The sequence below is a fragment of the Chionomys nivalis genome, chromosome 5 (genome assembly GCF_950005125.1).
Source record: "Chionomys nivalis chromosome 5, mChiNiv1.1, whole genome shotgun sequence".
NCBI lineage: Eukaryota > Metazoa > Chordata > Mammalia > Rodentia > Cricetidae > Chionomys > Chionomys nivalis.
In genome coordinates this window covers 110,214,893-110,359,071 of record NC_080090.1, presented here as the reverse complement: position 1 = coordinate 110,359,071, position 144,179 = coordinate 110,214,893, and positions in this window count along the sequence as shown.

The following is a 144,179-nucleotide window of genomic DNA, read 5'->3' as shown; positions in this document are numbered from 1 at the left end:
AGAGGTTAATAGAAGTAAAAATCATTAAAATGTATATGTACATGAAACTGTGAAAGAATAAAAAATAAATCTAAGAAAATAAGAAAACAGATAATGAGAAAGAAAGGGCAGAAGGGAGGAAGGGAAAAAGGAAAGAAGAGAGGGAGGGAGGGAGGAGAGAGGGAGGGAGGGAAGAAGAAAAAAAGAAGGGTAATTTTCTTGATAGCAGGTAGAATACTTCTTTTAACAATGTGAGTACACCTTGGGAGGTCTTGACAGACTGCCCAAGAGCAAGGTTTATGGATGCTCCTTGAGGAGAAATTTGACATCCTACATAAAATGTTTTCAGTGAGTCTTTGTTTCTATCTGTATGCCCTTGATCTCTCCCTACCTCTCTCTTCAAATAACTATCTACCACTGTGTGTGTGTCTGTGTGTGTGTGTATATATATATATATATATGTACACTTATATCATATCTTATATATACATTGTTCCTACTAAACACTATCACTATAAACATAATTTTACTACTGTGTGAGATCAAATTTGAATTTTATTATAGATACATTAAATAAAATGCCATTCAGTGAAGAAAATTCTGTTTCAAAAGCACTAGGGGAATGTATGAAAGCTTTTGTGTTTAAGATTACATTCATAAATGTCACTGTCTTATTTTAGTTGCTGTGTGACACAAAAAAACACAGAATGGTAAGGAATGTTTTAGTGATTGAATGGCATATAAACCTCTGTGCAGAGAGTATCAATTCCATCAAAATGAGCAAAGCACTGCTACCCTTATCCCTACTGTGGAAGAATCCATTTGAAATTGTCTTATTCCTGTTCTTCTTTGTTCTCTGTTATGTGAGGTGAGTGATCTCTAGGGCATGCTGTAACCAGGACAGCTAACAGGCCTGTTTCAATAGAGGTACCCAGAAGATGCTCCTCAATCAACAATGGAAGGGGCAGGATAAATGTCTGTTTACTAGAGATAACACCACCTTCCTAGATGTCAGTGTGAGGTGCTCCTGGGCAACAAACACTAGTTTGTTACATCTTAGACTTCCCCTGGATGTTCTTTCTACATCAATAGAATCGACACTGCTTCTTACCATGATAGAAAAGCTCAAGAAGGCATTCACACTTAACTATTTGGTTTTGCAAATTATACTCCGCCTTGACCCAGGGGGTGGTGAATGAAAGATGTTTTAATTAAGATAATTATAAAATAAATTAAAAACCAATAATGAGTCAAAGCAGAAAAAAGAAAATACCATGCAAACAAAATAATGCCTTTCAGGAGTTCCCAGCATGACTAGAGCAACAACAAGCTGGAGGTACTCATTTCATCTTTGTTTACACATTATTTTACATTTTGTGCACTGATGAACAGTGTATTTTATGCATACTCCTCATTAGAATTTTTCTGATTCCTTTTCAAACAGCATTCTTATTCCTTATGCAGACTGTATGTGTTTGTAAAGTTCTTTTCCCTCTTCTATGAGAAAGTATAGATAATTATGCATCCAAAATATAACAATGATTCAAAAATGAATAGATTTCCTCTACTCTGACTGAAAATAAATATGCCATTTTAAAGATTATGTTTTTCTCATTGGCCTCTTCCACTTAGAGTGGACAGCTTTGGGACTTCCGTCAACTGAAAGAGTGCTTCTCTTGGATCTGCTTTGAAGCTTCTGCTGTCTTCTACTTCCAGCTCCTCTAGTTGGAGTAGGAGGAATGTTGGTCTCAGGGAGTCTGGGAGAGAGATGAGGAGATACTGACGCAGTTCAGCCTGGGAAGCCACTTCTGTGCTGATGCACACAGGTGACTGGAGGTGCAGACAAGGAAGGGCATTTTCTAAGAAACTAGAAGAAAAGGTTGTAAATAGAAAAACAGTAAATGCCTGAGGAGATAGATATGATCTCTTTTTTGAGCATTGAACCATTCATACATATGCTTCTAAATATTCAGGAGTAGGGATAGTTCATCAATACACATAACTCATAGAATCTTTAAGCATACTTGATGGAATCGTTACTGCACATTTATAATCTCTCCATTTGGGAGGTGCAAAGACAATCAGGAATTCAAGGACAACTTTGACTCCATAGCAAGATCAAGACTAGACTGGGGTACACGAGGTGCCATCTCAGAAATACACACACACATACTACCACCACCACAACCACCACAATTACTACCACCTCTACCACCACAACCACCACCACCACCACCACCACCACCACCACCACCACTACCACCACAACCACCACCACCCCACCACCACAACCACCACCACCACCACCACCACAACCACTATTACCACTATCAATAACAGCAGCAAAAAAAAAAAAAAGGATTCTTGGGGACAAGCAAATGTTCACAAGATTACAGATGTAATTTAGTATATGTGCAGCAAGTGTTTCCAAAATCAGTATAACAGAGAGAAGCAAAGAGAAATAGAGGAGTGGGGTTGGGAGAGAGAGGTGGGGATATGGATTAAGACCTCACCAACTTGAGAACCTGAGAAGAGACAAACTTACATAGATGTTGTTTACAAAGTACTTAACAGTAGGCACCTGTATTCATGAGAATTGACCAGATTTAGATTCATATGTTTTTCTCCATTGTTTAACCGTTCACTCTCTCATGTTACATTGCTGAGTCTTGTCCTTGCCTCTTATTTCTGAACTCCCTTTGTGACTGTTCCCTTTCCTTTTGTTTTGTTTTGAGACAGAGTTTCATTATGCACCCCATGGACCTGAGCTCAGGATCCTTCAGTTCAGTTATATGAGTTTGAGACCCTACTAACCCCATTCCCCATTTCTCTTTCCTAGTGATTTGCAATAGATAGTTAGAAAGGAGTCAGGAATACTGGAGAAGGAAAATGGGGCCTGTTTCTCTGGTTTTCTTGCTGCATTGCTGGTATCATATTAGAATAACAATTTTCCTAAAAGCATGGTTGATCCCTTTCTGGTTTCTTCCTATATTATTTGAGCTAGCCTCTGAAATGTCATTACTGACCCATCAGCACCCTCCCGAGAGACCTGATGAGGTCTAGCAACATGGGGAAATTCCAAGCCTCTGAAGCAACAGCACCACCTGCCTCTAGGAAGATTTTAAAACTCTAAGCACTTCCACTATTTCCTCTGCCACAGGAGAGGCAGCACATTCTACAGTTTTTCCTCTTTGTTAATTCAAATTGTTAGCATAGCTAATCAGTGTGGTTTCTTCTGCCTATCACAGCAGAGTACCCCTGACTTCCTCTACATGCTTCAGAGAAGAGCCTGGGTCACAGCATGATTGATGTCATCACCAAGGTGAGCAGATCCTTTACGACCCAAGTTCACTAAAAAAGTGCATCAGAGATGAGGGATAAACCCTTAAGGATCACAGGTTAGCCGCATGAGTGGGGTCTTTCGGGCTCTGCAACTCAGGCTAGTCACACAACAGATCAAATGGTTCAATAAGAATCTCTTGGAAACAAAACTATTTGTGGTTTCCACAAAGCACCCTCTCTACCCCACTATATATATATATATATATATATATATATATATATATATATATATATATATATATTATATATGTTATATATGTACATATACATGTTTATACATATATATATATTACATTCATAACTCTTGATTTTCTTGGAGACCCTATAAAATAATTTGATAGAATTTTATTTTTAAGTCTAAGCCTTCGTTATGGGTGGATCCACTCGTAATATGGCTGAAGAACTAAAAAATGAAAAAAGACAGATGTGCAGTGACAAGTTTACTCTGGGCTAGTCCTGGAAAGCACTTCAGGCTTCAGTAGGTTTGTGCAAAGAGCTATGAGGAACACTGAGTCATCAGCTCCTGGTAGAAGAAATGACAGGACTAGTGATCCATATAAAACTTTGTTAAAAACAAATCCTTTGGAAGGGAAACAAGATGAACAAAGGACTGGAGCAAGGGCAAAGTCAAGGCTGACTGTGGCAGAGGGCTTTGGTTCGCTGTGAATCTGAGTTCAAAGCACGTAAATGTTTGTATTCACACAAGTGTCTACAGATTACATCTAGCACAAGTGACCACTGAAAAGTCAGATGCGGAAAATCATCCACCCAATGATAGCAGACAACCTTTGCTCTCAGGCATTTCAGTGTCCAGGGACAAAGAAGCCTTAGGGGGATGGTGGGGATATAGAAGGCTCAATCAAGATTAGATTTCCATCCTCAAATCTATAGTCACTGATGTACTTGATGTCAGCAGCAGTATGGTAATATAGTTCAAATCATCTACTTGACAGCAATTTGGTTATAGGGCAGATGCTGATGGTGTCTTAGTGGTCTGAATCTACAGGCTTCCTATAGCTTTCCTTTCCAGTAAGCAAAAGCTCTGTGAGAGTATACGCAATGTGGAAGTCAACTCTCATTCTTGGTTTTACTCTCTATGGTTTTGGCTATATATGGTCAACCATAGTCAAAAGTTATTAGAAGAAAAAGTCTAAAAATAAAAAGTTTTAAATCCTATATCATTCTGAGTATTATGATAAAAATCTCACATGATTCCACTCTGCTCATCCCATCCTACCTGGCATATGAGATTCATCTTGTCTTCAGGGTATCCAACATATATACATATATATATATATTTACACATATATGTATACATGCCTGCACACACACATATCTGTATTTCACCTGATAGTCACATAGCAGCCATTTAAGGCTGCAGGTTTGCTATTATATCATAGAACTTTGCTCAAGTAAATCATATTTCACTTAGTGACAGGCCCAAAGTAAAAGAGTATTAATTTTGATGGTCCTGACATGTCAAAGAGAAACTATAAAGTACTTTACATGAAAAAATAAATGTTTACTTAATAAAGAAAGAAATGTGTGTGTGAATGTTGATGTTTCTAAACCTTACAGTAAGAATAAGTCATGAAATTTTAGAGGAAAGGGTGTACAATATAGGAAAATCATAACACATAAAAGATTTGTTTCTATTTGAGGTCTCAAGCTTCTGCTGAGTGTCTTAGAGCATCTTCTGTGCAGAACGGAGGGCTAGTCTATACAATTTGTTGATATAAAACATTTCATAACACAACTTACATATAAGAGACCTAGTTTGTGTTGGAGAAGGTACAGTGGCCACATGCGTATGTGGCCCTTTGGTTTTCTTCTCCGCTATAGCATGAAGAAGTTGCTAGTCTACAGGACACTGAAATGGCCTTCACAGCTCAGATCAAGAGCTGAGTCCCTGTGGGTTTGACACGCTGCTATTCAAGGCATAGCACAAGTGGGCTGAATATGCTATCCTGGTTCCTCAGAAGTTAAAATGTATAGGATCAGGAAAAAAAGGGGTTATGAAAGGACCTTCAAAAGCCATTCTTGCTGAAACATTCTGTAGAATTTTTGCAATCTACAATTAGATTAATTTTTGACATTCACAGTAAATAAGATTAGAAATAAAGCTGGGCTCCATTTGCCAGTTAACATAAATAAAAACTTTATTAAGTGCATTAGTTTAATTGTGTGGTTGATTATGCCATGAACATGTGTTTGCATGTCATAATATAAAACAGCAAGTCTCTGCCGGGCGGTGGTGGCGCACGCCTTTAATCCCAGCACTTGGGAGGCAGTGGCAGGTGGATCTCTGTGAGTTCGAGACCAGCCTGGTCTACAAGAGCTAGTTCCAGGACAGGATCCAAAACCACAGAGAAACCCTGTCGAAAAAAAAAAAAAAAAAAAAAAAAAAAAAAAAAAAAAAAAAAAAAAAAAAAAAAAAACAGCAAGTCTCCTAAAATTTCCAATGCTGCATATGTCTAAGGCAAATTCTCTCTTGCTTCAGAGATTTTAACTGCAATTTTCCAGGATAGTTTCTGTTTCTCATAAAACATTTCTATAGTGAATATCCCCTTCCCAAATGGGACTCTTTTTTTTTTTTTTTTTTTTTTTTTTTTTTTTTTTTTTTTAGTTCACCATTAGGTTTCAACTAAAAGAAGCAGATAGGAGCCAAAGAACAGATAGGCTTGCTATAGCTCAAAGTGCTCACAGGTAGCACGCAGACAATGACCAGTGTTATGTTGGCTTCTGTGTCTTGATTCTCTTATGAGTCATTCAATGATACTTTTCTACAATCAGTGCTTTCCTTAATGGCTCTATGTCCATTGTGATGCCTCAATAGAGCTGCCCATCCATCACCTGTGAAAAAAGGTATCATTTGGCATACAATGAAATAGAATATAAAGCATTGAAATAGCATTCAACCATTCATGTGTAATTGAGGCAAAAATAAATACATTCTCTGCACTACATAAGATCTTTGAGCATAAATTGTGTCACAATTTATTTTCTTGAAAAATATTATTTCACCAAAGAAATCTGCATACAAAAGATCCGATTTTATACCAGCTACTGTCTTGTTACAAACCACAGCCTCCAGTGGTTTTCGTTCATTAAACGATTAAAATACAATTAGTTCAGGGAAACTATTAGGGCCTTTATAAACATAGACTAAGACAAGTGGAAGTTGTTTGTGTTTTCTTTCCTTTTAAATTAAACACATGAAAGTGCTCTCCTTTCTCATGCTCTACTTCCCTATCTTTCAGAACCTCCTTGTTGGTTTTTAGATAATTTGGGAATAAAAGCACATTTTAGTAATGTGGACATCACCATTAATTCTCAACACTTTCAGACAACAGCTGCTCAGGAAGAGAATGGCTGGGAACACTGCTTTTTGCTGTATTCAACGTTGCTGAAAATACTGAAAATATTACCCTTTTAAGCAATCAAAGGAAAGATCAAGACAATCATTTGAAATGCGTAAAAGCGGTAAGGGAATTTAAGAGATACATAATACACACAGACACAATCTGTTAGCATATGAAATAGCTCCCCCGTAAACAGATATAATGTGGAATGGAGTGATGCAATGCTAAGTGGTGTGGCTTGGCACGCAGCAGGCAGAAGACACAGACAGTGAAAACACTGGGCAGAAAATGTCAGGTGACGTGCTACAGTGGTGCATCTGGCACACTTAAAGTATGTGTTTAAAGTGAAGAATGCTTTGATGATCCACTGAAATGTCAGTCCTGTACAGTTCCTTCCAACCTCTAAAAAGGCAGGCAATCAGGCCTACCTTCTTCTTCATAAAATAGAAACAATAATTGCAATTTTGCCTTTCTGGAAATAATAAAACATTTGCATTCTAGGAGTTCTTGACACCTATTACAAAAAGAAAACAACAAACAAAAAAACTTCTTTGAGTATATAAGTACAGCTTCCAAAAGAATAATGGTCTAGTTCTTTTCTTAGTCATACATAATTCTAAACTACTAAATGCTGAAGAAATAGTAATTCATTCTTAAAACTCAGATTATTTTCTGTCATGGAAATAACTCTGACAGAATAAAAGACACACATTCTCAGACTCATTAAAAAAAAAGAGGAGGAAGAGAAGAGGGAGGAGAAAGGACTACGACAAAGGATGTTAATATTTGAAAAGCAATGTAAACAGTTCCGTGCTGTGTGGACATCAACACTCCTTGGTTTGTTAAAGAGAAGGTAGGTCATAGATCATTGTATAAATGTATTAAAAATACCACTTCATTCTCTTTTGTCTTTAAGTTACATGTTAAAAGTGAATTGTCCATACTTGATGACAGGAAAGGAACTTAGGTGATTGGTGGCTGTATCTAACACTGCTCCTCTTCTCACCTTTAGGAAAAGACAGAGGCAAGCATTGGACTAGGCAATGGCATACTAGTGAACCTTCCAGTGGGGCCAGCCTCTAGTAATGCTTTCTAAAAAACAGGGAAAATACTCTGGGCTTACTGTAGGAAGAACAGCTCCCCAGCTGATCTCTAAACTTCACATCCTCTGAGTGCTTCCTTGGGTTTTTTCCTGCTTCTTTTTGTTATCTTTTCTTACCTTCTTTGAAGGAAGAGCTTTCTCTTTTTCATTTGGAGAATCTGGAGAGAGAGTAAGCCCTCAGTTTGGCAGCAACCTTAGGGAAAAAGCAGAGTCATTTTGCCTGAAGCCTCTGGGACTATGTCATCTCAGAAGAGAATTTAGATTATTACTTTTATCTACAATTGAAATAAAATATGAAAGAAACAGTCGAAGAGTTACGGTAACAAGGACTACAAGATAAGATTATAAAAATGAGTTTACATCATAAGAAAAACGATCTACATTTGGGGTGTTAGAAGCATGTTTGAGTAAAGCATAGGAAAAGAAGGTGGCAGATCCTCCACTATAAAGATGCTTTTAAAGGCAAGGGAATAAAGAGCACTGCATTTAGACTGCAACCAGTTTCGACTTAAGTGCTTGGAAGCAAGGGGCTAGCAAAATGGCTTCTGATTTCTCTTCCTAGGATTTTGTTTTCAGGAACTGTCAATCAGTTTTCATAAAATATGAAATGTTCTTATCTATAGTCCTCAAAGTTCACTTTAAAATTCACCAAGAGAGATGAAGAAGATAAGTAGACCCTAGTAAGAAAAGGCCATAGGGATGACATATTGGTGCTGGGAAAGTATGTCATACCAGGAAAGAAAATCTTATCACCAGTGAGGTGGGGCTAATTACACCACTCAAGAGACTTTTTGCCATAGAGGTATGCATAGATTCTCTGTTCTCACTCTGATCCCCTTCAGAGGGATATGAGGAACTAGATCATGTCATATCACCAGGATCAAATATAACATCTCTACAGAAAAATAGAAATGGGAACTTAGGGTATAAAGTCTGTGCTTGAAAGGTCTAAAATGTTCATAGCCAAGACAAACTGTTATTGTAATTCAAAGTAACCAAAAATTCAAGAAACAAGAATACCTGATGAGCATATAATCAAAGGCAAACAAAGCAGACTTTCAACATAAAAAATGGAGTGCTAACGTGAGGCAACTACAATCCACATAAAAATTGAGAGAGCTTGGGAAGAAATTCTAGACACACACACACACAAAGAGAGACTTAAGTACAACTTCTTGGTAGCTGCATTTTTTTCAATCAACTCTGTTTGCTGGGGGTGAGCAGAGGCACAACTTCTTTACAAGAAGTGTCCTGACTCAGCTTTAGCAGCAAAAAACTGTGTGGCTTCATTAAGAAACATCTCCCTGAATGAATAAACTCTGGCTCTTTCAGGAGGTCCCACACTCTAATTGGGTCTGTGAGCAGTGTGTTACAAATGGCTTAATGGAGATATATACCTGCTGTGTCTCTGGAGCTGGGGCAGAGAGTATGGCTCACAGAGCTGGTGGTAAACATAACTCCACCATGTTGCACTGGGTGGAACAAGCAAGCAGGGCCATGGAGTTCGTCCTAGCCATGCCAACTTAGCATTTAAAAAAGAAATGATTACAGACAGGCCATAAAGACATATTTAGATGAAAAAAACCTCTAAATAGGTCACAGTGTTGGATAAATGTACATAGGCTTGAGAGAGAGAGAGAAAAAAGAGCATAGACAGTTACAATATAAAAGAGTACAGAAGCCATAGATTAAAGGAGTAAAGACAATAAAATAAATATTAAACATGTAGAAAATGTAATAGAATAATAAAAATAAGCCACATAAAGATGAAATATACACAAAAATTCTGGATTATGTATATTATTGTGTTTTCTTTGAATTTTTTCACTGTGAATGAGCTAAGTTCAGAGAGATATTTGATTTTGGAGACTGCTAAGCTAAACAAACATATAAACTTTAGAGGTATCTTGACTTCAAAATGTGAGTCTAAGTGTATCTTGCTTTGGATAAGAAGTTCTTATTTTGTTTCCATAAAGGATGGAAACCTATGGATTCCTTCCAGACTAATGGGGTTTGATGAAACAAAACCCCCTGAAAGGTCTCCATAAACCCCTAACACCCAACAAAAAGCAGGAAACAGTTTGGAAAGAACTATATCCAAATTCCTAAACATTGTTTATAAATGTTTGTTTACACTTAAAAGCTCATATGCTATAGAGGTGAAACTTTGCATTGGTATAGATCTTGATCTATTAATATGAATTTAAGGTCAATTTTATTTTATGTATTTTTTTTCTTATTTAAGGTATTGGGTTTGTGCAACTCCTCTAAAACATAATGTATAGTTAAAAACTACATATTAATAGATAGTCATTTATAATAGTAAAGCTTGTAGTCATATTGTTAGGTTTTATATATTTTAGATCAATAGGTATTCTTCAAACCTTTCAAAGATGTATAGAATATGGCATTTAAAATGTTTTAAGAACTTAGATTTTTCTTGACAGTGAGATAATCTAGCAACACCCATTACTTTAGAGAGGTTGATGGGCAGTGAAGAAATTCATTATGGAATTTTCCTTCAATGTGGCAAGTTTAGTTATTTTGGCAAGAAACTACTCTTGCCTAGACTGCTTGATGATAATCTGTATAAACTGGTCATGCAGGACCCACAGAAAAATGACTCTTAAAGTTGACTAAAGAAGGTGAGACAGTCTTTCTGGGTTCCTGTTTCATGAAAGAGTTTTCCAGACATTCTGCAGAGCACAGAAGAAAGTGACTGACAAACTGCTAGTATAGGAGGAACTGTCTTTGAAATTTCCTACTTCTTGGGAAAGTCTGCCATATACAATAGGCTTGTAGGCTGAAAATGGATTCCCCAATGTTACCAAAGAACTATGGGTGACCGTCTAGGAAGTGAGATGTCTCTGTCAATTCTAGAGTTTTGGAAGTTGCTTATAATGCACTTCCTTTTACTTAGGTAATATTATATCTTTCTAAAGTTTTTGATGGACTTGAAGAAAGATAGTTTTATTTATAAAAGATAAGATATAATACTTTAGACTCACAAAGATAGGATAGATGATAAAGTATTTTCCTTAATTTGCCAAATGTAATAGAACTAAATATTGTAACTATAATTCTTGCTTGACAATTGTTTTGTTGTATGTAATCTTGCTATGTTAAAGTTAAAACCTTCCTGTTTTATGTAGACAGAAAAGGGATGATGATTTGGGATTCTCCTCTGTGTACTGTGAATATGTTTTATTACCATTGATCAATAAAGAAACTTCTTTGGGCCTGTGGTGTCAGGTCTCCTTAGCCTTATTACCCAGGAAAAGGTTAAGTGTGCTATCCACCCATTCTGCAGCCCCACAATGCAGGACAACCAGATCTTCAGCTCCACAATGTAGGACAATCAAATGCAATAAGGAGTCAAGTCAAAGAAAGAACTCAGTTTATTATTGTAAGCATCAGCTTATATAGATTAAGTGACATCGTGTTATGTGGGGGTATCTCCAGGCAATGAGAGACAGCCAAGCCTTCCCTCTGGCTAGAGGTGTATCTGTCTAGATTTTGCTGTCTCATCCTTGGTAGCTTTAAGACTACTCTTCAAATCCAAGCCAGGATTTTCTCTGTCCTACAGACTTCAAGGTACAGGCTCTGAGATAATTTTGGTCCAACATTATGGCAGCATAGAATACAGCAAGGCAGAAATTCCAGAGATAGAGGAGAAAAGAAGGCAGAGTCAAGGAGACGTCATGTAGCCACCAAAGGAGAAAGATGCCTGCCAGACCCTTACCAGTAAGCCCCAGCCTCCTGACGATACACACATGAAAAGAAATGGGATAACTTAAGATGTATGAGTTAGTTAATAAGAAGCCTAAGCTAATAAGCCATGCAGTCTTATAATTAATATGGTTCTGAGCTATTATTCAGATCTGGGTGGCCATGAAAAGAATGAGCAGTCTCTGCCTACAAACCCATACTTGTAAACTGTTAAAATGTTCCCTTAATTAGATGTATACATAAAGACAAATAGATCTATAGATGCTGGTACATGGTAAGTTGATAAATAGATACATGACAGATAGATGATAGAAAGAGATTAAATCAATTAGACAGAAATAAAGATTCAAAACAACAATAAATACTTAGACACACAAATTGAGAAAAATCCATGTAAGTGGATAGTCAAAATCTGCCTCAATACTGTTGGGAATAGCTTATAAAACCAAGAGGACTTGAAATGACACGTTCAATGTCTTTAAAGATAAATCATCTATTCAAATAACCTTTTCCAGAAAAGTATCCATTTGCAGTTCCTGCTTATCGCAGAATAGTAAGCTTCAGTTCCTTGTCAGTCAGTGCAATTATACAACCAGGCTAATTTAATATTTTTCCCCAGAATCCAAGGGTACTCTTCCTCCTTGGATATTATAAAACCTACCTTCTACAGTCTTAGGCTTTTCAGTCTGTTCATGAGCAACCCCATGGTGTGCTGTCATCGTCCCTGATCTGAAACTCCAAGTGACTAGTGACTGCTGTCAATCTCCTCTGCTCATTGTTCTGCACTGTGTGCTCAGCCATTTCATAACCTCAGGGCAGAAAACTGACCTTCACTAACAGAAATAAGGAAACAAGTGAAACACCAAGACTTCTATTTTTTGTTTTTCAGAAATGCATTTTTAAAAACCTGGTGATCTTTATTTTTTTACTGTGGAAATGTTAGGAGAAAAGGAATTTCCCATAAACCTGAAAAATACAAATGTTATTGCCACATATACCTTCAATAAATGTTGGGAAGCAGAAGGTGATAATGGAGGCTCAGCCCAAAGAAATATACTAGACTCCATGTTTGGGAGCTGTGCAGGTATCCTACAAAAAGGATATACTAAAATCGGAATCTCCCAGGGGATAGTTTAGGATTCACCTATGATGTCTGCACCTTCACTAAGGGATTAAAGTTGAATCTTGGATAGATGGAAATGGATTAATTTAGGTTCTAAGAGCTATTTAATAATAATCCTGAGCTAATAAGCCAAACAGAATGTAATTAATTTTAAGCCTATGAGTGGTTATTTTAAAAGCAGGTGTGGGAGCAGGCAGGAAGAGAAACATCCAGTTGCAAACACAGTTCAGGAATATATATTTATGCTATACTGAATAATATACACCAATGAATAGTTTCATAAAATTTTAATAGTTAAAAAACAAATTACAAGCAATAAATGAAGGAATTTTTCAAATTTCATTGGTGGAAATATGTGATATGCACATTACAGCAAAGCAAGGAAATCTCTGTTATAGGTTTCAGATATTATCTGATGATGTTTTTGCTAATTTATGGAGTCCAATGATCTGTAAAGTTAATACATTTAAAAAATGTTTTCCCTGCAGTTCACAATGATAAAAGTCAGACAGAGAAGTGGATAGTAAATTGCTCCTCAAGGGATTAAAATAGCCCAAGATAATTTGATCAGGATTTATAATAATCTGACTCCATAGTCACACAGTTCTAAGTAGAAAATTAGCATTGTGTATCAGAATCGTGAGCACATGTGTAGGTGGACACTTCAGTTCACAGTAGGACAAAGCACATTGATACTTGGGAAAGTTCAAAAGCAAGAACTTTTGACATAGAATGGACTTGTCAAACAACAAGGTTTGGAAGCCAAGTCTGACAATTTAGGATATATGTCGGAATGAGCAGGTCTCAGATAATGTTTCTCAACTGCTATCTGGCTACTTCCAAAACATTATAGCCATGTAGCCATGCTAAGAATTTCAAATTTTACATCATGATGGAGTAAAGAGACTGCTTTTATCTTTACCCTAAGAATATACCTGGTTCTATGTTTAAAAATTTTAGGATTAATTTCTAAGGGAGATTTCAAGACTGACTATCATTGATTCTATTGCTTGATTGCTTGTGATTACTCTTGAGCAGATAGATCCACAATGAAAGGGGCAAGTATGATAATCTTGTCCAGGAATCAACAAGATTTCCAAATACTTAGCTTTTTTGCAGGAGGGTGGGCCCAGTTGACATAGTATCAACATGGATGGATGCTAAATCTACAACATTCATCAGTTTAAGAACTTGGAATGTTACCTTTTTGAGGTGGTTTGAATGAGAATGGCGCCCCATAGGCACATTTATTTAAATACTTTGTCCTCAGTTGGTGGAATTATTTGGGAATCATTAGGAGGTTCTGTGTTAGTAGACAAATTGTATCACTGGCCACATGCTTTGTGGTTTCCAAAGACGTAACTATTCCCACTTAGCTCTCTCTGCCTTGTGGTCATATCCTCATGGTGTAAGCTCTCAGCTTTCGGCTTTCACGCTATGTCTACCAGTTGCCATGCTCCTCACCATGATGTTGTGGACTCACATTCTGAAACTGTCAGTGCCCTGTAGTGATGCAATGATGTCTTATTACAGCAATACAAAAGTAACTATGACTGAAATTGATACCATGAAGTGGGCTATTGCTTGACAGACCTGACCATGCTCTGGTGTTGTTATTTGTTTCCTTATTTGCTTGTTTTGTTGTTGTTGTTGTTGTTGTTGTTGTTTGTAGGAAGAATACGGAAGACTTTTGAGAGTTTAGACTAGGAATATAGTTGAATGCTATAAGCAGAAATTAATAGGGCTTCTTTGTAGTAACGTAAAACAATTGTATTGCGAGAATGATATTAGTAACTAGGCTAGTGACCATTCTTATAAAATTTTAGTAATAAAAGAGACTGCTTTTTTCTTTGCCCTAAGAATCTACCTGATGCTATGTTTAAAAATTTTGGGATTAATTTCTAAAGGAGATTTCAAGACAGACTAATATTAACTCTGTTTCTTGATTGCTTGTGATTACTCTTGAGGAGATAGATCCACAATGAAAGGGGCAAGTATGATAATATTAAATACAAAAATGTACATTTTAAGGAGAAAAAGAGCACCAGGGAATTTGTTGTTGTAGTTATGACTTGTACTAGAAGAGGTACAGAGAGGCCTTATGCAAACTGGAAAAAAAGAAATGATATTGTCAGGGCAAAACCACATCCAACTAAGCTACCAAAAAAGGAAAGATAATGCCACAATGAAAGCAACACCAATTAAAAGATTGTACAAATGTGATGCAAGGAAGGGGCCAGGTTCAACCCAGGTGACACCAATTTGATAGCATCCAACACATGGTTCTAGATTTAGAGTCATGAAATATACAGGAGTAAAGGGATTGAGGAATCTTTCTCTGCAGTTAAAGAAAGGTCTTGGAGGCCACGGATGTGGGAGGGGAATCTCTGCATATAGTCTAGGAAAAGCCGTAGAGTGAAGCTGTGAAGGTTTAGCCACTATTAAATTGGAGATGCCAAAATTTTGGAGATGCGAGAGACATGCTATATCTGAAAAAAAAAAAAAAGCTGTAGGCAGGGAGTTGAACCAACTTAAGAGACAGAAGTGCAGAGCCACGTGAACCTTTTGACATCACAGAGACTACTACAGAATTTAGAGATGGTTCTGTTGGTTTTCAGGCTTTCTTTTATCCAGTGTTTCATCACTATGCTTGCTTTTGAATGTTAATATATATTCTGTGCCATTGTATATTCAAAGTATATAATTTCATTATAATTTCATTTTAGACTTTCCACATGTTACAGTTAAGAGATTGCCTAGAGTCCCAGAAGAGATTCTGAACTTTGGACTTTAAAAATTTCATTGAAACTATAAAAAGACTATAGAGACTTAGGAAATTGTACTAAATTCATTTTGCACTGTGATGTGGCTACAAGCCTGTGGGGACCAGGGAGTTACATGCACTTAACTCCAATCTGTTGTATGTTTTTAGAACAGAAACCAGACTAAACTGTCAGTTGATAATAGTATCATTGAATTATCATGAGCTTAAATACAGTTAATGGCTTGTGGTGGCAGAAATACAATATAAAGAAAGAAATTTGCTCATTTTTTGAGTGTTTCAATGAAATCTACTAGAAGATCCATATGCTCAGGTGACACACCTGCAACACCATTGTGAAATAATAACAAAATTAGCAAGATCACTGAATTAGAAATCAGCATCAAAAGTTCTGAATCTTGACCCAAGCCACTTCTTAATGATAAACTCTGGACCCACACAATAGTGATGGAATCAGGTTAGATGGAGAAAGAGTTGTGCAAAATATCTGACAGTTTTCTTCTAGATCCACAGCTGTTTGGTGATTGTGCAGGTATCATACTGAGATGTGCCAACCCCATTTTCATCATGGATGAGAAGGTAACATGATGTGGGATTTTCCTCTGTATGTTAGGAATATGTTTTATTACCATAGGTTAATAAAGAAGCTGTTTTGACCTATGGTATGGCAGAATAGAGCTGGGCAGGAAAACTAAACAGAATGCAGGGAGAAAGAAGGCAGAGTCAGAGAGATGCTATATAGTTGCCAAAGGAGAAAGATGCCAGAACCTTACCAGAAGACCACAGCTTCATGTGTTACATATACCAATAGAAATGGGCTAATATAAGATATAAGAGCTAGATAAGAATATGCCTAAGCCATTGAACAAACAGCTGTATAATTATATAGATTTTGTGTGATTATTCAGGTCTGGGCAACTGGGAAACCAACGTACAGTCTCCATTTTCATTATGGCATCCAAATGTTTAGCATCATGCATTCACATAAAGCCTAAGAAACCTTAAGTAAGGGGTGGGGGCTCTAAACCCACAAAAATGGCAGTCAATTGGAGCTTCTTGGTAGCAGCATTTTTTCAGATAGGCTCTGTTTACTGGCTATAAGCAGAGGCACAGTTTCATTAAGATCCAACTTCCTGGCTCATGCTGGCAACATGAATGGGTCTGACTCTTTCTTTAGGTCCTGTTACACAACACTTAAATGGGACTTGTGAGCAGAGTGCTACAAACTGTTGAATGGTGACATAGACTCACTTAATTTCTAGAGCTGGGGTGGTGGGCATGGTTCACAGACCTAGCAGTGAACATGCATCTGCCATGTTAAACAGGGCAGAGTAAACAGGCAAAGCTGCAGCATTAGTCCCAACCACGTCACTTAGCATTTTAAGAAGGGCTCCCGGTCAGAAAAGATTACAGATACATAATAAAGACAGATTCAGACAAAAGAAAAAGACATCTAAATGGTCCCCACTGTTAGATGAATGAACTTGGGCTAAAGAGAGAGAGAAGAAAGAGTACAGACACTCATAGATTAAAGCAGTAAAGATAACACAATAAATATTTAAAAAGTAACAAAGTAAAAAAAGCCACATAAAGATGGAAAATATACAGAGTCTGGAATTTGTATATTGTGTTTCTTTGAATATTTTGACTGTGACTGAGCTAACTACAGAAAGACATTTCATTGTATGGATTGTTAAGTTAAACCAACATATATGTTTTATTTATTTATTTATTAAAGATTTCTGCCTCCTCCCTGCCACTGCCTCCCATTTCCCTACCCCTCCCCCGGTCAAGTCCCCCTCCCTTGTCAGCCCAAAGATCAATCAGGGTTCCCTGCCCTGTGCAAAGACCAAGGACCACCCACCTCAATTCAGGTCTAGTAAGGTGAGCATCCAAACTGCCTCGGCTCCCACAAAGCCAGTACGTGCAGTAGGATCAAAAACCCATTGCCATTGTTCTTGAGTTCTCAGTAGTCCTCATTGTCTGCTATGTTCTGCGAGTCCGGTTTTATTCCATGCTTTTTCAGACCCAGGCCAGCTGGACTTGGTGAGTTCCCGATAGAACATCCCCATTGTTTCAGTGTGTGCGTGCACCCCTCGCGGTCCTGAGTTCCTTGCTCGTGCTCTCTCTCCTTCTGCTCCTGATTTGGACCTTGAGATTTCAGTCCAGTGCTCCAATGTGGGTCTCTGTCTCTGTCTCCTTTCATCACCTGATGAAGCCACTGAGCTGAACAGAAAATTCTCAAAAGAAGAAGGTCAAATGGCCAAAAGACACAAGAACATGCTCAACTTCCTTAGCAATCAGGGAAATGCAAATCAAAACAACTTTAAGATACCATCTTACACCTGTCAGAATGGCTAAAATAAAAACCAGCAATGATAGCCTTTGCTGGAGAGGTTGTGGAGAAAGGGGTACACTCATCCATTGCTGGTGGGAATGCAAACTTGTGCAACCACTTTGGAAAGCAATATGACAGTTTCTCAGGAAATTCGGCATCAACCTACCCCTGGACCCAGCAATACCACTCTTGAGAATATACCCAAGAGATGCCCTATCATACAACAAAAGTATATGCTCAACTATGTTCATAGCAGCATTGTTTGTAATAGCCACAACCTGGAAACAACCTAGATGCCCTTCAATGGAAGAATGGATGAAGAAAGTATGGAGTATATACATATTAGAGTACTACTCAGCAGTAAAAACAATGACTTCTTGAATTTTGCAAACAAATGGATGGAAATAGAAAACACTATCCTGAGTGAGGTAAGCCAGACCCAAAAAGAGGAACATGGGATGTACTCACTCATATTTGGTTTCTAGCCATAAATAAAGGACATTGAGCCTTTAATTCGTGGTCCTAGAGAAGCTAAATAAGAAGGTGAACCCAAAGAAAAACATATAAGCATCCTCCTGAATATTAACCTTCATCATATATGTTTTAAAGGGTTCTTGACTTCAAAATTTGAGTCTAATGATATGTTACTTTGGAAAAGAGGTTCTGCTTTGTATCTACAGAGGATGAGAACTTGAGGATCCCCTCCAGGCTAATGTGGTTTGATGGAACAAGATCCACTTAAAAGTCTCCATGAACCCTAAAAGTACTTCACCTGACAAACAACAGGAAGCATTTTGGAGGAAACAACACCCAAATTCCCAAAATGATTGTTTATAAATATATGTTTTCATTTAAAGTGGGATATCATATAGAGATGGATAATTTGCTTTCGTTTGGATCTTGGTCTATTGATATAAATTTAAGGTCTATTTTGTTACACTGTGTATATGTATTTCTGCTCTTGTTTAAGGTATTATGTTTGTGAAGCTCATTTAAAAATGTAATGTATTGTTAAGAAATACAAATTAATAGATAGTCATCTATAATAATCAAACTTTTAGTCATGTTAGTTAGGTTTATCTAGATGTACTTAGATATATTTCAGATCGATAGGTATTCTTCAAACCTTCATAGACCTACAGACTATGGCTTTAAAAATGTTTTAAGAACTTAGACTTTTCTCAACAGTGAGACATGTCTTCTTCTGGCAACACCAATTACTTTAGAGAATCTGATGGACATTTAGGAAACTTGTTATAAAATTTCCTTCAATGTGACAACGCTGGCCATTTTGCCAAGAAACTGCTTTTTCCTGGACTGCTTGCTGGTATGCTGTATAAACTGGAAATACAGGACCCACAGAAAAATGACTACTGAAGTTGACTAAAGAAGGTAAGACAGTCCTTCCAGATTCCTGTTTCATGAAAGAATTTGCCAGACATTCTGCAGGACACAGAAGAAAGTGACTGACAAACTACCTTTGGAGCAACTGTCTTTGAAATTTCCTGCTTCACAGAAAAGTTTGCCATACACAATAGGCTTGTAGATTAAAAATGGATTCCCCAATATTACCAAAGAACTTTGGGTGACTGTCTAGGGAGTGAGATGTCTCTGTCAATTCTAGAGTTTTGGAAGTTGATTACAAGGCAGTTCTTGTTTACTTAGACAATATTATATGCTTCTAGGGTCTTTCATGGAGATGAAGACAGTTATAATTATAGTTTTATTTTGTTATGATAAAAGATAAATTAGATATGAAACTTTAAACTTACAAGGAAATATTATAACTGTATTTTTGTTTGATATCTATTAAACAAAAATATTTAAAAGCATATTCTATTATATGCAATTTTACTATGTTTAAGTGAAAAATATTCCTTTATATTTAGACAGAAATGGGGAGATGATTTGGGATTCCCCTCTGTACGCTATGAATGTGTTTTATTACCATTGTTTAATTATGAAGCTTCTTTGGCATATGACAAGGCAGAATAAAGCTAGGTGGGACAACTAAACTGAATGCAGGAAGAAAGATGGTGGAGTCAGGGAGATGGTATGTAGCTGCCAAAGTAGAAAGACACCAGAACCTTATCGATAGGTTACAGCCTCATGGTGATACATAGACTAATAGAAATGGGTTAATTTAAGAAATAAGAGCTACCTACGAATATGCCTAAGCCATTGACCAAACATTATTGTAATTAATATAGTTTCTGTGTGATTATTCAAGTATGGGTAGCAAGGAAATGAGTGTTCAGTCTCTATTTAGAGTATCATTTGCTAAAGAATAGCTGTTCAAAAACAATAAAGCAAAAAGTCATCTCCATGCAGTGGTAGCTCACATCTTTAATCCCAACATTCAGGAGACAGAGGCAAGCAAATCATCTGAGTTTGAAATTGGTCTTGTCTGCAGACTGAGTTCCAGGACAGCCAAGAATACATAGAGAATCCTAATCTCATAGAACAAAATAACAACAGCAAAAATTCAAAATAAAATAAAAAAGAACAGCCATTTCTACTATTATATATCACTGAGGGTATAAGCATCTATTCTAGACCCAGACTATCAAAGTTGCTATATCCTCTTTCTGTCTTTACATAAGAGGTGTTATGAACTGAAATTCCATGTCCCCTAAAATGTGCACATCAATTCTTTAATCCCCAATATGATAGTATTTGAAAGGAAGGGCCTTTGCAAAGTATTTGGGTTTAGATGAGCTCATGGGAGTGGTACTTACATGTTGATAGACTGATGAGTAAGAAAAAAAGCTGCTGCCAGACCCGATGAACTAAGTTTCAGCACTGGGATCCACATTGTAGAATGGGAGAATTCACACACATGTAAAGAATTTTTAATTGAAATTATTTTTCCAGAGAATGGCAGGAGATAACAACCCTCTGTTGTAGGCAGAGGATGCTTGTTCATTCCCAGCTGCGGGTACAGAAAGAGTGTGAACTTGTAAGGGGAACTGAGCTGCACTGCCCCTCACACCACCACAGGCTGGGAGAACAATGCAGTGAGCTGGAGCTGTGCCTACACCTGACTGCGCACTCTCTTCTGTCACTCTCTTCTAGGCAGACTTCTACTCAACTATGGGACCGTGACCTCCTTTTGCTTAGAGCATTTGCTTTAGAAACTTAGCATTGTAAGTTTCCCATGCCCTTTGAAGTATAGATAAATCTTCTCCTAGCCTCTTGCCAAGTGTCTTTCTCAAAGGGCCATGAAAAACCCTTTTGACAAGACATTATAAAGAAAGATAGATTCCCTTTTGCATGGTCTCTGTGGGAGAGAAGGAGCACGACTTTAATAAGCTCAATTAGCAGACACAGATGGCCTGAGCACTTTGACCATCTTCCCCTGCGCCCTCCAGGGCTTTCATCATACTTCATTCGAGTGCTCAAAAAAATCTTACTGTCTTGTTACACACAGGTTGAGTTTAATCTTTCACCTCTACTTCAGTAGTCTTTAATAAAGTCTTCCTACCTGTCTCACTCTGTCTAGTGCAACTTTCTTTGATGTTCCTAAATCCCGTTTATGAATAACTAACATGGACTGAAGTGCCCTTGGGTCCTTGAATGGAAAGAAGGCAGCTTCAGTTCTTCAGAATAGTCAGGTGAACATTTGTTTTCATTTTAAGAGTGATCTGTGGTGGAAGGTTCCTAACTGGACAATTCTAGTACAGCCTTCGCTATTGTGAACAAGGCAAGGGCACCCTGAGAAACAGAAATCCGGAGATACAAGGAAGGAGGTAGTGACTTAAGATTCTCCTATATGAACCACTAACATAACTGTATTTGTTTATATAGCTTATTGATTAGATCTTTTGTAAAAAAAAATACTGTAGAATCTCAAAAGCATTAAGAAAGTAGAATCTTGTCAAATGTGTCAATATTGTTCATGATAAAATTGTAGGAGAGATTTTTGTAAACGTATCTTAACTTAGCGAGACCCTAAGTATGTATAACCTCAAATAAGAAAAATCATTTATTGTTTTGGCAATTTTTCATCTTTTATTTTTTAGAGGCAGCAAATTCTTGCATTCATGTTAAATTGAATGATGAACTGAGGACAGAGAAAAAGCAAACTTTGTGAAAAATAAAATTCAAATTTCATGTGATGTTCTGTCTTTGAGCAGTGGCAAAACAAACAAACAAACAAAAAAAAATCCTTAGGTACCCTTCTCATATCTGAAGAGGGCTTTAGTCACTCCTTATAATGAGACCTCCCCCCCCAAGGGGAAATTGAGGTCTCAAATTTTAGGTCCAATATTTTGACAGCAGATTGAATGTCATACTGTCAAAATGAGTTTTGTAAAAAAGAGTAAAACAGTCAAATGATATTCTGTGGTTTTGGTCTGACTCCAAGGTAAACAAGATTTACTATGTTTGGAAGTCTGCATAGCAAATCCATCAAGAAGCTGGAAATCACCAGTTGTCGTCATGATTTTTTTTTCTTGTCAGATTGCAGCAAGCTTTTGTTAGGATCATGGTAGCAGCAGTAGCAGCCTCATTGGCGGTGTTCATCCCGAGTGTCTGGACGAAGCCCAGTGCCTGGCAGCAGGCTGGCCAGGCACATCCTAAGCTTGGTCCCAAGGATTAGGTACCCCTTTTCTCGGCCTGCAGCATGGTGGTACTAAGGCAGATGTTATTATCAGTCCTGTTGCAGAAACACAGGCTTTATTAAAATTAATAAAATGGGAGGAATTGTGGAGGCCCAAAAATATGGATCCATTTCCTTCTTGCCTGATGGTCAGAGAGTTTGGAGGTTGCTCAAATGATCGACAAGTGTAGTTGCATGTCCCAACTCAGGATGTGATTGCTTGATTCATTGAAATAGTTCCATGCCATCCTGACAGGTGGTCAGGATGTACAAATGTACTTCTGCTCCTTCTTTTGTAACTATGAGGTCACATGGGGAAGGGCAGACTTTAGGATACATGGTCTAGGGTAGCTTCGCTACATAGACTACAGAATGCTAATGATTTAATGTTTCACAGTGATAAAGTGATTGACTCTGTGAGCTATCCTTTGTATCATGTTAATAAATTCTTTTCCTAGCTTCTCTTTGCCCCACCCAAGCTGTGAAAAAATAAACGCAAATAATTTCAGTAATCACTGGAATGTCCTCCCAGCATTATTCTATGGTTTCTGTCATATTATCTTTATGCATATTAATATTCTTATATTTCTAGAATTCCAACAACCCTACCCTGATAAGAGGTGATTTTGTACAGGCCAGGCCTCAACAACGTGATTAAGAACTGCTTATTCTTTCATTAAAAAATTGCTTGTTAGACAAACACTATGTACAATACTTAGGCCACTTGTTATAGAAGATGAAAGGAAGCTGAAATTCAAGGATTTAAAGCAACCATTTTAGGAATGGAAGTGTTCACAGTGAAAAGGAAAATATTCCAGTGGGTTGTGTGACTCAGACTCGCTGACGGTAGGAGCTTCATGAGCACTCATCACAGCCACCACTTGGTGGGACAGCAAAGGCAGGTGTTAGATGACTGCAGTTCAGATGAAATAAATCACAGCAAGACTGAGGTATGGTCTGAAGATTCTCCTGGGAAACACACGTGAACACACAATAATTAAAAGCCAAGGAAACTGTCTGGAGTGAGAAGCTGAGAGACACAGTGTCTGGTCCCAGGTATCTGATTATTCCTCTGACCTGGCAGGCTCAGAGGCCTGATTGCTGCCCCTGGGAGAAGGCATGAGCAGTGCCTAAGCAATATAATTGTCACTCTGGAAGTCTAATCAAAGCTAACGTGGGCCTTCATGATGCATGGGCACACAACAGAGGTGCAGCCCTCGTTACCTTATTTTATGACATTCATAAATATGGTTGCAAGCAAGAGCTTTTCCATATTGAGCTTATTCCATGCCACCCATATAGGCTTAGATGAGCCTACAGAAGCAGCACCATTTCTCCTGCAGGATTTCCTGAGTGGGTGGAAACATGGAGGATGTCACTGTCTTTTCCCTAAGCTACTCTAGTTTTTAATACTGTGACATGACGTGAAGCACACTAGAAAACAGGAAGATGGGGGAAATACGTTTTCGGCACTGGGTCTTTGTATTATTTTATTTACTGTGTTTATTGTTAAAGACTACACCGATACTTGGTATTCATTAGGCACCCAAACACGCTATTAAAATGATGAGGGAGAGAGAGAATATGGGAAGAAAAGAAGGTGAGATGCCGAGGCTGAATTCCCACAGCTAGGTATCACACTCTTTTGAACAGGTCGTGATGTTTACACAACAGGCATGCTGTCAGCTTTTCTGGCATCTACCACTTTATTTCAAGAGGTGGAAATAGAAAGCTGTATTTACACAGAGCTTGTATCACAAACATCACCACCTTTGCTTTCTCTTAGCACATTAAATTCTTTACTGTTAAAGCCCAAAACCCACTCTTGCTTGCTGTTAACGATACAATGCTGGCCTTCACACTGAATTTCTTCTAACAGTTCACCCCAAGGGAAATGGGAAGAGTATAAACAGGTATGTGCATAGAAATAGTTTTTAAAAATCCAGGAAATGCTTGATTGAAATTGCCCATGCAGGCACCAAGCACTGGAATAAGCATGGTGTTAACTAGCATTTTGAGACCTGTGTAGGAACTATTTTCAGTCTCACTACCTGACTGGCCACCAGTGAAGGAAAAGATTGATGAGCTATAAGTGTATGAGCTCCAAGGCAGCCTTCTCCAGTGCTTTAGATAAAATGTAGATCGAGGATTCTAAATTATTCCACTGGCAATTCCGTCACACGGCATCCATAAGGCAGCACAGAGGTTCCCGAGAGACTATCTGCCTGCATTGCTTTTCAGTCTACACACAACTGTGCACTGTGGGAACAGACATGGTGTGAGCAGAGTCTGATCAACCCTGACGTGCACAGCAGGGAGGAAGCTTGCTTAGCAAAGAGTCTGGTACCCTCAGCTTCTTCAGCTTGGTTGTAGAATTAAAAGAAAAATAGTTACAAAGTTTTCCAGGCAAGCTTATCCCCAGTATGGGCCTTACAGCAAAGTCAAAGGTTAAAATTGATGAGAAAGTACTAAATTTCAGTGAATTGAGAGAATGCATCTTTAAAAAAGACTTCTTCACAGGAGAGATGCCTTTTAGGTAGCACTCAATGGAAGATTTTTCCTCAGGTTAGCAAAAAGCTGACTAAATTGTCCTGTCTACTATTGGTTTGAAAAACAGTGGTCACAGGGAGATGAAGCGCTGGACATGCGAGCTGCTGAGATCTGAAAATGAGAAGCTGGAGATTAATTAGCATTTCAGCTCTTCAAGACCTGAGGAGAGCTTGTCCACACTTAGGGTGTGGCTTGGAACAATGCAGAACATGAGTTATAATTTTCTTGAAACTAACAATAAAGAAATAAGGAGTTCGTTCACAAAGTATAGGACCATTATACTAGGGAGAAAAATGACCTAGGAAAGAGGTAGGGAGCATAGGGCTTTCATGCAAGGAATTTTATTTGTTGTTATTATTAAAACTAAGTTAAATGAACCCCATAGATGAATCTAAGGTGCAATTACCTAAATAAAGACAAATACATGTTAAAAAAATAATTTCAAGTTCATGGAGTTCATTAATCTGCCAAACAAATCCACAGTGAGAGCTGTGAAAAGAGTCATGGAACGAGGGGGACCCCTGAGAACAGGGCCCTAGACAGATTAGTCATGGAAAGAGGGGGACCCCTGAGAACAGGGCCCTAGACAGATTAGCCATGGGAACGAGGGGGACCCTGAGAACAGGGCCCTAGACAGATTAGCCATGGGTATGAGGGGGACCCCTGAGAACAGGGCCCTAGACAGATTAGCCATGGGAACGTGTGGGGTGACTGAGAACAGGGCCCTAGACAGAGATTAGCCATGGGAACGAGGGGAACCCCTGAGAACAGGGCCATAGACAGATTAGCCATGGGAACGAGGGGACCCCTGAGAACAGGGCTTTAGACAGATTAGCCATGGGAACGTGTGGGGTGACTGAGAACAGGGCCCTAGACAGAGATTAGCCATGGGAACGAGGGGAACCACTGAGAACAGGGCCATAGACAGATTAGCCATGGGAACGAGGGGACCCCTGAGAACAGGGCTTTAGACAGATTAGCCATGGGAACGTGTGGGGTGACTGAGAACAGGGCCCTAGACAGAGATTAGCCATGGGAACGAGGGGAACCCCTGAGAACAGGGCCATAGACAGATTAGTTCTGGGAACGAGGGGAACCCCTGAGAACAGGGCCCTAGACAGCAATATGGTAATAGACGCTGGGCTGTCTTGCCGGGATGTGGTTATATGGGTATACGTGCACGTGTAAAAGTCATACAGCTGCATGGTAAAAGTTTGTGCACTTAATAACAGCAACACAGAGTTGCTTTTCGTCCATCTCAGCCATCCCGCCAGCCTATGGTCTTACCAGATCAAATGTCCTCACAGAATAATGACTATGTGAAACCTGTTTGTAACCAATGAGGCACACATTTCACTCTCATTTCTTAGTAAACAAAATGAAGCCATCCTTGAACACTAACTCCCATCAGCCCCATTTGGTATTTAATATGTTGTGAGTTTCCATAAATATTAAACAGGCACTCCCAGTTCAGGCTCTAAGTGAAATTCAAAAGCACGCCAGGGAAGTGTTTACTGAGCACTGGCATTAGGGTACCACTGGTGTGTTAAACCCAGCTTGTACTTAAGACATGGATTTAAAAGCACTTTGGAAAATGCAGTCAATACACTGCTTGGTGGTTTAAATAGCAATCTTCACTGTGCACCTCCCCCCCCCCTACATACCCACCCACTAGAAAAGCTAACATTCATGAAGCTTACTCCTACATGATAATCTCTCAACAACTCTAGCCTGGGGATGCTGTAAATAAATCTTGGTGGATGGAGGGAAAGAATCCCAGCTCTTTAGGTTCAAGAGCCTTAATTCTCCATCTGTTGCTTGATTAATGGGGTAGGCTTGGACCACTCTGCCCTGCAGTCAAAGGTAGAGCACACTAATGATGACCAATAGGCAGGAAAGAAAACAGAGATGAGGGGTTCATGATACTTAGGTGAACATCAGAGAACCATCTGTCTCTCTTAACTCAGACTCAGAAAGTGTGGAAAAGGACTTTGATTTCTTTTTCTGTTACAACTAAGAACTCACAGAAAGTCTGACTTTTCTCCTTTGCTTTATATATTTGAAGAAAGAAAAATGAGAATATAAAGCTAACATTATATGTAAGGTGTGTGTGTGTGTGTGTGTGCGTGCGCGCGCACGCGCTCAGGGGACATTGGGAAATATCTTCATTTCCCATGTGTGGGGTATATGGGAATCACAAGGGGAACTGAGAGAATATCCCTTTGGTGTGTGTGTGTGTGTGTGTGTGTGTGTGTGTGTGCGCGCACGCGCACATGTACATGACACATGAAACTGGGAAACACCCCATATGGAAGACTGGCACCAGGCTTTCCAGTCTTATTCCCTGAGCATTTCTTTTTTGATGGCTGCTTTTCTGTTAACACTTTCAGTGAATATAGTGAAAATGACAAAATGACAGCTCAGGAACAGCAGGAAAACTGGAATATGCTCACAAAAACAATTTATATAAGAGACCAACTTGTCCCAGGATACGTTTTTGCCAGTTTTCTTTGTTCAAATCCCTGTTATATCTGCGTGAAACCCTCCAACTCATGATCATATGTTAAAGACAAAACCTAAGAAGAAGAAATTGGTCTGGCAAAAGTAGGGAGCCAGACAGGGATAGGAGGATTCAGAGCTTGATAAATGAGCCTTGCATTTTTTTCTACTCTATCAAAATGTGCCTTGATAGTAATGTGTGTTGACTGGTGGCTCTGACAACTGTACCTATAGATATCTCAAAGATGGGCTATGTAAGTGACAAACACACCAAATAAGCAAAATACACAATGGATGGTAGCTTTTTTTCTATTTTATCTATAGTCAAAAAAATCTTATTTCTGTGTTATTACCCTACAGAAAACACTTAGCATACTAATTACCCAAGAAAAGTAAGTCATCTATGCATGAAATTCCTTGACTATGTTGGACCAATGAGATCATTATAGCTAACGGGTACACCCCAGAGCCATTTCTGACTCGTATAGGCTCAATCATGTTACTCCAATTTTTTTTTTAATAGTTATCTAGTTAGAAGAAAACAAAATAAAATAATTGAGCTTTTGACTTGGGAACTAAAATGAAGTCATTTAATTGTTTGACAAACACCAGTTTATGAGATTAATGGAAGAAAATACTATATCTAAAATTAGACATACTTGCTGGGCGGTGGTGGTGCATGCCTTTAATCCCAGCACTTGGGAGGCAGAGGCAGGCGGATCTCTGTGAGTTTGAGACCAGCCTGGTCTACAAGAGCTAGTTCCAGGACAGACTCCAAAACCACAGAGAAACCCTGTCTCGAAAAACAACAACAACAAAAATAAATAAATAAATAAATAAATAAATAAATAAATAAATAAATAAAATTAGACGTACTTAATAGCTGAAAAAAACTGATAAGGGAGGGGAAACTTAGCCTCTGGGGCTCAAAATCAATGCACAAATTTGGGCTAATATGGGAAGTTCTTGGAGAAAGTTAAAACTACGGTATATATGGCATCACAAAGGTAACAGAAAAAAATGAATGGCAGCAACAAGCATATACTGCTTTGTGTGGCTCTTCAAATAAAAATTTCTCCTATAGGCTCACAACTTTGAATACTTGGTTCCACATTGGTGGACTATTCTGTAGGTTTCAGAGGAGACTTTTATTGGCAGAAGTATGCCTCTGGAAGTATGTTTGGAGAGTTTAAATTTTTATGCCATGTTGAGTTCATGCTCTCTGCTTCCTGCTTGTGGTTTCAGATGGCCATCCACTCCTGCTTCAGCAGCCGTGTCTGTTGCTTGTTGCCACACTTTATTTCCATCAGGGACTTTAACCCTCCAGAACTGTAAGCCCCAATAAACCCCCTTTTCAATAAGTTTACTTCATCATGGAATCCTATAAGTGGAGTTTAATGGACCATCCTAGTGGTAGCTTGGAAGATAGTAATGTTGGGGGCTAAACAGACTATAAAGGCCAGTTCAAGATGTTTTAGAGCAGAGCAATATTAATAACTGGGCTAGAGACTATTTTGGGATAGTTTGGCATAGGAAGAATGAGAGAGAAAGAAAGAGAGAGAGAGAGGGGGGGGGAAGAAAAGAAGGATGGAAGAAAGTGTTATAATTTAAAACATGCTGTGAAGTGAAATTGTGCTATGTAACAAGGTTCACATAGAGGTTTACTGGAACAGGAAAGAAAAGTAACAGAAAAGGGACAGAGAAGGGGACAGAAAAGGAGACAGAGAAGACTGGTCCCTGAGGACAAGATTGGCAGAAGAGAAAGAGAGGGAGAAAGAAAGGGAAAAATAGAGACAGGAGGTGGGCAGGCCTACCCTTTAAAATGAAACATAATGAATGCACACAGGAAGTGCTCTTAGTGGCTGCAGCTGAGGATTATTCTGTCAGGACACTATAGGCACACCAGCACAGATGTCTAAATACTAACATTCCTCCATTTTGTTTATTATAAAAAGGTGAGGAGTTAGAAAGTTATAGCAGGTGAGGCAGGGATGAGACTGCTTCATGCTGTCCTCAGGACATCATCTTCGGAGGTGGTCTGAGAAAGCTGGGGTGCTGGCTGTACTCTAGCATAGCAGACTGTTACATTTCACTGTCCAGGTCCTTTAAAACCATCAGCTACCTATTGGACCTGGAAAAATGCTGTTTGAGATGCATCCAAGTTGACTCCATGGAGATCACAAGAAACATACACAAGATTAAAGAAGAGTTGAATAAAGTAAAAAGAAAAGCAGTGTGTGCTGAGAAAGAGGACACTGGCTTCTTCATCTGACCCACACCAGACAGCAACCAGACAGGGAATTTAGACAGGGAGAACAGACATACATATGTAGCTTTTGAAGCAAAGAAAAACAGTTCCCTGTCTGGTCCAAGGAATTCTGAGGCCATGTGTGATTTGAAAGGAGTGGTCAGTCAGTGGGTCTGCAAAGACATCCCAATAGGAGTGAGGAGGTGGATGACACATTCCCAAGGATGACGCAGAGGGAGATAGAGAAAGAAGATCCAAGGCCTGAATAGGCTGGCATTCCATGGATTCATGGAGGACCAGACTAAGTGGGCACAAGTTGTTTCAGTACATCATCATACAAGAACAGGGGCCAGGGGCTCTGAGCCCAAGAGAGACACAGTCACTGGTATCAGGACATTGAGAAAAGCCAGAAGGTGAGGGGAGGACTGAACTTAAGAAAGTAAGCCTCAGGTGTGGATACAGACCAGGGTCATTTGAGGAAACAGGACTGAGCCAGCAACCTAGACCTGAGCAGATCTGAGACAGCAAACTCCATAGGAATGGGTCTGGGGAGCAATGATTGGGAGAGTGGGCTGAAGCCAGAGACATCTGCAGGTACAGGTGTCAGTCTGGGACCCCTGAGGGAATAGGCAAGAACCACAGACTTCTGCAGATCTAGATGTGAGTCTGGGACCTGTGAGGGAGTAAGCCTAAGCCAGGAACTCTGCAGATCTTGGCACACCCAAGTCTGGGACCTCTGAGGGAGTAGATCAGAGCCAGTGACCTTTTCAGGACCAGCCCTAAGCCAGGGACCAAGGAGTGGATACAAACCAGGTACATTTTCAGAAATAGGACTGAGCCAGCAACCTAGGCCAGAGCAGGCCTTAGACAACAAACTCCATAGGAGCAGAGCAAAAACTGGGAGTGATGAGCAACCTCCAGGAACATGGAATGACCAACATGGTGACTGGAACCACAGCACTGACTGCACCACAAGGAGCAACCATCTAAGCCTTGGATCAACTGGCACCTGGAAGATTGATAACCAGAGTCACAGACAGCCCCAACTATACCAACCAGAGGAAAAGATGGGTAGACAAGATAAGAACACACACAACACAACAAAGAGGAACATGGCACTGGTAAAAAACTAGTGACCCTACAACAGCAAGACTTGAACAACCAAATGTAGATGAAGCAGAAGAAAATGACCTAAGAAATAACTTTAGGAGAATGTTTGAGGCCCTTAAAGGGAAAATAAAAATTCTCTCAAAGAAATGGAGGAAAAGACAAATAAAAAATTGGAAGACATCAACAAATCCCTTAAAGAAAACCAAGAAAAAGCAATCAAACATATGAAAGAAACTAGTTAAGACTTGAAAACTGAAATCAAGACAATAAGAAAACACAAGCCAAGGAAATTATAGAAACAGAAATCATGAGAAAATGATCAGGAACCACAAATGTAAGCATAAACAGCAGAATACAAGAGATAGAAATCTCAAGTGCTGAAGACACAATAGAGGAAATTGACTCATCAGTCAAAGAAAACATTAAATCTAACAAAAGTTTAACACAAAATATCTAGGAAATATGGGACACCATAAAAAGACCAAACCTAAGAATAATAGATATAGAAGAAAGAAAAGTTCAACTCAAAAGCACAGAAAACATATTTAACAAAATCATAGAAGAAAACTTTCCCAACCTAAATAAAAATATGCCCATAAAGGTACAAGAAGCTTACAGAACACCAAATAGACTGCATCACAAAAAAGAAAAGAACAAAGAAAAAAGAAGGAAGGCAAAAAGGAAGGAAGGAAGGAAAAAAGAAGGAAAGAAGCCTTACATTCAGGGGAATGGTCAGAAGTGGATAACCCCATCAGAGACCCAACTGTTGGTGTTGGTTATCAGTGAATGAGAAAGCAGATTTGCTATGGGTGGAAGAACGCACATCAGGAAGCATTATCTAAGAGATAATTGGGCAAGATCGAACTGCAAAGATGGGTTTAGAAGCCTTTAAATTGAGCACTAAGTGTAAAAGTTGGAGGTATAGACAATGCCAGAGTCCCCATGAGATAGGCAAGTAAGTGAGACCCAAGGGTCTGTAATTTCTAGCATCCCAGAAAAATCAGAGAGGCTTAATTTTAAGAAGGCATGTCCTGCCTCAGTGATTTGTCAAACACAGAGCAAGGGCCAAGGGTTCTGAGACCAAGAGGGCCATGGTTGTCTGGTACCAGAGCTTAAAGAGGCAAGAAGGTGAGAAGTCATGCTCACTCATGGAAAACAACCAGAGGTGGAGAAGAGGAGTCTTACCAGTTTTTCCAGTGTTAGGTGGAAGGGTCCAATGATCTGTTAGTTGAAAAAATGAAGCTGTTGTTTGGTGACTGGGTTCCAGCATCCTGGTGTGCCTCAGACTGTCAGTAGACAGGAGTAAGCACCAGGAGAACCTCTCCCAGTGTGGGAACCTGTTGTCTGAGGTTTCTGATCCTGCCTGGTTATTGCATTCATTAAGTCCCAAAGAAATCACACAGAGGTCTACATTAATCATAAATTGATTAGCCCATTAGCTCAGGCTTCTTATTAACTCTTTATTTATTTATTTATTTATTTTTATTTTTATTGAAAAAAATTTCCGCCTCCTCCCCGCCTTCCATTCCCCCTCCCCCCACTCCTCTCCCCCTCCCCCACTCCTCTCCCCCTCCTCCCACTCCTCTTTCCCTCCCCCTACTTCTCTCCCCCTCCCTCTCCAGTCGAAAGAGCAGTCAGGGTTGCCTTCCCTGTGGGCAGTCCAAGGTCCTCCCTTCTCCATCCAGGTCTAGGAAGGTGAGCATTCAAACGGAAATAGGGGGAGATAACTGAGAAGGGGAGGATGGGGAGAGCTTGGGGGAATGGGATGGTTGGAATAAAGGAAGGGTGGATATGGAACAGAGTAGTATATATCTTAATTTAAGGGAGCCATTTTAGGGTTGGCAAGACACTTGACCCTAGAGGGGTTCCCAGGTGTCCAGGGAGAGGTCCCTAGCTAGTTCCTTGGGCAGCGGAGGAGAGGAAACCTGAAATGGCCCTACCCTATAGCCATACTGATGAATATCTTGCATATCACCATAGAACCTTCATCTGGCGATGGATGGAGATAGAGACAGAGACCCACATTGGAGCACTGATCTGAGCTCCCAAGGTCCTTATTAACTCTTATAATGTATATTAGCCCATTTTTCTTGTCTAAGTTAGCCACATGGCTCAGTACCTTTTTCAGCAGGGCAATCACATCTTGCTTTTCTGTATCTGGACAGGACTGCAGAGGGAGCTTTCCTCTTCCCAGAATTCTCCTGTTCTCATTGAGCTGCCTCTACTTCCTATCTAGTTGTCCTGCCTATACTTCCTGCCTGGCTACTAGCCAATCAGTGTTTATTTAAAACATAATTGACAGAATATAGATAATTGTCCTGCACCAGGAACCAATATTGTAATTTTAAAAATGCTGTAAAGAGAAGTCATGGCATGCAACAAGGCTCATATAAGAGGTTTATTGGAAACGAAAAGAGAAGGGGTAGATAAGGGACCAGAGAAGGTACAGAGACTGGTCCCTGGGGACAAGAGTAGCAGAAAGGGGGAGAGAAAGAGAACTAGAGAGTGGGAGACAGAGAAAATAGGAGAAACAGACAAGAAGTGGGCAGGCCCATCTTTTAAAAGGAAATATAGCAAATATGCATAGGAGGTTCTCTTAGTGGCTGCAGCTGGGAATGTATCCTGTCAGGATTGTTTAAGGGCAGGTCAGTACAGATGCCAAAATACTAACATAAAGGAAAGAAAGAAAGAAAGAAAGAAAGAAAGAAAGAAAGAAAGAAAGAAAGAGAGAAAGAGAGAGAGAGAGAAGGGAGGGAGGGAGAGAGGGAGGGAGGGAGGGAGGAAGGAAGGAAGGAAGGAAGGAAGGAAGGAAGGAAGGAAGGAAGGAAGGAAGGAAGGAAGGAAGGAAAAGAGTCAGGCTGTTTTCTTGCATGTCCTAGGATTTGTGAGAAGTAACATTTAAAAGTCATGGACTAATTTGCTTGGCAGAGGAGATTTCAAGACAATCTAACATTGACCCTGTCTGCCAGATGCCACCCAGTTAAGTGTCCCCATTTATGAAATGAAAAGATCTAAGGACATTCCTGCTGCTATAAAGAAGCAACAGACTAAACCTGTTGCTAATGTGTTTCAAGGGGACAAGGGTCTATCTAAGCTGGTGCTGAACTTGACAATGTCATTTATGTGGTTCTGGTTTTAGAGTCATGAAGGATGCATGAGTAAAGGGGTCATGGGATTTCCCTCTGTGGTTTCAGTGAGCTGTCAAAACCAGGCAATATGTGGCAGAGTAGAGATGCATGGAGACCCCAAGAAGCCACTGTGTAGCCGGGCAATGGTGGCGCACGCCTTTAATCCCAGCACTTGGGAGGCAGAGAAGCCACTGTGTAATTCCTTGAAAGTAAAGCCTGGGCTGCACAGGAAAGGGGAAAATTTTGGAAATGCAAAAGCAGTGAAGTTTCTGCAAAGGTATCTACACTGTGCACTAAATCAACCCAAGAGAGGGTGCATACTGTTAGCAGCAAAGCTAGAGGGAACTAAATCCTTAGAGAATAATGGCCCAGACACAGGACATGAAGATGCAAAATTTGATGCTTACCTTGGTCAGAGTGTCCCCTGCTGTTATAAAGAGAAACATTTAATTGGGGCTTGCTTACAATTTGAGAAGTTTCGTCCATTATCAGCATGGCAGGAAGTATGGCAGCATGCAGATAAACATGGTGCTAGAGGAGCTGGCAGTTCTACATTCAAATCCAAAACTCAGGAAGCAAAAAGAGGGTAAACCACAGGTATTGGTTTGGGCTTTTGAAAGCCCAAAGCCCACCCCTAACACACTTTTTCCAACAAAGCCACACCCACCCTAACAAGACTTTACCTCTTAATCTGTCTCAAGTAGCTTCTCTTCCTAATGACCAAGCATTCAAATATTTGAGCCTATGGGGATCATTCCTACTCAAGCCACTATAATGCTTGCTCTTCTGGGATTCAATCTTGCTTTGGTTCAGTATTTCCTCACTATTCCTCCCTCGCTTTTGTAATGGCAATGTCTATTCTGTGCCATTGCAATTTTCTCTTTTTAAATTTTATAAAGGTTTATACTTAAGAGAATGTTTTGTGTATCAAGAAAGGCTTTGTATTTTAAACAGTGTTGAAACTGGTAGACCATGGGGACTTTAAGGCTAAGTGCATTTTGTGATATGATATGAATATTAGTCTATGGGGGTCAGGTAGTAGAATGTCGTGGTTTGAATTAGCTCAGATATTTGAAAACTTAGTACTTCCCTACAACACTTAGATGAATATTATTATTTATTGGTATGTAGGAGGAGGGCCCGCTTGTTCATCCCAGCTGCCCAGAACCCAAATAATCACACTTAAATTGTATTAATTAAAGCACTTCTTGGCCCATTATCTCTAGCTTCTTATTGACTAACTCTTATATTAATTTAACCAATTTCTATTAATTTATATATCACCACATAGCAGTGGCTTTCCGGCAAAGATTCTAACTGGTGTCTGTCTCAGGCAGAGAATCCACTCTGTTTTCTTCTTCCCAGAATTCAGTTCCATCTCCCCCCCCCTACACAAGTTCTGCCCTATCAACAGGCCAACGCAGTTTCTTTATTCATTAATGAAAGCAACACATAGACACATTACACCATTTCCCCTTTTCTATTTAAACAAAAAGGAAGGCTTTAACTTTAACATAGCAAAACTACATATAACAAAATAGGTATCAAGCAAAAATTACAGTTACAATATTTTCATTTACTTTATCTTTTATCATAACTAAAGTAAACTATTACTATAACTATAAATTCTTCAACTCCATCAAAGAAGGATATAATATTACCTAAGTAAACAGGAAGTACATTGTAAGCAACTTCTAAAACTCTAGAATTGACAGAGACATCTTGCTGCCTGGACAGTCACCCAAAGTTCTTTTGCACGGCTGGGGCATCCATCATCAGCCTATAGGCCCATAGTACCCAGCAGACTTTTCAATGAAGCAGGAAATTTCAAAGACAGTTCCACCTATATTGGTAGTTTGTCAGTCACTTTCTTCTGTGTCCTTCAGAATGTCTAGCAGACTCTTTCATGAAGCAGGAACCCTGAAGGATCATCTCTCCTTTAGGCAAGTTCATCAGTCATTTCTCTGTGAGTTCTGCATGTTCAGTTTATACAGCATACCATGAAGTAGTTCCAGCAAGAGCAGTTTCTTGCCCAAATGGCTAAAATCTCTATAAGGAGCCTTTTCAGTGCCCATCTTCCTCTTGAAGTAGATTGGCGCTGCCAGGAGCAAATGTGTCTCACTGTCATGAAAAGTCCTAAGTTCCTAAACATTTTAAATGCCGTATTCTGAAGGTCTCTGAATGATTTAAAGAATATCTACCTAACTGAAACATATACCTCCATACATCTAGAAAAATCTAACTAACATAACTACACCTTGACTATTATAGATGATTATTAACCTATATTTCTTAATTATACATTATATTTTTAAATGAGCTACACAAACACAATACCTTAATCAAGAGCAAAAATACATATACATATAACAAATTGGCCTTAAAATTGTATCAATAAACCAAGATCCATACCAATGCAAATTATTTGTATCTATATCATATCCCCTTTTAAATGTAAACAAACATTATATTTGGGAATATGGGTGTAAGTTTCTCCATACATCTTCCTGCTATTTAGGGGCACTGTTAATCAGGTACTTAATGGTATATCCTGTGTGCTAGGTTCATTTCAGTCATCAGTTTAGTGAAGTAATTTTTGAGGGTGTTCACAGTGACCTTTCGGGGGGGGGGCATGATCTGTCAAGCCATATTGGTCTAAAAGCAATCCATGGGTTCTTCTGTGAAAACAAAAGAAGAATCTCTTTTCCAAAGCAGCATGTCCTTAGACTCACATTTTGGAGTTGGATTAACTAAGCAGCCCATACAATGAAATGTCTCTCTGTACTTAGCTCTTCCACAGTCAAAAAATTCAAAATAACACAATAATATTCATAATTCAGTCTCTCTATATATTTTCCATCTTTATGTGGCTTATTTTTTTATTTCTTTTAATCTATTAATGTGTGTACTATATCTCTTTAAAGACTTTTTAAAAATGATACGCTTTTTTAACTCTTTATAATCTTTTTTCCTCTCTCCCAAGCCTATGTAAATTTATCTAACAATGTGATCCATTTAGAGATTTTTTTTATGTCTGAATCTGTCCTTATTGCATTATCTGTAATTCTCTACTATCTTGAAGAGCTTTTAAAATGGTAAAAAGCTTGGTTGCAGCTGCTCTGGATGTTGGCTCCTGCATAGATTATGGAATTTAAATAATTTAGGATTCTGTTGAAGTGAGAGACAATTGTTTCTGGCAGCATGCATCTATTCCTGAGAGAATGTTGAGCACTGAAGACATTCCACTTGGAGCTTGTTTTCTTCTTGTCAAAACTGGCCTTTGGGAAAAGAATTGCCCATGCCTCAACCACTGAAAAGGTACCTGGTATCCAGAAATGGATTAGCAGGACTGTAAAATATTGCCAAGACAGGGTAAGATGGTTTTGAAAAACTTACCTGCTTTTGAAAATGGTATGTCAGTGATTCTAGACCTTAGCCAAAGTTGATTGCTTCAATGTTGCAAATGAGACTTTGGGTGATTGTCCAGGTAGCCAGTTGTCCCTGTCATTTGTTGCACATTTTGGAAGTTGCTTGATTTCATTTCCTGCTTACTCAAGTATCATTATTTCCCTTCTCGGATCTTCAATGGGGTTGAAGACTAGATAGTTGTAGTTACTTTCCTCTCATGACTTGGTCAAGTTATTTATTATACAATACTCAAACTAGTTAGAATAGGATAATTATTGATTATATTTGTTCTTATTGCATATAATTATGTGCTAGGCTTAGAACTCTCTGCTTTAAACAAAAGGGGGAGGTGCTGTAGGAAGTCTTACAGCCAGTGGTTACCCACCCACTGGGGCATGGCCTCTTATACTACATATGCCAATGTAGAGCATGTGTCTGGTCTCTTTTCCAGCTACGGGATTCGGTTTCTGATCTTCATTCAAGCAGAGGATTCTGATTTGTGAGTCTACCCCTAAACAAATAACAGTTTATTTCTCAATTCTGAGCTAGTGTGGGATTTCTTTTAAGCATCCTTCTTCATTGATATTTCTGTCTCTGCTAACTTATGTGCATTACTCTGTGCCAGGGATTTTAATTTCACAAACTGAGCTGCACAAGCCTGCTTTTCTTAACTAGTAGTCTGCCTTGGGTATTTTATTATAGTGATGGACAGCTGAATAATACACAGTTTATATAATTTTTCAATGAGACCATGTTTCCACTGATTTTTACAATTTTGAAACATTTGATACGTGTTTAAATGTTTTACTCCTATGACTGTGAGGTAATGGATAAAACCTGTGTAATTTCTACTCTAGAGATGACAAGTGGGCAGAAAATATGCAATTCAAATATACAAAATAGGGTTAAATAAATGGATTTCTTGATACAACTCTAGAATTCTTTTCAAGGAACCCAGTAATATTCACTGGATGGATAGAACAGTTCCAGTACTGGAACTGTAAGAAATGACAAAGGAAACTGTAAGATATTAATATGGAAATAATTGCCATGACTATTCATAAGTAGAACTATTAAGTGTTTTTTCCATGGTTTAGATGAATGTAGGTATCTTTAAGTAAACATTTTAACAGCCTCTTATAGGTTGGGCTAGGTCAATAGTTTTATTTTCAAATGAGGAAATAGGAACAGCATCATAAGCCAACTTACAGAGAGTATTCACATAATCAATGGAGACTTTGAAACAAAGACGTCTGTCTAGATAGTTCAGCTTACCCATAACTGTGAAACGTCACAGTTGGTCTTCATTTTTGTGGAAATATTGTTAGATATCTGAAAAACATGGAGATAGAGAGATGTATGGATTTGTGAAAGGATTGTTAACTCTGTGTGTCAACATACTAGATTATGGAATGGCCATATTAAACTTTATTACTAGGTGTGTTGATCATGTTGGATAAAATTATCAATTGAATCGATGGACTCCAATTAAGGTAAATGCCCTTAGTTAAGAGGAATAGCCACAATTCAGTTGAATTAGAGCCTGATAAGAATGAAGAAAACTTGGAAAAAGGAGAATTCAGGATCTTCTTCTTGCTTGAGGTAGAGCACTGGTTTCCCATTTGGGGACTTTTGTTTTTGCTATAAATTCTCCTTCTTTCTGTAACTGCACCTTTAGCACTCCTGATTTTTTTTCCAGCTTGAAAATGGTTGGGAAGTCTCCCAGTATGAGAAATTCCTCATGAAAATATATCTATTACCCATACATCTGCCGTCTATTCTACTGGTTCTGTGCCTCTAGAGAATTCTACTTAATATGGATCATTGGATACATGGGTTGATGGATGAATGCTCAGTATGTGAACAGATGGATGAACGGCTGGATGGAAGTGTGGATGGAACATTTAAAAGGGAGACAGAATGGTAAATACTATAAAGTAATTTATATTAAAACAGCACTGAAATATTCTTGTTTATTACTCAAGGTCTTAAAGTACAGTATAAAAAGGCAGAGCTGGGGGAGATGATTTGGCTGTTAAGTGTACGTACTGCTTTTGCAAAGGACCTGAGTTCAGTTCCAGTGCCCCAAACCATGTACAACTCCAGCTCTTTGACACTTTTGGACACCTACACTCAGATGCATACATACACACACACGCACACACACATATACACATACACAATATGAGGGGTTTGAGAGAGGGGCATGGGAAGGTTTGAAGGGAAAAAAGTAAAGGTGGATGTGAAATATCTATATTTTGACTTAAAAGTAAAACCTAAAGTGACATGCAAAACATTTTGTAACACAATATATAAAAGCATTTAACTCTAACTCTTCATTACACGTACATGGTTTGTTTCTGATTCGTGTTAGTACTTTTCACACTTTATTTCTGATTTAAAATTCAGTTTTTAATTTATGAAATATTTATTTTTAACAAAAGAGGTATTATTTAAAGAAAAGTAGTATATATGGTTCTAGAAAACACCATTGATTACCAAAGTAGTTTTAGTAAAATCCTTATGAAAATCAGTTAAATGTAGCCTTGTGAAAAAGCTTCTAACATGATTTTCTATCTTTTTGTTTTATTGCCTTTTCCCAATAGAATATGTGATTCAAAACACTTAGCTTCATAACCCAGCTTGAAATTTCTCAGCAAATAACTTTAGGTTAATCATAGCCAATATAATTCAGAATAGAAATGTGTGTGCCTAAGAGACTGGGTTCGATGAACATCTTAAACACACACACACCTATACATATGCACGATTTTTTAATGTTAAATTACATCTTCTCTCAGTGGGATTTTGAACAATCCTCACAACTACTCTTGGCAATAAAAGACAGTGAGGTGGCAATGTGATGCTCTGGGTTAACAACAATCAGATTCTCTGGTACTTAAACAAGCCTCCATTCCAAGGAGCCTTAAATACCTATAGATATTAGTCCATTAATCCTTAGAACATCAGTGCGAAAGAGATTGCAAGTAGTACGTTCTGTAGGCACAACAGACACAGGGGTGATGATTATACTACATCATGTGTGTACAACACGCTGTGCAGTGGTGCTCAGAACAGTACACAGATGCTAGCAAATGAATTGCCTGCTCATCCATGGGGATTGGACTGGACAACATTGGTTCCTTTTGGGTAAACAAAGCATGCCCAGCAACTTGCTCCATTTCACTGGAGGGGGCACAGTCAGCAGGACTTTGTCTTCTCCTCATTATATACTTGGGAGTCCAAACACTTGATTTCATACAACTTATTTGGAAAATAAAAGTGTGGGCTTCGAAGAAAGCTAAGCAAGAGATTGGATAGATAGATAGATAGATAGATAGATAGATAGATAGATAGATAGATAGATAGATAGATAGATAGATAGATACATGGATACATAGATAGATAGGCAGCTCAAAAGTACATGGATACATAGATAGATAGGCAGCTCAAAAGTTTGGTATTAGGGTTTGGGGAGATTTAGCCCAGTGGCAGAATGCTTAAGAGCAAGACTCTGGGTTTGGTCTTCAACTCTAAAAAAAAAAAATGGTATTTGGTAGTTATTACATGACAACAGACTCAGAGATGCTGATTAAAGAAAATATGAAGTTTCTGTGCGCATTATAATTTCTAATATTCTAATTTACTTGCTTTCCAGAAGCTGATCCAAAGCCAAAGCCTCTGCAAGAAAAGTGTAGGAGTAGAGGAGACAATAGGAATGAAGTTGAACTTCAGACTCAAGTAATGACCCTATCTGAAAATTTTAAATACTTAAAAAGTATAATTTTCTAATGACTCAAATGATTTTATTTAAAGAACAAGGTAATTTGGGGAATGACTGCAAGGGACTCTTGATTAAAAAACATAAAGAAAGATAAAAAAAACCCTTTTACTGCAGTATGATAGGATTTTCTGTCACTGAACACTCGATTCTTATTAGAAGATGTCAAAAGCATGTAAGTGAAACTGAAGAGGAGTTTATAGGATACAGAAAGTTCTGCTGCGCCAGAAGCAAGCATTGTTCTCAGTGTGGATTAAGTGCTGGTAATTTGAAGGCACATTAAGATGATAATGACTGAGCACAGAAAACAGGGAACAGATAAGACAAAGGGCATCTCTCAGGACAAGTTTTTAATGAACTGGAGCTTTGGGAGGAAACACGCATTTTTCAATATAATAAACACAATTGGAGGGTTTGAAGCAGAAGCTTGATGCTTTCTTATGTCTGTCTAAACATTCACTCTAAAACAAAATGGAGACTCTCAAGACATGGGAAGCAGTAGGGAGGTTATTGTAAAAGATGAAAGAGCCTCTACTAGAATATTCAAACATGACATGAATTAGAATTGTCAGTGCATCCACTGTGGTTTTTTTCTAACTTATCTCACTGCCTGACGCTGCTTGACCACAATAGCTAGCAGTAGCAGAGTGGCAGCGATTACACACACTTTCAGAAAATTTCCCGAAGAATTTAGAAACCAAACAGCTTTACTACGGTGAGTGGAAAACATGCAAAGTGTGATTTCTCATCGTTACATTCTTCAGAGAGAAAGTTAACACCTGTCTTAGTTCAATTAGTAAATTAACAGCACAAAACCAACAATAACTAAACACTTTCCGTAGTAAGTCAATTTACCTCAGCTTCCCGGGCTCAATCAAATGGGAAAACATTTAAAAATATACATACCCAAGCTGGGGCTGGAGAGATGGCTCAGTCATTAAGAGCACTGGCTGTTCTTCCAGAGGATCCAAGTTCAATTCCCAGTACCCATATGGCAGCTCACAGTTGTCTGTAACTCCAGTTCCAGGGTATCTAAAAATCTCATACGTATATACATATAGGAAAAACACCAATGAACATAAATGAAAATTAAAAAAATAATATACCCAAGGAACAGGCAAGACCCAATTTTTTATGCTTTTTATGAACTTTATCAAATACAAGTAAATAAAATAGCTGAATCTGTTCTGTTTATGTCCATATCACTTTTTGTAGCCCTCACTGTAGGTATTGGTTGATGAAGAAAAGAGTGTTTGTAGGGTTTTTTCACTGTGTGCTGAGTGGTCTATACTAGCAGGTATAGCCAAGGTTTCAGAAAACTACCACCACCTATTTGACCCACATTTTAACTTTCTAGACTAGAGGAAGCCATTTGTTACCAATTACCTGATCTATATCTCCAACCTCCCAATTTAACTGACAATTAAATCAACATAGTTATCACTAACGAAGCATGTTTTACATAGTAAGTTTAAATCTACATAAATGATGTAATAATTTACTTGCAGAACTTTATTCTAGTAGGTAGCATCTTTTAAGGAGAATTGAGTGGAGTCTCTATCCAATCTACAATTCAAATGTTAAAAGGAAAGTAAGTGCAATTTAAAAGTCTCCTTACCGTACAGCTGTAAAATGTGCTATAAAGGAGCATATAATGTGGTTTAAAATCTATAGTACCAATGAAAATGTCCCATAAAGCTGCAGATTCCCAAAACATGGCTTTAATAACTCAAGTTTCATAAATTAAAATAAAGTCAAATGTATTCTACTTTCAAAGAAGGATGAATGTGACCTCTTCATGCAAAGATGTAGTCTTCTTTACTTTCAAATATGTCTCTATCACTAATTTTCAGACTTTTTATCTCCAGAATACTGTAGATATAATCTCCCAAGTCAGTATAGGTCCTTTACCTGCATGCAAGGCAGAAGTTTACAGCATTTCTTATTAAAGACTACAGAATGAGGCAAAGGAAAAGGGAGGCTTCTGTTTTTTTATAGCACTAATGTCACGCTTCTCTCCTTAACACTGATGTATTTCCAGTGCTGCTGGAGGATCTATTACCCAGAACTGGCAAAGCTTTGCCTCAGCAGGAGTTGTCGAGCACTAAGTGGTTTATGGATTTGAATGTTGAGGCAATCTGCAAGCAGCTAAGGCAAGGAGGAAACAAAGAACAACAGATTGGATAGGGCTTGCACTTTGGCATGTCAAATATGGGTTTTGTTTGTAAGTTAATGAAGTAATTGCTTTAGTTGAAACAATCCATTCCTATTATGGCACATCTGGTGATAATTATGAAATGTGTAAACAATGGAAATGTGTATTTTCCAACCATTAAATAGAAATCATTAATATTGCTATCAGCCAAGTTGAAATTGCATCCCCTCTCTATTGCTGTCTATATCTAAAACACAACATATAATCCTGACATGTAATTATGGACAAAATAAAAGATCCTTCCTGAAATCCAATTAAACCTGCCACAAAAAGGAATTTAGTAAATGTATTGATAGGTTTATATAACTACTGGACCTTCATTATTATCTATAGGCTAAACTCAACACATTTAGGAAATAGCAAATGATTTAATCTTAGATTCACAACAATCATTTGCGAAGCATAAACAAAGTAAAAGTATTTTTTGCGGAAAATACACTGAATTATCTCCTATACAAATTTGTATTACTTTAATGTGTTATTTATTTTTTAACTGGTCCCAAAATTATTTTTAAGCTAAAATGAGATGGAAAAATATTAAAAATAAGATAGTTATTTGAACCCAAAGAATTAAATTAAAAATTTAAGACAATGGTTTACAACCTTTCTAATACTATGACCCTTTAATACAGGTCCTCATATTGTGATGACCCCAAACATAAGATTATGATCATTGCTACTTCATAACTGTAATTTTGCTATTGTTATGAATTGTAATGTAAATATATTTGGAGATAGATGTTTGCCAAATGGTCTCCACTCTCAAGCTGAAAACTGCTGATTTAAGAGAATCTTATAGTTTTTATACAGGCTAATATGGATTACAGTCAAAGTAACATTTCTTTTGTGTCTTTCCTCAAACACAGCAGGATAATTCAATGCTTGTATGTACTCCCAGGAGACAACCACTTCAGTAAGTCACTCAGCTGATGCTGATGCTTACTGTGCAGTCTGTGAGCGTGGTCTCCTGTTGAACTTGTTCCTGGAATGATGGCGGTAGGCTTCAAGGGTGTGCTTACCTCATTCCCCAGCCTTTTGCCAGACTATTTTGCAAGGTGGTGAATATGACTTTGTGTCTTCTTTAGCATGCTCTGCTTCATTCAGCTTTCTTCATTTTGTTCAACTGAAATGTAGAGCATCGCCTGAAGGAATGAACTCAGCTGTGCTCCAGGCAGCTATTCTCCATGCCTGCTTTGCTCAGAATGGGAGCCAGAGCTAACCAACTCTTATCCCCTGAAATATTACAGCCCTGTTTGAAATTCACTTAGAGATGATGCCCAACTTAGTTTCCCCAAAAGGAAACACTGTGAGGATTGTACAGCAGAAAGCCAGGGGTGTGGTATCCTGCTAAACCTGTGTTGGCTACCTTTTGACCAATTCAGTTTGGTTTTCAAAAGAAATTCTGGCCAGGTGGTGGTGGCACAGCTGGGCAGTGGTGGCACATGCCTTTAATTCTAGTATTTGTGAGGGAGAAGCAGGTGGATCTATGTGAGTTCGAGGCCAATCAGGTCTACATAGTGAGTTCCAGGATAGACAGGGCTACACAGTGCGACCCTGTCTCAGAAAAATAAAGAAAGGAATTCTGAAAATTCATAGTTAGAAACTCACTGAAAAAGACATGTAAGTATAGTTACATAGATGATCAATAAATAGATGAGAGAGAAATACAGACACATATATACACAACAGACACAGAGACAAAGACACGGAGGAAGGGAGAAAACTTTCCCACTAAAAAATTTAAGGACATTGAAAAATAACCTATGAATTGGATTTTGGGGATTAGAAACAGAGACAAGCATTCGTCAGGAAGAAGTCTCTGCTTCTTCCCAAGTGTGGCAGTTAATGGGACATAGCACAGGTGTCTCTAATAGGATTCCAGACCCTAGCTACCCTGCACTTTCTTTTCTTCTGTTTTTGTATAAGAGAATGCAAGGTAAGCACATTCCCAAGAGAAAAATGGATGTTAGCTATTCCATACCCTCCCCAGCAATTTTCTTTCTAGGCAGGTAGGTTTTAGCTAAAGGGAAGAATCTTGCATTTGCTCTCCCAAAAGCCTTTTGTGACAAATGACAGCTGTATTAACCTTGTGGACAGGTGTGCTGAAATAGAGAATTATTGCATCTATATTACACTCGACGCTGATTCCGCTCACTCTAGGCAATTCCTGGCCTACATCCTTTAAACACTTTGAGGAAAAATTGTATCAGAGGATTTTTTTCTTCTTTTTTGATAGAGTAACTATAGCTAGATCATGATTAACGACTCTCGCAGCTGCACCCTTTCCAAAGTACACGAAGCAAATGAGGTAAAGAGGATCTTAAGCTGTAAAAGGAATATTAAAAATAACATTGCGCCACAGGAAATGTAGCATTGGTCTTCAGAAACCATCCATCAGGTAAGGAAGCATTTGCCTAAAGGACTCTTTCATCCCATGTATATTTTCTCTCAGGAGCATCTATAACAATGTTCCATCTAGCACATCTACAGACTTCTGGATAACCTCACTCTCAGTGTCCAGATGACAAGGTATAAATTAATTGATGAGAATTCCTTGTTAAAAGTTGTCAGTCTCTGAGAAGAAATAGTAGGCCTGATCAATATTAGGTTTCTGTTGATAGGCTGTTACCTCCATGAAGATGTATCCTTACCTCAGCTCCCGGAGTCTTCAGTGACTTCAATTCTTTTTCAAAAGCATCTCAAGAATATCTTGCATATCACCATAGTATCTTCATCTGGTGATGGATGGAGATAGAGACAGAGACCCACATTGGAGCACCAGAATGAGCTCCCAAGGTCCCAATGAGGAGCAGAAGGAGGGAGAACATGAGCAAGGAAGTCAGGACCACGAGGGGTTCACCCACCCACTGAGACAGAGGGACTGATCTACTGGGAGCTCACCAAGGCCAGCTGGACTGGAACTGAAAAAGCATGTGATAAAACCGGACTCCCTGAACACGGTGGACAATGAGGGCTGATGAGAAGCCAAGGACAATGGCACTGGGTTTTGATCCTACTTCATGTTCTGGCTTTGTGGGAGCCTAGCCAGTTTGGATGCTCACCTTCCTAGACCTAGATGGAGGAGGGAGGACCTTGGACTTTCCACAGTGCAGGGAACCCTGACTGGTCGTCGGACTGGAGAGGGAGGGGGAAAGGAGTGGGGGGAGGGAGAGAGGAGTGGGAGGAGGGGGAGGGAAATGGGAGGCTGGGAGGAGGCGGAAATTTTTTTTGTCAATAAAAAAAAGCATCTGAAGTTATACTCAACGTTAAACAAACTTCAGTTGGATACTGGATGAATTTTTTTTTCCTTCTCACATATGCAAACATTCATTGCTTATTATTGTTTTTTAAACATAGTTAAATATTTATAAAGTCATCTGGTTGCTTTTTAATTTAAATTATCTTAGATGTGAGAATTGAATCTTCGTACTATCTCTATCAAACATTTGCCCAAACAATATATTTTCTTTTTAATGCCATAGCCAGGTAAACAGGTCCTGATGAGCAAGCGAAAAGTAACAGAATAACATGGTCATTATTAGTAATGGGATGGGATGATTTTTAAAATTCAGTGTTCTATGGAGAATATCCTTTTGAAATACTTCAGACGTAAAATGGCCAACATGCATTTTCCTGTCAACTAGACCTAGGATGACTTTGGTTATTGGCTTAGTATGAGGCTATCATATGAAATGCCTTATAGAATCCTGTTTTTTTTATTTTATTATTTTTTTTTTTTGAGATAGGGTTTCTCTGTTGGAACTAGCTCTTGTAGACCAGGCTGGCCTCAAACTCACAGAGATCCGCCTGCCTCTGCCTCCTGGGTGCCCAGCACTAACCATTTTTTATGAAACTTCAGCACCTCACTCCTAAAAAATGCCTAAAGTACATCTTATTGATAGCAGCACATATCAGTATATTTCTATGCTTGCACTGTGAAATGGTAGTGGAAGCCTTGTGTGGTTACAGGAGATGACTGGTTCGGACTCCATATCCTATATCACTAGGAGTCTTTGCTAGGGACATCCTGATAGATTCTTGGGAGTTTCCATTGTACTACTTTTCACCCTTGAAACGCTCCCTAATTCTATTCATCTCTCCCAGTACTCTCTCCATCCACCTGCCCACCAGATACCTATGGTTCTCATTTCTATCCACACCTAGTACACCTGCAAAATCTATTCTACTTCCCCTTGCCAGAGAAAGCCATGTGTATCTCTTTGAGCCTTCCTTGTTACTTAGCCTTTCTGCGACTATGCATCATAATATGATTATACTTTACTTAACAGCTAATGTCCACTGTTAAGTGAATACCTACCATGGCTATGTTTCTAAGTTTGGGTTACCTCCCTCGGGGTGACATTTTTGCCCAAGTTACATTCAGTTGCCTGCAAATTTTATAATTGTTTTAAACAGTTGAGCAAAACTCCATTGTATAAATGTGCCACATTTTCTTTATCCGTTCTTCTATTGAGGGACAAGTAGGTTGTTTCCAGGATCTGGCTATTACAAATAAAGATGCTATGAACATACCTGAGCAAGTGTTTTTGTGGTTTGGTGCAGCATCCTTTGGGTATATGGGCAGGAGTGGTATAATTGGGTCTTGAAGTACATCGATTATTAATTTTCTGAAAAACCACCATATTGATTTCCAAAGTGGCTATACATATTTGCACTCCAACCAGCAATGGAGGGGTATTCCCCTTACTCCACACCCTTGGCAGCATGAGCTGTCACTTGTGGTTTTTTTTTTTTCAATCTTAGCCATTCTGACAGGTGTAAGACGAAATCTCAGAATTGTTTCGATTTACATTCCCCTTATGGCTAAAGACATTAAACATTTTTAAAAAATTTCTCAGCAACATTTGAGATTCCTTTGTTACAAATTCTCTGATTATTGAAGTTTTCATTCTAATAATTCTTATAATTGATAATATCCCAAATCAAAATGCAAAAATTTTATAATTGAATTGCTTGTTCTATTTTAAATTTGCATTTAACTTAAAATTATTAATTTGATATTATTTAAATCTGCTTTGCAATAAATTTTATAGCATATAAATGACACACTTTTTATAGCTCTGTTTTTCCCTTCACCTACCCACTTCACCTATTTACAGAGTTTCTACCACTAACCACCAATTGAAACTATTTCTGTAATATTGTGAACTCCCTCTTATCTGTTGATAAATAGGATGAAAGGGAAAAGAGATGAACTAAAGCATATAACAAAAATATAAATGGTCAACTCTTGAAAGCACTATCTCAGAGCCTTACTCTCAAAGACTGAAAAATAAATGAGCACTTATGCACCCGTGACGGGAAATTTCAGCATCTTTTATGCATGAGTAGAAAATTTCAGTGCACTAAACTTAAAAAAGAAAAAAATTTGAGATTTATATGAATATAAAACAGTTTAAAATATAGAGTAGGGAGTTGGGGGAGAGAAGAGGGCCAAATGAAAGAGGAGTCAAGATTACCCTTAGCAGTCAAAAACACATTCTTATGACAAAGAGCTAAGAATTCTCAGTGCTGTAATAGTCCACTTACCTTTCTGCCCTGACGTTACCTCTATCTCTGGCAAGAAGACACAGTAAGCAACATTTATTAACACAGGAAGCAAAAGGCAAGGGCCTGGATGTTCCATCCATCAGGCCAGGCAGTGCCTAAAGTAGTTAGATGGGTAAGGTCGTTCATGAATGAGTCCATGAAATCATAATTTCTAGTGCTTCCATAAAAGGGAGATTGGAAATGCGGCCAGAGAGCTTTATTTCCTCTGGAGGTGCAGTTATTGCAACTACAGCAGATCTCTCCTAGGTAACAGGCTGCAAGGCAGCCAAGGGATGGTTTGTCAGGTTTGGGGATGATCTGTGGTGATTAGAAATCAGTCTGGAGCTCCTCAGATGGGACTTTAAAGCCTTGAATCCATACACAGGGTTGTTTATTCCAGCAGTTTCTTAGGTCAGCTACAAGAAAGTCAGAGCACAGCACACGCTGAAATAACTGAGGATTAGAACTAAACAGATCCTTAAGTCTCATTTCCCCTAACGAATAGGGCAGCTGAGCAAATGACGATACACTTCACACCACCTGGATCACAGCACAGCCAGATGGGGCCTCTAGAAAACTGAATCCCACTCAACTGGATGCCTACATGAAGATAATCTGGTTGATGTGAGTAGCCATCAAAGATTTAACAGTAGGTTGTAAACTATTATTTAGAATAATCTAACGTTATTGTCAATAAGGACAAAATTTTAACATTATTCTGGAAGAGACTGCTGTTCACAAAATATATTCTTTATAGAAATTATAAATGAGAACAAAAATCACTTTTGAGGGCAATTCTTTTGGATTTTCAAGTTAGGGCCTACCTTCTTCATTGTTCAAATAAAAAAAATCAATAAATTCTTGCCCAGAAGTATTTACCACAACTCTGATCAAGTGACTTCAGTGTAACATGAAATCCATTCTTTCATGTTAATACATTTTCTAAGAACTCTCTCTGTTAAAACGCAGTCATAGTGTCTCAGATAAACAGCAGATCACCCGGCCAGCTCCAAACCCACACTAATTTAGATTCTTTTCTAAGTGAGAATGCTCTCAAGCTGTAGCTTGTTTCTGAGAGTCGAGCCACAGACTCAACTAGCAATTGCCCTGAGCACTAGGGCACTTTGTTCTCTGATGCCCCTTTGCTAGGAGAATCCACTAAATCCAAAGTCTTGGGGTGATGCAAATTTCCCCCAGTTTCCTCTGTTTCCCTGCAAGGATGTGAACATCATTCATCCAGCTTCTGGGCTCCCTCTAGTCACCTGCTTTAGAGCCTGATGGGGAACAGTCCTCTATCTATACAACAGTTGCCCTTTCCGGTCAGCACTGAGTTGTGGATGAGTAAGGTGGCTTAGCAGATAAAAGAATCTTCCACCAAGTCTGAAAATTTGACCTGGGTTTGATTCCCTAGAACCTGCACCCTGACACAGAGAGAACCGGTACTTGCAAGTTGTCCTCTGACCTCTCTACATATGTGTCATGGCATGTGAATACATATATATACAAATACACAAATAATAAAGTTCTGAGTTGTGTCCAAAGGCTAAGTGTGGATTTTATATTTATGAAGAAAAAGACTACTAGATTAAAGGCAGAATTATAAAGGACCACCTGAAAAGTTGACTAATATTCAAACCGTTGCTATTTGTAACAATACACACCTGTAATTCTAGCAATCGAAATACCGAGGCAGATAGATCATGAGTTTGAGGATAGCCTGGCCTGGAAAATAAGACCCTCTCTGATTTTTTAAAGGAAAAGAAACCTGGGAGAAGTAAAAACAGTTAATCATCCCCTCGTCTCCTCTTTCTCCAAACCAGGAGTCAGTACTTATCCCTGAATAGCCAAAGATTCCTGTCTGGTTGTGTTTAATATATAGCTCTGTATGGAGTAATGAAGTATCCCCTTTACCCTGGGTGTTTTTTTAAAGCAGCTTAAAATTATCCGGGGTGTAATACCTTTGTGCTATTTTAAAAATTTCTTATATTTAAGCCGGGCAGTGGTGGCGCACGCCTTTAATCCCAGCACTTGGGAGGCAAAGGCAGGCGGATCTCTGTGAGTTCGAGGTCAGCCTGATCTACAAGAGCTAGTTCCAGGATAGGCACCAAAAACTTCAGAGAAACCCTGTCTCGCAAAAAAATCCAAAAAAAAAAAAAAATTCTTAGATTTAGAAAATGTTTTTTCTGTGGGTTGATCCTAGAGTCTTAGAGAGCAGTTTGCAGGTCTCCATTTGCCCCATGGACTTTGACATTTCCTTCTCTGCCCTGATTAATCACCAGGGACATGCAAGACATGCTGACACATTTCGTGTCATTTTTGCAGAAACCACTGTGAAAAGTAGAAGCACAGGAAACTTGCTTTTGAGAGAACTCAAAAGAAAAAGGCATGCCTACCCCATCCAAGGAAAAGCTCAGTTTGCCTCAAGGTTTCTCCAGTTTATGCACCATGGATTCTCTGACAATAGGAGGAGTCACTATGTGGTCCTCTGCCATATCACATGATCAATTAAGTCACACAAATTACTAAGAGAAAATCAGAATTTTAGGTGCAGTCTGGTGTGAGAACATGTATAACAGGTCAAGTTTAGTTCACACAGGCTGAAAACAGGAGGGCAAAGTTTGGGATAAGGTGCACAAATTTTGACCAACATAGTTACTCATATACAAAGTTCCCACAAAATGAGGTAGAAAATCACTTCCCTTTACTTAGAAATAGGAAGATATTTGCAGAGCTCTTCATGATATTTGATCTTTAGGAAAGCTAAAGATGTTGACATAGATGGAAAAATTGTTCTACGGATAAAAGCACTTACTAATCAGATAGAGAATCCACATGACACGTCCCAATTGTCTGTAACTCCAGTTTCATGGAATCCAACGTCCTCTTTGGCCTCCTTGGGCACCAGTCAGACAACAATTTACATGCACAAAAATATCCATACCCATAACAAATAAAAAATACGTAAAAGTCAAACAAAATGAAAATGTAAAGATGGCAAGGCTTGGCAGGTCAGTGCACACCTGTAATCTCAACAGACAGAGGCAGAAGCAACAGAACTGTGGATGAAAGGCAGTCTGGGAAACCATGCTAAAGAGAGAAGAGAGAAAAGGAAGCTGTGTAGTCATCAATAATTTTACAATTATTCTAGTTCAGGTGCTTAAAGAAATTTTTGCTTTTTCAAAATATATTCCTGAATAGTTATTAGAGGAAAATGATAGTATGAATTTGGAATAGTTGGTCCATCCCCACAGGTTGCTCAGGCAGGTGATGGTTTCACTGTCCCCATGCCTTCTTGCCTGTGAGAGACAATCATTATATAGTTAATGAAGTCAACATTCAGTCAGTGGCATTTTCCTGCTGGCTAAAAGTTCCAACCCACTTCATTACTCAATGTCTTAAGAAGTTCTTTACATGGGAAGAAATATTTCCCAAAGTTCAATCCAGAACCAAAAACAGTGATTTCCAAACTCCAAAAGTAGAAAAATCCTGTACACAAAAGTAATTTTATTTTAGGCAGTACCTTTAACTAAATAAATTATTCTTAAAGAGGTCTGGAATTAAATTTAGTCTGAAATCTTTCATAAATATTTCACTCTTTCTAAGAAATAGCTGCAATTATAATATTTGGGTATATATTTAAATTCATAGTTAATAATGTTCTTTTTCAATACAATGTGAGTTGTCGAAAAATAAATCTATTTAACTGCCTCTCAAAAGAAAGGAGATTATTCTTTTTATTCATGAATTCCTACCTGGGCCTTTTTGTTCCCTCTGGAGAGTAATAGACAATCTTTTACAAGTAACACTTTCAAGTTGAAATCAATCCTCCGAGGAAACTGGCAAAAGTTCATTTTTTCTTCACCTTTACGCTTTTGCTATTCTTCACCTCTTGCAGCATAGATGAATCTATTTCTGACATGTTCATCTACAAGGTTGATGGGAGGGAAAACCTTAGCTGTATCACTTTATGGGAAGGAAGAGAGGGAGAGTCAGACTGTAGGAAAGTGAGCAAGGTCTTCCATAGGAATCACAATAAAGGCAGTATTCCTTAGAAATACTAGAGATGGATCTGACCAATGCACATGTGCATGCACAAACACAAAGAAACACACAAGGGCTCTCTTTCTCTCTCTCTCTCTCTCTCTCTCTCTCTCTCTCTCTCTCTCCCTCTCTCTCTCTCTCTCTCTCACACACACACACACACACACGCGCCCATAGCCATTGTGAAACACAGAGGAAATGCACCTATGATGGAACAGAAGTCAAGAAAATCATGCATACACTAAAAATAGAAAGCCACCATCTTCCTGTGAATGAAGGGAGGATAAGACACAATTTCTCTCCAGCTACTTAAATGTCCTCCTCTCTTCTTACTCATGCATAAAACCTGGCATGCTGCATAGTCTTTTTAGGTTCTAGTCTACTTCTCAAATTCCTTTGGACTACAAAGGCAAGTGTGTATTTAATTAGATGATTTATGTGTACCATTGGAGTGCAAACAAGGATTTCTTTTCATACAGATATAGGGAAAGTTTCAAAGACAAGATGATGTACTACGTGGGGAAGATATGCAGAGAAAGCATTAGATACAATGTCTTCATGACACAGCATGTTGTACGCAATCACAAGCTGCCTGGTATGACCTAACAATTGTGTACAATAAGAAGAAGAAAGGCAAGAGGATGAGAAACAATGACAAGATTTCAGTCAGGGAAAACTCTTTTCGTTTAATGTGAATCCATTCAGTCTAATACAAGAATTTATGTTCTCACTCAAAAACCATTCCTGAATATTTGCTGTTAGAATGACATGGATTAATTCCTGGGAAGAAGGAAACAAAAGCCCTCATAGTCACTGTGCATTCCCAGTATAGTATTGCCTGGTCTTTGAAGACTATATTTCCTTTTATAGTGTGTGTGTATTTGTGTGTGTGTGTGTGTAGAATATGTTTATGTGGGGGAATATGCTTGTTTGTTTTTATAGTAAATATGAATGTGCATGTTGGTGGGTTCTTTTGTGTGTTTTGAAGGTCAGAAATTTATGTTTTGTTTCTTCCTCAAAAACTCTCTAATTTTTGAGACAGAACCCAGAGCTCACTAGATCAAGAAGGCTGACTAGCCAATGAACTCTAGGAATATACCTGTCTCCCACCTTCTCAGGGATTGGGTTACAAACACTTATAATCCTTTGGGTGTTTGTGACCTGTTTTGCACACATTTGCTTAGAATGTGAACCCAGGTCCTCATGACTGAAGTGGGATTTCCCTCTGTATGCTGTGATTACCATTAATGAATAAAGAAACTGCTTTGGACCTATAGCAAGGCAGAATTTAGGTAGGCAGGGAAAGCTAGACTGAATTCTGGGGAAAAGAAGGGGGAAGTCAGGGAGAAGCCATGGAGCCATCGCTGGAGACAGAAGCACCGAAACTTTGCTGGTAGGCACAATCTCGTGTTGATTCACAGATTAATGGAGATGGGTTAAATTAAGATGTAAGAGTTATCCAGTAAGAAGCTAGAGCTAATGGACCAAGCAGTGATTTAAATAATATGGTTTCTATGTGATTATTTTGAGTCTAAGCTCACCGAATGGCCGGGAACCAACAAGTGGCTCCTTTCTCCAACACATGACTATGGAGCAATAATTCAATTGGCTGGGCCATGTTCTCAGCTATGTGAAAAATTTCTGAAGCATATCCCTAATCAATTGATTTTTTTTAGATTCATAGAATTTTCAGATTTATTTTTATTTTACCATCATTAATTCTGAATATAGAGCAAAACAACTTTTTCATAATCAAATAGCCTGTAAAAAACCAAAGTTTTATCCAATTCAATTCCTTTCCCAACCACTTTGAAGATCACAGAAAACATTCTCCTCCTCAAGACACTGGTTCAGCATGCAATGTTAGCCTGATCTCCAAGTTTGGTGTACCATGTCCTTCAAGCAGACCAAGCAGGCAGATGGCCATTTCTCACTTGTTCCAGGACAGGGGTAGGCTTTGGGCAAGGTATTCAGGTTTTGTTTTTTTTTTAATTTGTATTTTTATAAGTGCAATACACTTATTTGTAAATAAAATATAATAAGATAAAACAAAACTAACACATTGGAATTGGACAAACCAACAGAAATAAATGAGCACAGGAAGAAGATAGAAGAAACAGATCGTCTTGTTTATGCAGGTGTACCATAAAAACACTGAGGTGAAAGCTGCAGTACATACATAAAGGTCTGCCCAGACCTGTGCAGGCCCTGTGCTTGCTTCCTGTCTCTGTGAGGTCATATAAGCTTTAATCATGTTCATTTAGAGGACCCTTATTTGTGAGGTGTCCTTCATCCCCTCTGGATCTTACACACTGCTTTCTGCCTTGTCTTCTCCAGGGTTCTCTGAACCCCGAGGGAAGGGATTTGATGGAGACATCCCATTTAAGGCTGAGTGTTCCTAGGGCTTTAACTTTCTGCATGCTATTAGCTGTGGTCCTCCATATTTGTTTCCATCTGTTGCAGGAGAAGTTTCTCTAATGATGTCTCATCAAGGCGTTGTTCTAGAAATATAGCAGAATGTCATTAGGAGTCATTTTATTGCTAAATTTTTATTTTATTTAAACAGAACTATTTGGTTTTACCCTAGATCTTGGGGCTATCTAGTCAAGTTCTTTGTCAGCCAAGCAATGCCAGGTTCCATGTCATAGAATGGGCCTTAAGTCAAATCAGATATGGGCTGGTTACACCCACAATCTCCATGCCACCATTGCCCTAGCATATCTTGGAGATAAAGGATTTTGTGTCTGGCTTGATGTTTATGTTTATGTTTCTTTTGGGTAGCAAAGCAGAGTACTTGTACCAAAGACTGTACCAAACACTTAGGCATCAATGTTCTATGTAGGTACCAGCTAAACTTCTCCGTGTTCAATGAGTTGTATAGGTGCTATTGTCAGCAACAGGTCTTGCCATGAGTTTTTGGAGAACAATTCATGTCTTGGCAACATTTTGGGTTGTTTGGAGATTCTCATGAGATCCCTCTGGCCAACAACTCAATTTTATATATAACCCATTTCTGATGATGAAAACTTCATTTGGTGACAAGTTGGGGTGTGTCTTGCCCATTATTGGACAATTTGATTTAGAATACCTTATGCCTTCATGTACATAAATATTTTAGGAAGCTTCTATTAAATTAGGTTTCCATACTATTCTTTAAATAGCTCTTAATTTTAGCTATATTTCCTTGTTTTCCCTCCCTCATGCCTCTGTCTCCCTTTTCTACTTGATTTCTTTCTTAGCTGCTGGTTCCCTCTAGTCCCTTATTGTATACCTAACATGTGGATCTAGAAATTGTAGTTTGGATGTGTTGACTTATCATATAAGTTAATACATACCAAATATGTTTTCGTGGGTATAGGATACCTTACTCAGGAAGAACTTTTTCTAAGTCCATCTATTTGTCCTCAAATTTCATGATTTTTTTCCTTCCTTCCTTCCTTCCTTCCTTCCTTCCTTCCTTCCTTCCTTCCTTCCTTTCTTTCTTTCTTTCTTCCTTCCTTTTTATGGAGGGTGCTTAGGAATACTCCATTGTGTTTTTATTCTTCTATTGAGGGACATCTAAGTTGTTTTCAGTTTCTGTCTGTTACAAATAGAGGAGCAATAAACATGAATGAACAAATGTCTCTGTGGCAGAATGAAGCATCCTTTGTTATGTACATAAGGTGGTACAGGTGAATCTTGAGCTACATAGATTTCCATATTTCCATGGAACTGCTGCACTGATTTCCCTATAGGCCATACAAATTTGCACACCCACCAGCAGTGGATGAATGTTCCCTTCATTCTACAACCTCAACAGCATTAGTTACTACTTGTTTTTATTGATCTTGGCCATTCTGACTTTTTTTTTATTAATTAATTAATTTAATTATTAAAGATTTCTGCCTCTTCCCAGCCACCACCTCCCATTCCCTCCCCCTCCCCCAATCAAGTCTTCCTTCCTCCTCAGCCCAAAGAGCAAGCAGGTTTCTCTGCCCTGTGGGAGGTCCAAGGACCACCCACCTCCATCCAGGTCTATTAAGGTGAGCATCCAAACTACCTGGGCTCCCACAAAGCCATTACGTGCAATAGGATCAAGAACCCATTGCCATTGTTCTTCAGTTCTCAGTAGTCCTCATTGTCCATTATGTTCAGCGAGACCGGTTTTGTCCCATGCTTTTTCAGACCCTGGCCAGCTGGCCTTGGTGAGTTCCCAATAGAACATCCCCATTGCCTCAGTGTGTGGGTGCACCCCTCGCAGTCCTGAGTTCCTTGCTTGTGCTCACTCTCCTTCTGCTCCTCCTTTGGATCGTGAGACTTCAGTCCAGTGCTCCAATGTTGGTCTCTGTCTCTGTCTTCTTTCATCGCCTGATGAAGGTTAATATTCAGGAGGATGCTTATATGTTTTTCTTTGGGTTCACCTTCTTATTTAGCTTCTCTAGAATCACGAATTATAGTCTCAATGTCCATTATTTATGGCTAGAAACCAAATATGAGTGAGTACATCCCATGTTCCTCTTTTTGGGTCTGGCTTACCTCACTCAGGATAGTGTTTTCTATTTCCGTCCATTTGTATGCAAAATTCAAGAAGTCATTGTTTTTTACTGCTGAGTAGTACTCTAATATGTATATATTCCATACTTTCTTCATCCATTCTTCCATTGAAGGACATCTAGGTTGTTTCCAGGTTCTGGCTATTACAAACAATGCTGCTATGAACATAGTTGAGCATATAAAAAGGCCATTCTGACTTTGACTTACCTGATAGTTAAGGATGTCAATGTTGAACAATTTTAAGTGTTTTTTGGCCATATGTGTTTCCTCTTTTGAGATTTCTCTGTTTTGATATCTAAGCCAATTTAAATTAGGTGATTTGTTTTCTGAATGTCCAGTTTTTTGAGATCTTTATATACAGTAATTTGAGATCTTTATATATTTTGGATATTAGCCAATAATCAGATGTGTGATTGGTAAAAGTCTTTTCCCATTCTGTAGGCTTATGTTTTGTCTGAATGATGATGTCCTCTGCTTTACAGAAGCTACTCAGTTTCATGAGGTCCCATTTATTAATTGTTGATCTTAGTGCCTGTGCCATTGGTGTTCTATTTCAGAAAGTCTTTTCCTATACAAATGAGTTCAAGACTGTTCCCCATGTTCTCTCCTATCAGGTACAGTATATCTGATTTTTGTTGAGGGCTTTAACCCATCTGAAGTTGAGTTTTGTTCAGGGTGAAAAGTATGGATCTGTCTGAATACTTCTACTTGCAGCTGTTCAGATTAACCAGCACCATTTTCTTTTCAAATTGTATTCCTTTGATCTCTTTCAGTTGTTTTCTTACTCTAACTAGGACTTCAAATACTAAATGAAAAAGATAGGGAGAAGGTGTACAACTGTAACTTATTCTTGATTTTAGTGAAATTGTTTGAGTTTCTTGCCATTTAACTAGATGTTGGCTATGAGCTTACTGCAAACTGCCTTTATTATGATGAAGTAGGTAGGTACTTTGTATTCCTATTTCTCCAAGCCTTTTTCATGAAGGGGTGTTTTTCTCTGATCTGCACTTAACTTTGGAAAGTGATACATATCAATAAAATTATCCGTTTCTTTTACATTTTCCAATTTCTCTAGATTTCCTCAGTGTCTTCTGTAATGCCCCCTTTTTCCTTTTTGATTTTGTTAATTTGGATATTCTTTCTCCATCTTCTACTTAGTTTGGATAAGGATTTGTGTATCTTGTTGATTTTCTCAAAGAATCAGCTCTTTTTCAATGATTCTTTTTATTTTTACTTTTTAAATTCTATGGTATTTATTTCAGCCCTGAGTCTGATTATATCTTGCCATCTACCCCTCTTGGATGTGAATATTTCTTTTTATTATAGAGTTTTGAGGTGTGCTCTTAAGTTACTAGTATGAGATTCTCTATTTTTTTTAATGAAGGTCCTTAGAGCTTTGATACTGCCAATTAGAACCACTTTCATTGTGTTCAATAAGTTTAGATATGTTAGGTACTCGTTTTAATTCAATTCCTCAAAAATCTTTAATTTCTTTATTAATTTCTCTCTTTACCTTTCTTTTGTTTAGTGGTGAGATATCCAGGTTTCTTGAGTTTGTTAGCTTTCTCTTGTTTCTATTGTCATTGATATGTAGATCTAAATCTGTGGTGGTCTGACAGGACACAGAGTGTTATTTCTATTTTCTTGTAAGTATGGAGACTTGCATTTTGTCTGAATATGTGGTCAATTGTGGACAAAATTCCTTGAGGTATTGAGAAGAATTATATATTCCTTATGTTGGGGTCAAATGTTCAGTAAATATCTGTTAGGTCCATTTGTTTTATAGTATTAATTCGCTCCAGCAATTTTCTACATTGTTTTTGTCTGGATGACTGGCTTGCTGGTGAGACTTGAGTACTGAAGCCTCCCACTGTCAGGTTGTGAGGGCAATATGTGATTTAAGCCGTAGTAGTAGTTCATTGTTGCTGCTGTTGTTTTGTTTTCTTATAAACTTGGGAGCCATTGTGTTTGGTGCATAGATGTTAAAAATTTTAATGTTCTCTTGGTAGCCTTATTTTTTTGATTAGCATATAGTGTCCTTCCATATCCTTTAAGATAAGTTGGGTTTAAAATCTGTTTCGTTAGATATTAAAATTGCTCTATCAGCTTATTCCTTAGGTCCATTTATTTGAAATATTTTTTCCACTCTTTTATCCTAAGATGATGTCTATCATTGATGTTATTGTGTGTTTCTTGGATGTGTTTTTGCACCCATTCTTTTAGTATGTATCTTTGGGGGAGGTGGGCAAAATTGGGGCCATTAGTGTTGAGAGATATCAATGAGCACTGTTTGTTTCCTATAAATTGGTTGGTTGTATTTGTTTATGTATTCTCCCCTTTTGATTTGTTCGCCAAGAATTACTCATTTCTTGTGGTTTTTTGGTTGTTTTCTTTAGGTTGGCGTTTTCCCTTATCTCCATGTGTAGGGCTGGATTTGTACATATTACTTAAATTTATTTTATCATGGAATGTCTTACTTTCGTCATCTAATTGATTGAAAGTTTTTTGGGTATTGTGAAATATTGTGGAATATTCTCCACAATATGACATCTGTGGTCTCTTAAAGTCTGTAGAATATCTGTCCAGGCAGGCCCTTCTGACTTTTAAAGTTGAGAAAATTCTAGTGCAATTTTAATAGGTCTGCCTTATATGTTACTTGGTCTTACTGCCTTACATCTTTTAGTATTCTTTCTTTGCTATAGATCTTCAGTTTATATAATGTAATTATGCACTCACAGTGTTGTGGGACACTTACTCTTTTAGCTATTTGGGGGCAGACCACCACCCAGCTTCTGAGTAAATCACAGTCAGATATTCTTAGTTGTGAATGCCTGGCCTTAGCTTGGTTTGTTTTCTGCCAGCTTTTCTTTTTTTTTATTTTAACTTAAATTATCCTCACTACCTTTTGCCTCCAGAATTTCTCTATTTCTGTATACCTTTCTTTACTTCTTTCCTTTCTTCCTCATTTTTCCTTCTATTTGTACTCTCTGCCTGCTAGCCCCACCTATCCTTGCTCCTGCCTTGCTATTGGCCTTTCAGCTCTTTATTAGACCATCAGGTGTTTTAGACAGGCAAAGAATCACAGTTTCACAGATTTAAACAAATGAGCACAGACAAAAAAAAAAATATCTTAAAATAATATTCCCCAACATGACAGGACTTTCTTTCTGGTCCAGCGTTTTGGTGTTCTGTATATTTATTTTATATTTACAGCCATTTCTTTCTTTAGGTTAAGGATGCTTTCATCTATGACTTTGTTGAAAATGTTTCCTTTACTTTTGACTTGCAGTTGTTCTCCTTCCTCTATTCATACTGTTCTTAGATTTTGTCTTTTCATAGTGTATCAGATTTTCTAAATGGGTGTGCCAGAAGATTTGTAGAGTTAACATTTCTTTGAAAGAGATTTCTTCTATCATTATTTCAGTGCTTAAGATTCTCTCTGCCATCTCTTGTATTCTGTTGTTGAATACAAGGGAGTGCCTGCTGGATTTGGAAAAGGAGACTAGAAATGGGGAGGTCTTTATGATTCACTGGAGGTAGGGGTGAGGGAAGAAAGGCCTCAGCAGCAGCAGCTGTTCTGCTATAGAGCTGGGGGTCAGATGGGGTGTTTGGAGGAGTTTAGTCAATTGATTTTTGCAGTAGAAATGGGAACAAAGCAGACAGAGATGCAGAAGGAGAGATATAGTTCCACCCCTTCCCCCCAAAAAGGGAAGTGGACTGGGAACAAATTGAAAATTTAAGGTTAATTTCACCAGAGATGCTCTTAAAGATAAGTATCATCCACAGATACACATGACAATTGCACAAAACTTGATTGTATGGTGTAAGATGTTGACACAGTCAGCTACCTATATGTATAAATGGGCTGCCAAGCAGAAGAAATGCTTAAAATTAAGGGCAGAAGCTCAGGACAAAGCAGGGAGGATGAAAAATTATTCCAAGTCATAAAAAGAGAAAATTGGGTAGCATTTTGCCATTCTTAATGAGACAAAATAACATATTAAAAACTAAGAAATTACAGTAGTATGAAAATTATATTATGAAAGAGAATCCTCAACTTCAAGATCTTATGCTGGAAACAGACAGGAAGACGGGTCTATTTTTTGTGTGATAAAGTATTTTTAGGTGCATTAAATTTATCTATAAAGTATAAAAAGCAGTGGTGGTGGGATACAAGGAAATTAAATCAGTGATTAGTTGTTACCTGAAACCAGTAAAAGGTTGTTGCACATTTTGCTGTGTACAATGAATCTCCTGTGGGTTAACCCTTTTGTGTTCAAGAGTAAAACTTTCTGGATGACTAATATGGCCTAACCCAAAATCATCACTTTCCTCCTGAAAGACTCACCTGGGATCCCCAAATACCTTGCACCAGCCATTGAATACCACTCAGTTTTCTTCCACAAATATTCCTTATAAAAACGACCTTCACTGTTAAGTTTGGCAGATAGAGCCAACCACCAGCCAGTCCTTCTGCTTGCAATTACATAAACTCCTGCAGGTTATGATCCTTTTCTTTCTGACATACATACATCTACATAAGTTTATGTATGTCTATATACATATGTGTGTATTCATATTCTGTATGGACTCAATAAGCCCTTTTATATTAGAGAAAATTTGGTCTTGAGAGTTTGGGCTTACAGTGCACGGAGGGAATTATTTTAGGTGAGTTTGAAGGAATGGAGACTCATTAAGAGATTTCTATGACAACTAAGAATGTTTCTATGTGATGTCAGCTAAATCTATAGTGACACCACACCAATAGAACAAAGCAACTCATACACCCATAGCATTCATCCCTTAGCAGATCATATTGATTCAGTGGATGTAGACAATGAGAAATTCCTACCTACAAGGGCAAGAGATTATTTCCTTAAGAAGGGGGCAAATGTTGGTGCCACTAGCTGACAGTGAAGCAGCCCTTCTCCAGCAGGCCCTCTTTGCTTGAAGGTCTGCCTTGCCTTAGGCCAGATGAAACAAGCCAGTCAACTGAAGACTGACACTGTGAGCTAAAATATTTTCCCCTCCTCTAAATAGTTCCTTCAGGTATTTGTAGAGCAGCAAACATGTGTGATTAGCACAGCCTATGATGACTTCCTTTCACAGATATATCACATCTGACTTTTAACAGCAATAGCAGGCTTCCTAAGGCTTCCTAAAAAGTAAACATCATAGTTTCTAAGATTGCCCACACATCAGGACAAGGATGTTGAAATGGCCAGATCATGAATCCAAAATAGTTGCTACTAATGTATTCAGGACTCTAATGGAAAAACAGACAAGATGTAGAAACAGTTGGGTGTGTCTCAGCTGAGATAGAAATGTGAAAAAAAAACTATAAAAAATAATAACTAAAATAAAAACCACCGTAGCCCGGGAAAAGAATTGTGCCCATCTATGCAGCCCTCATAAGCCTGGGCCTTTTATTCCCAGCTTCCTAAGCATTAAGTCAGGGGAAATATTAGTCAGGATGATGGAGGAAGGAATTTAGAGCAAGAAAGGCTAGTCTTTTGGGCTAAGACAGAAGGCACTCCATCTGAGCTCACGCTGTCCCTGCACCACCTGCACTGAACTTTGATTAGGCTCTGTTACCAGGAAAATTGATGGAAGGGAAGTACAGAGTACAAGAGCTCTCTCTAATGAAGCATTTCATAACTGCTGCTTCCACACTGTCTGGGCATATTACACCGTCAATTGTGTGACTCCCGCTTATTACCGCTAATTGCTGCACAGAGAATGATGCTGACCGCTGCAGAGCAGCCACTAAGCCTACAAAGGTAGGGCCAAGAGCAGTTAATAGTTTATTAGGGCCGTTGCAAAATCTTGAGAGAAGAATCAATTTCTCTGTAACTATCTGCATGATAGCAGCAAAGGACGCTCAGGCTTTTGAATAGCAAACAAAGGCCTCCCAAGGACAGATCGTTAATTCCTCATTGAAACGTGCCCTTTACAGTAAGTTGTTTATCATGAGTGACTGTTCATTGTCACATACTTCCCAGCTCACAAATGAATTCTGAAAGCTAGATTCCAGTGTCCTAAGGATATTCTTAATTCTTGCCTTACCCATATTTAAGGCCATATGAGAATGGTAACAAGAGGCTCCAGGGCAGCTGCTCTTCCTTCCGTGATTGTCTTTTTGTTTCAGGTGGACATCTTCGTGTGTGTTTTACTCTGAAAATGATTCATAGAAATAGAGAGGAACCCTGTGCCCAGCACTTACCTCTCCAGCTGGAGCTTTGGGAAAGGAGCAGCGTTTTAAAGCATGGAGTAATAAGGTCACTGGAAGAAGGGCCTTTCCCTTTACTTTAGTGATTCTTAGTGTTTTGGAGTCAAGGACTTCTGCAAATCTGTTGAAAACTCTAGAATATTTCTTGAGACAAGGCACATGAACACAAATTTATGCAAAGTGCCTTCCTGGTCACAGGGACAGCTTTGCTGGAAGTTTGAGAGAGTTCTTTAAAGATCACCTGCTGTAAGGGCTAAGCTCCTGTCCCACGTGATCCTCTTTATGGCTGCTTCTTTAGCTGCTTCCATGAGGAATCATTTCTTCACTCTCCAAGGAATGGTGGGAACATTTTTCATGGAACTCAGCCCAGGCATTCTTTCCTCCCGTGTCTATAAAGGTGAAGGGAATTAATTTTTCTTATTATCTGAGGTTGCTACCCGCTCATTGTGTCTGTTCCTTTAACTTCTCAAATATTTGGGCTTTTAGAATCACGTCATCTAAAGCTCAGTATTGATATATTCTCAGCAGCAATGATTTCTATTTAGTCTTCTAGTTTAGTGTTCTTCCTTCAGACTCTGCTGTTCTCTGGTGCTAGCAGCCTTCCTAATGACGTGTACAATGTAACATTAGGGCAGATACCCTGCAATCAGGCCCTGGGAACATGGGAAGTGGCTTGGGTCTTAGCTTCTTCCCTGTCAGGTGTTTACCACACAAAGCACTCTACTCAAAAAACTTGAACTTGCCAAAACAGTCTCTCTCTCTCTCCTCTGTGCATCTTGAAAGGAAATCAAAGCTCATGTCTCCTGCAAGTGGAAATACTCAAGATTTCCTCCTGGAAGAATATCTGAGAAGGCTGAGATTTTCCACTACCCACACGTTCTTTGGAGACTGCCTGTATTATAAAGAATCTTGCTCAACTTTGGAAGCCTCATGAGATAGCATCATACTCCTTTATGAAACAGTCCACTAAAAGTCTGGGCCAGTGAGCGTATGTGGGAAGAATATGTAATAACAGCAACAAGAAAAAAAGTCCTTTTTATGCATGACCCAAGTTTTCACTTCTGGTCACAGTGTTAGCCACAGTTAAGAGACATAGAAATGTCTGTGGTATGAAAAGTTCTGTGCCCATTGGAAGGAACTTATTCTTGCTAGACACTGGCCATGCAAAACAGAGACTGATGAAGTAAAACACCAGCTCCCAAGAGATGGGTATAATAGAGATTTCTCTGGAAACATTAGAAGTGAGAAGGAATTCTGCACAGGAAGACAGCATCTTACTCCTCTGGACATAGCCTGGATGATGAATCATGTATCTCCTGGGAAATGCTGGAAGACCAGCCCTCCTGGAGGGTCCCAGTGAACACAGGCCTGCACACATCACGAATGTACAAAGTGTTTGATGAACTAGGCGAAACATTAGAGATCGTTATATGGGTTTTACCAAAGATTTCAAAAGGATTTTAACTACTATGGAAATATCAACTAATCACTGTATTAGGGCTCTGTAGAGGAAGAGAACTAGTGGTGTGTGTGTGTGTGTGTGTGCATGCGTCTCTGTGTTTGTAAATCAGCTTTAAAATCCAGTGTGTGTGTATTATCATCTTTATAATCCAGTGTGTATATGTGTATGTGTTTATTAAGTCAGGTTTATACTTGTGTGTGTATTTCTTTAAAATACTGGCAACAGCAGGTCACAAAATTATACCTGAGTGAAGACTGAGTGACTCAGCAGCAATTGGCGTAGTCCCTCAACACCTGTTCTTTCTAGGGGAGAGGAGTGACAATCTATCGTTTCTCAGTCCACAGGCTGTGTGTCTCAGCAGCTCCAATCTGGTTCCAGAAACGTGTAAGGCTCCCAGAGAGCACTGGTACCTAGTCCACAAGGAAAGCTTGAAAATGCTTGGTCGGGCACCAGTGAAGGAATCGGCAGCAGCAGCAGCAGTAGCAGCAGAAACAACAAAGAAAACCATCACCAGGAAAAGAGAAGAGGCCAAGCCAGTTAAAACTTAGGTGATCTTCCTTCTGCCATGCCCTTCTTGTATGAACTGCCATCAGAAGGTGCTGCCGTAGTCTAGATGTATCTTCCCGTATTGATCCAGGCAATCTGAAGACTTAACTGAAGCTCCCTCCTCAGGTGAGTCTAATTTGTGGCTAATTGATATGAAACCAACTCATAATAGTCACCGAGTGTAAGGCAAACCCATCTTGTTGAGAATTATATCTAAACCACAAAAGCCTAAACCTGAGTGGAATTATAGAGCAATATCAACTGGGAAAGATGCAGGACGAGCTCACAGAGACACCGATCCTTTACCAACATGGACAAGCAGCTGAGAATTATAATCACTCTGGACCCTGAGGCAGGCCATTTCTTAAGCCACCCTCTGCTTTATCTATTCATACCTGATATGCTATTGATTTCCTTTGTGGCCAGATATAATGTGGAAAGAGTGCAAACCAAGCAAAGTTATATGACAAAGAATAATTGACTCCAGTCATTAAATGTTAAAACAGTCAGATCTGAGACCAGGAAGACAGAATATTCCCAGTGAGGATGGAAAGAGCAAAGTGAGATTACTTAGGCAACATTGTCATCTACACATCGCTTGAAAGTCAGTACATCCGGAACCCATTTCCTCCACCACATCAAAACAGAACGGAGAGTGTATAAGATTCTGTGGAATTATTGCGGGAATTTATACCAGTATGCAAATGTATGTAAATTTCTTTACTATTTAAACTTAAAGTCATTTGCTATATACTTTATTCACCTTTAACTGTTGTACAGAGTCATTTAAGTTCATTCTAGGACTAATTGTTATGTATATGATATGTGTGTGATTCTGGGAATAAAATTGTGGCAAAACTATAACAGCATCCAGTTCTTATAAACCTTCATAAGGAATCAGTTAGTTAAAGGTGTCTGTAAGTATCATTTTCTGAAAAGAACAAATGATACCTCCAGGAGTATTTGAAATTACTGGTCCTCTAATATTAAATATAACGCCTCTCATTATGAAATGTGCATACATGCTTTCTGACAGAATTTGGAAATAGTTTAATAAAATATATCTGTTATTTTAGAAAAAAAGTTCTAGAAATCATGTGTTTGACCTGCTAACATATGGAGATGAACTAAAATTATCCCTTTAATTTTCAACAGAGGTCCATTAATTCTTAATTTAGCTGTGTTTCAGTAAAACAAATGTACATACACACATGTCTCTCAAAACATCCACGTCTGCCAAAGAGTCTCATCATTTCCCTTCTGTTCCGTCCCTGCTGCATGCATGAAAACAAGGCTTTCTTAACTGCTACAGCCTGTGCTCTAGTCCACAAAGAATTTAAGTCCTTCAATGTTTCCAGTTATCATTCTGCTAATGAATACTTCAACATCAAAGAGGGTGATATCTGTATCTTCTCTTGCCTATCAAAGTCTGCTCTTTGGAGATGCTGTTTATGTAATGCTGCCTCCCATCAGATCGACTGTGAGAGCACAGGATCCATTTTATCCCTCAAATGTTGTTATTTTCTTGAAAAAATAGTGAATTATTTAACTTATAGTGGATACAGGCCACTAAAGATACTTCATGTGTAATTAGAATTTGTATAAAAATACTTCATACAGTTAGAAGCTCTCATTACATATCTACAAAACCCAATTACAAAAATAAATCCTTAGAAAAAGTTAGTAATGGGAATGCATTTCTTGGGAAGCCAATACCAATACTTTTAGAAATTATGTACAACGTTCTTGACAAACGTGTCTAATGCTATCATTACCAAGCACATAAATTAATTGTTTTCAAAAATAAGTGGATGCTATGAGAAATAGGCAAGATGCCCTTAGCCATGTGTCAGTTCCAGTGTAAGGGCATGCCGACATACAGACACATGGCTACACAGTCACAGCTGTGTAACAACACAGCACACTACTGTCCTCCTTACGAAGGTGACACACTATGCTGCCTTGGAACAATTCACTGTCCCTCAGTTCAGAAGTCCGACATTTCTCTGGACATAAATCACTCCTCACCTAGGGTGAATGTTTTCCCTCAAGGTTGGCAAGGAAAATGGATGTCTGTGTCCTTTCTTGTTATGTTCCCCCTCTTCATTTACACAGCAGTCCAGCTGCATCTCTCCGTGTGATTCTGATCTCTGTCTCCCTCTTCCAGATCAAGAAACATTTATGACTACAATAAGCCACGTAGTTGATCCAGAATACTCTCCCTATCTAGAATTCAATTGATGTAACCTTGTTTCTATCTTCAAACTTTAGTTCATTTTTGTTGTATCAAAGTGCAAAATTACAGATTTGGGGATTAAGACATAAGTATCCTATCAAAGGAAGTATAAGTCTATAAATGGGCAGCAGAAAAAGATAACTAAGGAGAGAATAAAAATATTAACTTTTTGTAAACTTCTCACATCTAAAATATCATGATTGAGCAAAGTAAAATCAAGATCAATTAAGCTAAAAAGAAGGACCTTTTTTTCTTTTCTTATCAAAGTGGCACCAGAAATCTAAAATTATATAAATCTATATAAACAAAAAACATTTTCTTCATATAAGTGAAATCTAAAGAAGAAATTTACAGTGGAAAATTTTTGTGTTATCACCAGGAGCTGGTTGTAAACCATAAAAGTAGACACTCTTTCTGTTTGTTCCTAGAAAATGGAAAATGTCTCACCTTTTTAATCCACCTGCATTTTTAACGATTTCTACATTTCTCTCATGTTTGAACTAAGAATATTAAATATATTATCAAATCTTTTCAGATACTAGGTCATGTGTTCATTACTATATAATGAAATTGCAGCTGTCAGGTAGATATCGGTGGCTGCTACATGTCACCACAGTGCCTTATTAACCTTTGTGCTGCTTGTAAAAGTTAAACAGCAGAACCAGGCGGTGGTAGCTCACGCCTTTAATCCCAGCACTTGGGAGGCAAAGGCAGGTGGATCTTTGTGAGTTTGAAGCCAGCCTGTTCTACAAGAGCTAGTTCCAAGACAGGCTCCAAAACTACAGACAAACCCTGTCTCAATAAACCAAAAATAACAACAATAATAATAAAGTTGAACAGCAGATTGGAACAAAAATTGAGAAAATCATATTAATTTTTAAAATAGAGAAGATCAGATCATTTTAAAATAAAGGACTTATGCTATCACTATCCTCTTGCCCTTCTCATAGTACCCACTGTGGTGATCTTTTGTTTATGAGCAAATGAAACTTGCCTGAGGATCAGAGTGTGGAGCTAAGCCACTAGTCATAGAAGCCAGGCAGTGGTAGCACACATCCACCTTTAAACCCAGCATTCGGGAGGCAGAGGCAGACAGATTTCTGGGAGTTCAAGGTCATCCTGGGCTACACAAGATTGATCCAGTCTAAAAGAGAAACAGAACCAGATGGTGGTGGCTCACACTTTTAATCCCATTACATGGGAGTCACATGTCTTTAATCCTAGCCCTAGGGAGGAGGAGACAGGAAGGGATATGGCTGGGCAGAGAGTGGACCCTCCCCCTCCCTGCTCCCCTCCCCCTTCCTCTCCGGCCTGAAGAGCAGTCAGGGTTCCCTGCCCTGTGGGAAGTCCAAGGTCCTCCCCCCTCCATCCAGGTCTAGGAAGGTGGGCACCCAAACAGCCTAGGCTCCCACAAAACCAGTACATGCAGTAGGATAAAAACCCAGTGCCCTTATTCTTGGCTTCTCAGCAGCCCTCATTGTCCGCCATGTTCAGAGAGTCCGGTTTTATCCCATGCTTTTTTAGACCCAGTCTAGCTGGCCTTGGTGAGTTCCCAATAGATCAGCCCCTTTGTCTCAGTGTGTGGGTGCACCCCTCGCGGTCCTGACTTCCTTGCTCATGTTCTCCCTCCTTCTGCTCCTCATTTGGACCATGGAAGCGCAGTCCGGTGCTCCAGTGTGGGTCTCTGTCTCTATCTCCTTCCATCGCCAGGTGAAGGTTCTATGATGGCAGGACTGGCTCATTCTGTCTGCGAATTTGTAGAGACAGAAGCTCACCCCATTAGGTTTGAGGATTCTGTAGTGGTAAGAAGTCTCTTTAGTGAGTGGCTCCTTTACTTCTCTGATCTTTCAACATTTACCCCATTGTCTGACCCTGGGTTTTTAATATTAAGACCAATTAGAATTCACATTACAACCTGGTTTACTTAGGATATTTCTTTTGTGTTTATTGAGTTGTTTAAAACTTAGTGTTGGGCATGGAGATATGAGTCAGCTGTTAAGATCACTTATTGTTCTTACAAAGGACCCAGGTTCATTTCCTAGCACCCGTATCAGGAATAATTACAAATATCTGTAACTCTAATTTCAGAGAATCCAAAACACTTTTTGAGCCTCTGGACATTAAACATCACACAGTACATACACATATATGCAGGCTAACATTGGATGCACATGAAATTTAAAAACAAATAAATAAAATCTTTAAATATATGCAAGGTTTTTATTCCTACAAATGGTAGTAAACTATAGATTATATTGTAATACTTAAAAATTGAGCACTGCACTCTACTTATAAAGCTCACTAGGTGTCACTTCTCTAAGGGTGGTAGGAATGGAGGAATGGAGCTGATAAGTGAGGCAGAATAAAGTCTCATGCAATAGCAACTTTATTCAGAGCCTTGGACAGTTCATACTCTGAGGATTAAAGAAGGCAACATGAGGAAAGTTCTCATGAGTTCAAGCTACATGCAATCTCAAGGATAAAACACACGTGGCAAAATCGTGTTTTTTCATAGAGGCATCTACAGAACAATTTAAACAGTTTAAACTGTTCACAAAGCAGTAAGCAATGCTGAGTACTGTAAAGCAGACTCATGCCTACCCGATACACCGGGGACGAGCATAAAACCCAATTCCAAGGACCTTCTGCATTCAGAAGAAAACTGAGACTTGTCTTGTTTTTCTGGAGTGTTCTCACAAGCACTCAGAGCTTGTTCTAAATGGCCCCATTCCTGGACCATGTTTCACAACTAGGTTGTTTTAGGTACTGCACATACAGCTCATTGTCCCTATCAGTTTTATGGTATTCAGTAGCATAATCCTACCTCCATTGATTACCCATTCTCCTGGTTCTGAAGAGGCCGGCCTCAACATCTGTAAAAATTCTATTTTTACATATGGTGTGGGATGGGTATATATGAGTATACCAGTGTGTGATGTGTGGTCTCTTTTTTATTAGTAGGGACTGTTCTTGGAATGAGATATCACTTTCATTGCATGAAGATCTGTGTACACCACAGTCTTGTTTATATAGTCTCTCTAGACTCCTCAGGCATTGGATTCCCCTTGAGTTGTGATAAGAATAACTGCCTCTTTAAATTTGAATTTCTCTTTCTTGTGCATGCAAGGAGGTTCACAGTCTTCTTGAAAGTATAATCTACAAAGTGGACGCTCTGATTAGCCTGAATCCAAGAGGTCATGTAGGAACAAGACGTCATGTAGTCCTCTTCACTGAATATATCTATAACTTTCTCTACCTATCTTCTACATCTAAATATATGCCAGTTGTTCAGTAAAATATTGAATGTGCATGCACACACACAGAGAGAGAGAGAGAGAGAGACAGAGAGAATCTGAGCTACAGTTCTGTCCCCAAAAGGACACATCTGTTGCCAGTTCATACACAGGTATAAGGTGATAAATGTCTTTCTCAGCTTTTCAGAGCTTTACAGTTCAAGAATGTGTGTTCTGTTTTAGCTTTGGAAATTAAATCAGATCAGAGTTGTGTGATCATAAAAATTAAGAAGATTTATTATACCATCTGTATTTTGGGCTAGCTTCTCACTTTTAGCATGAAGGGGTATATTCTTAATACTAAAATTTATTGTTTAATATTGTGAGGACCTAAGCAAGGAGATTAGCAGAAAATACACCTCTGAAAAAACAATCTAATCTTAGAATGAATACAATAGAAGAATTCTTCTAAAGACAACAACTCCACTGTGTCCAAGAGAATTGAGTTACCATATTTTAACAATGCATAGTTTATTATTTCTTTACTATTACAACCCATTTCTTACTATGTAGTATATCTTAAGGGCCCTTGAAGAAGATATTATCATTTGTTCAATTTTAAAATACTGGCTCACTAGACTCATGGGTGATTTTGAGAGTGAAAATTTAACCACCTGCTAAATAAACAAAAGGTCAGAATTTTTCTCAGCATGAAGCGTTTTTAAAACATACTCATGCTTCAATACATGTATGTTTACTTCCTGCACAACCCTTCCCTAACAATACTAATAGAACGCACATATAACCATTTAATCTTTTCTCTTTTGGGTATTAAATCTCAAAACCCCAATTATTCTTTAGAAAATTTACTCCTCTAATCTCCTTTTATTTATTATTCTTAAAACAATTCAAGTTTTGTTTTATAGAATTTTCCCAGCTAAAAGCTTGGTAAAATTTGAGTAATTTTCTGCTGAAGGGTTATAACAGGCCAAAATCAGTGTCTGTATTCCTCTTTGTAAATTCCAAGAAATTACCTTTCGCTATCCAATGGCAGTGTTGGCAGAAATAAGTTTTTCTGCAGCACAGATGACTGTCCTCTTACTTTTTTCTTTGGTGGTTTTCACAGATGTCATCTCTCAGTCTATAGAGCCCACCTGGCTGGGACACCTTCTTCTATCTGCATTTCCAAAACCATCCATTTGACACATTTTTGTGGTTTCCATTGTCTTGGAATTCATTTTATATCCCTAGCAGGCCTAGAATTCATACATTCCTCCTGACTCGGCCTACCAAGTGCTGAGATGTCAGTTAATTTTCTTTCTTTTGCCCTTTCTTTCTTATTCTTTAAAGGAAAATCTGCACAATCCTGAATATTAACTATTATTTTAAACTTAGTCTATTAACAAACTTAACTCAACCCACGAAGTCTGTTTTGCTTTATGAAACAAGAAACAATGACAGCAACATGAAAACCCTGGAACTGCTCTTAGCCTTGGAAAGCTGACAGTCAACAGGACAAAGTCTTTGTCTTCATGGAATGTTGTTGTTGTCTAATCATTTCTTATCTTTATATTGAAAATATACATTTTTCACATAATAAATTCTGATTAACATTTTCCCTCTCTACTCCTCCTAGTTCCTCCTCACTTCCTGTCCATCTATATCACTCCATCTAGGTCTCTCATTAAAAAACAAATAAACTTCAAAGGAATAACTGTAGACAAAATAAAATAAAAACTAACACATTGGAACTTGTCAGAGAAAACAGAAGGAAAAGAGTTCAAGGGAAGGCACGAGGAAGAGTAACTCACTAGTTTGCACACTCAGGAATCCCATAAAAGAAAAATTGCCACTGCTGTCTTTGACTCTTGGAACACTTTTCCTCCTACTGGGTTGCCTAGCCAGGCCTTGATGGGAGGGGCTTTGCCTGGTGTTATTGTATGCTGTTGTGCATTGTTCAGCTGATGTCCCCAGGAGGCCTATTCTTTGCTGTGGAGGAGACACATGCACACATGCATACATACATACATACATACATACATACATACATACGGACATACACACACACCACTTGTTTCATAATGGGTCAAGAGGAACCGGCTATTGACAGCACATCTACCCCATATACCTTACCTATGGCTTAATTTTCTACCACTGTAATAATTTGATACTTAGTTGATAGTGATATTATTTTTTCTCACAAGAATGAAATGACTTAGTTTTATTAAGACTAAAACACACCAAATTATTGTTGGGGAAAAATTTTTAAATTTCCCCCAATTGACAACATTACATAAAATGTAAGATGCTGGCTTGCTCTACAAAACAAGAGTGGTTTCAAGCTCTACTACTTTGCATAATCTCCCAAGGTTGGTCTACCCATAAGTCAATAGCAGTGAGATCTCTGTCCTAGGAATTTCACCAGGATTTCCCTAGTAGCCTTTTCATGTGGCTGGACTACACATAAGGCGTCACTTCTATGTGATCTTTACTGAATATTATTTAATTCTTAATTATGAGACTTAAAAAAAATAATGGTATTTCAAGAAACTTAGGGATAACCTTGCTTGGAGGTTTGGGATGAATGTATCCTCAACAGAGTTCTGCTTCTTTGATTATCAAGAAATTAAGAATTGAATCATTTGATGCAAAGTATTTCAGAATGTTGACTCGAAACTTTAACTTTAAATAGGTACAGTGCATACATGGGGGAATGTTTGAGTGCCACAGAAAAGAAGCCAGTTCTTGGGAGGTTCAGTCCTGAAGAGAGCTGCCTGTGGCACTACTCAGTGATTTTGCTGGGGAGGTAGCAGTTTTTACTGATGCCCCATGAATTCTCTTTGCATTTGGACAGGATCATTTATTGCAAGTTTATTCAAGTTGTTCCAGGCTCACAACCAACATTATCTTCAAAAAACAATGAATAAAGGTTGGGATTTATGTAGTAAGAGAACACAGAGGGTAAAGGGAAGCTAAGAAGAGTCACACAAGTTCTGCTGGAGATGAAGCACTAAGGGCCGCATGGCCAAGGCTTAGGAAATATCCACAGAATCATCAAACCAGCATGTGAACACGAATAAAAATAAAGTAAGATAGAGAGAGGTGAAGGGAAAAATGAGACAAAAATAAAGAACCTCTGCATTTTCTCATGATAGAAATCTAATTAGAGAAGAAATTGCAAACCATTAGTCAGATTGTTAAGAACTGTGAAGCAATGCAGGGCAATGGGAGAAAGGACCCAGTCACATAGGGTATGATAGAAATAACCTTCCTGGGACGAGCAGCTTAACCTTTATCTTCTCATTTGTGCTCACTGACCCAAACTGGAGATTTTACAATCAACCTTGAAACACTGGAGAAAAAAAGACATTCTAATTCTTTGCTGATTTGGATTAAAATGGTAGGAGTAGACAGACAGACCGACCAAAGCTTCATGTTGGACTATTTTGATTGTTGTTGCTGTTGTTGTTTATTGGTGGAAAAGGACCAGTTTCTCAACTGTCTGTCCTTACTGATCAATTTTCCATTTTCTCCTCTTTCTTGAATGCTGCCATTTCCCTCACTGCTGTAACCTGCAAGCTTACCGCCTCCATAGCTAATAATAGCTGCCTGGCTTCTGTTATCTACTTGATCTACAAACTGCTTCCCCGACAGCAATATTTTCTTTTCCTCAGTATAGTCCAATAAAACTGACATTTGGAGAATAATTGGAAGGATTTCAGTAAAGGAAGCTCATATTTCCCATCCAAATCAGAAAAGGAAAAAATAAATAAAAGCACTTTAGAATTAAGAAAACTATAAGGGTTCTTATGAGAAGTTTGTAAATGGAAAGAAAATGAATGGCTCCTAATTTTCCCTAGATATTTAATGGGTTGTTGAAGCTCTCTTGGAATTACTTAGAAAAGACAGCCATTAAGGTTCATGCTCCTTTCTAAACAATGCAGTATATATGAGGTTTCTAACAACACCTAGGAATAAAATCAAAACCGTCCATGAGAGTGGAATCTCCAGGGAGGTATCAGGACAGTTTGATCACAAATCTTTATTCAGCATTTTAATTCTGGGTTGTAGTATTTGAGTGGCTTACCTACAGACTTCTAGAATGAATCCTACGGTTCTGACGAGTTCTATCTAGACCCACATATTTTTCCTTGAAAGCTGGAATGCGATGCCTGTACTAGTCTCATAAGGCACTGTCAGAAGTTTCACACAATGGTTGAGGGAAGACTTAAGAAATATATTCTCTCACTGTTCTGTCAGAAAAAATTTCAAAACCCATATATTAACTGGACCATACTCCCTTCATCAGCTATACTAAAGATGTTCACAGGGCCACACTCCCTCGTCAGTTGTACCGAAGATGTTATTAGGGCCATATTACCTTTATCAGCTGGAACGAAGATCATTTCTTGTCTCTCTACCTTCTAATAGTTGCTTTGGTGTGTATCCCTTAACTTCTGACTACGTCTGTCCAGTTTCCTCTTCCTCTATGTCACATGGTACTCTAATTGATGTCCAAATTTCCATTCTATTTCTTAGAAAGACACTGTATACTGCATTAAGGCTTGGATGAATTGGATATGATCTCATTACAACTTGGTAACACAGACTCAATAATTTATAGTCCATTCTCATTTTCACAATTTTACCCTCTTTACTAGCCTGAAAGTTTTCATAAAGATTTCAAATGCATACCTTTTCTTCAGGAAGATATTAAAAATATATTAATAAATCTGAAAAGTAAATAAGTTGTGGGAAGACGACAAGGCTTAGACAACCATATTTATAACAATTTTCACGATATGAGGATCAAATCTTTTAGTTAAATATTCTCATTTAAAACCAATTTACATAAATTATGAGGAACTATTTCACAAAGAAAGAACTCAGGAAGGTAAACAGAGCTGAATGAACAGTATGCAGAACAAACATGTCAGACTTCATGCTGGGCTGAGGAATTTTTCTACCATTACTCTAGGCAAAACCAATAGTAACAACAAAATGTATTTCTCACTCCATTTTGAAAGCTGAAGAAATTCTATTTTCTCAGTTATAAACAAATCTCCATCACTCAAGAAAATTTGGTTATTTTATGTAAAAACTGAGTATAATTATGAAGCAATAATTTGCTTGCTGCTTTCATGCTAATAAAGACTTAACTTTCCCCTGCAGACGCTCTCTACTGAAGACAGCTTCATGACCTCCTGCCCATTTTCAGATATGCATGACTCAAAAATGTTAGATTTGCCTTGGTGATTCTGATTGTTTCTCTCATACTATCAAGGTATGCCTTATATATTTATATTGAAGTAAACTTGAATTTTTTTAATTTTAATAATTCAAAAAAGTTTTTATTTGCCACGTCAGGTATTTATTATCTTAAAATTTTACGTCATCTCTTTACAAAAATAAGAATTAAAGAATAAGATTGACAAATGTAGTATTGTCCAACTAGACATGTTTGAGGAGTTTAGACTAGTGGGAGCTCATTGACTCTGGACTGACAGCTGGAGAACCTGCATAGGACCAAACTAGGCCCTCTAAATGTGGACAACAGTTGTGTGGATTGGGCAGTTTTGGGTCCATTGGCAGTGGGATCAGGATTTATCCCTAGTGCATGAACTGGCTTTTTGGAGGGATAGACTGGTTAGCCTAGATACAGGGGAGGGCCTTGGTTCTGCCTCAAGTGATGTGATAGACATTCTTGACTCCCCTTGGGAGGCTTTATGCTCTCTGAGGAATGGATGGTGGTGGGGAAGGGTGAGGAGACAGTGAGGGGAGTGGGGAGAGTCATAGGAAGGAAGGGAGAGAAAACTGGGATTTGTATGTAAAATTAAAAAAATAAAGAAAAAAACACTAAAAATAATTGTCTCAATCTCTCAATGTCCTTAGGAGCATATCAACAAACCACTATCTCTCTTCATTCTCCTTATCAGAACTGTTTACCATACAGCCAAAGAGTTCATCACCCCTGACTCTTTCTTGGATGTGACATCACTGTGTGGTTATCTGACTAAAGAGTTCCCAGGGCTCCCTAGTGACAATATCTACTCACTGCTTTGCCCACATCTGCTTGGAGAGAGCACTCTAGTGAGAACTAAGACCATTTCTGCTCATCCCAAAGTCAAAGATGTCAGCCAAGGCCAAAAGCTCCAGGAAGGTGTGAGTAAACTTACCCTGCACTAGATTCTAACTGATGCTCTTCAGCTCCGTGGGAGGGAAAGGGCTAGTTTTATTTCATTTCGTGGTATGTCTTGCTTTGTTCTTCTTCTATATAGTAGAAGACATAATTCTTATTGCAAAAATGTATCTAGAATTTCATGACATTGTGCATATAAAGGGTACATGGAGCATCATGCCAAAAACAGCTCATTACTCAACATATGCGAGAGATTAATGCAATGAGGCACATTCTACCATCACTGACATATAGATACAAAGAACCTTGGAAGAGTAAGAAAACTGTTAATAGTTAATTCTATATTAATCTATTTAACAATAGAGCCACTGCTAATAATTTTATGTAAATATTGTAGAATAATTCTGTTGCAGGAGACTGTTTGTTCGTTCCCAGCTGCCCAACCCCAAAATAATCACACAGAAACTATATTATTTGAAACACTGTCTGGCCAATAGTTTAAGTGTATTTCTGGCTTACTCTTAGACCTTAAATTAACCCATTTCTATTAATATATATATTACGATATGGTGGTAGCAGACAGACCTTACTGGCAAGGTCTGACTCTGGTGGGCAGCTACAAGGCTTGTCACTAACTCTACCTTCTTTCTCCCAGCATTCAGTTAAGTTTTCCTACCTCGCTCTATTCTGCTATGTCACTGGCCAAAACAGATTTAAGCAATAAAACTTAACCAATAAAACCAACACATACATAGAAGGACCCACACACACACCGTATCGCCTCTTTGTTTAAATGAAAAGAAAGGTTTTAACATAGTAAAATTACATATAACAAAACAGGTATCAAGAAAGAATTATGGTTACAATATTTATATCTACTTTATCTTTTATCATAGCTAAGGAAAACTATAATTATAACTATCTATTCTTCAACTCCATCAAAGACTCCAGAAGGATATAATATTACCTAAGTTAACTGGAAGTGCATTGTAAGCAATTTCCAAAACTCTAGAATGGACAGAGACACCTTGCTGCCTGGACAGTCACCCAAAGTTCTTCTGTAACATGGGGGTAGGCCCATACTATCCAGCAGACATTTCCATGAAGCAGAAAAATTGAAGATCTCTTATGCCTTGTACTGGCAAAGTTCATAAGTTGCTTCTTCTGTGTCCTGCAAAATGTCTGGCAGTCTCTTTCATAAAACAGGAACCCCAAAGGACCATCGTACCTTTAGGCAAGTTCTGCAGTTGTTTTTCTTTGGGTCCTGCATGTCCAGCAAGCAGTCCAGGCAAGAGCAGTTTCTTGCCTAAATGGCTAACAAACTCCATAAGAAGCCTCTTTGATGCCCATCGTCCTCTTGAAGTAGACTAGGGCTGCCAGGAGCATATGTGTCTCATTGTCATGAAAAGTCTTAAGCACTTAAAACATTTTAAATGCCATATTCTGAAGGTCTCTGGAAGATTTGAAGAATACCTATCTAACTGAAATATATCTCTGTATTATCTAGAAAACAAAACTAACATGACTACACACTTAGCTATTATAAATGTTTATCTATTAACCTATATTTCTTAATTATACAAGATACTTTTAAATAAGCTGCACAAACACAATACCTTAATCAAGAGGAAAAATATACCTATAACAAAATTAACCTAGCCAGGCGGTGGTGGCACACGCCTTTAATCCCAGCACTCAGGAGGCAGAGGCAGGCGGATCTCTGTGAGTTGGAGACCAGCTTGGTCTACAAGAGTTAGTTCCAGGACAGGCTCAAAAGCCACAGAGAAACCCTGTCTTGAAAAATCAAAAGAAAAAACAAAAAAAACAAAAAAAACAAAATTAACCTAAATTTTGTATCAATAGACCAAGATCCATAGCAATGCAAATCTCTATAGCATATCTTGCTTTAAATATAAACAAACATTTATAAATAATATTTGGGGAATTTAGGCATAGTTCTCTCCAAACTGATTTTTGTTGGGTGAAGTTATTTTGGGGGGTGTTTATGGTGACCTTTAGGGAGGTTTTGGTCCATAAAACCACATTATCTGGAAGAAATTCACAAATTCTCATACTCTGGAAACAAAAGAAGAAACTTGTTTCCAAAGCAACATAACCTTAGACCCAAATTTTGAAGACAAGATACCTCTAAAACATATATGTTGGTTTATCTTAGCAGCCCATACAATGAAATATTTCTTTGTACTTAGGTCAACAGTCAAAAACTTCAAAGAAAGCACAATAATATACCTAATCCACAGTTTCTATATATATTCCATATTTACGAGGCTTGCTTATTTTTACTTTATTACAAGTTTAATATTTATTTTATTATCTTTACTATTCTAATATATGACTGTCTATATGCTTTTAAAGTACATTTACTATCTCTTTACTCTTTTCCTTCTCTCTCTAAGGCCTACGTACATTTTTTAAAATACACTGTGTCTCGTTTAGAGGTCTTTTCTATCTGAATCTGTCCTATTGTTCATCTGAAATCTTTTCCTGTCAAAGAGTGCTTCTTAGCATGCAAATCAGCTTGGCTAAGATTAAGGCTGCTTTGCCTTTTGGCTCCACCCAGTTCAACATGATGGAGGTCAGACGTTCAGCGTGAGCCATGTTCACAGCCCCATTTTCAGACACACAGCAGGTCTATGATGCCATTAAGCAAACTGGAACACTCTACTCACAAACCCCATTTAAATCCTCTGTGGCAGGACCTCCCAAGAGAGTCAGAGATGTTTGTGCTGGCAAACCAGGAAGTTGCTGTTTTTAAAGAAGCCATGCAATTTTTAGTGCACCTTTCTTAGAGGAGTTGCAAGCCCATCCAGAGGAAAAAATTTATGGCTAGCATGAAACTGTGTTAAACTCTATTTATTTTGTCTAGAATACCTCTTCAAGCTTTCTCAGGTTTTTATGTGGGTATAGTTGGCCATGTTTGTGGAAAATTGTTAGTGGAGGCTGCTTGCTCATTTCCAGACTGCCTTGACTTGAAATAATCACTCAGAAACCATATTATTTGTCATACTCTTTGGCCAATAGCTTAAGCATATTTCTAGCTTGCTCTTATATCTTTAACCAATCTCTATTAATCTGTGCATCACCACAAGGTCTTGGCCTACTGGCAAATTTCCCACAGGCTCCAGTGGAGGCGTCTGTCCCAGCTGGCAGCTACATGATTCTCACTTACTCCTATTTTCTCCCTGCATTCAGTTTAGTGTTTCCACCCAGCTCTATTCTGCCCTATCACAAGACACAACAGTTTCTTTATTCATTAACCATAAAAGCAACACATGTACAGAAGGACTTCCCACACCATAATTCTGCCTATCTTTCTTTTGGAAAGGTCATTTGAAAATGATGTTCTTCTAGAGGAGTCAAGGACATCACAAGACAACGCACAGAAACAACCAACCTGGATTCTGAGGAGCTTACAGAGTCTGAACCAACAACCAGGGAGCCTGCATGGAAATGATCTAGGCACTCTACATGTGTGACAGTTATAACTTTGTCTATTTGTAGGACCCTTAACAATGGGAAGAGGAACTGTCTCAAATGTTTTGACGGGTCTTTGGGAACCTACTCTTCATTGTGGGTTGCCTTGCCCAACCTTAAAACAAGGGGAGGAGCTTAGTCCTACCATAACTTGATGTGCCATGCTTTGTTGATACCTATGCGAGGCCTGCACCTTTCTGAACAGAAACAGAGCAGAGTTGATTAGGGGGCGGAGGGAGGCTGGGAGAGGGAATGGGAGGAGAGGAGGGACGGCAAGCTGTGGTCAGAATATAAAATTGTCAGGGTCCAGGACCAGCCCGAACCATAAATTCTTTCTCTGACCACAGGGGAGGCTTGGGAAGAAAGACACAACTCACATCATTTTATAGGGAGCGAGTGTTCAGGGATCCCTCATAAAATCCTGAGTTCACATCCTGAAAAATTCACCCATGTTTAAATAAACAAACAACTTTTATATGAAAACATAAACTGAGAGGGAAATTCATTAACATTATGTTTGCTAGGTAACCTGGCGAATGACTGAGGTCACGTCCACACCTTTCTAGGCCAGTTTTGTCACGTCTTCCTATGTACGCCTGCTCTGTAACATAGACTGAATTAACATCTCTTTTCCAGGTGTTCTCCAAAATTGCAAAGAAGGAGCAGAGTGACATTAGCATATCCTTACCCTGTGTTTACGATGGAGTTAGTTTGTCTCAAAAGGCTAGGTGACCACCTCCTGTGTGGCAGGTGCATTCTGGCCTGAAATTCTGGCCACCATACAATGTAGAAATATGGGCCTGTATAATATGGCCCTACATAAAAATAAATAAATTTAATGTAAAAAATGTTAGGGGGATAAACAGCTAAGGAAACAAACAAAACCCATAAAACATAAAAGAGCACCTTTTAGATTGCAGCATTACCTTTGAAATTCTGCTGTTCATAAACATCTTAGTCCTATGAGACTGGGTTTCTAGGAACTGACACTTTGCTGCCATTTTTCTTGCTCTTTTTGGTTGTACTCCAGCAATACCAACTCCTATGTTATGTCTCCAACTTTAGACTCATGCACACCTTGCACCTGCTGCTCCTATTGCTTTGATTTCTCTGCCCTCATTTACATATTGAAATTATTTTTTCTAGATCCAGAAAGTGATTACCTACCAAGTATACAATATGCCTTTTTATGTTTATTTAGGCTTAAGCCTTACAGTGTTATAACGTTCTCATTGCCATGCTTTGCAATGCTCTTGTATCTGCTTTTAAAGATTTACATTTTTGATGTAATTGTAAAACAATTTGTTACCTTGTTTTGTTTCCTATTTAATATTTGTGTATGGAAAGACACAATTGATAGTGCATGCTGACCTTGTACCTACTGGCCTAATTATGAATTTCTTAGCTCATTACTCTTTATTTCAAGTAGTTTTCTTGTTCAGGTTTTACCAATTAAATAATTATGTCATCAATGAAAGGATCACATTTGACTTCTGTCATGGCTAGTTTGTCTGTCAATTTAACATAAGCTAAAGTCTGAGAGGAGGGAAACTTAATTGTGCCTCCATAAGGCTGGGCTATAGGCAAGCCTGTAGGGCATTTTCTTAATTAGCAATTAGTGGGGTGAGCCTCCAGCCCATTGTGGATTGTGCCATCCCTACATCTCGTTGTCCAGGGTTCTGAAATGGATGGAGGGGTGGGTAAAGGGGGGACAGGATAAGGGGAAAGAGGGGAAATCGGGGTTAGTATGTAAAATTAAAAAGTTTTTCAATTAAAAAGAAAATAAAGTAGGCTGAACAAGTCATGTGTAATAAGCCAGGAAGCATCAATCCTTCACATCTGCTTCCAGGCTCCAGCCCTGCTTGAAATTCTGCTTGAAAGTATGGACGTTCTTTAGTAATGGACTATGATGTGAAAGTATAAGCCAAACAAATCCTTTTCTACTGCCCAAAATAAAAAATAAATAAAATGATGCCCTTGTCTAAGTACATTGAAATTCTTCTGAACATCAAGTAAATTATAGGACATTGTCCCAACTTTCTCCATTTTTTTTATTCGTAGAAATATAATGTTTATATTGAGCAAATAAGTTTATATATTATTTTAAATCATGATTATCATTTTGTCATAGTAAAAATAAAGTGTTTTTAATTGCAAATACGTCAAGTAGTAAAATAGAAGAGAAAACAACAGAAGTGAGTAGGCAATGTGACATGATCTCAAATCGAGGGCTGTTTCTGTTTTGTTTTGTAATTGTTGTTATTTGGTGTAAATGTGTGTGTGTTTAATTTTAGAAAGATGAGTTCTTATATTTCATTTTTAAAAAGACTGAAATGCCAGCCATCTTGACAACGTTCACTATCTATTGCTGGTGACATTTCTGGAGTTATGCTCAAGTAAGACCTTGCCTGCTTTGATTCAGCCAGCTACAGAAACCTTATCCTCTCATCCTGCTGGCTTGCATCAAATCCCTAAGAAGTGATGCTGCAACAGTTTTAGTACATTGTCAGCAGTCAGTGCCAACTCCTGACCTGTAAGTTATAATCATAGACTATCCCTTATTCCACTGAACTATTGGGCCACACTATTACATAAACGCTGTTGAACTCTTCTTGGACAGATGCTATAAATAAAGAAGAATTATTATCTTTGTATTTCAAACTTTAACTACATGACATACCAACAATACAGAAGCTAGCACTTTCCTGGACATTAATGCATGATTTGTCATCACTTTCCTACAACTGCCCAATTCAGTTTCTTTCACTTTTTTCTACATACATTTTGCCTTTCCTATCTGAATAGTCTTTGTCAATGTGTAATTTAGATCTCTCAGCAGATGACACATAAGCCTAGAATGAACATTTCCTATGTAAGTTGCATTTGTGGCATGGTACATAAAAGTCAATGTTCCAATTGTCAACTAAAATTATAATAACTACTGTATTTTTTTTTTTTTTTTTTGGTTTTTCGAGACAGGGTTTCTCTGTGGTTTTGGAGCCTGTCCTGGAACTAGCTCTGTAAACCAGGCTGGTCTCGAACTCACAGAGATCCGCCTGCCTGATAAATACCAGTGTACACTTCCCAAAATTTTGCTATGAATATTATTCACTTAAAGTTGTTTAAAAGAACCACTTTAGTCATACATGGCAGTCAGAGAAAATTATTTCTATCTTCAAATCTATACATGCACTATGGTGGCTGGCCCTGTAATCTGGCAGAATACACCCAGGGAGTACTGTGGCCAGTGCAAGGTCCTATTCTGTACAGAGGTGCAAAGGTCCCTTGAAGAGACAAGCTCCTGATCTCTCTTTCCTGATGTTCTTCTGAAGAGGCAAGCAGGCTTTTGCCTCTCTCTCTTTCCCGTTTCTCTCTTTTTCTCTCTCTCGCCAATCTCTCCCTTCTACCCTCCTTTAATAAATTCTACACTCAAACTCTGTCTGTTTGGCATATTTGTTACTCACCATGATTTGGATCCACTTGCCACAAAGGTCTCTCTTGCAAGGCCTTTACCTGCCACGGGACCCTCTAGGGTCCCAACTAACATCGTAATTGTAACGCTTGATGTTATTACCACCAGTCTCTCTGTCTGTTCCCTCCTGCCTGTTGGCAGGCCGTCCTTGGCTTGCAGGGATGCTGAACCAAGAACAACCCACTTTCCAATTCCTTGTCTACTATACCAGCCATGATTGATAAGCTCTCCTCTGCTGGGCTGGCTTTCACTAACAATCACCTCTGGCATTTGCCATGAGTGGCACTTTCAGGCCTAGTATCCTAACCCTGCCTCGCTGAGTGGTGCCTTCCTTCTCAAATCTATGCATCCTTTGGGGCTATTGCCCTCCCCCTTCTTTTGGTTTCATGCCTTTCAGGCTACGGCCCTCCCCTTTTATCAGCTTCTTGCCATTTGGACTATGGTCTCATTTCAGCTTCATACCTTTAGACTCTACATCCTTCAGGCTTATTGTCCTGGTCCTCGTTTTTTTCAGCTAACAGGTCAGAGAGCAACCTGAGCCAGTCGCTTATTTTTCTCCCTCACCCATGGGAAACAAGGTGATAAAACCCTTTTACAATCTTTTATGGAACATTTCTAACTTCTGCCAGTGGGCGGTTAACTGGGAAGAGTTACAGCATGTGGGCAAGCACCATCTTAACTAAGGATAGGTCAGATGTCCTAACCACCATTTTTGCTAAGGGTGGTCATGTGGCCACTGCCATTTTGTTTGAGGTTAGGATAGGGAGGAGCCACAGACCCATGTTTCCCCCACCTAGCCAAACGCTGGGAGCCGCCTGCCCCCACTGCCAGAGCAGGTATGTCATCACCTGCCACCACTTGCTTTACTCTGTTGCATGTGGCATGTTTGCGTCCTGGCCTGGCAAGGGCCCTCCACAGCATTCACTTCATGCAGGTATCCCACTCCCTACTGTGACAAATCTGCTTTTTCATCATTGGTGGCTTTGATTTTCCACTTTTCTCTTTGCTCCAAAGACCTGCAAATGTCTGTCTACTCTCTTTTTCTTTAAATGTTCTGTTTACTTTTTACAAAGTGTGAGTCAAAGATGAAAAAACCAACTTCTTCTCTATTTAACTTTCTGTGTGAGTATAAATTAGCTTTAATTCTGTATGTGTGTGCATGTGTGTATGCAATTTAAATTTAAATTATATATTCATATAATTATTGTTTAAACTCTGTTCATTGTATCTCTTTTTAGACAAAAAGGGTCTCAAATATTCTAAAATGCTGTGCACTTCTAAATGATGAAAACATATAGTTAGATCTGTTACAAATACTGTCTCTGTGAGTCAACCCTGCTTTAAAATATATCCTACATAGTGATAAAAATTTAAGGTTATAAAAATCAATTTCAGATTAACAAAAGCTAACCCAGAGATTTCCTGTAAACTGTTCTTCACACTTTTCAGTTTTTACTGTTAAGCTTCTATTGCAATAGATAGATAGATAGATAGATAGATAGATAGATAGATAGATAGATAGATAGATAGATAGATAGATAGGTAGGTAGGTAGGTAGGTAGGTAGATAGATAGATAGATAGATAGATAGATAGATAGATAGATAGATAGATAAATGATAGATGATAGATAGATAGATAATTCTTTACTTCTTTGTCCTTCACAAGTATAAATTTGACCTGCTAAGTTAAAACCAGTTACAGTCAAGCTGGAGGACTCTGAGTAAAACATTCCTCTACAACTTATAAACTTGGATTCAGCTCTCCAGGCAGATTCTATACTGTAGTGATGATTCATATACACCCAGTAGACCCCTCAAATGCTCAGAGATCTGGGGAATATGGCATTTAGATGTTTAATTTAAAAGGTTTTTCATAACAGAGCGACAGGTAAGCTCCTGGCACCACCCTTTATCCTCCAAAGAAGATGGATGGGAGCAGAACAACTTCCACCTACAACTCACTTTATCACGTGAACGCACTTGTCACTGAGCAAAACTGCCTTTCACCTCAACTGCAGCAAACCTCTTCAGATGTTGGCAACAGGACACTGGAATTGACTGCCTCAAGTTTCTCAAGGCAAGGTATGCTGGTCCTTCTACAAACTCCTAATCCACAGCATCTTCTGAAGCCTGACACGCCCTGCGCTGCCAGCTGAAGATGGATGTTGCTCTCTCTACGCACTGCCCTCAATAACCATGGAGGACCCTGGGGTGACTGTCTAGGTTGTCAATCAAGTAAGTCTCTGTCATTTTAAAATCAATAACTCAGGTAAAATTTCTCCTTCTCAAGATTTCTGATGCAGTTTGACAAATGCATCTCAGTTCTCTGTGTAAAACTCAGGTCCCAGACATCGTTCTCCTAGAGCCAATACTAGGTCTAGGCACAATTTACATCGTTACCAGACTCAGATAGGAAATGAACTCACAAAATAGATTTCTCCTTAATGTCAAGGTGATATCATAATGATTAAAAACAGGGAAAATGGTTGCTTTAAGGTTTGTTTTAAAACATGAGAGCTCAAGATGTGAGGATCTAAGGATGTTTTAGGGTCTAAGAAGATGTTTGGCATATGCAAATGAAAGTTATTAAGGTGTGTTCACACAAGTTATAAAACTCTGGGGATAAGAATGTCTCAGGGTACAAGAAAGGGACTAAAGGTGTATAACTGCAAGTTATAAAGTCTGAGAATAAAAAGCTTAAGTGATGACAAAGGCGAGTGATTTGAGACATTTGAAAGAATAAAATATGTTCCAGATTTCTCTCTTTCATTATGTTACTGTTATATTGGACTCCAAGGGTCCATATTCCTAACAATAATCAATAAATCCTGATAAACTATTAATCTAGCACTGGCAGAGTGCTACTAGTATCATAACTGCAAGATCAAGATTTTAAATTCCCTTTGGTGATTTCCTAACTAAAGACATCAAAGATACTTTTCATTGTGCAAAAAACATATGTCAGTATCATTCTGACATGGTTATACTGCCATTTCTACAATGTAAATTTAAATATAGATTGTAAACAGTAAAAACGCTAATATGTCTAAAGGTTACGTTTTCACAAACTCAAAAAATTCTTATAAATCCCTGAGAGCCAACTTGAAGGATTTACCTCAAACAGGTCAAATGTACCCCTCCCTCAACTACCAGGCCCTAAGATCCCTAAGAGTCCAAGTTTCCCCACCTTTCTCTGGTCCTGACCCGCTCCCCCTCAATAACCAGTATCTAAAGACAATTATTTTTTTTCTTAAACTTAACCTTATCCTCTGCTCTGCCAACATCTCACCAGGTCCAAAAGATACCAGACAGTTCCCCAGAGCCTGAACAGCAGTGAAACAAACAGATACCCTAGGATGTGGCCAACACCCCCACTTTCTCAGGTCCCCCAAGATTTCAACACCCATAAATTAGCAGGAAGCAGTCTTGAGACCCAGTGCCCTATCCTTGTCCCACTTGCTAGCCCCTTTAATTTCCCCACCTTTTTATAATAAGAAAAAGATGGGAATGTTAGCATTCATTCTTTACGGGGCCAGCCCTGTCATCTGACAGGAGGTACCCAGGCAGTATGCTGGCCAGCCTAAGGTCCTAGTCTGTACACAGGTACAAAGGTCCCTTTAAGAGACAAGCTCTGCCTACTCCTGAGAGGCAAGCCCCCCCCCCCTCTCTCTCCCTCTTTCTCCTACTCTGTCTCACTTCCCTCTCTTCTACCTTCCTCTCAATAAACTCCATGTTCAAACTCTGTCTGTATGACATATTTATCACCCGCTGTGGTTTGGACCCATCCGTCACAAAAGTCTCTCTCATGCAGTTCTCACCCACCATAGGACCCACTAGGGTCCCAATTCGTGCTGTAGTCGTAACAATACATCCCTACATTTTCCAGCATTCTTTGTGCATAGCATCACATGGTCCGTGTAGATCAAGGAACTGCAAACAGAAGTCTAAGTGAAGTTCTTCTGTTTCCTCAGGAATATCCCCTCATTTCACTGCAAGCTGTTACTTATAACTTAGATGCTTCCCTACCTGCAGACTAAAATCCAGAGTTCCTGGAATGGTGTGGAAGGTCTTTCACAATATTATCTCATCTGTCCCTCAAGGATACCCACAATAATTCATATGCAATATTATTTCCTACTCTCCTTCCTTTTAACCAGGAAACTCACACCACCCATGTAGTACAGCACAAATATCAACACCCTGATGAATATTTGTGCAAATTGTCGAGTATAAAGTCAGTGAATTCCACTATGTGTTTCAAAGATGTTTTACAGTTTCATTTTAATTTATTATGTAGAAACACTTTTATACATAAACCATTTCTTGTGCATTCTTTTACAGATATGTTTGTCACATGGCCCTATATTGCAGATTGACTGAGAAACTGATAAAGGAGTAATCACTCATTTGATTGACAGGGTGGCAGAACTTGAAATAAGGATCTAAAACACCAAAGAATAAGAACATGAAAATGGACTAAATTGTTTTCCAATGTGCTGAGCACAAGACAAATAGAATAAAACATAAAACTGGATAAGCATTTACTGAACACAGTGTGTTCAATGTCTTGAACAAAGAATGGAAACCATAAAAATAAAATAATATTGTCTCAAAATTCTTGAGTACAGAAACTATCAGACAAAGAATGCATTCGGTGGTTTTGTTTTCATTTTGGCCTTTCATCCTTAGTATACAGTCTAAAAACAAATTTGAAAAGAATGTGCTGTTTATGCTTTAGTTTATTCTTTTTGTAATTTTTAGACAGGCCTCATGCTGTCCTGGAACTTTAGCTCAGGTCTTCTGAATTAGTGATGCTCCTGTGTCCGCATTCTGGATGCTGGGAATATCATCCTAGGGTAATACACTATGCTGAAAGTAATCTTATGGAAATGGTAAGCAGAAGTTAAAGTCTCAGCCTTCAGTTCCCAAAACCATTTTGTCTTGTACTGCTTATGAACCACTTCTAACTAAATAGAACCATTGGAACTTTATATATGTTTAGTCTTTACTAATTCGACAGAATTAGATGGGCTCCTATGAAAGGAAGGTAGGAAGATGCAGCAATGAGAGAAGTCATAGTTTCTATGAATTAAGTAAATGTCTAAGGCTGTAACTCCCTGGATACAGTAATTCAATAAAAGGTCAATGTAAATAAAATATTAGATGATTTAAGGTTTCTTTTTGTCATGTCTATTTAGGTTAAGTCCAGGGAGACCTAAGTCTCAAAGAAGACTTGTGAGCACAAGATCAATCAAATGAGTTTCTGCACTTACCTTAAATCATTTATCTTACTTGAGAAACGTGACAGCCTGTGCACAGAGTCTGTATGCAAAATCACAGGAGGCAGTGGAGGAGGCAGGAGAGGTGAGAGGGGTAGAGGCTGGGGAGGAGGCAGAGGAGGAGGTAGGGGTGGAGTTAGGGCAGAAAGCAGAGGAGGAAAAGAATCAGAGAGGGAGGAGGGGAAGTAGTGGAGGAGGGAGAGGTAGAGGCTTGAGTGGAGTGAAGAGGCTAGGAGGAGGAAAGAGATGAGGAAGAGGAGGAGGGTAGGGGAGGAGGCAAAGCAGGGGAGGAGGCAGGGGAAAGCAGGGGAGGAGGTAGGAAGCCCCATGACTGTTAGTGCCCAAGGTACTGGCCACAGCAGAAATGCAGCATGCTTCATTTACCTATAATTTTGCTTTGGTCTTTTTTTTACTCTTATAATTTATATAAGCACTTTTTGATGGTACATGCAGTTTTTAACGGTAAATGGAATAAAATAAACAAAAATTAAAATAATTAATTGAGTTCTTTAAAAGGAAAACAAAGAAGTATGGAGTAACTTATAAAATTTCATTATTTCACTGAGAATATACTTCAGTACTGGAATACTTAAAACAAAGTAGAGAGCTACATCGTAACACTTTCTTCCTCATTAAAAGAAATAAGACTTTCATCTCGTCATTTGAAAATGAGACCCACCCAAAGAATTGTTCTTTAGTTTATCCATTGAGTCTCGTAATGACAGCAGATGTCCTTCCCTGCAGTTTTAATGAAGGATCCAAAACATGCCAAGGAAAGGTACTTTACAAATTCATCTGTATAAAGCCAGCCCACTTTCAGAGACAACTTTTAAAATATTTGACAAAAGAATCTGATCAGCTTTGGCACTGGTACCACATTCTAGAGAGCCTAATGTGGCAAGGACCCCTCTACTTGCTCGGTTGTAAGAATCTCCTGGGGTCTCGAGGAAGACTTCTGATTATGAAGGAGATGCCTGGGGGCTAAATGCAGTAATTCCTAACTGGTGCATAAGCAGTTCGTTACAATTTAGCACTTGGTGTGGCTGTTATCTTTACATTCAGGGCTTAGTCTCTAAGGCCAGACTGGAGTGTAAAGCACTATCTGTAAGCACAAAGAATATAAATTATAAACTCATTTTTCCCGGGTCCCATATCCCAATCGCAACATGATAGCTGGCTGAGATTTTCATTTCAGTGTCCTCAGAAAAATCATCAAGTGTAGCTGCCAATCATATTGAATGCCTTCATCTAAGACTAGTTGCGACACTTTAAATAAATCACATTTTGCAGTCAGTAAAGGTTCCCTGACTCCTTTTCAGATTGTATTGCTGAGTAGTTCAGGATCTTGACCTGCAGGTGACAGGTGACGGGTGGTAGTGTCACAAGCTAAGAATATGTGCCCTTTCCATTTCCTTTCTTCTCATGCAGGCCAAATGCATCAGTCTGATGGATAGCTAAGTGTTCTCTGTATGGCTCAAGCAGCTCAGAAATGTGACTGTTCATTCTTCCAGAGACTCTCACCTTTTCTACTTAAATCTACACAGCCGAGTTATGTTGAATGTAAGTGACTCAAGTCATTCATCTGATGAGCAATTAGACAAACACCATTATGTGATTCAGACTGTCACTTTACATCAGCTTCATGCAATAACATGGGATGCCATGGATAGCAAATTTAAAGGAGAAAAGCCCTCAAACAAAGCAAAGAAAAGCATAATTCTTGTTAGAGTAACCTAGTCCTGTCTTAGCTTGGCTTGTGAAATGTCCTTCATACTTACCCCTTTGCAAATTAGTTAATTCACACTAAACCAAAATCCTTCATTTCCTAGTGTTCTTAGCATCTATGTGAGAATAAAATACAGAGATGAGAGTAATATATACAAAAATTTATCTGTAACTTTTTGGCCTGTCTGTGTGTGTGTGTGTGTGTGTGTGTGTGTGTGTGTATGAGAGAGAGAGAGAGAGAGACAGACAGACAGACAGACAGACAGACAGACAGACAGACAGACACAGACACAGAGGTAGAGAGACAGGAGCAGAAAGAAATAGGGACAAAGCAAAAGCAGGCTGGAGGAGTCAGAGGATAGCCTCCTGTCAGCGTTCACCTCCATTCTTGGTAGAGACAGGCTCCCTTTTGCTGTGCAACACTGCTGGTACCAGCTTATCTAGCCCACAGCTTTCACCCAATCTCCTATCTCCACCTCAGCTCTGTGAGTTGTGGTGTGATGGGATAACAGACATTTGTGTTAGTCCGTCCGGTGTTTACTGGCAAACTGCACCAGGCTTGCACTGCAAGATCTTTACCTACTAAGCTGTCTCCCCAGCCCCAGCTGTAACACTGAAGAAGTTTAAGTGGGCTAACATATGAAAATATTCTACCCACCCCCTGCAACGGGCAGACTCAGGGTGATTTCCACAGGCTTTTCTCTTGTTTCCCACAAATTTTTAATATTATTCTTAGACTATTTTAACAGGGCCTGTTAGAATAGACACATTTAGCCTGTCTCTTTACAGAATAAATACAATCCTTATTCTTAAATTTGTAAACCAATTAACTATGACCTGGAAACCCACAGTAAGTACCCACAGCCTCAGAGCTCTCATCCTGAGTACAGAAGAAAGGGCACGAACATATGAAGTACCGAGGCAGCTCCAGTCAGTCCCTTGCTCCTCGCTCATGGAAGCAAGATGAGAGCCTGATGCCATTATATCAGTTTGTTTTTTATAGGCTAAACACAGGCTGGCATTACCTGCAAAAAAAAAAAAAAACAAAAAACAAAAAACAAAAAAACAAAAACAAAAACAAAAAAGAAACCTCAAGTGAAAAGAATGTCTTCAGACCAGGCAAGCCTGTGGGGTCTTCTCTTGGTTGATAATGATATGGGGGCCCAGCCCCCTGAGTGCAGTGCCAGCAGGTAGAACTGGAGTGTATAAAAAACAGGATGAGGAAGGAAGCATCATTCCTGTGTCTCCATGTCCCTTCCCTGCTTCAGCTCTTGCCTGATCGACGTTATCTGGGTAGATCTTTAAAGAAAGATCCTAGCACTTTAAAGTGCACAGGTACCACTGTGCTTTGCTTGTGAAAATGGGATATCCACAGTTACATTCAAAAATGCATGTTTATACTGAGTTTGGTGGATACATGTCTGTAAACATAGATCTACGGATGCTGAAGCACGAGAATTGATGCAAATCTGAGCCTATCCAAGGATTAAATTATGTCCTCAGGATTGGATGCAAGCACTGTTGTCCTCTGAGACATCTCTTTGGCTCCTGGATTTTGTTGCTATTGTTTGTTTGTTTTGTTTTCTTTGATTTTATTTTTATTTTATTACTATTATTTTATTTTTGTTTTTTTGAGACATGTTTTTTCTGTGCAGCCTTGGATGTCCTGGAACTCACTCTGTAGACCAGGCTGATTTCTAATTCACAGAGATCTGCCTGTGTCTGTGTCTTGAGTGCTGGGATTAAAGGCATGCACCACCACCACAGGCATTATTATTTTCTTTTTAATGTTTTTACTACTTTTTTTAAACAGAGAATCTTTTTTTAGAGCCATTCTTAACTAGAAACATGGGAAGGCAAAATGTAAGTTTGGATAGAGCTGCTTCAAGTCAAGAATCAAATACCATAAATGTGAAGGCAAAGTTTCAGGTCTTTACACAGGGTTTATAAAAGAAATGTTGTCATGACAGTTATCAGCAAGTCAGATTAAAGATGTTCCAAGGAAATTGATAACAAGTCAGAGTATCAATAGCTGAAGGAACACACAAGTGGTGAGTTCTCTATTATAAGGTCATTAGATCACAGTGCTTTCATAGATCTAATACAGTGTATGAAAGTGTTGGATGTGAAGCTAGCTGCATCCCTGCAACAAAGCCCAGCCACACCACTGACAAGGTGTAGGACCAGAGGAAAGTCACATATGTTCTCTATGCTTCCTCTCTCTTCTGCAAAGAAAAGATAAGGAAATAAGCACCCTCGGTGTAGATGTAATGATTAAGCTGGTACATTTGCTGCCTTGTACACAATGAATGCTACATGATTAGTGAGTATTGTCACCATCCTTGCTGCTTTCATTCAATGATTAATAAGGTTTCACTAGAGAGCAAAAGCTCCAACTTAATACAATAAATATATATATGAGACTTTTATAGATATAATTACTCTGAAGTGTTGTAGGGGAGATGATTAATACTCATCTTTGGCCTCAATTCACTTACAAATTAATCAGTTTGTCAACAGGGTTTGCTGGGTGTGAGCATATGCTAGGTGGTCCACCCAACAGGGCATGATGACAGTCGTATAGTGTGAATCTTCCACATTGTCCTCAATGCTATAATGGGGATATGCATAAGTACTATAGGACCAAGAAGAACTGACACACAGTGAGGAAAAAATTAGCAAAATGTCTTGAAGGGTATGAAGAAAATTGAGAAGTACACGAAACACCAAAGTCTGGGCACTCAACTGTCACAGATGTGTATGGGCAGCTAAGTCTTGATCAATGGGTGACCACACGGCACAGCACCTAAACATTGCATAGACCATATCTGGAGAAGAATGTTCTCAATGTTCAGCCAAGAAGGTTGCTATAATTTGACTATGTAGTGTCCTCAGCTAGTTCTAATATTTTAGGAAGTACTGGAAACTGAAAGAATTGGGACCCTATAGGAGGGTGGTCCAGGGAGGGATGTCTTGGGAGGTTACACCTAGTTCCAAGTCATCTCCCATCTGTTTTTCTTCTGCTCTGCTATGAGATAAGAACCTCCTGTGACATGATCCCCATGAAGTTCTCGCTGGCACACTGAATCATTATCTGAAACAACAGCTAAAGTAAATCTTTCCCCCTTTATCTCATTTATTAGTCATCTTGTCATGGTGATGAAAACTCTAATGAACGCACAGGCAGAACAAGAGAGAGATCTTTCAGAATTAAGAACATCTACATATTCTTTCTATTTATTTGTTTGTTTATTGGTTGATTTGTTTGTTTATGAATTTTGGTGTTTTGACTGCATGAGGGTGTTAGGTACCCTGGAACTGACAGATACAGTGTATTTGTGAGCTGCCCTATGGGTACTGGAAATTGAATCAGATCCTCTGGAGAAGAACTTTTCACCACTGAGCCATCTCTCCAGCCCTTCTACATGTTCTTTCATTGATAAAATATCAACCTGAAGAAACATAAAACAAAACAGTATTGAACAAGAACTTTGTAAGGACAACACTGATAGACATGACAACATGGGCAAGGAAGATTTTGAAAGGTCAACCCCAGGTAAAGAGCTTGCAAATAATGACTGTTGAGAGAGGAAGAACTCATTTTCTCTAGGAACAATCTCCCTGATAGGTATTAATCCCAAGTGGTCAGTCCTAAATACACGCACACATGCACACACACATGCACTAAATAGATTCAGTACATTTGTGTATGTGTGAAATGTATGTATGTATGTATGTAGCAATAATACAGAAAAGGAAGTTATGATAAGGGAGTGGGGGAGGAGTTGGTAATCACTTGGGATTGGGAGAAATGGTTATCACTTTCATAAATACAGTACTTATATATTAAAAAATGAAAACTTTAAATTAAAATAAAGACAGAAAACAGCATTCTAAAAGTAAAAAACCGGGATGAGCTCAAGGAAAAGTGGGATGGGTCAAGACCAGAGCACTTGAAATGTATGTTAATGTGAAGCGAGTGCATGCATTTATTAACAAAGAAAGAGGTGAAGAGAGACAATGCAGACTGGATGTTTCAAGAGGAGCAGAGAAAAGGCATGCACAGTAAACAGCCCGAGATTGTGCAGTTTGTGAGTCTTGAAGATTCCCAGGTAATTGTCAGCTTACCGAGAAAGCCATAGTGGAAGTTGTGCAATTCCTCCAGCTAAAGCTGTGATTCCAGTGAAGAGATGCAGCAAGAAGGAAATACAGGAGTAACCATCAGTCTAATGCTTCATACTTGGTGACACTGCTTTCTATAAAATTACTAACACTCTTCAGAGTTATCTCTGTGCCCACCCAGAGTATGAGGAGTTGGAGACATACATTTCAAACCATAGGAGTGGTGAAGGAGGTCCTTCTGTCTATGTGTTGCTTTCATTGATTAATAAAGGAACTACTTTGGGCCTATAACAGACATTCAGGGGTAACAGAACTAGGTAGGGAAAACTAAACAGAATGCTGGGAGGAAGAAGGCAGAGTCAGGAAGATGCCATGGAGCCACCAGAGATAGATGAAACTTTGCTGGTAGGCCATGACCTCGTGATGATATACGATTAATAGAAATGGGTTGAATTAAGATGCAAGAGTTAGCCAATGGGAAGCTAGAGATAATGGGCCAAGTAGTATTTTAATTAATATAGTTTCTGTGTGGTTATTTTGGTTCTGGGTGGCAGGGAAAAAAAAAAAACCCTCTTCCAACAATTTGGCTCCCATGTGGACAGCTAAATCTACTTAAAACCTGAGAGAGTTTGAAAACGGATTCTAGACACAAAAATTCAGAGTTTAACACAGCTTCTTGCTGTTCGTTGTCAGCATGCTGCAGCTCCTTTAAAACAGATTTTCCTGATTCAGCTGTAGCAGAAAAAAGCCAAGTGGATTTAAAACATCATCCTGGGCTGTGCTGCTAGCACAAACTCCAGGTATGGAACATTTCAATGGCATTGGTGGACCCGGGTGTTTATGTGTCCACTCAGGGTCTGGAGGAAAGTAGCTGAGACCATGCCCATGGCTCAGCACTCCCTACCTGGGCAGGCAGCAGGATTAGGTCTACTAGGCATACATAGATAGGAGAACATGGCAGATTCCTGCCACCATACACAGAGATATCTCCAGGCTGCGCAGTGCCCTACATGGCAGATTTAGCTATTACTCAGATAAAAAGGATTTATGTGCTGCACGCTCATTCTCAGAGTTAAAATGCTGAGTGTGGCTCCTACCTGGTGGCCCCAGAGCCATTTTGAAAGTGGAGAGAGGCAGAGCCAGCATCCAGAGCAACTGCAAGCAAGCTGCTTACTTTTTAAAATCTCTTCAAGACAGTAGAAAATTACTGATAATGCAATAAGGACAAATTCAGACATAAAAGAACTCTAAATGGGTATCAGTGTTAGATAAATGTATATATGCTTTGAAGAAAGAAGAAAAAGAGTAGAGAAAGTCATAAAGTTAATGCTTTTTTAAAAAGGGTAAAGTCTTTAAAGAGACAGAGTACAGGTAGTCATAGATTAAAAGGAGTAAAGAAAAATAAACCACGTAAAAATGAAAAATTCACAGTCTGAATTATGTATATTATTGTGTTTTATTTGAATTTTTTTGACTGTCAAGGAGCCAAGTACAGAGAGACATTTTATTGTATAATCTGCTAAGCTAAACCAGCACATATATTATAAAGGTATAATGACTTCCAAATTTGGGTCTAAGGATATGTTACTTTGAAAAAGAGGTTCTTCCCTTGTTTCCACAGAAGATGAGAACCTGTGGATTGCTTCCAGACCAATATGGTTTCATGGAATAAGACCCCCTGAAAGGTTGCAGTGAACACTCCCACAAAGAAAATACTTCACACAACTGCTGACTGAGATGAACCTAGCACACAGAATACACCATGAAAGACCTGATTAACAGTGCCCCTAAATAGCAGAAAGCATTATGGACAGAACTATGCCCATATTTCCAAATATTGTTCATAATTGTTGGTTTACATTTAAAAGGGGATATGATATAAATATGAATAATTTGCATTGGTATGGATCTTGCTCTATTGATAAAAATTTAAGATCAATATTGTTATATGTATATTTCTGCTCTTGATTAAGGTATTATGATTGTGTAGTTCATTTAAAAATGTAGTATAATTAAGAAATATAGGTTAATAGATAGTCATCTATAATTATCAAGCTTGTAGTCATGTTAGTTGGGTTTTCTAGAGGTATAGAAATATATTTCATTTAGGTATTCTTCAAATCTTTCAGAGACTTTCAGAATATGGCATTTAAAATATTCGAAAACTTAAGACTTTTCATGATAATGAGACACATCTGTTACTGATAGCAGAAGCTACTTCAAGAGGAAGATGGGCATTGAAGAGGTTCCTTGTGGAGTTGATTAGACATTTGGGCAAGAAACTGTTCTTGCTAGGACTGTTTAACTAGACATGCAGGACCCGCAGAGAAATGACTGGTGAACTTGCCTAAAGGTGAGATGATTCTCTCGGGTTCCTGTTTGATGAAAGAGTCTGCAAGACATTCTATAGGATTCAGAAGAAAGTGACTGAACTGTCTTTGAAATTTTCTGCTTCATGGAAAAGTCTGCTGGATACTATGGGTCTGTAGGCTAAAGATGAATGCCCCAATGGTACAGAAGAACTTTGGGTAACTGTCCATGCAGTAAGATGTCTCTGTCATTTCTAGATCTTTTGGAATATTCTTACAATGTACTTCCTGTTTACTTAGGTAATATTATATCCTTCTGGAGTCTTTAATAATGTTGAAGAATAGATAGATAGTTATAGTTTTCCTTAGTTATGATAAAAGATAAAGTAGATATAAATATTGTAATGGTAATTCTTGCTTGGTACCTGTTATATGTAATTTTACTATGTTAAAGTTAAAACCTTCCTTTATATTTAAACAGAAAAGGGGAGGTGATGTGGGAGTTCCTTCTGTGAGCTGTTATTATCATTAACGAATAAAGAAACTATCTTGGCCTGTTGATAGGGCAGAACTTAGATAGGCATGGAAGACTGGGCTTAACACTGGGAGAAAGAAGGGCAGAGTTAAAGAGATGCCATGGAGCCGCCAGAGTCAAGCATGTCAAATCTTTGCCGGTTTGCCACTGCCACGTGGCGATATACAGATTAATAGAAATGGGCTAAATTAATATAAGAGTTAGCCAATAATAAGCTAGAGCTAATTGGCCAAGCAGTGTTTTAATTAATACAATTTCTGTGTGGTTATTTTGGTTCTGAGTAGCCAGGATAAACAAGTTGCTCTCTCCTCCAACAATAGGAAGAGAGATGAGTATTGTCTAAGAGGAGAGTATTCATTTTATCATATTCTTCAAGTGAACCTTTTTTAAACAGTTTGTTTAGTGAAGTTTTGAGCACCAATCTCTAAGTAACCTGGCACTCTGACATACTCCTAGCAACTCAGAAGAAATTTTCCATGGCACATTTTTCATGATTGAGAATCATCTGTTGTCTGCTTTGTATCATGCAGAGAAATATTTAAGTATGTTTATGATATTCATTTTCACTTGCAATATGGTTTAACTGACATCTGACAAAACCACATAAAATTAAGAAGATGGAAATTTTGAGCTAAAGTACAAACAATTCTGCTGAAAATAGGAAGTGATAACTAAATTACTATAATTTAGGCCTTGGTCTATAGAAAGTGAATAGTGGAGGCTTAAAGAAACTATAACAGGCGAGGCTGGAAAGATGGCTCATCTGAGGACTTGTGCTCCATCCCCAGGATATTTCCAAGTAGCTCACAATCTTCTATAAGTTCTACTCTTGGCAATCTGATGCCCTTTCCTGGTCTCTGTAGACACCAGGAACACAGATGGTGCACAGACATACATGCAGGCAAAACACCATACACATTAAATATTCTTTGTTTAATTATTTTTAAAAGTCAAAAAAAAAAAAAAAAAAACAAAAAAAAAAAAAACAAAGACTTCAACTTGCCTGGGTAGAACACAAAGAAAAGTAGTACATGGTCTGTCTCTGGGAGACTGACTTGTTCCTCAAGCATCATATATAAAGAAAGTGCTAAAACAGCCAGGAAACTCACCAATCCCAGCACCTAACACATTAGGCTTGAACTGCTCACCTAGTTAAAGTGCACATTTAATTCATCAAGATGCACATATCACACAGGGGTACTTGATCATTAATCTAAATCTGCTTTTGAGTTAATAGAGGATTTGATATGTCAGTCAAACAGAAAGCCTCTCTAAATTTACCTATCATTCAAACTGTAGAGTCTCTTTAAACACTCACCAATACACTCAAGAAAAAGCCACCTTGGGCAGAAGGTAAGGGAAGTGTCTCTGCTGTGAAGTAGGACATCACAAGTGTCTCCATCCTCTGCTAATTATGTTCTGCATCAGGCCAAGTCCTTAACAGCTAAGTTTTCATTATTCACTCTGCTGGACTCCGTGTGGGAAGGTGGCCCTCCTGGTGGTCAGAAATCTATTTTTAAAGAATAATTATTAGGTACAACGTCTCAAAATGATAAGGGAGCAATAAAAAATACTTGAAATCAAAGGCTATTGTCCTATCCTTGGTACTGCGTGATGGCATTTCTTTCTCCAAAACCTAAAGCTATTTTCACACACATGGGCAGGAGCTGTCACTGTCATTTTAGCTATCTATCTGGCAGACTGCAGAAACGTCCCAGGATTATAATAAGAGAAAGCCATGAAGAAAAAAGGTTTTCAGGAGAGGTCTATCTTTGAGCTACAGAAATCCAGACACTAAGTTTCTTTCCCTCTGATTGTGGGGCTCAGTATATGATGCCCCAAAGTGTGCAACCTCTGACTGTGGGCTCAGGAAAAGAGTCCCAAAAGCATGGCCTTATTTTATCCGAACACAATAAAAAGATTCTGAAGCTGTAGTTTTCTGTCTTCTGAACATCTTCCTGCTCTTTTCTTCCCCAACACAAGGCACAGAAACTAGAATTCCTCTTCCTCTCATTGTGTCCTAGAAACACCAGAATCTAGGCATAAAATGTAGGAATGTTGTCTTACCTCCCACAATTCTTCTGTGTATGAATGATTTAAAATCTTCTCCTCTCATCATGCCTGGTATTAGGTTACATGATGTATATTTTGGATGGGTGACAAGAATGAGTGCTGTGGAGAATGGTGGAGCGTCTGCATCTGTTCTGGGCTTACTAAAGGCCTTTCTGTTTCATAGAACCTAAGTAGAAAAGCGAAGAGTTTGCTCTTTGGCTCTTCATTTCAGAGAGTTCCTGTGGAATGTAACAATCTAGTCAGATATATCTGCTATGTATACATAACCACTGTGATGCTCAGAGAAAGAGAGAGATTTCACATTTCTATCTCTCCATGGCCAAAGAAATGCAGAAACCCATCCATTGCAGGGAAAGAACTTAGAAAGAAGCCATGGAGATGTTCTGGAGGCATTCCTCATATTTCTTCACTGTGCAAAACAGTGTCTTGGAAATTTACAGCAAAAGAAATTCCAAGAGAGCACTTCTGGTAAAGTTTGTATCCATAGGGTGGAAAGCCTATAACAACAAAACTTATTATACTTGATGTCGTATTTTAAGTAAATGCCCTCTGTACAGTTCTTCTCAACGTTTTAGTCCCCATGATGTTTATGCCAATAAAATTCAATATGTAATTTATAACACATAATGATAATTCAATCCAGTGAATCAATATACTAGGAACTATATTTAGTAAAACAATCGAGTGCTTATTCTTCTAAACTTCTATAATATTTTCAGAACTTCCACTTAAAATTGTTAAGTGTTTATCCATCTGGAAGGCCACCTCTAATCTATATTCCATTAGTTCTACCTGCTTAAAATAACTATTTTTCCTTCTAAGCCCATGTCTGTTTAAGTAAGAATTCAAGGGGAAAAATCCTCTTTCCATCAGAAACTCTAGTGATAGACGTGTATCTTTTTCTGCACTCAATTAGAGTTATTGTACATAATAGCTATATGTGTGTATAGAGAGGAGATATATATGAATTGCCTGACTCCTGTACCCCCCAAAAAAACAAAAAACAAAAATGAATACTGTAGAACACTCCAACCAAATTATATTTTCTGAAAAAAATGGGAAATGTGGTTGATTCATCCTTTTACATTCCTTCACAGAAGTGATAATCATTAAATTTTTGCTTCAAAATCAATTGAGTTAAATATGTTTATAAAAACAAATAAGTCAATGACCATATAATCAGTACTAATCAAGCCCCTAATTTGCATGAAATGTAATTCTACACACAAAAAAATACACATAGACCCTGGAACAATAGTCAAATTTCATGTGTTTTAAAATAAGTTAAATAAATTGTATTGCATATTTTGATCTTTAACACATTATATTACAGGATGGATGATAGAGACATAAATGTCAGATACTTCACTGAGCAACAGTAAAATAAGTTAACATCTATGATTTCACAGATACATTTTTATATGAAACTTTCACTAAAATCTATTAATATAACAAAAATCCCAAATATAGTACAATTTTAGCCATCAATTCATACATTGCTGGACTAGTTAATCTTATATATTTTACATTTTTTACCTGCACATATATATTTTTCTTATCCCCTCATTCCCAAGGTAATAATTTACAGTAGTTTTAGCTTATACTTAGTAAAAGGAGAAATAAGGCACCAACAGTTAAAAATAAGTCACTTGTATATAGATTATAAATCTCAGATGTGCAATGAAAAAATTAAGTTTTAATAGTTGATAGAAGGGAATCACCATTAGATATTTAAAAGACATGCCAAAGAGAAATAAATCCGGATGCAGATTAAGAGAGTTTATTTCAAAAGACAATTTTAGGGCTAGAGAGAAGTTCAGTTGTTGATGTACTTGCCACATAATCCTAAGGATCCAAGTTTGATCCCCAAACCTACATAAAGAAAGCCAGGCACAATGGCATGTGCCTACACTCCCAGCTCTTACGAGCAAGAGAGAGAGGCTCCCAACACCGGCTAACCAGTCTGTGCAGATAGCTCAGTGGGTTCTCGATCAATGAGAGAACTTGTTTCAAAATACAAAATGGATAGTACCTTTAAGAATGATTCCCAAAACTAACATTTGAGTTTACATATGTGTACATGCACACATACACATTGCATGCAAGTGCCCAAAAGATAATTGCAACAGGAAGAAGGTGGTCACTTCTGTAGGGAATGGGTTATCCAACGGAAAGAATAATTATGCTAGTATGAGAAGGGAAAGTGTCATAGAAGGAGAGACAGTTTCAGAGTCCTATCTGTTAGTGTTGAGATCTGTGTAAGAACAGTGCTTGTTGGCAGAAGGCAACTCATTCATTTCCCGGCCACCCAGACCTGAAATAACCACTCAGAAACTATATTAATTACAACACTGCTTGGCCTATTAGCTCTAGCTTCTTATTGGCTAGCTATTACATCCTAAATTAACCCATTTCCATTATTTTATACTTTACTATGAGGCTCGTGGCCTACCAGCAAGGTTCCACCTATCAGCTCACATCTTTCTCTTCTGACCTCTCACTGACTCCATCTACTTTTTCCCAGCATTCAGTTTAGTTTTCCTGTCTAGCTCTATTTTGCCATGTCACAGGCTTCTTTATTCATTAGCCAAAAAAAAACAACTTATGAAGGACTTCCCACACCAGCTGCTGGTTCTCAAGAAGGTCCAGTAGCAAAGAGTTGCAATGGCTGCCAACAACTGGAGGTAGGAATAAGTTTCAGAAGCTCTGAGGATAGCGACAGGGACTGTATCTTGCTTTGTCATCCATAAACAAGAGGAATCTGAAAATCTCATCTAAGCCATGTGCAGAAACAGATTTTGGGGGGGAGTAGATATTTCTTAAGTACAAGGAGTAAAAACATTTTTTCGCATGCACTGTTTTATGTGACTATAGACTCAAGTAATACTGTCAGAAAGAGAAGGAGAAAGAGGAGCATGTGAATAGAGGGAGGAAGGAAGAGAAGAAACTGAGTGGAAAGTATCTACAGCATTAAATGTTTGCCATGGCTCTGTGGGCAGGAAGGGGCTGTTCAGTGTCCTAGTCGATAAGTGGAATGTAGAAAACAGGTGCACCATGAGGTCTCCATCGCAAGTTACCCTGTGAATCCATCCCATTGAAAACACACAAGGTGCTTCGGAGTTACATACTAAAGTCTTAGCTGATTTTTGAAGCTTTCATACTGAAGCAAAAACCACAATATATTTCGGATATATTTTATTAAGTTAAATATAAAAAACAAGTAGGAATTAATATTTTTGTAGCAGGTAGTTCTCTGGAAAATTAGTATAGCCTACGCCACAACAACCAATGAAGTGCAATATTGACCCCTGCCAACTGAGTACATGTCTGCATGCACATGGTAACCCTTTTCCAAAATTTGGGGAAACAGAGCCCAATTGACCTTGGTTGTCAAAATCACAAAGTGATTTTCTTCATCACTTGGTCTGTGAAACAACACCATTTGAGGAGGTCATGCCAAGGTTTCTTCAAGCTGCTCTATTTATGCCAAATAAATACAAGAGCCACCCCCTGATGAGAATAAAATGTCCCCTAGCTGTTCACACACAGTAATGACTTTTGTATAATGCATTTGGTCTGACAAACGCAAGGCTCTGATTTGCACTCTACTCGTTATAAAATTTCCATAAGACGGGTATTACCTTCGCTATCTACAGGAAATGATAGTTTAGGGTAATTGTACTGCTTACCTGGGGAAGGTCAAAGAAAAGAAACAGAACCAGGAATGCACCTGGTGCCTGAGGACGGTTACATTTGCTATTCTCTAGAGCATTATAAAGAATGTGGCTATAAATATCACCTCTCTGAAATTGGACAGGGAAAAAAAAGGAGAAGCACAGAGGGATAGGATGATCTACTTACTTGAGCATCTCTGAGCTACTCTTTCACGAAACACAAACTATCCATACCACTCCCTGGATGCTCCAGGAGATGATTTGAGATTACTACCAAGTAGAGGACAATAGATGACATGAAATCTGTGGGAATCTTTTTGTGGCCAATAGATGATAGCAGGAAAATTGGGAGGCTTTAGGATGTTCATGAAGACTTGTGGTACTTCTTTACCCCTTCCACTTCCCATACCTGAGAGCAGGGATAACAGTACATCACACTCATGGATGCCACAAGCTTCAGTAAGATCACTCTGTGAAGAGCTTTCCAAGCTAGGGATATTTTTATAAAGGCAGAGTCTAATTACTATTCACCTGGAGGGTTCTGGGGACAGGTAATTTACCTGTCACAGAGCTCCCAGGGGAGAGTACACAGGGACGGATTGGAGAGGAGTTCCATACTTCCTACAGAGCAGTGCCTCTGAGAGGGGCAAGAATAAGCACTTTGTAACCAAGCCTGCAGAGTTACAGGGTTTATCCTTAGGCACTTCATTTATTAAAGTCAGGCAAACTGAGGGTCTGCTGCGAATTACTACAGGAATAAACTGGGCAGTGAACAGAATTAAACTCATTGTTATGCAAATGTGAGGTAAAATGCAGCAGTGTGTGCTGATTTTGTTTTACTCTTTTAAATAAGGAAGTCAGGTTTGTGGGGTTAAGGGAACCACCTCAGAAGGTCCTGGTCCCTTCCCACCTGAGGCCTGTGCTAAATTCATAAACTAGTGAGTTTACCACTTTCTGTTGTATAAAGAGCTGAATGACAAAGGAGAACAAGCATTCTTATTAATCTATCAAAGCAAAATTTACAGTGAATTTGCAAAATTAGAGAAAAAATGAAATAACAGGTATATCAGTTAGCCTGATTTTGTGAGGGTTATTGCACAGAGTTGTCTACACAGGTACTCATACATGTCACAGTTTCATATTGTGAACTGTAAAAAATGTACACTATTCATACCTCTGTAAATATGGTGATTCATCTGTACTTGCACGTGTGCTGACATCTTCAACACAAAGGAACACAACCATCAACAGTATCATGTAAGACAGAAGTTCTAAGAGGTTATTGTATGATTATATTTATACCCTCAACCATTCTATTTTTAAAAAATTGTTAGTGTTTGATGTTTCATATATTTATGCAGTGAATTTTATCCATTCACCCTAATTTCCCTTTCTCTTCCTCTACCCCTCCTCTCAAATCCAGTTTCTAGCCCTTTCTTACTTTTATTATTGTGTTCTTGGAGTATAGTGAAGAAATCATAACTTTCACGACTGAAGCATTTGTCATCATAAAAGAGAAAAAAATTTAAAGAAATTCCCATAGTTAGTTCTTCTGTGAAAGTTATTTGCTTTCAATATTCATATTATATTTTATAAACTTTCACACTAAGATGGATGCATTTTTTGTTATGAATATATGTGAGAAAACAGTAAACTCTCTAGAATATATATATACATAGATATACACACACATAACACAGATACACACCCACATAGAGATATAATGCATACATATACACACATACACATATAACCAGACACACAAAGAGGCACAACAAAACACACGACACACACACACACACACACACACACATGACACCAGACTCAGATCCAGACAAAGTTAAAAAGATAATAAAGGCTTTATTTAAACCTTTTACTTAGGAAAGGGAAATTTTAGGCTTTACTAAAAGACAGATGAAAATTTAATCCCTTGGGGTGGGGGTGGGAGGCCTGGAACTAGGATTTAAGTTTGTTGTTTATTGTTTCTATTGAGCTATATGTTATTGCCTGCTCCCCTCTCTTCCTCCACCATCCCTTTCTACCCTCTCCCATGATCCCTACACTCCCAGTTTATTTAGGAGATTTTGTCTTTGTTATTTCCCTTGTAGATTAGATCCATCCATGTTTCTCTTAGGGTCCTCTTTGTTGTCTAGGTTCTCTGAGATTGTGGACTGTAGGCTGGTATTTTGCTGTTGTTGTGTTTTATATCTAAAAGCCACTTATGAGTGAGTATATATTATGTTTGTCTTTCTGGGTCTGGGTTACCTCACTCAATATGATGTTTTCTAGATCTATCCACTTGCCTAATAATTTCAAGATGTCATTATTCTTTTTCTCCATTGTGTAAATATGCCACATTTTCTTTACCCATACTTTGGTTGAGAGGCATCCCATTTTATATGTTTTGCTTCTTTGTCAAGACTCAGGTGTTCATAAGTGTGTGGATTGATATCCTGGTCTTTAATTCGATTCCATTGGTCCTCCTGCCTGTTTTTATGTCAATACCAGGGTGTTTTTATTATTGTAGCTCTGTAGTAGAGTTTGAAGTCAGGGATTGTGATGCCTCCACAAGTTTCTTTATTATACAGGATTGTTTTGACTATCCTGAGGTTTTTTTGCTTTTCCATATGAAGTTGAGTATTATTCTTTCAACATCTGTGAAGAATTTTTCTGGAATTTCTGTAGAATGTTTTTGGTGATATTGTTATTTTTTACTATGTTAATTCTATTTACCAAAGAGCATGGGAGATGTTCCATTTTCTGGTGTCGTTTTCCATTTCTTTCTTCAAAGATTTAAAGTTCTTGTTATTCAGGTCTTATACTTGTTCAGTTAGAGGCACTCCAAGATATTTTGTTATTTGTTGCTATTGTGAAGAATGATGTTTCTCTGATTTCTTTGTCAGCCCATTTATCATCTGTACAAAGGAGGGTTACTGATTTTCTTTTGAGATAATCTTGTATCCTGCTGCATTACTGAAGGTGTTTATGTATTGTAGGAGTTCCTTGGTAGAATTTTTAGGATCACTTATGTAAACTATCATACCATCAGTTTTAAGTATGTGTACATGTTCCATGTGTATGTCTGTGTTAGGTATGTGCACGTGAGTGTAGACACTCAAGGAAACTCAAGGTGTCAGACCACCTGGAGCAGTTATAGAAGAGCTTGGGAGCATTTGCCATAGGTACTGGGAATCTGAGAGGACAGTGCTGGGCCCATCTCTCTACTCTGCAGGCATCTGTGTGTACCACTTGGCTTTATGCAAAGGAAAAGCAGCTTTCCTGGGATCTTCATTACCAAGGGTACTTTCTCAAACCTGAACAATTTTGGCCCCTACCTTCACACCAAACAGAGACAGTGTTCTATCTTCCTTGATGGTTACATTTTAAAGACATGTCTGCAAGTTCTAGACACAGACATCCTAGGATGGGAAGTGAGATGGTAGTTTTAACAAGGTTCACACCTCCAAGGTGCAGAGAGGGAATTTACAATACAAAATCATTAAAACAAATGTCTTAAGAATAGGAGATTTGGAGCCCAGTGGCAAGAAGGGCCAGTGTGGATTTAGATCAGTGTTAGGTAATCTACCGGGAACTTAGAGAATTGGACAGATTTCTACATTGGTGTCTATGTGCTTTTCTTTTACTTTTATCAACTTTCTTTTTATCCTGTGAAAGGTCTAGGTTGCAAATGTTTCAAACATGTTTTAGCGAGTCCCTGGAATCCTTCTCGATGGATGCAGGGCACTCTAGTCTCCGTACTCATGGCCCAGCTAAATGGTCCTAGTATAGAGATGTATCATCCTCTACAAATAACCGTGTCTGTGTAGAAGACAGACATTAGCACCCAACTTATGGGCAGACTAGATGGAAGCAAAATTTATTACTAAATCTTCATAAAATAATGGAGAACTCATTACCTATTTGATTTTTAAAAAGCTGGTCAATTGTGAAATACAAATTCCTTTCATCCAAGTAGAACTATAGAATCATATTGTGTTAGTGACTTGTTTTTTCTTCATGAAATATTGTTTCTCTCAGAAAAATGCAAATACTAATCTTTAAATTGAATCATATATTTAATTTCAAATATATTAGTATTTTCCTGGTCAGTAATACAACATTCTAGGGTAGTTACACCCACTGTTCATGCAGAATAAACAAGGTGGCATATTTGAAAGGCAATATGCAGGATAGAAGCGTTTGCAGAAGCGTTTCTAGAGCCTTAGTGTGCAGCTGCTAACGAACTATGACGATCCATTTTCCCAGTCTCGCATTTTCAAGCCGTAGCTCTGAATAGCTCTGGGAGATTTTGCATTAGCTTCACAGATTTTCCCAAATGATCATGCCACTGTAATAGATAAGGAGCATCTGCGGCAGAGCAACTGTATCACATGCTGTTTCCTGGGAGGGAAGGACTGTCACAGGCACGCTGAAAGCAGAAATAAGCTTGAAGATTACTATTATTAAACAACCAACTGCTACCAGACCTGCAACACATATTAAGGGGAAATAAGAAATAGGCTGGTTTGTTGCTTAAGCCGAATATTTTGGAACTCATCCATATTAAGCTCCCACTTTTTCTCACCATGGTGCTTGATTTTGTGATAAGTTTGCATACATTATTCTTCCCTGAGGTACATTTAGTTTAATTAAATTTTACTATTACAAAGTATTAAAGCTTCCTTCTCATAACCCTCAGGAAACTTGGCACTGAAGCATATGGCCTCTGCAGTACTTTCCTGGAGGAGTTTTGAGAACATTGTACAGACAGGTTTAGATCAGATTCTTTCTAAAGAGGACTGAGAAAGACCCCACAGTGCTGAGAAATAGTCACCCCAAGGCTTCTCTCCTCTAGGTTGGTTGAAGGGTTAAACACCCATGCTTTGCTATGGAACTGACCTGCTGACTTCTGTTGTGCCCCAGCTCTCTCTCTCTGTCTCCGTCTCTGCCTCTGTGTGTGTGTGTTGTGTGTACATGTGGTTTATGTATGTGTGTAAGCGTGCTCCCTCACATGGGTACTTCTGAAGGATGGAGGGTGACATAAGGATGTCTGTCTCAATCATGTATCCATTTTTGTTAGTTTGTTAATTAGTTAGTTTGTTTATAAGACAGAGTTGATCACTGATTAGGGAGAGCACCATTTTGACTAGACTGTCTGGCCAGACAGCTCCTAGAATCTGCCTTTCTTCATACCCTTCAGTGCTGGAGTTACATGTGTATCCTTTTACGTGGGTTTGAGGGTTGGATCTCACGTCTTCGTTTTTGTTCAACAAGCCCTTAATCACTGCGCCGACTCCCTAAACTCTAACCTTAATTCCTTTGTACCATTTGATAGCATTCCAATTCTCCCCCCCCCCCCCATTCTAAGCTATGAAGAACCAAAAGAGAAGACTCAGAGGTTAAGAGCACTGGCTGTTCTTCCAAAGGTCCTGAGCTCAATTCCTAGCAACCACATGGTGGTTCACAACCCTCTATAATGCGAACTGGTGGCCTCTTCTGGAATGCATGCACACATGAAGACAGAACACTGTAAATAAATAAATCTTAAAAAAAAAAAATGAACCAACATCTAAAACAGCAGAAAAATTCACGGCTCTCCAGTAGCTTTCTCTCTCTCTCTCTCTCTCTCTCTCCCTCCCTCTCTCTCTCTCTCTCTCTCTCTCTCTCTCTCTATTTCTCTGAGCTGTTTGTAGAACTCCAACACTCCCCATACCATCATCAAATTTTAAGAACCTACTGTATGCTTAGTGTTAGGGTAACATCTGTGAACACAGACATGGGTTCTGCCAAACGCTTTCTGCCAAACAACTTACAACCTCATCATGAAAGCTCCTGTCATAAGCTAATCTTTATTAAAAGCTGGTTTCAAAAGTGTGGTAGCTGCAAACTCGGCTGGTCATTCTTAAGACAGAAGATTGAAAAACACATTATACCATAATTAAAATACCAGCCTAAGAAATGCAAAAGGACTTAAACCATATGTACATAATTAGAATATGTTGTCTTTTTCTGCATAGATTTCCTCTCATGGATTTGCTTAGTACTGTTTGGCAATTGCTAGCCATCCACACCACAGTGTTTAACAAAACAGAGCACACCACAGTGTTTAACAAAACAGAGTCCTAGTCTACTTTCAAAAAGCACCATGCAGAGATTCTAACTCGGTAATCAGGATGTGGCAAAACATACCAGTTACCCTGCATTGGAAGCCAAGAAATGCTTTAGAAAGCACACTTCATGCTGGGAGGTCATTAGCAGAGCGGCCATCCACCACAAAATGTTGTGCCACAGGTAATAGCAGCTGCACTTATTCCTAATGTTTTTCAAGTGTAGCACAAATGAATGGTCTAGTGTTTGCATCACCAAAGCAAATGGACTTTCTTGTGGCTGTTTATTTTAATCTGCATTTCATACTTGGCAGCAGAGTTCCTCTTCCGCTTTAGAGCACACCCACGATAAAGAATCTAACAATGGATGTAATACAAGTGTGCATATAAGACAAAGTCATTTCTGGGTCCTCTGTGCCATCATTGAAAAAAAAAAAGAATTGCTTCATCTTCAAACACTCTTGCATTTATACGCTACAATTTTTCACTTATGCTCTGTGCTGTTAGTTGTAGTACAATGCAGTAGCTGGTTAAGCTATCCAAACCATTTCATTACCGTCCATTTTCAAAGGAGTAAGGTGTCTTAGCTCATGGCAACCTGGCTTTCTCATGTGTGCTGTGTTAGCAGGGCTTTGAACCCTGAGGAGAGGATACTTTGTATAATTGTTACCAAAACAAAGAACGCTGCCATGTGTGGTTATAAATAATAACACTTTATTTCCTTTTTAGAAAAGTCCTCTTGGGACCAGAAGATCTCTCAGTGATCTAGGAATTTTGGCCCTACATTATCAAAACACACCTTTCTCCCTAATTTCCATGAGATGATGAATAGCAGAGAACTGGTGTGGAGTAATTGAACCAGGAAGTGTTACTCGTAACTGTGTCTCCCTATCTAAACACCAGAACCAAGACCAGGCTACATTCGGCCACATAGGGACTGGGATGCATTCCCTTCCATGTAGAAGATGGGGACACACACACACAGAAGTATCCGCATTAGTAACCTGTGTACTAGAATTTTTCTCATGTTCTACATAAAATTAACACTTTTCTACAAATTTATTCCATATTGTCATCCAACCAAAACTGTAAATTTTCAAACTGGAGTCCAGAGAAGGGGAACACTGCAATTTTTGCATGATTCTTAAGCAAAGTTTTATCTTTACATTATTGAGGAAGTCTATCAAAAAACATTTCATACACTTCTGAATAGAGAAAAAATTACCAGATGCTGTTGTAATTTTTTCCCCAAGTTTTAGCCTCCGTTGCATATTATTTGAAAAAAATACTTATTTGGATTATTTGTATACTCCTTGGTGCCTAGACACTAATCATTTTCATACTGTAGATGTGACATGACTATATCACTTTCCATCCCAAGACTGTGTATAGAAGCACAAATCAGTACTTTGTTCTTCACTCTTTGTTTTGCCCTTTATCTCTTCACATATAACAAAGTGACAGATCCTTTTAATCATCCCTGAGGGACAACTGTAGTAACAGCCACCTGGAGATAAGAATCTTTGGTCCCCAACTAAGGCCAGAAGTTCCACAGTGATGACTTAAAAGATGCATCACTTTCTGCCCTGTCCTTGTCCTTCCCCACCCACAGGAGAAGAGAGGGCTAAGATCAATTCATTATGCTAATTCGTAGCATTCTTAAGTGACACTTCCTTGTTCATGAGTTCCTGCTCCCTCACTTATGCCATCTTCAGCTTCACCCAAATAATTACGTAGGGCCTAGCATTCAGGCAATTTCCTAGGAATCCTTTACCTTCCTTATATCTATAACAGAAAGTAGTTATTTATTTTGATGTTTTCCATTATATAAAAGTGATAACATCCAAAAGTCATAAATCTAATTCTTAAGGAGGGTGCTCTCCCAAACTGTGTCTGGCTCACTATTCCAAGACACAGAAATGTGGATGTGGTTCTCTGTCTCTACCTTGAATCAGACAATAAAATTCTAGAATATTTAGGAGTTATTGTTACCTCCTTCAACTCCTCTGCATGTGTTCATTGCCTCACAGGCATACAAGGGCATAAACCTTTTCTAAAGACTCTTACAGCAGATATGTGAAATAAGCCTGTCATTAACATATGGCCTTTGATATCAAAGACAGGTGTCAGTTGTGGAGTCTCAAAGAGCTCAGTTCCCCCTCCCTGTCTATCTCTACATCATTGCTCTCTAAGCTAAGATTCACATTTACCCAGCCACATCTTGCTAAATTACCACCAATGACACAGGTGCCTAAGGTACTTTTCTACTTCCAATGCCATAGAGGCTGAATGTACTTATATACCTGAGCAAATCTGCTTTTGTTCTCTAAGCCCTCATAGTCTCCAGATGCCTTCACATGGGGACTCTTCTGGTTTTCTCATAGTCAGGAAGGCACCAAGCAAGAGCTAGATCTTACTACATGTGCACCTATCTCAGCGTTACTTATTCCAAAATTCATGTTGAGATAGGTACATAGAATTCAGGCATTTTTTAAAAATGTATAGCCCAGGCTGGCCTTGATCTTGTGATCCTCCTGTCTCTGCCTCCTTAAGCAAATTTTACCTGTATGTACAACCACAACCAGTGAATTCAGGAACAATCAGCCCAAATATGATAAACTGCTCCTAAGTTCGTTAGGCATAAACTTCTCTTCACTTCCACCAGATTCCTTTATCTTTAGTGATGACTCAAGGTTCAGTTCTTGGTCTGCCAGGTTGAATTTCTTCTCTTTCAGGGAGAAAGTGAGAAGAGAATTCCACAAATTATTTCAAGACAGGTTTGTGGTCAACACACATTCATCTTCTCCTTTTGATAGCACTGGCTCGCTCACTGTATATACAGTGCTACTCCCACAAATGTCTAATGCCTTCATCACCTGTCACTAAGGTCAAATAGGCTGAGTTCCTACTGTGTGTACACACACTACTGCCAATGATGAGTTTACCACCTGTCTCAGTTAGGGTTTCTAATGTTGTGAGGAGACACCACAGCCACGTGACTCTTAAAAGGAGAATATTTAATTGTGGGGGCTCGCTTTTAGTTCAGAGGTCAGTCTGTTATTATCATGCCAGGACATGACACCATGCAGGCAGAAATGGTGCTGAAGAGGTAGATACTACATGTTGATATACAGGCAACAGTATGTAGACTGAGTATCACAATGAACAAAGTCAAACCCCACTTTGTGCCACACTTCCTTGAAGTAGGCCATACCTACTTCAACAAGGCCACACCTCCAAGTGCCACTCCCTTTGGGGGTCATTTTCTTTCCAAGAACCACACCACCTAAACTACCAAATAAGAACAGAAAGAGTGAATCAACCTCTGGTTTCTGATTACTTCTCTTCTACTGATTGCTACTTTAATCCATTTCTCTCCATCTTAATCCCACAGAAACACTCAAACCACACTTGTGGCAACATGTCTTGACTCCTGAAACACTCATAAAGAAAACCTGCCCCCAGGCTAATTAAAAACAGTTCTGGCATAAATGCAAAATTACTGTAATTTATTCTCATCTCAGGAGAGGCATTTTGCAGTTACACCATGAAAACCAACAAGATACTCCGTATGACTATGGAGCCAGAAGGTAGGAAGAGCCGAAAGGAATGGACAGTATGAGGGGATGTAATTTAAAGAGTGTATCATTGAAATCTCAGGTTCTAAAAGCACAAACTAGATCTAATTTTCAACATGGGAAAGGGTGAGGTAAGCAGAGGGCAGTGCAGATCACAGGTGCCACCAGCCATTACCTATTTCCAGGAACTGTACCAGGGCATCTAATTAAGAAGCTCTCTGAGAGATGCTGACCTCAAGAGCAAGGGGATTAGGGGGCTAAGCAGAGGTGAACAATAGATCACTGGATAAAACATATACAAAAGTTTTGAATTGAAGGCTAACCTAAAACGCAGAGTTCTGTACATTAAATAAACCTTCTAAAGTTCAGGTGTCAATCAGGGCTTCAGTCTGTAAAAACAGAAGTCTCAGGGGCTAACCCTGTTGACAAATTGCTAACATTTCTTTCCTTAGGTTAAGCCAGAATGTCAGTGGAAAAGTGTGTCTTGTGCACGTCCCCGGGTTGCCTCAGCCAGGAGTGGCCAACTGCAGGGCAGAGGAACATGGGGAAAATAGGGCATTAATGTCTACATCTTCATTTTCATCATTGTTGCTTCTCCTCGACTCAATTTATATGAAAGCAAATGGGAGACAGGAAAAAATCCTAAGGAATCCCTCAACACATTACCCAGTTTCTCCTCATTCTATCCTAACATGGTGCTGACTGATATGAGAATGTGTTGTGGTGTCATTAAGGACATGAATTAAGCTACATGTATATAAAAAAGTACATTTTAATGCAAAGGTTGATTGGTGCATTCCTGATAGATACTAGTAAATGAAATGAGATTTTAAAAACCACATGAGTATGTACACATACACACACACAAACGTGCACATGCACACAAACAGAGAAACACAGACATATGTTTACATAGCACTAAGAAAAATATACTAACATATAATTTCTCTATAGCTTTTGGATGTGTATTTACTGTGAATGTACATACAAATGTGGGTATATGTGTGTGCATCTATATGTCAACCTCTGTAGTGCTGGAATTACAGGCCAGTCATCACACTCCCCAAGCCTTTACTTGGTGCTAGGGATTTGAACTCCAGCCCTCAGGCCTGTGTGGCAAGGGTTTTACCTGCTGAATCATATTCCCAGTCTTTATATAGTTTGAATAAGGCTTCCCACGCAATTTCTTCTGCTAATTGATTATATCAGATGACATATCTGAGATGGGCACCATTCATTCTAGGAGGCAATGTTGCCTGTAGGATGCACAAACACTTGTGCTCTTTTTCTGACACCTATTCTATGAAGTCTTAACACATGAAAGGAGTTTGTGAAAGAGGCAGAGGAGTTGAGGTTGGCGATTCTGATATGCTGAAAACAAACATAGACAGTGAAGATGTTCACAGAGACAGATATTCCTCAGAGGTTCTTTCCTCCCCACCAAATGCAAAACCATTTCACTGTTCCTGGAAGGGGATGTGAAAGTCCTCTAAGTACAAGGAAGTACATACAGTGAGAAGGGGCCATGGGAGTACCTATCTCACAGGAGATTCCTCTTAGGGTACTGGAGCCACTACCACTTATTTTCTGAAAAGATTTTACTCTTTAACAGTAAGGAGATTTTTCACAGCAAGAGAAAGTAAACAGATCTATGTGATATGTTTGAATCAGAGAACCCTGGCATGACTTGTGAAAGCATCAAAGACTTTGTCGGTCTCCACTATGGCACTGCCCTGTTGAAGGAGCTGCGGGCCTCTTCCCACAGCCCGGCTCCCGCATGGTTAGCTTTATACCCGAAATAACAACACATGCATTGTATTCTTTTAAACACTGCTTGGCCCATTTCTATTCATGTGTGTAGCACCCCAAGGTGTGCTTACCGGGAAGATTCTAGCCTACGTCCATCCTGGGTCGGAGCTTTATTGCGTCTGCCAGGGAGAGGGGAGAGAGCAGAGCTGTGGAGTCTGAGCTCACTTCCTCTTCCTCCCAGCATTCTGTTCTGTTTACTCCACCCACCTATGTTTTAACCTATGAGGGCCAAGCAATTTCTTTATTACTTAACCAATGAAATCAACAGATTGATACATGACACTCCCACATCACTGCCCTTGCTCATAAACCTTTCTGCAGTTTTTAGGGTAACACTAACATCACCACTTTTTCTGGTATCTAAGCAACATCAGGAAGGAAGGAAGGAAGGAAGGAAGGAAGGAAGGAAGGAAGGAAGGAAGGAAGGAAGGAAGGAAAGAAAGAAAGAAGGAAAGACTTAACGGGATTTCAAACATAAAGTAAAAGTGACATTGGAAATGACTCAGAAAGAAAAAAAAATCGAGAATCCTCTTGAGTATAGGGCAGGTGATTTTTGTTTTCAAATACGCATTAGTTATTGAAGATATTTAAAAACATTGAGTTCAGAATGAAGAGCTCAAACACACATTTTCTAGAAGTTTTATAAAGAGAGAGAGATGTGTAGAGCTAAAATATATTTTAAGAAAAAAATAAAGAAAAATGACACAAATTTTCCAGTTACGAAATAAATCAGGCATTGTGAAGGGTATAAAATTGAACTCCTCTGTAGATCCAGTTAAATGAGTCACATATAAGGATGAGAAGGTAAGGTCTCACCATGAAAGGAAGGCCAGGAACAAAACATCAGAGTTTGTTGCCAAGCTGCTTAGGAAAAACGAGGGCCGCTGATTCAAGCCTTCCTTTCTAGAGTGACGAGGAAGGCTGAGAGCAGTAGCTGAGCCTTGGCAAAACCTCGAATCCCCAGGGAAGACTCCCTCCTAATGGAGAAATTGACTCAAATTGCTCGTGGGTATATCTTTGGTGCATTTTCTTAATTTATGTGGGAAAGCCCAGCTTGCTGTGGATGCCACTTCCTGGGCAGACTGTCCTGGGTTGTGTAAGAAAGCACGTTGGTCAAAGCCATGAGAAGAAGCCAGTAAGAATTATTTTCCCATGGCCTCTGCTTTAGTTCCTACCTCCTAGTCTCTGTTTGAGTTCCTGCCCTGACTTCCCTCAATTATGAGCTGAATAATCTAAAGAGACCCTTTCAATCCTGAAGCTGCTTTTGTCCAGGAGTTTATCACAGCATAAAACAGAAATCTGGATTACCAGGGACATTGGAAGATGGTAAAGAAAAACCAAATGAGTAACATCATAAAGCAAAGAAGATGGCCCAGAATAAAAAAGTTAAGTGCAAGCAAGTTTGTACCATTTGCTGGCTTATTTTGTGATCCAAGAGAAACTGAAATAGAATATGAGAATTTTGTCATCAGCAAGAAAAGTAAGAAAAAAAAATAGAATACTTCCAGCAATGTTTGGCTTCATGAGATTGTGCCAGGCTTCCTTATCCTTATTCCCTAGGGAAAGGTGAGTGTACTATCCACCCATTCCTCAGATCCAAAGCTCCATGACATAGGACAATCAGATCCACAGCCCCACTAAATAGGATAATCAGATGAGATAGGGAGTCAAGTCAAAACAGGAACTCAGTTTATCACTGTGAGCATCAGCTTATATGGGTTAAGTGACATAGTGTGATGTGGGGGTACCTCCAGCCAATGAGCGACAGCAAAGCCCTCCCTCTGGCTGGAGGGATGTCTACCTGGATTTTGCTGTCTCATCCTCAGTGACTATCCCTCAAACTTGAGCCAGGCTTTTCTCTGTCCTACAGGCCTCAAGGTACAGGCCCTGAGACAATGGCCCAATAAGATCCCATCCACATGGTATGTGTTTGCCCTGCTGACTGTAGCTCTGTTCATCACGGTTCAAATAGCTCCGCATTATTGGTTTTAAGTTATTTTTTGTCATTTCTGGTGTATATTTATAAAGCAGTTACTCATTTGAAATATTATAATGCAGTTACTCATTTGAAATTCAGTACATTTGTATCCTTTATAGCCCTAGAATAGAACGAATTTTCAAAGTTCAGAATACATTTGTTGGAAGCGGGCATCTAAATGTCTATTTATAGTGAGGGTTAATTTGGCTATGATGACTAAGACCAAAGGTATAAGAAGTGAAACCTCTCTTATTTTCACTCCTTACCCAGAGCATCATTAATAAATCTTTTCTCACTCAGCCATGTAAAATGATAGTGAATGAGCATTGCATGGAGAAGTGGTTAGGAGAGCTTTTACATTCTCTCGGAGAAGCCTGATTACTGCTGAGGAGTTGTGCTTCTATATGCTTCTGTCAACACTGGGGAACTGTCTAAAATGTTTCCGAAATGAAAGACAGTCCCTGGGAGCATGAAGCATGGACTGGTACTGGCAGTTTGTGAAATTGACTTAGGTGGCAGGCTTTGTGAAGGCTCACGTGCCTGTGTGGGGTTAGTTTGGACACTTCAGGAAATGTCAGGGGAATCTATTTAGTGTTCTAAAAATATAGTTTGGAAAATTATTCCTAGTAACCCAAAAGAATCAGCCAGCCACACTCATTTTTGACACATGACCTGAAGCAAGGGAGACTCTGCCTTCATATTTAGATCATCATCAAGTTAAGTTCCCATCTGGAAAAATGATCCTGGAAATTGGTTTTGATTTTCAGTGAAGCAGCTATGGGGAAATGAAGTGTCTATAAAAGGACATGCTATGTTAGAACCCATCTGCACCCCTGCAAAAAAAATCTCATGCCACTGGAAATGTTAGAATGAAACTTGATTTGTAAACACAGTGTTTTGATGTGTAACTAGAAATATAATATTATACTGGATTAGAGTGGGAACAGCTCCAATGACCATTGACATTAAATAGAAGAAGACATGAACAGTAGTAGATACATAAAAGAAAAACATCTTTGTTATCTAGACAGGAATTGATACCCTTGGATGATATTGAGAAAAGGCCCCTACCCTTATGGTCAGCTTTGGACCTTTACCTGTTTCCTTGGTAACACTAGAAAGGAAGGAAACGATCACATCTCACCTCATTAGACTTTCTGTTCAAAAAAAAATGCCTCTGTCCCTGGAGATGTGACATTCTGATCTGTTCTAAAGATTAGAACATTACAGTGTGTTGTCTTCTCCCGTAAGAGTTAATCAAGTCGTGTCTGCCAATCACTTGTCCAGGAGTCCATATCACAGGAAAGCAGATTCACCTGAAGACAGAAGGAGATGGAGGAAATAATCTTTGCCTTAATGAGATCACATACTATCCGTTCCCATAGCCCCTCCCCCCGTGCAAGAGCTAGCAGATATTCAACTAAATCTGCCTGCTTTTGAATTCTAAACAAAAACATGTAATTTTCCTTGTTCTTTTTCTAAAGCATCAGCATACTTTCTCTGTCTAAGCTTGCTTTCTCTGACAGGCTGGATGCCTCTGAAGCTCTTCCACCATCTACCAACCTTCTACTTTCAGCTGCCTGTGGACTTCCACTGCTGAGTGGATTGGTTTTGTGGACATTAACTCAAAAAGAATGCCCTTCAGCCGGGCGGTGGTGGCGCACGCCTTTAATCCCAGCACTCGGGAGGCAGAGGCAGGCGGATCTCTGTGAGTTCGAGGCCAGCCTGGTCTACAAAGGGAGTTCCAGGACAGGCTCCAAAACTACAGAGAAACCCTGTCTCGAAAAACCAAAAAAAAAAAAAAAAAAAAAAAGAATGCCCTTCTTGTTTCTTTTATCCATCTCCTTCAGTTTGCAGCTCATAGATTTATTGTCTGCTCTGTTTTTCTCTTAAACTCTAAAGAAATTACACACAAGCTTCATTCTGAGTCTGTTTCAAATTTTTTGATTAAAATAGGTGGAACCCAGAAGTAACCCCAAATTTCCCTTAAAATGTGAAGAGAGAGGCAAGGAAACACATCACAAAGGTCCCAGAGTGGGCATGGGTTATCCCAAATCATCACAATTCCCAGTCATCATCAGCAGAGAATCAGGAAAGAATTTCTTGCAGACTTCAAGTCATAGCCTGCTGTCAGCTTATGAGTCTCCTGCTCCCTGGAATTAAAAAGTAATTTACAATCAGCTTTTAACATGTATTTATTTTTACTTCCGTGTGCAGGTATGCACTTGCCATGGTGAACATGTGGGGGTTCAAAGGAAGATGCATGAAGGCCATTGCTGATCCCTGTGATCTTTCCCATAAATTCCTTCATCTCTTTTCTCACCCTTAGTTAATGGCCCACCCTCCAGCTCATCTCATTCTGAAAACGACTCCGCAAGCCTGTCTCCTGGATGGGGGCATTGTGACAAAGGGACTGCCAGGTGCAGACTTATTATGAGATACATCCTAGATCATGTCAACAGCCTCTGCACAGATCCCCGGCTCTGTGCTCCTGAAAGTCAATGAGCATTCCAACTGTTAGGAATTATTAAGGAGGTTCTTGCAGCAGGCTCTTAGGAAGGTCGCTGGCGCAATCCCTTCTGCCTCCATAGGCTAACTGAAAATCCAGATGTATTTCATCCAAAACTATCACTCCACTCCCTGCAGCCTTACCAGAAACATCCAGCTTGTCATTCCCCCACCCTGTCACCCTCTCTTTCTTCCTCTCTCCTCTCTCCTCTCTCTCTTTGTCTCTGTCTTGAACATCCATAAGTATAAACTTAATGGTAATAGGAAGACATGTGTGGACTCCAGTGCAGTTTTTAAAATGCACAAAGGCCCAAGAAAAATACCCAAGCCATAACTGCATTCAACGTAATTTGTCAGGTGAAAGGAAAACATTTATATCTAAGTCCAGATTAAAAAGAAAACTAAACCAATTCATTTGAAGACTTGACAAAGCCTTCCTGTCTCCTGTGGTTGCTTGCACTGGGATATGGGTAAGGTAAGTTAGGCCATGCTTCCACTGATGCTGAGCAATGAAAACTGGCTGATTTCACAATCATTGCTCTGGGAGGTCTCCAAGGAGGAGCAGACTCTGGCATAATGACAGTCCAAGTTCAAATGAACAAACACCACCTCTCCTTTGAGGCTCTGCTACATTTCCAGAGAGTTTCATGTAGTGCATAGGTCTAATTTACTTTCTGTGTATTTAATTAAATGAAACGCCTTGCTTGGGTAGCTTTGTGAACTATGAAGAGTCGCACAGAGCCAATTCTGGTTTTGTTGTGAATTACTCTGCCTGTTATACAGGGATGCCTACAAAGCAGAGAACACTGTCATTACCATCATAGCCACTCTCTCCCAGCCCTTTTCCCATTTATTAAAACAAAACAAACTAACTAACTAAAATTCTTAGATTTAATAAGGCAGTTCTCTTGTAAGGACACTGGATATTGATTATCTCTTCTCAAATCTATTCTATATCAAAGGAGGATTGTGTTATAACTAGAGGATACTACTAACTCAGTTGCAAACTGTTGTTTGTTGACTCTGTGGGTGGCTTCCCTACTCATCATGGTATAGCTTACAGCCTTGAACAACTTTGAACGTGTGTTCTGAAAGGCTGCATATGTGCACGTGCATGTATGTGTGTGTGTGTGTGTGTATGTGTGTGTGTGTATGTAAGTGAGGAACCCCAGAAGATAGTTTAAAAGGCTTTGGATGATATGGATGATAGACTCTGCTGTGCAGAACATAGCAAAAGTACTCAGGAACAAATAGCAACCACCTGGAAGGATGTAGACATTGCAGAATCAATTAACTTCAGTTAGCACTAAGGATTTCAGAATGGAATATACCCAATGTTAGTCTCCCAGATGCCTTACTCAGAGAACAGGGCTCTTTCCATCATGTGTTAAATGCTCTTTAGAATTCTACCACTGAGGGAAAAGAAAAAAAGAAAATGAAAGAAGTGGTTGACCTAATGAAATCTGGTGATAAGTTAGCAGAGGTTTTGCTTCTTGTTTGTTTGTTTGATTGATTGATTGATTGATTGATTGATTTTTTTTTTCTGTAGACTTGTTCTCATGCATAGAAACAAGCCTTCAACCACTAGGACTCCTGGGAATCAGGACTGCCACCAGAACTTTCTGCATCTTGTGGTTGAAAATTCAATCTCTAGAATTTCATGTTTTACACAGAAGTTGACATGACTGACTTTCTTAGACAGCTCAACTTCTCACAACATTCCATTGTGCTTGTATTACCGTTTACTCAGTGTTTATCAGGAAGCTCAAAATGTGATGCTTTACAATAAATGTTTAAAACCACCTGTTAAGAGAGCACACGTACCTGAGGTGGGACAATATTTAGGTAGAAGTTTTACATTAATAAAAACAAAAAATAATGTCTCTAAATCTAGTATATTTAAAAGATAACTATATGGCATCTTTGTTCCTCATTTTTAGAATATTAAAGATACCCAACACTAGGGAGGTAGAGGCAGGTAAATCTCCATAAGTTCGAAGCAGCCTGGTCTACAAAGAGAGTTCCAAGACAAGACAGTCAGGGCTGTTACAAAGAGAAGCCTTGTTTCAAAAAACCAAAAGGAAAAAAAAAAGAGAATATCAAAGACATTCTAGTCTCTACAAATAAATATTTATGTGAGGAAAGAGGCCAAGAATGAAGAATGAAACAATAAAATATCTTACTGTGTTTGTTTGTTTGTCTGACTAGTTTTCTTGGATTTCTTCCCACCCATAACTCTACTTTCCTTATGTTTATTGGATGGGCAAGATCTCTCCTGTAAGATTTCTTACAGCTTGTATGAAATCACAGCAGTCCTTCTGCTGGACAGCTCAAGTCAATGGCATGCATTAATACAGAAGATACGACATCATCCAAATCAAAGGGCCATGGACACTGTGTGGGTCCAGACATGGATCCACTCTGCAGAACAGGAGACCCTTAAAATGCTCAAGTTACTTATTTCTGTTATTTTTTCAGTTTTCTTAAAAATTATTAGGTTACTTCTAGCTTTTGTTTGCAGGGTGTGAAACACCTGGTCCATACCCCATGGGCATGATTGACATTGGTATTTTGAAAGAATTGAGTAACTATTTAAAATAACTAAACACGGGGAGAATTAACCCTTCTCATGCAGTTTGGTAACAACACATTTTCTTGATGTGACTGTCATCTGCAACTATCTATCTATCTATCTATCTATCTATCTATCTATTTATTTATTTATTTATTAAAGATTTCTGCCTCCTCCACGCCACCGCCTCCCATTTCCCTCCCCCTTCCCCAATCAACTCCCCCTCCCTCAGCAGCCCAAAGAGCAGTCAGGGTTCCCTGCCCTGTGGGAAGTCCAAGGATCTCCCACCTCCTTCCAGGTCTAGTAAGGTGAGCATCCAAACAGCCTAGGCTCCCACAAAGCCAGTACGTGCAGTAGGATCAAAACCCAGTGCCATTGTTCTTGAGTTCTCAGCAGCCCTCATTGTCTGCTATGTTCAGCGAGTCCGGTTTTATCCCATGCTTTTTCAGACCCAGGCCAGCTGGCCTTGGTGAGTTCCCGATAGAACATCCCCATTGTCTCAGTGTGTGGGTGCACCCCTCGTCGTCCTGAGTTCCTTTCTTGTGCTCTCTCTCCTTCTGCTCCTCATTTGGACCTTGGGATTTCAGTCCGGTGCTCCAATGTGGGTCTCTGTCTCTGTCTCCTTTCATTGCCTGATGAATGTTAATATAAAACCCACTTTAAATTGTTTATGTTCCCTCAAAAAGATGAGCAAGAATTGCTTATGTTTGATCAATGCTAGCATCAAAAGAATTATCCCAATATCTGTTCCAGTCTATACTCTGGCTATCCTGAACAGCCACTATGTTTATGATAATAGAATTTACCTTTCTTCCTAACAGAACAACACTAGCTTTCAACTCTGAATATAGTCATAGGGAAATACCTTAAAATAACTAACATTTTCAACTTTTATATGTACTGCATTATCTTTAATGGGTAGTTCTGATTAATGAATCTTAAGCCTGTGCCTTTATTAAAAAGTAGAGTATAACTCTGTGATGTTACAGTGAACAGTTGTCTGAATCTCCTTCTTGGTGTTTGCTAACTACTTCCTGCAAAGATGAGTCACACAAGTACATAGCTCAGCCAACCTTATTTGTTGTCTACACTTGCAAAGGTCAAGTGTGCAGAACTCTAAGAATAATGGTTTGAGTGCAATGCAACATTCTCTTAATTAAGAATAAAGGAAAGTTTAATATTTCATTAAGTCATAAAACAAAATGGAATTTTTAAGCTCATATAGAATTTTTCTCTCCCTACATATATTTCATTAGTATTCAATATTTGGACTTGAGATAATATTATAGTTCAGATAATAGAGTGTTTAATTTTTAATTGTTTAGCAATCTAAAAGCTCCCTCTTCTGATCATGTGGAGAAAGTCTTCACATAGCTCCCCCTTGTGTGTTCTGTCTGGTTCTTAGTATTTGCTTTCCCCTGACACTATTCTCCATTAGAAGCTGTTGTCTAACCCTCTCGAGTGTATAGGCTAAATCAACATCATATAAAGACACATTTTGTGCTCAACATCCAGCCTGAACAATAACTGCACATTTTAAATTATTTAGTTTTTCTACAAAGTTATGAGTTGTACTTCTGAGAAAATTAAAATTCATTATCCTATTATTGGCCCCAATATGCCTTTTTACTGCAAATACTATATTATGAATCATTAGTTTTAGTACAGATATTTGGGGCTTTATTAAAACATCTCTTCTACAGATACAAGATAGATTCATTTCTAGCATATCAACCATGAGAGTCTTTGAAACTACGCTTTCACATAAGTATAACAGTCTTAAATAATAACATAGACTATACTGAGAGTAGTTCTAATAGGCATTATTAAAAGGCAAACATGAGACTATTTTAAATAAATATTTCTTGGTTTTTTTTTCTTGACATCATTGAAAATAAAACTTCTGAATCCAAACTCAGCAAGCATTATAAAATTGCCAATAGCTTGCCTTTCTGAAATTCCTTTCAGGAACATACACAAAGCCACAGTTCAGTCGATAGCACATAAATTCTGTACCCTCAAAAGTTCTTAGTACTTTAGCTATCTACTAAGTTAAAAAATTTGAAATGCTATTATGTAATTATATCTCATTAGAATCACAACTAACCTGTTCCTCTATTTGTGGATGGTTTCTATTATTCTTTTGGAAGTTAACTCCAGATGTCTTTAAGCACATTCTAAATAAGTTCAAGAGTCCTCCTTATTTTTCAGTAGCTTTTCTGTTATTTATCATATTGTAGTGATTAAATGTTTTACTCTCTTCTCAGTTGTTTCATAATTCAGACTTTAATATTTCATTTAGTCAAATCTGTATAACTATATAATTATTTGTATATTTTTCATTCTTTTATGGTATTATTGTTTTAGTGCTGTAATTTAGCATTAATTTTGTTGCATGACATAATTATAAAACTACTTTTATTTTCATAAGAGTTAACTCTAAATAATGCTTTAAAATCAATATTAATCCTATTGATTTTAATACCAACTGGATTACAAGGCCTACTAATTTCTGCTTATCCTAGTGTTCTTTATTGATTCTCTACCCAGTCAGCTGTGATATTCATTTGTATCGGTCTAGCAGCAAAAAAAAAAAATCACTATTCTTTGCTTTTGAAATATGTTTGTATCTTTTACACACAATGGTTCTGAACTTTAACTGAATTACATTATATTGGTGAAAACCGACATCGATACAATACTGAGCCTTTTTCTTTTTTTTCTTTATTTTATTTTATTTTATTTTATTCTTTTTTAATTAAAATTTCCTCCTCCTCCCCGTTTCCCATTTCCCTCCCCCTCCTCCCACATATTGCCCCTTCCCCCCACTCCCCTCCCCCTATCCCCACTCCTCTTCTCCTCCCCCCACTCCATTCCCCCTCCCTCTTGATACTGAAGAGCAGTCCAAATTCCCTGCCCTGCAGGAAGACCAAGGTCCCCCCACTTCTATCCAGGTCCAGGAAGGTGAGCATCCAAACAGGCTAAGCTCCCACAAAGCCAGTTCATGTATTAGGATCGAAACCTAGTGCCATTGTCCTTGGCTTCTCATCAGCCTTCATTGTCCGCCATGTTCAGAGAGTCCAGTTTCAACCCATGCTTATTCAGTCCCAGTCCAGCTGGCCTTGGTGGGCTCCCAATAAATCAGTTCCACTGTCACAGTGGGTGGGTGCACCCCTCGCGGTCCTGACTTCCTTGCTCATGTTCTCCCTCCTTCTGCTCCTCATTTGGACCTTAAGAGCTCAGTCCGTTGCTCCAAATTGGGTCTCTGTCTCTATCTCGATCCCTCGCCAGATGAAGGTTCTAAGGTGATATGCAAGATATTCATCAGTTGGAAATAGAAAATACTATCCTGAGTGAGGTAAGCCAGACCCAAAAAGAGGAACATGGGATGTACTCACTCATAATTGGTTTCTAGCCATAAATAAAGGACACTGAGCATATAATTTGTGATCCTAGAGAAGCTAAATAAGAAAGTGAACCCAAAGAAAAACGTATAGTCATCCACCTGGATAGGGGAAGTAGACAAGATTGCCGGGCAAAAACTGGGAACTTGCGGGTGAGGTGGCATGGGGCTAAGGGGAAATGGGGTGAGAAACGTGAGAAGGGGAGAATGGGGGGAGCTTGGGGAAATGGGATGGTTGGGATATAGGAAGGATGGATACGGGAGCAGCAAAACATATATCCTAATTAAGGGAGCCATCTTAGGGCTGGCAAGAGACTTGACTCTAGAGGGGCTCGCAGGTGTCCAGGGAGAGGTCCCCAGCTGGTACCTTGGGCAACTGAGGAGAGGGAACCTGCAATACTGAGTCTTAACATGGAAGAGACACTATGAGTTCCTATTGTTTCAGTGATTATTCAATGAACTTAATCAAGTTTCCTGCTCTTATACATAAACATTTCTACATATATAGATAACCAAAATGTTGATTCTTGGTAAATAAGCTATTCCTCCTTTGAATGATTTTAACAGAACCACCGCAGAACTCCGGGTGCACTCTACTGGCATCACTAAGAATTTGTTTTTCAAACTCCAAATGTAAATGTCCATGTAGAAAATGTAGATCGCGGCCTCATCATAAGTTTCCATGTTTTCTAACTTTTTCTTTGTACTCAGAAAGCAGTTTTTATGTGAAGCCTAAGCATTTCTCTAACTCAGAAAATTATCTCCTTGAGCTCTTCAAATGATTCTTTTCATCCAGAAGACAGTGATGTCTGTTACATCCCCAGCCCTTTTCTACCTGCTTCCTATCTCTGTTGATGTTCTCTGTGGTCTGTTAGGCTCGTGTGTTTTCTATCCAATAATTAGAAATTCTTCAGGGGTTTCAATCTCAAAATTTTATTTCAATTTCCTTAAATTTTCTCATTTTATTTAGCCTCCCTTTCTATTTGCTTATCTTTTCAGACCCTTACTGCTCTGCTCCACCTGGCAGAGCTGTGTGTCATCTTTCCCGTCTTATATATGAAGTCCACTGTTTATTTTGTCCTACTGAAGCTGTAACACAAGCTGTAACATTGACACAACATACTTCATTTTTGTAGTAAATCATCAAAGGCAGCTCTTTTCTTGGATGCTGGCCCTGTGCCCTTCCTCCTTGTTTTGAGTGTAGAATCTTTCCACAGGCCTCTCATTGGCTATTTCTATTTACACTCTGAGAGGGTGGTGGACTCTCTTTGCCCCTTCTTGGTGAGTACATAGCGTGGGAAGACTTGCCTTGTGTCTCTGCTTTGTCCATCTGTTTAAAGCTAGGAATTTACTGTCAGATTTTAGTCCGAGAAAGTTTTTTTTTTCTTTTTATCAGAGTCAGCTTAAATTTTAGTTTAGTATGAAACTAGCTGCCTGCTTTAGTTAGGGTTCCTATTGATATCATGATAAAGATGGTGTCCCAAAAAGCAACTGGAGGAAGAAGGGGTTTATTTCACTTCACAGTGAACAGCCCATCACTAAGGAAAGTCAGGACAGGAACGTGGAGGAAAAAACAGATGCAGAGGCCATGTAGGAGTACTGTTTCCTGTCCCACAGCCCATTGCTAGCAAAACCTGCTAAAATACAGCACCCAGGACCACCAGTCCAGACGTGGTACTGCCCGTAGTGGACCCGCCTCCAACAGTCATCAATCAAGAGAATGCAGCAAAAAATATTTCATAGGTCGATATGCTGGGAACATTTTCTCAATTGAGGTTCCTCCCTGTAAAGTATCTAGCTTTGTCAAATCGACATATACAGCATAGGTCATAACAGAAATGAAATGCAGACTCACCAGGAACCTTGTGGTTCACTCATTGTGGCCCAGAGTGCACCTTTCTATACCACCATTGTTCTTTTTCTGGTCTTGAAGATATGTATTAAGTGTGGACTTTTCCATACGAAGCTACATGTTCAGGGGAAATTTCTGCTTAACACTTGGAATGTCCCTGCCCTTTCCTTGGTGCCCTGCACTGGAGACTCAGGGCGCCCTTCAGAATCTGCCTGAAGCTGTTGCCGGAGTTCCATGGGTAGGAGGGCTTTCTTGTCCCCACGTGGCTTTGTCGCCTCCAGATTCTTCAGTGCTGCAAGGAAAGAGAACGTCGTCAGTGCTGCTAGGATTTGGCTTCCTCACTCCCACGTTTGTATCGTCTTCTCCAAAGGGAAGTGTGAAACAGCCTTTGTTTGCTTGTTATTCCTTCAAAATAGTTCCAGTAGCCCTCTGCTAAGTGAAAACTAGTTTCTTTTCCAAGGCTGTTTCCCTTCTTAAGCTTTTTAGCAATAACACAATTTGTCCTCTTATTTTATAATCATTTGACCAAGAACAAGAATTAAATACTTAGATTCCTTCAAATTCCATCTTATCAAACGTCATTCATCTAATTCTCCTTCAGCCCCCTGTATAGGAAGGAATTTGTCCTCACCTCCTCTAGAACCCCTTGAAGTTAGAACAGTCTGCCCTTCCTTGTAGCCAAAAAGTGATTTATTTCCATTCCTTTCTTATACTATATGTGATGCACTTGTCTTTACAATTTCTGGGGGTTTTGATTTTACTTGTTTTGTATGAGTAGAGTGGTAGCAACTGCTCTGGATGCTTCCAAGGTCTCTCTGGTTTTGAGACTGAAATCTCCTGCTGCAGGTACCTTCTCACACAGGGACCTAGGCAATGTCTGCTCTGATCAGGGGCAGTGCAGGCTTTGTCTTGAAGTCCCTCACTCACGATTTTCTTGACAGTAGCAGATGTGAATAACATGTACTTTGAATAAGCTATTTTCCTCTGCCCCTAAGGGAGTAAGGGTGTATTTACAATGTTAGGAGGCTGCCAACATGATGGCCAACCATGATGGCCAACCATGATGACCAACGACGGCCAAGGGAATTAACTAACACATGCTTATTCATGTGAGAGAAGTTGTAAACTTTCCATCACAAATAAAGTAGCATGATTGGTGATCTCTAGATACTTAAAATTAGAAGAAATCTCATCAGTGCAGAAGTTTCCAGGGTAATTACAAAGTGTAAAATATGAATGGAATATGGTTCCTCTAAGACTAATATTTTCAGACAATAGTTATTATGCCCTTTGGTACATGTGCAAAATCTGCTAGCAAAAGCACCAGCACCACTGGTTGCCCTGCACAGCCATTTAATATTATAATTAATCACCTGCTGGATGTGTAATAATGTACTACATTTACTTCAAGACATCTTCTCTGTCTTAAAGATTTTGTTTGAAAGGAGCAGCTGAGAGCTCTGACAGCTAACTTCTTCCCTACAGGCAATTTAAAATTAGCCCAAACTCCAACCTTAATAAAAAATGTCTGAGAAGTATCTCATGTGTGAAAATAAAGCAGAGAGCAGGGTATTTTGGTATAATCCCTGCCACAGAACACTCACTGCTGAGGAGAGGATTCACTGAGTTCCACTATGGTAGGGATCTGGGTAAACAATGCCTGCACACCATCAATGATGTTACTGTGGGAGGCTGCACAGACAATGGAGAAACAGACATCCTTCCACACTTACTTTGAAAGCTCAGATTAACCAAAAGAAAAAAAAAAAAAACAAGATTTCCAGCTCAGAATGATATAGTGGCTAGACAGACCCTAAAAACCTTAGCTGCTGTGTAATTGAAGGCATTATGGGTAGATAGAGCGGGGGGTGGGGGGGCAGGAAAAGAGTCCTGATGAGACAAAAGGGCAATTAGAAGAAACAGAGCATTTGGGGAAAAAAGCTCAAGAGGGTGAGATAGGGATAACTGTCCCAGAGAAGCTTTAGATGTTTCAAACCTGTTCAAGTTAGGGAGGGAGAGAAAATGGACTTGATCAATTAATCAGTTTTTATTCTCACCCCTCAGTACAGGAAAGTAGCTTGTGCAAAAATATCAGATTGAAATAGATCAACACCAGCACCACCACCACTACCACCAGAGCAAATGCTCCCAAATGATAACTGTGTCATCTGCTCTCAGAAATCTCTTAATATAGCACACCAGGAAAGCCCAGTGTGCTGAAACCAGACAAGCAGATCTATGGCTTTGGATATGAGTAGCTTCATGCCATGAAGAGGTGAGTGGCCTTGAAAGATGCGTGGTCTCTTATACAGTCTCCTAAGGTGACTGGATAAAACAAGAAACACTAGAAAATCTCAAATAATATAACAGAGACCCAGACGCATGAACTTGTATCCCATGCCATCAATCAAAAGTCCTATATTTGGTTTAGAAAAATGTACTGCTAGCAAACATTATTTGCTGGACATGACAGGGTCATGTCACACATGACTTCATGTAGTGACTTCATGCTGCTGTGACTTAATGCACAAGACCTGCAGAAAGGTCAGCTAGCTAATCTCAGTATAGAGAAGTGTGTTCTCATGAAGCCCTGGCCTTAGCAGCTATAGGCAATTGCTGGCTGCTGGGGAAAAGCACTTTTGATTTTCTAAGGAATGATGGACCTACATCCCTAAACATATGAGTAGTATTAAGTGGACTCAGTCAGTTTCAAATGAGCACATATAGTTAAATGTGAAAAGGTAGAGCAGAAGAGGAAATGAAGGAAGGATAAGGAAGGGTACATTTTATCAAAAATATATGTATGTGTAAAATTCTTAACAAATAATATTTGTTTTGTTCATTTATTGATTCTTTATTAATGATTTTTGAATTCATATTCTGTTTGTCAAGTCCATTGCATCCATTTGAGTAGAGAAGAGACTATCACAATGGTATCTGCTGTCTGCTGTTCCTTGCTTTTTTGCCATCTGGTGCCCCTTTTTCTGTTCTCATACTATACTAAGCATGTTCCATGTGAGTCTCAGTCAGTGTTCTATTGCTATAAAGGGACAACATGGCCATGGCAATTCTTCTAAAAGGAAGTATTTAATTGGGCCTCGATTACAGTTTCAGAAGCGTAGCCCATGACCATTATGGCAGAACTGAGAATCCTATATTCCAAACCACATACAGCAGGAAGAGAAAGCCACTGGATGTGGCTTAACCTTTTGAAACTGCAAATCCCACCCTCAGTGGCGCACTTCCACTAATAAAGACACACATACTTCAAAAAGGCCACATTTCCTAATCCTTCTCAAGTAGAGTATTCAAATATATGAGCCTATGGTGTCCATTCTTATCAAATCACTAGAATGAGTTCAGAATTCTGGTAGTCAATAACAAGTCATGAACTAGTGCTTTTCCCATTCTGCTCTTTAAATACCCATCAGCTAAATCCAAGGGGAAGATAGTTCCTCCATTTCTCCCACACCTGCCAGAAAGTCCCTTTCTCTATGATAACAAGTCACTACTAGCAATCTCTTGCTCTGCACTCAAACAACACTTTCTTCTTCCTGTTCAACTAACTCAGAAGCCAATGAAGAGTTCCATTGATGACGAATCTCCATTACGTTGCTGTCCACATTTTCCAAGACTGAAAAAAGTCTTCCCAAGGCTTCTTCGGATATTCCTTTATTAAATATTTCCTCTTGATATGTAGTCAATGAGCTACATTTATCTTGGATCCTTACACTTCAAACTACAATTTTTTTCCAAAACTATTTATTAGGTAATTATTTAGGATTATATGAGGGCATGATTCTAATAGCACAAAGACTTATAGGACACAGCCCAGATGTGTTCTCAAAGTACCTAAGTCTCATGTGAGATGGACACATCCACTTGTGATCACAATTCACTGTGTAAAGACATGATAGGGAGGGATGTCAATATCACTACTTGTATAAACACATACGATGGGAAGGAAGGCAAGAGTCCTAGATCTACTCCTGGTTCTGTGGATATGAACAATGTGTGCTCCCTTCAGTAAGCATCTTATACATTGAATTAGAGAGTTTGTCTTAGTTTATAGTCTTTACACAACAAGTAACTATTTATGAAGAACATACAAGCAAGTGCATTTAGGAGGAATTAGCAACGTAGGCTAGTTTCGAAGACACTATTTTAAAAAATGCTTCTATAGTGCAAATGGTGTCAGTGGGTATGAGGAGGTGGTGGCAGAGAGGTGACTTGGCCAGTAAGATCATCTGTAATTGGCAAACAGGAGAATGTAGGGAAGAGTGAAGAAAAGTAACTAACTTTCTGATCACATATAAAGCCCATGCTACCTGGATTCCTATCAAGTAGTAGTTGACACCAAAGAGCACCCATTTTAGTATATCTAATTCTCATGCCCTTAACCTGTACCCTCTCCATCCTGGGTTCAATAATTAATCTTTGAACAGAAAACAATGCCTTCTTATATTTCCAATCTCTGTGGCTTAGTTATCATTCTATTGCTATGAAAAGATACCATGATCAAAGCAACTTACAAAAGCAAAAAATTAAAAAAAAAACATTTAATTGGATCTTGCTTACAGTTTCAAATGGTGAATTCATAACTGTCATGATGGGCATCATGGCAGCAGACATGGTGCTAGAACAGTAGCTGAGAGCTTATGTCTTGTAGGCAAGTTGGAGGCAGAGAACAAGATCAAAAATGAGAGACAGAGACAGAGACAGAGACAGAGAGAGACAGAGAGAACTCCTAGGCTTGGTACAGGCTTTTGGAACCTCAATGCCCACCCCAGCGACACATCTCCTACAACAAGGCCACACCTCCTAACCCTTCCCAAAGAGTTTTACCAACTGGAGACCAAGTATTCAGTTGAGCCTTTGGGAGCCATTCTCATTAACATCACCACAATTTTTACGCTCATTATTTTATATATAAATATAGCTAACAGATTTTGTGATGGACTTAGGTTTCTTTAAAGCTGATATATTACTATAAGCCAATTAAATAACAGCCTTAAGACTTTAATAAGTCAACTTACTAAATATTAATCATCAAATGAAATGAGAATTCAGTCTTGCTTTTGGGAGCTTGACCTTCTGTCTTTGGTTTAATCTTGTTGTAGCCTTTAATAATGAAAAACTGGTAATAGCTTGTTGATTTGCAACTCCAGACCCAATTTGATTAGATTTCCTGATTAGGGGATTAATCTTAACTATGAAATATGATGCGTAATAATGCAGATTTTGGTTCTCTTCAAGTGAGCCTTGGTGCCTGGTTTTAAAATGAAAAAAAAAATCTAGTTTTCATTACTCATTTACTATAAATTGACTGCAATTGGGTGGAAGAAAATTTAAGCCTATTTGCCTCATTGATGCTACTTCCGTGTGTATAATAATTATTTATTAGCATAGATTTGAGAAACTCTGATTTGATTTCACATTGAATCAGTAAAGAACCATATATGTATCAGAATTTTTGAGTAAAATCACACAACTACTGCATCATAGGACCCTGTCTTTCTATTCTCTCGTTTATGCTTCCAGCCTTCTGTGTCTCACTGAACAGTTTAGCCTGTTTGGAATTCATGTGACATTTTGTGTGGAACGAAGTGTGAAATGCCACTTCCCATACTGCTACCTTATAAATTATTCAGTCTTGCTGTTTATCAGGCAGCTTCTGCTGATAGATAAGAAGTCAGCTCTTGTTTGCTGCACACATCCAGAGTCTTCAACAATCAAATGAGGTGTGTGGCCAGCTAGCAGAGCAAGGAGAATGTCCAAGCAAAAACAGTTTGGGTTATGATTACTCCACATTGAAACAAACTATACCAATTTCACTTGGAATAAGATAGCAAAGGTTCACTTGCCAGGAGGGAGAGCTGAGAAGACAATTAACACTCTCAAGAAAGCACGTGGTGAAAATTTTCTCTTTCTTGTTGAGTAACCCTGTTGTCAGTAAGCAAGCAGGGGCCTTGTCACCTCTGCGTGGTTCTTGACAAACTGCTGCAAGCATAACTATGGAGAAAGTCACTGGATTGTTTCTAAGTTTTAAAGACTGTAGCAGTCTTCCTGCCTGCATCATCTTGTTGTTAACATTTGTTGTTCCGTGATTTGAGACGCCTTCCAGTGTGCTCAGGTTTTGATATGAGTATTATTTGATCTGGAATATCCCATTTTAGAGCAAATGTAAGGTAGTGAATTGTTAATAAAGTTACAATAGCATCTTCAAGCACTCGACAGTTTGCAGGATAACAACTTGGATTTAACAGCAGGACTGAGTTACTATTTCTGTACAAGGGCCACTGAACCATGTATTTATTTGGCTTACAATTTTCTGTCACAGTCCATCATGGAGGGAAATCAAGACATGAGCCTCAGGCAGGAATGTGAAGGAAGTCCTGCTTGCTATTCCACATAAGGTGGTGATCACGTGTGACAAAGAATCTCATGTCATAAGTGAAGAACAGCAACAGGAATGGAGGACACTATTTGTCGGTTGACAGGAAAACTTATGCTCAGCTGACTTCATTACACAGTTCAGAAGAACTTGTCTATGAAATGGCGCCATTCACAGCCCCTTCCCCTACATCCATTAACAACCCAAATAATCCCTGCACGTGTGCATACGGGCAATCTGATCTAGGCAAATATATGAGTGGGAGTCTCTTCATCCTTTTCCCATACAGCCACTCAGTGCTTTCTCCACACTTAGAGGCTCCTGCCACAATTTTAATTTGAGCTCTACTATGGACTTGCTAAACCAGAAGGAAGGCAGAAAAGATAAATTCTTGGAAATAGTCCTTTGCAGAAACATCAAGGCCCTGAGCAGACTAGCCTACAGCAGATGAGATATACACCTCTGGAGTGCATCAACAAACTTCATAGACACACAACCTGCAGCTAACCTCAGATATCTAAGTGAGCAAAGCCAACAACAATGAAGCAGTGAAAGGCCTTTCTCCTGGGCAGGACAGGTTCTGTTGGTGTATAAGAAATACTTGCTTTTGCTGAATATCACTGAGGTTTTTATAATATGCTGCAAGGCAAAAGCTAAGTAATAGACTGTACAAGATACTATTAAAATGATGCTATTTATGTACTCATAATATATAAGAAAATATTGAAAAATATTGATACCAATGATATAAATGTTCTTCTATTCATACCTTTGTCTAGTTTAAAGGACCAAATAGAAGATTAAAATTGAATTAATTTTTCATGCCTTTCTTATAAGAAAATTGATGCAGTGTGCTATTTATATAAGAAAAATGGCACAGAAAATTATTCTACTATTTAAATGTTTACACTGTCACCTTAAATTACTATATACTATATGAGAAATGACCAGATCGGCTTAGAAAAATAGGGAACTAACTTCAATGTGTGAGAGCTGCCAGAGGTAATACAAGGTTTTTAGACACAGGTGGCATTTCAATGATTCTATTTTGTCTTATGACCTGAATGAGAACTGCAGAGTTCCAGAGCTTCTGAGCAGCCCAGATTAGCTCATCCTTAGACTTAAGAGAAGCACAGTGTAAGACTCCTTCCTATTGGAGTTTCCAAGAGAACAGGGGACCAATTCTAAGCAAATGAGCCCGCCTTCTTCAGAGGTGATGACTAGATACACCCACATGGCTCCATACAAGTCCTGAAAGCATTGCGTTCACCATAAGCAGATTCACACTTGTCACTAACACATGGAGACTGGGCTGCTAAGCTGGCTCAGTGAGCACAGTGCCTGCCACAAGTCCCAGTGCCCTGAGTTCTGTCCCTGGGCCCCACATGGTAGAGGGAGAAAACTGATTCCTGAAGGTTTTCCTCTGACATCCACTTTTGTGCCATGGCCTGCACGGTAAGTAAACAAATATCTAAAAGGTTTAAAAGAAAAAAAAAAAAAAGAGCATCTGTATTAATTACTTTTCTTGTTGCGGTGACAAAAACACCTGCTAAAAGTAAAGAAGACAAGGAGGGGTTGATTTGGGTGTCACAATCTGTCAGGATGAGGAAAGCATTGCAGCAGAAGCCTCACATGACTGGTGAGGTCCTGGCTGCAGTAAGGAAGCAGAGTGACAAATGCTGGTATCTGCTCACCTTCTTCTTTTCTCCTGTATTCAGTTCCGGAACTCAGCCCATTACCAGGGCCAGGTTTCTCTCCTCAGTAGAGCATCTCTGGAAGCTCAAAGTCATGGCCAGAGGTGTGTCTCCTAGAATATTCTGAATTCAACCAATTTAATATTGAAGCTCAGTCATGATGCCCCCTAGTAACAACAGTGAGATCCCAGAGTATGAGAGGCCTTCCAAAATGCTGACAAGAGAACTCCAGTTGTCCTTCACTGGAAGAGAAACCAAAGCAAGTTGTTAGACAGTACACCAGAGCATATATACATCCTCCCTGAAATCTGAGCATAGTGCACCTGGTATTCTGTGAAGGACAAACCCTGCCAGATAGGTATTATCTGCAGGTTCTTAACTCTGACAGGGCATGTTTACAATCTGTACGACTTCTTTCTCTCGGCACTTTGACTCAGAGTTAATAGCAAGTATATTAGAGAGAAATATTTTAAAAGTAAATCACTTAGTTACAGTCTAGATTGTATAAGAATGTGGAAAGTAACAATTCTATTCATGTCAGGTACACTCTTAAAATTATAGCTAATGGGGAAGTCAGAGTGTCGAGCTGAGGTTTTTAAGATACAAGCAAAGTAGAGCAGGAAATCCATTTGGAAGATCCACTGGGAAGCTGCCCAAACAGCGGTGGGACCCAGAGGCCAGGGCTCCTGTCTGTGGTAGGGAAGGTCTGTATTATAGCCACTTCTCTGGCCAAACATCCCAGAACACTTTAAAATTATTTAAAAAGTGAAATCAGAGGTATGGGTATGGGTAGAAAAGAGAAAAATCAAAAATCAACAGGATGATAAAGAAAGAGTAAATGGTTAAAATAAGACTAAGTGTAAAATGTAAAAACAACAGGAAATTATGTAGTATGGAGAGTTTAATACAAATTATTAAAAGCCCCAATAATATCACCAAGTTAAATTTTTAAAATTTAATCAGAAGTGACTTGTTATAATTTTTATATGAATTTAAATAAAGTATTTTCTTCAAATAAATTAGAAACAAGAATTTTAAAAAGAGGTAAAATTAAAAGAATAGAAGAACAGAGAAGCCCAAAGAATAAAAAGAAAAAAAAAGACTAATGGAAAATAAATGTGAAGGAAACAGCATGTTTCAAGAAAACATGAAAAAGTAAAACTATTGAGATACTAGGATGGACGAATGTTGAAGACACATGGAAATTCAGTCGATGTGCGAAGGAAAAAAGCAGGGGTGAGTTGAGGAGCACACCTGCAGGCTGGTCAGGGACTGCTGCACACACTTTGCACAACCCATCCACTGCTCTGCCACTAGCAGACAGACAGGTACCAAACCCACAGGATGAGATTTAGGCCCCATTCCAATGGCCATGATGCCTTCTGTCTTTTGCCCTCGTTTGCTCAAATATTCAGTAGACAGCATCTGTCTCAAATGGATGAGGGACATACTTCATGGCTTGCTTTTTCAGAAACAAATTTCTCAAAATTGCTCAAACTCTTTTAACATGAGATTTGTATATGATTGTTTTCCAATTACCAAAAAATGAAATTCAAGCAAGTCTGTTAAATAAAAGCCATTTTCATTTAACAGCAAATAACTGTTTTCATTTGCGGTTCTTGATGCTGTATTCTTTACATAACTTTTTCTCAATAATTTTTCTCTTCGTTTAATAACTTTCTCTTTGCTCACTCAAATTGATAACTTCTTCCACCCTGAAGCTGTACTTCTTGATGCCTTAGGGCTGAACCATTAACTGGTGTTTTAAAGACTTTCTCCCCATCTGCACAGTTCTGACACAGTTCAGTCTCTGCCTTAGGAAAAATTTGATTTAGATTGACATGCGCAGGAAGCATCACTGGAATCTATCTGAAGAGAACATGTAATTTTATTCTGCTGCATCAGTAGTCTCTGATAGAGGCGCTCCATTTGTGGAGCACACGTACCTCTGATGCAAGCGTCTCACCAAAGGTAGTTTCACAGCTAAATTTGACCCCACCCCCAAAGAAAACTATTTTGAACAGGAAATCTAAAATACCTCCCAACTTTTCAGTAAGCCAAGACTGCTGTACTTTTAGTGTTATTTGTTTGTTTGTTTGTTTTTGCCACTATGGTCAGTGCTTAAACAGACATAAACATTTATTTTTTTATCTTGAGACCCATTTCTTTATCTGTACAAAGAAGGAATCAAAATAAAAATTATTCTTTACTTTTTAAAAATAAAAATAGACTTTTTAGTTTACAAATTCATGATTATAGTAGGAAAAGGAAGTAATTAAAGTGAGTTAAGGACACTGAATGTCATCTTATTCCCACTAATTATAAACACACATAGTTAATATCAATCCGGGCTTCATTCTTATTCTTTTACTGACACATGACCTTGCCAAAGAGTTCAGGTTACCTTTGAGCTCACAATTTCCCACTTTTACTTCCTGTGAGTTGAGATGAAGCCTGTATCACTATGCACAGATGTAGTTTTACAGATATGTTTTATACATATGAAAACTTACTTGTAATAATATAATAATATTTTGCTCCACATCATTTTTTAACATTTATTTTTGGTTGCCTGTACATATGTGTGCCTGTATGGGATTCTGTGCACATGAGAACAGAACCTACAACAACCAGAAGTGTCATATCCCCGGAACTGGAATTATAGGTGTCTGTAAATCACCTGACTTGGAGGTTGGGAATTAAACTGAGTTCTTCTGAAGGAGCAGCTCAGACTCTTAACCTCTGAGCCATCCCACAGACCATCCCTCCTACATGTTCACTTAATATATAAAAGAAATTTTATTTGATTTCATGAAATGTAAATTATAAAACAACTAAATCAATCTATGAGTTTAAAATCATTTTATTTTTTTTTTGCTGTATGAGTGATTCTGTAATCATCCTTGAACACATTTTGTCAAATTATTTTTATAATAATTTATATAATGTAAAACCTCTATTGCAAGAAGTATGTATATTCTCAACCTTAGTATTCATTTGAACCAATTGATTAAAGCTTTTAAAACTTCCTTGAGTTTTGTCTAGATATAATTGGCTATGTACTACAAATTAGGGATCATCTACTCACCTGCTTGCTTAGCAAATATATATTCACTGCTTCAAACAAGATACTATAGTATATTTGCATTGTGAAGCACCGTATGCTAAGGTGCAATCAGAAAAGAAGCCTTCCCTTTGGTGCATTTGAATAAAGAATCAAAACAATAAATAAACAGAAAAACAACACCAGTGAGAGTGTGACACATGCTAAATGATAATGACTTTGAAGAAAAAGTAAAATAAAACAAGCGAACCTAACATCTGCCTGTGCATAGGTAAATCATAAGATAGATTAAATCACAGCAGTGCCAGGATATCTTAAAACAGAAGCAACAATAAGTGTAATTCTACGTGCAACCAAGAAAGAAAGACACCATTCTGTATCACAGAGATGATACTCAAGAATTGCCAGCTAATGTGTTATAAGGAGGCCACTTGTTTGTTTCCCGGTTGCCCAGACTCCCAAAATAACCACACAGAAACTGTATTAATTAAACCACTGCTTGTCCAATTACTTTAGCATATTGCTAGCTAGCTCTTACATCTAGAATTAACCCATCTCCATTATTTTATATTTTATCTCGAGGCTTGTGGCCTACAGGCAAGGTTTTAGCATATCTGTCTCTGGTGGTGGCTCCATGGCTTCTCCCTTGACTCCACCTTCCTTTTCATGGCATTCAGTTTAGTTTTCCCCAACTAGCTCTGTTCTACCCTATCAGGCTAAGACAGTTTCTTTATTTATTAACAAAGAAAAGCAACACATATACAGAAGAACATCCCACAGCATTTCCCCTTTTCTGTTTAAACATAAAGGAAGGTTTTAATTTTAACATAGTAAAATTACATATAAAAACAGGTATCAAGCAAGAATTACAGTTATAATACTTATATCTACTTTATCTTTTATCATAACTAAGGAAAACTATAACTATAAATTCTTCAACTCTATCAAAGACTCTAGAAGGATATAATATTACCTAAGTAAACAGGAAGTGCATTGTAAGCAACTTCTAAAACTCTAGAAATGACAGAGACATCTCGCTGCCTGGAAAGTCACACAAAGTTCTTCTGTATCATTGGGGCATCCATCTTCAGCCTGCAGGCCCATAGTATCCATCAGACTTTTCCACAAAGAAGGAAATTTCAAAGACAGTTCCACCTATATTGGCACTTTGTCAGTCACTTTCTTCTGTGTCCTGCAGAATGGTTGCAGACTCCTTCATGAAGCAGGAACCCTTAGGACCATCTCACGTTTAGACATGTACATCAGTCATTTTTCTGTGGGCCCTACATGTCCAGTTCACACAGCATACCATCATGCAATTCAGGCAAGAGCAGTTTTTTGCCCAAATGGCTAGCAGGCTTCTTAAGGAGCCTCTTTGATGCCCATCTTCCTCTTGAAGTAGTTTGGTGCTTCCAGGAGCATATGTGTCTCACTGTCATGAAAAGTCCTAAGTTCTTAAAACATTTTAAATGTCATACTCTGAAAGGTTTGAAGAATATATATCTAACTGAAATATATCTCTATATATCCACAAAACATAACTTAGATGACTACAATCTTGACTATTATAGATGATTATCTATTAACCTATATGTCTTAATTATACATTACATTTCTAAATGAGCTGCACAAACATAATACCTTAATTAAGAGCAGAAATATACATAGAACAAAATTGATCTTAAATTTGCAGTAATAAACCCAGATCCATACCAATGCAAATCTCTATAGCACTAATGGATAGTTTTCAAAAATAAGATAAAATCATGATTCTTAGATTGCTAAAAATGAATACATGTTAAATATTGTTTTAATACAATGAATGAAGGAAGTGATAAGGTTCTTATAACCACTCATAAAATCAAGTGCAGCATAAATCCACAGCAGAGAGGAATGTGAAAATGGATCTACAAATAGAGATGATCCTAGCTTTTAACAAAGAAAAATACCTTTAAATCACTGCACAGATTTTGTAATATATCTGTAGACAAGAATTATTGTGCTTGCCATCATTTATCTGCAATTTATTCTGCTGTGACCTAGATCAAAGGCAATGAAAGGCACAGTCTCCAGAGAATTAGAATCAGACATCTCAGATGTCTATATACAAAGCATGCTTAGTTTTACACTGAAGCACAGAATTGTCTATACACTGCTCAATACAAACAGAAAGTATCATTTTCTCCCATTGGGTTTCCAAAAGTAGCATTTATTATAAATATATTATAAAGATATGAGTCTACTCATATTCCTTACAATGCTAAGTAAACTTATGTGAATTTATTAGTCAACAAAACAGAGGAAAGCATTATATCTCTGAGCTGAATATCTCTAAGCTGAAGTCTGCAATGACACAAAACATGAAGATTTTTAAGCAACCACAGCAGTAGGAAATGTACACATAATAATCTATTATGAAGTGTCAGAGTCAAAATGTCAGCATACCAAAACATTGTGCCATATCTTCAAGAAAGTACATATTAAAACAAATGAAACTTATATTTAGGTTTTAGTACTATCCAAAGAAATTTCATGTGTTTTACAAAATTTTTAAAAATTGAATAATTCTGAAATCCAAGCATCTTGGGTAAGCTATCACAACCTGATTTTTTATTACAGTACGATAAAATATAATACTAGCAAATTGTCACTTATAAAATTTGACAAGATCTGGAAGTATTTGCTCTCAAAGACTGGAGTGAGAAAGATGATGGGTTCGGGAATCATATATCACAATCAAATCACTGGGAACATATTTTTTAAAATTAATATGAAAGTAATCATGTCTCCAAAAACAAAACTGTCTTGACTACTTACTTGAAAGAACTACTCTTTGAACTTTGCTTTTTGATAAAACATATTTTATCATCAATCTCATGATTATTCTCTAAAATAAGGCTGATCTGCTGAAAAGTAAACAAATGCTAAGGACCTTATATGAATTAAAATCATTTCTCCTCCCCAAATAACAGTGAGATGCCCTTCCTAAAGTACAAAGTACACACTCTGCTGAGTCACACTTCTACCGACTACTTTGTCTCTTGTTCTCTTTTTGTCACTTAATTACAAGTCTGGAATCTACCAAATACAAGGTTTGGCTGCTTTTACTTCCTCTTGGGACAATGAGAGGACATTGATGTGAATCGGCAAACTCACAGATTAAGAGCAATGAACCCTTTCTGAGCTCTGAGTGCTCAGACTTGGTAACAGTGGTATCTTTATGCATTACCCTTATGAGTTGCTAAATAATTTCCCTACATATTTCAAACTGTGTTATAAGGAGGTATCAAATTCTAAACTTAAAGGCAGTCACAAAAAGAGGTGCAGAATTGTCACTCCATTAAAAGGTAAAGTAATATCATTTTTATAATTTAAAATGACATCATTCCATGAAAAAGAGGAATCTTCATACTTTCTTCCCATGTGTCTAGCACTAACACTCACATATTTACATGCGCCCTCTCTCTCTGTCCCCGCCCCTCCTGAATAGATCAACTTCTGAATAAATGTGTAACACAATAGAAATGATTCCATTGTCTTTGAAAATCTACCAAGCAATGAAGTTCATTTATAAACTATGCCAATTACACACATTTCTAGGTACATACTGGCATATTTCCATTTAAATGACAAAAACATAAGCAGGTTCCTTCTGGTGAGCTTAATAGCCTTTCCTTGATGAGATATGGAGGCTGGGTGACAAAGCCAGGCCGTGTGGGGCAGCAGACAGGTGTGGAAGGCAGGCCCGCTCATCTAGACTCCAGCTTCACCAGCACCTAAGGAAAAGTTTCCTTGTATGTAAAATTGAAAAGAAACAGGGCTAGTTTCTGATGCATTGTGATAAAGGTCAACAATGCATTGGCATGTAGTAAATTTTAGCAATTGCTATTTTTCTAACTTCTATCCATTAAACAGGAAGTCCTGAGCAGACACAGCTTTTGTAAATGGTTTCTTGGGTTCTCATCTAAAGAACACTAGGGGTCAGACAAGAAAGTGGGGTTCACTGCACCAAGGGTAGGCACTAAACACACCAAACAACTGGCTTTCATTGACCTTCTTGTTGACCCAAAACCCTGTATCCTCATCCCACTGGAAAGAAGTAAGTGCCTTTTGCCCTGGCATATCCACTCAGAGTGAAGGAAAAAAAACAATAACCCGGATTCCTGTCTGATGCAGAGAAAAGAATGTGGGCTTTGGAGCTAGCAAGGCCCAGCTTCAAATTCAAACTCTTTCCTGTCTTTGTGGTCAGTGTGGGATTTTATTCTTTTATCCCACACATAAAGGAAGTTTTACTTTATTTTTAAAATGACTATTAAAGTTAAATCACATATGCCTGCTGGAAGCGTCCTGGACGTGGAGTCTTTGTTAATATCCATTCTCTTCTTGCTAGCCCCTGCCCATTGTTTCCTAACTACTGTCAACAATAACTGAGAAAATAGGCCTGTTTCAAAGAAATCAGATGCTGTCTGCAAATGGTGAGGCAGAGGAGGGGCCCAGGTTTTATGAAAAGAAGCAACCTGGTGTTTTTTTGTCATAAAGAATTAACCCTCCCTGATGAGAGATCCACCCTTTGTGCTCTGATGTTGGGGACTGATCTTGTTCCCTTGCCTGATGAGAAGGACTTTGCCTGAAAACTTCAGCCACTAGGCACTCCAGACTTAAAGCCAGGCCATAAAAATTTTTACTTGCAAAGAAACTAATTAGAGCTGGAGTCAAAGTTGAGCCATGTAGCTTCTGGGTGATTGACTAAGACAAATTTCTGCACAGCAAGGGCTTACCTGATCAGCACTCTTCTTTGTTTATTATCACACACTGGGGCCATGAAAAGGGAATGCAAACCTTGACACCACATATAGGGGATAACCAAAGTGGGGCGCCCAGACCTCTCCTGTACTCTGTACATAACCTTTTCCCAGGCTGGCAGCCATTGCCCTCTGTGCAATAACCTATAATCATGAGTGTAGTGTCTGTGAGAAAGTTCTCCAAGCCCTCCCAGTAGTTTATCTCACTCTGGATATTTGGGGATGTGTTGAACTTTTATCTGGTGTCAGAGGTAACACCAGTCTTATTGGGCTGCACCTTCTAGCTGTTTTGTTGTCCTATATCCCTCATACTTCAGGAAACAGAGAAAAGATCAATAGGTGTCTTAGGGTTTTTATTGTTGTGAAGGACACCATGTCCACAGCAACTTTTAATGAAAAACATTTAATTGGAACTGTCTTACAGTTCAGAGGCTTAGTCATTGTCATCATGGCAGGCAGACATGGTGTT